Genomic DNA, 144179 nt, shown 5'->3' on the forward strand with positions numbered 1-144179 from the left:
CAAGGTGATTCGGTTCACCGACATTTGAAAATGTAAACAGAACACTTGCCGTGACATGGAAATTTATTGGAAATGTGTCAAGTGACCCATGTCGATGCATTAAACGTCTTAGGTCAATATAATTTAGATTTGAATTCCACATACAGTGGCAATCTACGTACCGGTACTAATTAAATAACGTAGATACTCAATTTCAAGACTATTAAATTATAGCTTAATTAAACTCGCCTAGATTAGACTATCGTCAGTATCGAATTATTTATCAAACCTTACAGTTAAACTGATAAATATATTATTTAGGGACAGTCTTCTGTTCTGAAGATGTATTAATTTTGGGGAAATCTCACGAAAAAAAATTCAATTTATTAAATAAATATTTATTTCGTCAACACAGATGAAGATAAATAAAGAGCATAAATCATCAAAAGGTCGCGAAAACAGTTCATTGACCAGGGCGTGGTGTCTGGTGTGAAGTTATTAGTCTTGGTTACAAAGTCACTTCTTTGCCTATTTCTTTTATTACTGGAAAGCGTAATATAATATTCGTCTGAGGTCATGACCCATTTCGCAGCCAATCAACATAAAGCAAAATGTTCTAATGACCTCAAATACTGGATAGTAAATTTACTATGCGGTTTGTTTAGACTTAGTAACTTGATCGTGTTTTCAGTGAAAATAGGACCGAATTCCCAAAATAAATAGATGACACCAATTGCACATTTTTCGAAAGTATTGAACTACCAAACTGACTATCTATACCTAGTCTAAGCATAAAATGTTCACGATCAAACTCATTTGAAGTACTTGATTGTGACGCCGCCATGTTCAATCATGTGACTTGAAAGAATGATTCGTCTGAATGATTCGACTAATGTGTCCACTGCTGTTGTTGTTTATTAAAGATATAACGTCCAATATATTAAATATGATATTATGGACAGGTTGATATTAATTAAATTATTTACACTTAAATGGGTTGAAAATTGATAAAAACATACAATACAAACGTCTGTGTATATCAAAAGACTCTTTGCCTACTATGCCAACATGGGATGATATATCCATGTAAATTCTATGGTTTTATTTTTCTTTCGGAGGGAACAAACACTTGCTTGAATATTCTAAACAATTTCTGGTCGAGATGTGATTAACTACTAAAAGTAATAAACAGAAACTGAATAATTTGAAGAGAATTTAAGCAATTTTAGAGCAAAATGAGGAAAGTTTGGTTTGGACACCAACATTCTCCACCTGCTCTTAATTAATTGACAAAAAAATTGAATGTGTATGGGCCACTTTAGTCAAATTCCAAGTGTGAAATGTTCTTAATAAACATTCCTTCAAACTTAGAAAACAAAATTTACAGAAGTGAACAAGAGTTGTAAGTCTGCAAGTTATCAGAAATTGCTGAAATTCATATGATTATTTGTCTCCTTGATGTAAACAACATAATATATTAACCAGTGGCTGCCAGGCAAGATACATCCACATTTTGCAAGAAATGGATAGAGAACAGGCTAAACCCCCCCCCCCAAAAAACATGATTTTTCGTACAATCAGGGGCCATAATCCAAGAAGTTATGGTCTGAACTGCGTGAATGTCGAGAGGAACCAAGATCTTCGGGTTATAAACATACATTTAAAGTTTCATCAAAATCGGATAAAAATTGTGACTTCTAGAGTGTCCACACTACTGTATTTGCATACAAGGAGCGACCATTTTATCCGGCAGTATCGGTCAGATTTTTACGAAATTCAAAGTCAACCTTCATTGATGTTTACGGTGATAATATATTTAAACGTTTTTTAAAAATGAATACAAATTGTGATATCTAGCGGGTCCACAAGCTAAAAATGAGATTTTTCGAACATTCAGGGGCCATAATCCAGGAAGTTACATTTGCATATGCGAGATTATCGAAAGGAACCAAGGTCTTTGTGATTTAAACATAAATTTAACTTTTCATCAAAATCGGATCAAAGTTGTGGCCTCTAGATGGTCCACAACTTTGATATACCCATGGACCTTATAATTCATGATATACCATATTTTTACACTATTTGCGTACGAGAGGCGTCCATTTTGTCCTGCATTAGGGTGTAACTGTGATATATTCAAACGTTTTTTTTTAAATCAGATAAAAATTGTGACCTATAGAGGGACCACAAGCTAAAAACACGATTTTTCGTACAATCAAGGACCACAGTTCAGGAAGTTACGTTCAATATGCGCAAAAATAGATAGGAACCAAGATCTTTGGGTTATAAACATGTGTTTCAAGTTTCATCAAAATCGGATAAAAATCATGACCTCTAGAGGGTCCACAACCTTGATAATGATATACCGTATTTTTACACTATTTGCATACGAGAGGCCATTTTGTCCGGCAGTTTTGGTCCGACTTTGACAAAATTTGAATGTTGTTTTTTTAAATCTGATAATAATTGTGACCTCAAGAGGGACCACAAGCTAAAATGCGATTTTTTGTACAATCTGTGGCCATAATTCAGTAAGTTATGATCCAATATGCGCAACTATCAAAAGGAACCAAGATCTTTGGATTATAAACATGTAATTCAAGTTTCATCAAAATCGGATCAATTTTTTTTACAATATTTGCGTACCAGGGGTGGCCATTTTTTCTCGTACTTAAGGCCCGATTTTCATGAAATTTGAATTCAACCGACATTACGGTGTAAGTGTAAAATATTCCAACGTTTTTTTTTTAAATCGGATGATAATTGTGACCTCTATAGGGACTACAAGCTAAAAACATAATTTTTTGTACAATCAGGGGCCATAATGCGTGAATATCAAAAGGAACCAAGATGTTTGGGTTATAAACATGCACTTCAAGTTTCATCAAAATCAGATGAATATTGTGACCACAAGCTAAAACGTGATTTTTCGTACAATCAGGGATCATAATTCATGAAGTTATGGTCCGATACATGCCAATATCGAAAGGACCTGAGATCTTTGGGAGACAGACCTATATTTCAAGTTTCGATAAAATCAAAAAAAAATTGTGATCTGTAGAGTGTCCACAAACAAATTGCGGATGGACAGGGACAACGGCATGGGGTTTAACATCCACTCAACACAAACCAGGTCATTTCGGGTCTAACCCTTTCAATTTTATTTTAATAATTCACTTGCACGTAAGGGTTTTTAGCGGTGGGAGGAATCCAGAGGACCTGGAGAAAACCCACAAGGTTGAACAGGCGATCCTACACCTTGTCAGGTACAAACTGGGAATCGAAACCATGCCAGTTGACTTAAGTCAATGACAGATCAGATGATAAATATTGATTGTCTGTATCATGTTTACCAGAAATAGTGAACAACAGATGGATGGACAGTAGTGACGACAATATACAATCCCATGTGGTCGCAAGATGTTGTGGATGGATTTCGAAAGCCAAACAACGGCGACGACAATATACATCCATTTTAAATATGTGCATATAAAAAAAAACATTTTCGAAATATATATAAATAAACAACAAAACGAATAGCTACCGTATATAACTATATTATTGTAAACATTGGAAACTTTTAATATGCATATCCCATGGCCCCTCACATATTGCAACAATTCATTGGTTTGTCCGAACATTGGACACACTACAAACAACACACATACAAAATAACAAATCATTTATCTTACACTATACGCACACAATAATAGATGTATATAGATAGTTTAAAAAATACACCAAATTTAGTATTATGGATCGTTTTCTTTATCTCCGTAATATTATTCAGCAAAATTTCACATGGTAGGGTGACCCACCATAAATAAATATCTCCATATATCTCGACAATTACGCCACAATATTTATATATATGCCAAGCCTCAAATCAGTTTCACACAATTATAGTCACTAAATAAACGATCATGTTGCACTTAATAAGCTATGACCATTAATCATGTATAAATAATAGACTGAAAACTGGTTCCAAGAGTCGTCCATAACATCCAGACACTTTTGAGTAAAAGATAGGTTACGTGTCCTTGTTTTGAAATTAGTCTCGCTTAACCAGTCTATCGACCATTCTACGTCTGATTGACAGGTCGGGATAATCAAGACTACTTTTTTACGAAACATAACAGAAAGCTAGAACAAGAAATTGAATTTAGAAATAAGCACGTTAGGTAGCTCAACAATCGTTTTAAGAAGCTTGTAAAAGTAAAATGAAACTACTGCTAGTATCATGTTCCTGTCTAACCCGAGTGATTCAGAGATATTATTTGTACTAAACCAAAAGATGCCGCTCTTAACGGTACAGTTAATGATAAAGCAATTTAAAAAATGAAACGAACGTAATTTCTAAATCTGCTGTAATAACCAAGAAGCTTAATTTTACTGCTATTCAAAATCGTCAACAATAAATTGTTTACGGCTGTAATAGTTGATAGATTTGTAGAGAATTGCACGTGCCATGGCTATTTATAGTATCATACTGTCAGAAAGTTGGTCTCGGCACGGCGAATGTGCACGCTTCAGTGGTAGTCTCGAACTATCAGCGGTGGACTGTATTTCTGTGAGTACATGGGTCACCCTACACATGGATTATGTATATATTTATATGAACATAAAAATGTGATAAATAAAATAATCAATGTAAAAATCTCAAAACTTTGCAAATTATCTATATTCATTTATATTCATTTATAAGATAGACCTACGACTGAACATATCATGTATCACAATGTCATATGTCTTATATTTGTTAGTTGTAACTTCCATACTCGTGTTTAAATATGTAGTTGTGAATAAACTGTATTACATATTACGGTCTGATCTGTGGTAAATTTTATAATTTTAACAAATTTCTTTGATTATGTACAAACTGCTTAACTTTGGTTATTATATACTTACCTGTGTATTTGAAATCAACTCCCGTTCAATAAAATCCAATGTACAATTAGATATTCCAATGAATAAAAAAGGTCTCTCTTGAAAAATTTGAGGTATTTACTTGTATTTTCGACTGAATGCAAGATAACATGGCTTTCGTCACGTGTTGGGTGAAACCAATGAAGCTGTTTGGGGGTGGTTTAACTTTGACAGATAGTTTGACAACCAAGTGTTGCAATCAAAACAAAGCGAGATCATTTCGTTTGTTTGAGTTTGGGCAACGAAAAATATTAACTAAAGGTAATTACATAGAAGATTCATATTAACGCCATTGACCGCCAGTCTACCAAATTTTATTCACCATGAAAATTTTACTTATACTCGTAAAAATAAAGTCATATATAAAATAAAACTTTCCTATCTTCTTTATATTATAACTAATTTAACAAGCAACATGAAATTCACGTCCGAAGTTTCCGAGTGTATCGTCAATTTGATATTCTTTCAATCCAATAATAAGGTCCATGTGGAAACTATCCACAAAGGGGCAAAGAGCCAATATGTAAAGCTATAAACTTTGCCGAGTTTTTACTTGAATGTAAAAGATGGTAACAAAATAAAGGAATATGAGCAGTTATGTGTGTGAACGCCCCAAATTCAATACCGAGCCAAGACATATAGCTTATTCTTATACAAAAATTGGATTGTCATAAAAGTACTGAAAACCGTTATAACGTGGCATGCTGTCACCCCTTGATACAAAATGTTCTCTCCTGAAGAGTGACGTAGTCAGCTTCCAGTTTTGTATTGCTCCATGTCAAAAGTTTGTGGGAATTCAATTTTTCAAGTGAGAACGTTTTGATTCATTAGGATAATTAATTGTGTAATGGAATTTATTGAACAGAAATTGATTTCAAACACACAAAAGTTTATAATAACCAATGTTAAGTAGTTTGTTCATAATCGAAGAAATCTGTTTAAAATTTATGACCGTTCAGACAGTAGCTGCATTTACACTATAATTCGGTTCCAGTTAACAGAAACATTCTGAGTCAGTCTTGACAAGTTATACAATGATATCACAATGATGTCATATTGTTCATAAAATTTGTTACAATTTATTATAAAAATTAAAATAACTTTATTCACTTAAAGTCTCCATTTGTCATTAAATGTTAAGAAATCAATTTGAGTATATTTAAGCATGGATTAAGTTGTGAAAAATTAGATATTGTCTGAAAAATGCAAATGACAATAAGCTGCTTTAAAGTATGTAACTGAATATTATATTAAATATGTTAGTTAATTCATTATGTTAATAAAGATTTTTTGGGTTGTCTGTCCTTATTTTTAGTCAGTTTCAAAATACACAGTTAGACCTTGATTATCTAATTCAGCATCATATATTTCTACATCTTCTAAACCCTACAAAAATAAATTAAACAATTGAAATCTTCAGATTTGTTAGGCCGTTCCTTTGATAATTACATAAATTTGGATCTTGTGTCCTTGATAAAAGCACTTTACCAAATAATCCAGGAGACTAATAAGTGGCATTATGCACTAAAGTATGGGGTGAACAGGCTGATTAGTGGCAGGTCAACATCTTAACATTTATATTTCTGTTTCTGCAAAGTTAACCCACTTTATTTTTATTACAGGCTGAAACAACTTTGGACTGAATATCAATATTTTCTGAATTTAAGGGGATATATCAAATACTTCCATCAAATATGGTCCGGTAACTGGGAAAAAGTGTATTTCAGGGCATTACCTATAGATGGAACTAGATAAATACACCACACGATTTGAAATTTTCAATACAAATTTAGTAATGTAGTACAAACCTTCTTGGAGAAGAGTTTTCGAATTAAATCTTGTGAGGTTTCTTCTTTCATTAGAACAAACATGAAGCCTCCTCCACCAGCACCAGCTAGAGTAACACCATTAACATGAGGACGTAATAAACTGATTAATTCTGTTACACGATCTGGTTCACTACCAGGCGCCATTCTTTTCTTTAATTCCCAATATTTATCAATTATTTGACCAGTTTTATCTAGGTCTCCTGTATTTATAATAGAATTAACCATAGGAGATGAGAAACTCAAAATAAATAAGATATAAAATAAATACATGTAGGTTAAAAATATGTTTCTTTGAGTATAATGACATCTTGTATATATGTATGTCCAAGAGTTAAACATACATTATGCAAGAACTAAATCTGCCTATTGCAGGTGTTTCTTTGGGCCTGAAATGTTAATATAAACTATTAATTAGACATTCATTAACATGAAAAGACCTTAAACAACTCTTGATGCCATTTTATGTGTCAGATTTCCAGTGGATTTGAATCTGATTTGCTGCTTAACGCTCAAAAATGGACTATGTTTTTTATCGTACCGACTTTAGTAATGATGTTTGAGGCTAGGCCTAAATTCAACCGCTAATATCTTGGTTCAGAGTGGAGCAATTTGACTGAAATATTCAGCATATTTCCTTTACATTATCTAGTTTTTTAACTATTATAGTGAGACAAACTGCCGACCATTTATTTAATCTTCCATAATGCCCCTTTAATGACCACAAAAAATTCATTATGGTCTCAAATTACCTAAGTGTACATCAAAATATTTAAATAAGTAGGCATTCCAGCACAACCAACATTGTTTTACCATTGCTGAGTGGTTATGCAAGTAGTCCATGTTAGTTGTCACATTATTTATTATTTTGCATTTTAAAGACATTAAATGACAAAGAGTCACAATCTATGAAGTGCGTATAAACAATTAAAATTTATTTGGCTTTAAGTTCTTGCCAAAACTGGTAACCGTTATCAACAGGCTTCTTTATCTCATGAACTTGATGTTGGCTAGGGAGAATAATTAATGCACCATTTCTTCGGTGAGGTGATTTGCAAATCAATTTTGCAGAAACAAGAGCAAGGGATGTAACTCAGATCATAGAGTAATTAACTGCAAATACCATGAATTGATTATCAATTGATTAAAGCAAGATGTGAATAAACTTACCTTTCATCAAAGCATCTTTACAGTCACCAGCTATTGATACAAGTAAATCTTCTGTTTGAACAATATATGGATTTCTAGCATACCAATTTCTTATAACATCCTTCAAACATAACATATAATCTGGGTTTCAATGACACTATAAAAATGTACACAGTTAACAACAAAATTAATGCAGAGGACATAAACCATATTTTGCAGAACTCTGATTATGCTCAAATTTGTAATGCCCCCGTATTATTTTGGGTCTTATCACTCTATTCATGATTTTTAAAACACATAATATACAGTAATTTGTAATCAACAAATACAGTTTAAACATGGATCTGTATTATCACCAGTCTAATTAAAACTATACCAAAATTTTGTTAGGTTTCATAATTCATTTTGTTTTATCCACTTGACTCTACTTCATTCAGTAGATTGTCATTGGTTGACGCTAGATCAATCTACCACCTACCAAACTAAACGCATACTACTGTTGTGTACTGAATGTTTCTCAAATCATTAGGGAGGTTTTGATTATCTGTCTAACAAAGGTCACAGGTACTATTTTGCTGTCATCACAGGCCAATAATACCATTTTCTTAAACATGTCTTTATATGTTAAAGATACATTATGGGAGATTTTTATAGAGAGTTGGCCATTCTTGCTATAACAGTTCAAAAGTAGATGATGAAAGAAGAATATATTGAAAAATTCAGTCAAACTACTTTATTCTGAACATAGTTATCATCGTGGTAATATTTGACTAAAAATGGTAGCGAAATGCGTGTTCACCTTCGGCGATCGTTTGATTGACAGGCGTTAACTCCACCTACATATCTCAATTATCAAGTAAAGTTTTCAATGGCATACGGAAACGCTTTACAGCGGCCTCGCTAAGTACACTCTATCATTTAGCCTTGATCTAACTTGACGTATTATCATCAGGTTACCCCTTATTTGATTTAATCAATTAGTGAAATCCTATTTAAATCCGAGCTGTAGCTGAGCCATCCGTGGGTCTAGAGAGTTGATTTTGGTCTTGTTGTTTAAATAAAGATCTAATTTATAATTTCTATAACACCTGAAGCCTAAATTAAGACTTGCAATAATCAGATTTAGCTCTTGCATAATGCATGTTTAATAGAATTATCAACCAAATAAACTGAATATATAAAATAGCATGTAATTTTAATTGACAGTATTATCACAAGAATGCTCCAAAAGTCAACTGATTATTTATACCAATATTTATACTAATATATAAGGTGACAGTAGCTGACTCTCATTATATAGCTTGAACATATGTCCAAGTCTGACTGCTGGATGAACTATTTTTTTCAGCTTATACAGTCAAACAAATTTTGCTGACTGATTTGCAGTGGATGAATGTGGTATTATAAAACCATCCATTTAAATTACGTAAATAATCAATTTCTAAGAATATTACCTGTAAAAGATTTCTAGCTAGTCTTGTTTTACCAGTATAAATAAGACACAAGCGTTTATTAAAAGCAGTAACTGTTTCAGGAGCAACTTCTATTGGAACAGTTTTCACCTCTAGTGGTAATTTAGCATCCGAGTAGCCAAACTGAAAACCTCCCATTAATCCTCCAACTTGATCCTGCCATCCCCCTCCTGTTGTTAACAATTGTTCTAAATATAAAACCTGAAAATATATCATATATTTAAGTACCAACATGATTTGTCAAAAGCTGTTCCTTGGTAGTTCTCCATCAAGCACCACTGACAGGGGGGATACTATGTAGAGGAACTTTCTCATCCCCAACTAGAATTGAGCCCGGAACCTAATAGCGAGCCAGCACCTTCCTCACTGAGCCACTATGGCTATGTTTTGCATTTGTCAAGAACTGTAGTGTGTTAAGTGTTCACTACAAAATTTGGATGGATCAACTAGCGATGGATGCAGGTAACAACAATATAAAAGATGTTACTTAATTGCTATTTTTACAAGTTCAGCTATGCCTGTATTACAAGGAATAAAAGAACTAACTTACAGCATGAACCAAACTGTTAGACGTACAACATTTACCAGCAGCACGTAATAAGGCTCCAATCACAGCTCCTGCTAAAATACTACTTGTACCTAAACCAGAACCTTGTGGTAAATTAGACCAAGACTGCATCTCAAATCCTCCACCATAATTAGTTTTTAGCTGCTCACTAAGAGATATGTTACTATTTAAATCAATTACATCAGTACAGATGAAGGCAGACTTGAGTAATGCTCCTGAAACAAAATAATGGTGGTCTTAACCATATCATCACCTCTGCCCAAACTTAGCCGGTAGCATGTCATTTGGGACTCAACACAAACATCGTTTGGGACTCAATTTGATGACTAACAAATTGGCAATATCTCTATTACACCAACAGATTCTATAAAAAATCTTGGTGTTTATTTTGACTCTAACCTGGACATGAATATACACATTTCTGCCATGTGTAAAAGTATAAATATTCAGATTTATGATATTGGAAAAATTAGATTTTTCAATTTATTGATAGTAACACGTCTAAATTGCTGGTAAACGCTATGGCTATATCAAGACTCGACTACTGTAATTCACTTTTGTACAATCTACCTGAAAATAAATTAAACGACTTCAGAAACTTCAAAATAAAGCAGCCCGGATCATAACCAAGACTAAATAAAATGAGAGAGAGAGAGAGAGAGGCACTCGAAACTAGGTCATTTTGGGACTAACACATGGTTTAATTTTATTTCAATAATTCGCTTGCGCGTAGGGTCCTTAGTAGTGGGAGGAAACTGGATGACCCGGAGAAAACCCACAAGGCTGGACAGGCGACCCTACTCTTTGTCACGTACAACTGGAGAATCGAAACCACGCGTGTTGACTCAATGACAGACCTTATGATACAGTGCACACGTGCTAACCATTCGGCCATCCAACTCCCGCTAAACCAAATGAACATATGACACCAATTATTAAAGATCTCCATTGGCTTCCAATCCGTCAACATATCAATTTCAAAATACTGTCTAATTCTGCTCTAAATGATGTTTATTCACCTCAATACCTTACAGACCTTCTCAACACCAATAAACCTTGCAGAATCCTTTGATCAGAAAACATCTTAATTAAGCCTTTTTTCAAAAACCAATTCCAGTGATGGATCTTTTGCAATCGGTGCTCCGAAGTTATGGAATTTAATATCAAACAAAACCAAAAGTGCAAATTCTATATAAGGTTCTAAAAAGTATTTCAAAACCGAACTTTTTAATCAAATATACAACTTTTACCATGTGTACTAAATAATGTTCTCTGATTTTTGTTTATGTCTTTTTTATGGATTAATGTGTTGAGATATGTACTAATATAAAGCGGCCGAAAGCAGCAGTTGAGTTGGATTACCAAGACTATTTCATGTGAAACAAAAGCGAAAGATGTGAAAAGTGCAGGGAACATAAACTAATTCTTTGCCAACAGTGCTATTGTCATAAATGCTATCAAGCCAACTGACACTGCTCTAAGCAGCAGATTTATCAAAATAGCAAACTGAAATACCTGTCCTGGAATGCAAAAAATTCCAAATTGCTTTATCCTCTAAGACAGGCAAACTTTTTACAAATAACAAATTGATTTTTTAAAAATAAATTGTCACTAGACCTGCAACACAGTTATGTCACTACCTGAATGTTCTGTTTTCAGGTTATAATCTGTTTAACACCAGGATGTACTGAAATTCTTTTTGATACTTGGTTGGAATTTACCCAGTGTCAGTGGTTCTGAAGAATATTTTGACACAAGGAAGATTGGTAGAAACGGTAATTGTCCTGGTGGACTAATAAAACTTATAATATTAATAACATACCAGCTGCATGGGGTTGACAATAATCTTTTAAATGTGATAATTCAGAACACACAACTGTATTCTTATCTCCTTGAGCACCAACAATCTCTAATTTGATAACAGGCCTAAAATAGAATACATGGAAAATACCTGATCAAAATGGTGAATGAAGAATTAGTTCATTTCTTATCATAAGCCATGAAAAATATCATGCATGAGGCAGGGTATGTCCACTTTTCCTACAACACCTTTTACCACTTGTTGTTTGAGTTAATACAGCTAACTACCATAACAGCTTTAATAGATGTTTTACTTACTCCTCTGTTCTTCTCACTCTTGCTCCGATTGGTCTCTAGAAAAAGAAATTAAAATAATACCTAGTACGATACTTGTATCCGTAACATCAATGAAATCATGGAATCAGTTATATAGTCAGATTTGGGTGACAGAAGGCATAATAATACTCTTCAAAAAAAGTAGGGGATATTGAAATGCAAATACCTATACAGGTTGTGATATGATAAATAGTCATGGAAACTTGACATGCTTTGAGAGTATGTTCACAGATGAAGAACTTATCACCACCAATAGAACCATGAGCTGCACCTGCTACACGCATAGCGCCATACACGTGGGAGGGGTTCTTTGTCAAATTTGACACTTCAACGTCAACCGACAACACTGCAAGAATTAGCCGTGGCACTGCAAGAGGAGTGGGTCAGATTGCCCCAAATCGTGATTGGACGGTTGATAAGGAGCATGTCACGACGAATTGCTGAATGTCTGAGGATTGGTGGAGCAATTACTCAATATTAAGACAAAAATCAAAAACGTCTGTTTTCACTTTTACGGTGTATCTCTTTGCTAGTGAAATGGGGCCTTCAGATAAGCCGCCCATATGAATTGTTTATGTTCATGTGTGGGCAATTGGCCTGTTATTAACATACACTGGTTACCTCTAATAAAAACAGCTGTGCATTTCCGCAGTTTTGTATATTATTTGAAGAGTATATTATAACATTAAGATCAATAATCAAATATACAACAATAACTGTTTACCAGTATGTAATAAGGTAAATATTACCTTTCCATTGATAAGAAGTGCTGCTATTGTAACTGCACCCCCATGTTCATACGTTATAGGTGGAGTATCAGACCAACCACCTGCTAAATCTATTCTAGCTGGACAATCTGCTCGAACCCACTGACCAATCATTGGTACATCCGCTTTATTATGATCCATATACTTAAAGATAATTAACCCATTTTTACTATAGGTAACCAACAATAACAATATATACCATTGATTGGTTGTTAGTCAAAATCTGGTCTAGTATAATCAAGAAGATTGAAGAAGACAGTTTCTTACCATAATAAATGACTAATTCTATTGTCTAAGAACATAATAATAGGACAGCTAGTTTAAACTGGGTGTTATATTTTAGAATTTAATGCTTCATAAACTTTTAAAACTTCATGTAATTGACAAAATTAATTTAAAAATGAATTCAAATTACCATAATAGCAAATATTAAAATATCTATTTCAAACCAACTAGGACATTATGTAATTATGCAACCGACTTTTATCTGAATGTGTGACAAAGTTAGATGGGTTTTTTTTTATCAACACTCGAACAAGAGGAACAGGGGTCCTGGGGCTTTGAACTGATTGATTTAAAGTACCAGTTAAATAGGAGATCAACATGCAGTGAAAATGACACATGCAAGCCATAATTATTAAGCAAATGCTGGTGTTTTTTTTTACCAGAATAGCAATCCAATAATCAGCCAGTCTTAAATCAAGCGAAAAAAATACAATAATAAAGCTTTTCTTTGTAGTTAAATTACATTCTTCAACAGATTGTCAAAGAGAGGAATACTTAAAAGTTTTATCGAGGGACTAAAAATTCTGAACTTTGCAGGCAGCATTCTAGAATGTCAATAAACAACAATCAATAACCAATGACAAAGGTGGATAAATAATAAACAGATAAACATGCAGGTATCAACTATACAATAAACAAACAAACACCTATATTATATACATATCTGCACTATATGGTAGAAAGTTGCCTAATAGGAAAACAAACAATAAACTATATTGCTATAAACTGAGGCTGCGAAAGACAAGGGAAATGTGAAATAGAAAGAAAAAGATGAGAAATTGATAATAGGGGTGATAATGAACTATTGACTATTGGTGAATTTCTTTTTGCTTCCATGAATGCAAAACTTGAGAAATTTTATGAGCAATTTTTGTGATAAATATTCTAATATATTTTATCTTCTTTTTAGACCCTAGTGACAGAAGTTATATTCCTTTCCCTATTTTCTGGCGAAGCTCTAAAGCCAGTCACCATCGCTGAAAATTACTACTATTTAGGTATAAATAAAAAATATGATGACATATAGGTAGGGTAATATAAAGACCATAATACAAAATGTAATAAAAATAACGTTTGAACTTAACAATTTAAAATTGTAAATATATCAAACAAGACATTTTAACTTGAAAATTAATAATTACAATCCATTCTCTAACTTATATACACTGTAAAGCTAAAAGGATTAAAAACATCAACCATAACAACTGACGTTCTATATTTAATTAATATTCTAAATTCAATTATTAATTGACATTACTCATAAAAACATCACCTTTAGGCCTGTTACTAAAAAACAAATATTCTGGTCCTCATACTGTTTTGTCTATGTGACATGATTATATTCTTTTAAAACTAAAAGAAGGTTTCTTATTTACCACGGAAAAGTGAAGTAACTCTATTATACATTTCCGGTTGAAATCTGAAGTGTATTGTAGGCTAAATTAGTAAAATATACAACCATGATAAATGTTATCGACAGTCATAAATGACATTGGACTATCTGATAGATCGAGACTATTAGTTACTGCTTGTAAATGAAGATGTTTGTAAACCGCTTAACATACAATGTTTGTAAACCACTTCACTACAGTAACAGAGGTAAACTGTGGCTATGTAACACAAGAATTACTAAATATGTTAGTGAATTCCTATAAACCGCATGAAAAATAGATGAGATAAATGTAGAGACTTGAAATGTGAAGTTTGTGAGAACTCATTTGGCCCAAAGACCAATCTTATGATTAAATAAAATATAATAAAAAACTCCCTAAGCCTCAGATGTTTTTGCAGGATTGTATAAGAACCAGAATATTAATTTTTGTATGGCCTTACCCTGCCAAAAATGCAATTATTTATAAGGGGATGCAGGCAAGTTGCAAAATATTGGGATGCATTTACTTACTGTAAAAAACTGAAGATAAAAATACAAACAAATTATAAAACATATTGCCAGGCAATGAACCATGGTCCACCAGCAGCTTGAGGAGTAACCAGGCAGTAAATGTGTCAGAAAATAATGCCGCCCTAAACTAATCTAAATCAAGAGTCTGAACTTCTCTTCATTATCTTTTAAATGCAAGAAACAGATCTGAAGAGTTTCTGTTCAATATGGTAAAACTCAATACAACAGACCCCAGTTTTATCGTACAATAAGCTATAAACAATCTATCGTTAAATTTTGAAACCAGCGGCTGCCAGGCAAGATATGCCCACATTTTTTGCAAGAGATGGATAGAGAACAAGCTAAAAAAACAAACATGATTTTTCAAAAAATCGAGGGCTATAATCCAAGAAGTTATGGTCTGAAATGCACGAATATCAAAAGGGAATGAGATGTTTGGGATATAAAAATATATCTTTAAGTTTCATCAATATCTGACAAAAATTGTGACCTCTATAGGGTCCACAACCTTCGTATTTGTGTGCAGGAGCGGCCATTTTGTCGGACAGTTTCGGTTTGATTTTCACGAAATTCAAACTCAACCATCATTAGGGTGTAACGGTGATATATTCAAACGTTTCTTTAAATCAGATAAAAATTGTGACCTCTAGAGGGACCCCAAGCTACAAACATGATTTTTCGTACAATCAAGGGCCTTAATTCAGGAAGTTACAATTCGATAAGTGCGAATATCGAAAGGAATCAAGATCTTTAGGTTATAAACATGTATTTCAAGTTAAAATCAGATGAAAACTGTGACCTCTAGAGTGTCCACAAGCTAAAAACACGAATTTTCGAACAATCGGGGGCCATAATCTATGAAGTTATGCTCCAATACATGCCAATATCGAGAGGAATCGAGATCTTCGTGAGAAAGAACTATATTATTTCAAGTTTCATCAAAATCAGATAAAAATTGTGACCTGTCGAGTGTCCACAAACAAATTGTGGACGGACAGGGTCGACAGGAAAACACATTGAAAATTACAAGATTTGTAAGTCAATGACTGTAACTCCAGTAACTAATTGTCTGAAATCCTTTAGAATCAACAGGTGACTTCTTTTCAATCAGATGAACAAATCAACATTTTTGAAAATGTATTATTTGATCTCAATAGTGAATGGTAACAATTCGCCTTGTGAATGGATGTGGGTGCACCACTGATTCTGATTTGTCTGGATTGGTTATCAAATCTGTTGATTAGGACATCAAGATATGGTGAATCAAATATCAAAAGGTTGACTGTATTGATAGTATATATATTTATTACTAATTCCAATTACCCCTGATACAGTAATTTGCGGGATTCATTAAGTATAAGAGGATACAGGATTAACAAGCTAGCAGTGAGGTTGATGTTCACTGCCGAAATTCCAAAATAAATAGATGACACATATTAATTAATTACACATTTATTTTTTTCAAAAGTATCGAGCAATCAAACTTTTAATCAACTATACACTAAGTTTCATCACTCTCTATCAGATAGAATCAAAGTTATATTGTCCCAAAGCATCGACCAATGAAATTTCTTAGCTCTGCTTATCTTTAGAGGGAAATGTTAATCATTGAACCTAATGAACATCTACATCAAGTTTAAGCATTCTAGCTCAATTAAAAGCAGAGTTATTATATGTTCCAAAGTCTTGACCAATCAAATTGCTTATTGCTACTTAGCCTAGGTAGAAAATTCAATTATAGAAATTAATCAAGGTAATGATATTATGAATCTCTACTCTGAGTTTCATCACTCTTACCCAATTGGAACTAAAGTTATTGTGTTCCAAAGCATCAACCAACCAATCATTCTACCTCAATCAGAAGGAGATTTATTGTGTTCCCAAGTCTCAACCAATCACATTGCTTATCGCTCTGCTTACCCTGAGCAGAAAATGTTCATTATCAAACTTAGTCAAGGTATTGATGTAATAAAACTATACACTATACATCACTCTCACTTGACTAGAACTAAAGTTATCGTGTCCCAAAGCATCAACCAATCAAATTGCTTATCTCTGTTTACCCTAAGCAGAAAATGCTCATCTTCGAACTCAATCAAGACATTCACCTAACAAACACCTAGCTTAATTAAAAGGAGAGTTATTGTGTCCCAAAAAGTGTGATGGACAGACAGACAGACAAAATTTTTATTGGTCTTCTGCTTTCTTCGAAAGGTGGGAGACAATTAAGTAATACGAGTATGCAGGATTAATTAAGTGATAGATGTTTACTCAAGTAATATGAGTATGCGGGATACTCATATTAGTAAAACTCATACTAATATATGTTGGATCAAGTAATTAAGTGATTAAACCAATTACATTGTTATGCATCTACTTAATTTCGTGGTTTCTCCTCTTGATGCCAGCTGTTCACTAGCTACAAATGTGTAATGTTAAACTGTGTTTAGTGCCACAATTGATACAGTCTAAGACTCCTTGCGCAAGTACAAATGTTCAAACGCACAATTGTCAACACATATCATAACAGTTTGTATTGAAATAAGTAATTCTATCACAAATAGTGACGACTGGACCACTAAAATAGTTACCAAACAGTTTTTCTTTGTGGTAATGCATTCTACATTTTCGAAGCGATATTTCTTAAAATGTACAAGCTGCTATGACACCAACCAGGTGAAATGTCTAAAATACTGCTTCCCTTATAATGCCGTGTTACTGCGCTCGGTTACTGTCAGAGAATATGGGATCATAACAAATGTTATAGATTTGCCAAATCCAGATGGTAAGAGGCCCATTACATCCGACTTTTGAACAACATAGTCGATAATCAACTTTTGTTTACGTTTGAGTGAGAAATTAATATCCATCCTCTGCTACACAAGGTTTATTACTGTTTCTGACATTTTTTCCCACGCTAAAGTCATTAGCATATAATTATGGACATGAAGGCCATATATGGAAAGTGACGCATGATCACGTGAGATAGAGTGTGCATGCTATTTCTGACTGGGCGGACATTTTAAGTTGGATAGCAGAGAAATTTCGCACAACAGTTGGGTTTCATCGAATCATATAATTATGCGGTAAGGCTTCACCTTTATTTCAATGGGAATTGGTTTATTATATGTTAAGCTATGTGAAGTATGTGGGGTCAGTTTATGTGTAAATTAAGGGAGCTATAGGCCAGTAAACCTTTTGTATTCATTTGACTAATAAACTTGCTCAAAGGAAATCCGTAGGACGAGTCACTTCTGTGGCTGGAGTAAGGCGGAAGACATCAGTAGTCATAGGCGTACGAGCTGGGGGGGCTGGGGGGGGCGGCTGCCCCCCCATTTTGGGCACCAAATGCTGGGAAAATTTGGGCACACAATTGTACTTTGTAAAAGTTGTATAAAAAAATATTGTGTTCTTGAATGTGTCCAATTTAACAGCGAATTTATTATTATTATGTAACATACTAAGAACCTAACTACATTTTTTGGGCACCAACCACCACCGCCCCCCCCCCCCCCAGTCAAAAATTTCCCTGTACGCCTATGTCAGTAGTGGAACCATTTCCAGCTGTACACATGTACAAACTAGTCAAAGATGTCACCTAACCCAACAGTATATATGTAACCCCAAGTTTAGTACATGTATTTTTTATACAATATTTTTATATTTATCCATCTACTTTGGCTGCATTACGACGAGTTGATTGTTACTTGTTGATTAAGAAGGTAATCAACTTTTCATCTTATCTTTCAGTCATACCTTTGTGAGAATCGACCATGTGGTGAATGCAGCCTCACTCAGTTCACAATCCGAGTAATTAAACTACATTCACCTTAATTTTTATAATTCCATGAAACTTGGAACCTGTACATGAAATAAATATGCAGAAATCGAGCATGTGTACCAATTACTCGTTACATACCAAATTATCAAGAATTATATTTCATTAAAATCTCATTAAGAGAATCGAAGCTTAGTGATCTAAAATTCTGGCTTCTGTTATTTTTTAAAGATACATTCCCGCGTACAAACTTTGTGAATTGATGATATATTTGGACTTAAAACATATTCAAAGTAACCAATCTATCAAAAATTTGCTTCAATTCTCTCCCAAAACTTTGTATTTGCCGGGGATACTTATAGCTATAAGTAAGCTGTTGTTAGACGCAATGTCTGTCAACGTAGCTTCATTGTGGGAGGGTCCATTTTTCAAAATGTATCTATCATTACTTACTGTACATTTACCATACATATTGAGGCCTAAGTAAATTATTAATTATTTCTGTCAACTTTGTTTTCCGCCGTTTAATTGCAGAGTCTTTTGTACGTTGACACCCCTCAATGTTCCCAAAACGGCCTAACCATTTGATCAAGAAAAAACAGCCACTCCCTAATTTAAGCTGGCACACAATAAGCTGGCAGATAACAGTCGGGTTGGAAGTTAGTGATACCCTGACAATTTTGCCCAGTGCTTGCCCCATGGGCATTTTTTTGGGTAATCCAGGATTTTTCTAGTAAGATGGGGTGTCTATACTTTCCATATTTACCAAATTTGACATCCTTTTATTGGAAATAACCACACGATAAATACTTTTCTGGGAAAGTATCTTTAAATGAGTAGGCTGACAATATCTAGTGTTTACAGAAGCTGTGAACATCAATAACAATGAGGAAAAATAGTTAGTCTGGAGACGTTTTACTAAACCAAATGACTATCCAATTAAATACCTTTTTTGCCGTCATCACTGCCTTTCTAATGAGTATTTGAGCGGCACCTTCATAATGCCTTGCAGCTCTGACCAATAAATCTGGTCGATTCAACCATTTTGTTCGTACAGTAGCTAGAGCTTCAACTCCAGCTTCCAACTGATCATCCTGGAAAAATATTAAAATGTAAAAAATGAATAAAAGATATATATTTTGTGTGCATTTGTTCCTAAATTGTCAGTTTTAACCCTTTTAGGGTTGTCTTATCTAGTTTAACTTATAACGTCAAGTGGCAAACTACCACCTTTACGTAACGTCATTCAGTAGACGACCGCCGTCTAGGCTAGTCACAATTTTGTATTCAGTTTTAGTTTTTGCTCTGGTAAATATAAATAAGAACTTACGCCCGAACTTTGTAATTAATACATTTGAATTCATTCGCACTCTTATAATGTTTTGATCCTTACTTTTTAATTTTTGACTACCTATATAGGTCATTTAGTTTTTACTTGACCCTTTACTACATTTCACGTAAATGGTTACTCGTAAAGGTATTTTCCTTCAATGTGCCTACATTTATATTTCACGAAGTAGATAGCTGATTATAGCTCACACTAGTATTGTGCAACGTTTCAGAAATATTCCCTTATTGTTAGTTTGTTTTTCATTTTGAGAGAAGTCTGTATCACTGTACAGTGCTGTGGATGTTTACAGCTAGCGGCCGGATCCATTCACTTTATCTGATATGTATGTTTGTTGTTTGTGATGTTTGTGATGTCTGTATATCATATCTTGTTCATAGATTTGTCTTGAGTAATTGTTTGTGTGTGGTGCAGTCCCCTGCATTTACTATTAATATCCTTACAGGTAAAATGTTTGCTATGTTTGCCATTCTATCAAATGAATAATTTAAACACACTGAATATTTATTGTATATCTTTCTATTGTTAACTCAATGGGCTTGATGTAGTAAGATAAGATAAGATTTTATTGTATCGAAACATCCATTGAGGACAGCTGTACAATATAAACATGTACATAAATTTATAACAATATGACAAATAATATATATATTTACAAACAAGACAAATGATAATTTTAATCTAGGTTACACATTTACTAACAGGACAAACAGTATGATAATCATCTCAGAATACACATTTACCTCAAACTGGTCTGGAATGGGTATAAATATTATAAATACATAAATAACGGAAAGACTTATTATAGGTTTTGACACAGAAATATGATATAGGAATGCAAGATGAATCAAGTAATAAAATGTAGTCGATATCAAAATTACTGTAATTAAATGACAAGTGGTTGCCATACAAGACACGCCCACATATTTTGTAAGAGATGGACAGAGAACAAGCTAAAAAATGCTAATATCGAACCAGGATCTGTTATATCAACCTGTATTTAAAGTTTCGTCAAAATCAGATAAAAATTGTCACCTGTAGAGTGTCCACTGCAGTAATATCAAACTTCCTTGTGTTTCCTTCGTGATCGTAAATAAAACTAAAGTTAGTTCATTTCTACAACTAAATCTGCTGGCTTCAATGTTTCTCATTCTCAATAAAGTATAGATGATAGCTGCTCGGAATATCTGGATGAGCTCCGATGAATTTCGCTCAACACCCTCATTTATACCCCCCTAATTTCTGTATGTCGTAGACTGACCTTGCCGTTTATCCCCATTCCCCAAAGAGCGGGGGGAGAACATTACTTTATTTGGTCTACCAAACACATGTCATGAACAAGATAATATTTGATGGATATACTGACAATGGTAAGGATTTTACCAAAATATCACTGTTTTTTATAAATAAATATATCATTCAAATATCACTGTTTTTTTTACATATAAATATATCATTCAAATTCATGATTTGACTCTATAGAAAGTGTGAACCAAATAATTAGTTAAAGATACAATTATAAGAACAGACGTCCAGACGGACAGGGGCAACGTATAAAAAAACTGCAACAGCTATGTGATCAAAAATACAATCAGAGGCATTTTAAAGTCACCTGAATTGTTATCGACACAAAATGGTATATTAAAAGGAAACAAAATATATACCTCTAGTGATATAGAACTTTTCATTGGATGAAATTGGGCCTCTGCATTGTAAAATTCTCATTAAATCTATTTCATGAATAGGTGGTAGTACGATTTCACATATTCTCATAATGTGAACTAAATATTATACTATGTACCTCAAGCAGTTGAAAAGCTTTTCTCCAGGCATTGTTAGCAGCTGGACCACTTCTTAAACCACCTTTATTTTCTGCCATAGAGCCTAATAAATCTCCAATATTAGCCAGAGTTCGAGCTGCTACACCTGGACTATCAGTTTTACTAGCAACTGAAAATAAAACACATCAATAAATCATTTATTCATCAAGGATGGGCATCATCAAGCAAAAAGATCATCACACCAAAATCAAGGACTTATTCCACATTATGGTCCCCTAAATGATGCTAACATCATAGAACACAGTGTGTCACAATATATATATGTATAATACTTGTGTCCTGTGATATCAATGTTATCTTTTCCGTCTAAGTGTCTTTCAAAAACTTAATGTGCCATCTCATATACAGTGAATAAAACTGGTTAACTATGTGTGTAGCACTTGAAGCTATCGCCAACTTTTTAATCAAATTCCAACTGTATACACAGGACCATGCCGGAGGATCCTGAGGAAATTTCTCAGCATCTAACTTAGGACCTCTGGGTCAGAGAGCCAGCTCCTTACTCACTGAACCACAGTGGTTCCCCTGTACCACAAACATGTTTAGTTGTTAACAGTAATATATTTACTCACCTTTATCTAATATGTTGAAAATAGCTTGAGTATAGCCTTCCCTACTGGCAGTATTATACAGTTTACGAAATCCAACATTTTCTTGATTATTTAAAGCTTGTTCTATCTGATAACCACCAACCTCATAGAATAGATCTCTATAGTAAATGATATCAAATATAGTCATCACACAAAATATTGTTTCGAGGCTATTGAAATGATTTTTTGGTTTTAGTTATTCAATATCATTAAAGCTGAAGAATATTGACTAGTTTTCCTCTCCTAAAGAAAATATTTATTAACATTATACATTGTAATGATTAGTATTCAATCAACTAGTATTCAAAAATAACAGATTAAGGAAAATATATTGATTTGGAAGATCCCATATTCATTTGATTAGATATAATCCCAGTCAACACTGCTGGACTGACTGATGATTTCTGTCCCAAATTATGACTGGTTAAAACAGTCAGGTTTAAAACCAATGCATTACGGTGTAACAAATCAATCGGGATTAACCAGAGCTCTAAGTACGTTAATATAAAAGTGCATAATGACAATAACGACTACTACGTCACAACTTGTGAATTTATTATGAGCGATTAACCAGTGAATAGCAGAATATTGCAGAAAAACTAAGTGAGTGAAAAACAAGGCTATCTTAATGAAACTGTAATTAAATTAGAATGTCTATTAAGTATGAATAAATAGATCACTAACTTTTTATATTGGAATTCTTTTTCTGAATCTGTGAAAGCTAAGATTTCTTCAAATGATAATCTCCACGATGATCTCCATCTTTTTGTGGGAAGAAAAGAGAAATGATACAATTTTTCTGCATGAATACTTTGTTAAAATAATTTCTTCAATTATGTAATCTAAACTAAAAAAAAAATAATTCATATTTTCATAAATTCAGATGGTTTAAAAAAAAACAATAGTGGCAATCACTATTCCCAAGAGATTGTACAATCAAAACAATTGCTGAGAAAAATGCATTTTCGTATGAAAGTGCCCTACCATATTGTCCAGACAAGCTGTTTGAATACCTAAAAGAATTTAATCCATTTTTAATTGCAAATTAAGAGAAATATTCCCATCAGAACAACTGTTATTTATATTTAAAATACAGATGTGACGTCATCCTTTGATGTTGGCGTAGCATTATTTCCAATAATGTACGGGCAACTTGCCAATCGTACATTATCTATACTAGATGAAATATTGGACTTGCGTGACGTATTTCATTGAAAAGCATGTGCGGGATAGTGTCTGTATTTTAAGTTGTTTAATGGTCTCGAGCTAAAGACATTGTGTAATATATTGAAACAACACTCGGCCAATGCCTCGTGCAGTATCAATATATTACTTAATGTCTCGCTCTCGACCATTAAACCATACATACAAACCTTTTGAGTATTGTTTTTTGTTCATCATCATTAACTGTACCCTGCATCCATAATATTTCTTTAAGCCCTACAGGACTAGTTGCATGGAAAACTGGAAACAACTTAGCAGTAAGAAATGTTTGATCATCATTGTCCTAAAAAAAAAAACAGAAATGAATACATAAAGAAAAACCATACATTATAACTGTATCAATTAAACTTTGAGACCATTTTAAAAGTCTCATAAACAGAAAGTCTCATAAAATGGATCCCCCAAAATTACTCCAACTATTACTGTGAACTGGCAAAACAAAAGTGGTGGTGACTTAGTTTGAGTATTTTACAGAAGCCATTTTTAGATGATTCTGAAATTAACACCCAAACATTTAAAAGTTTTGAATTTTGCAGTCAGTGGTGCAGAGAAGAACCAGTTTAATATAACTTAAAACAATATATAGGACTCCTCTTAATTTATACATGACTGACTAAATAAATTCAATAAAACATTATGGCATCAACTCTTTTTTCTGATATTCCAAATGTTCTTCATCAAGTAGTTCTCTACAACAATTAAATGTGCTTTCCAGTATATGCCCCTCTTGTCAATGATATGTTTCCCTGTAGAGCTATTAGAATAAAAATACTTAAAATGGACAGTTCAAAAACAATGGGGAACAGGTAATCTAAAAGTTCACAAACAAACACATAACTCTTAAATAGCTTGGATTTCAAAACATTCATCCATAAAGTCTGTAAAACTGACTGAATTCTTTTTTCAACATAATTTTTTAGGGTGTGTTATAAATGATTGATGTGAGTAGATGTGTTTTACTCCTTATTTAACTCACTCCCATGATCTCAAGACTTTAAATTAGGCATTGTTTATGTAACATTGTAAATTTACCACTTCTGTACCCCACAGATCCTCTCTTAATATACCAGTTCGGTTGAGAAAGAGTAACCAGGGTGTGTTACAGAATGTACTAGTAGTCTTCCATGTTGGTGCCTGTTAATATACAAATAGTCATAGAATAATCTAACATCTAATGTGAACCAACTTGATGGCTGATGGAGGGCTGTGATAGAACAAGGACTTTGATCTTTCATGCATTAAAATTGATGGAAAAAGTTCCTAATTTGTTTTTCCGTAAATAACACACACCTCTAGTTCAGGGGGCCCTGTCCAGGGTATAAAAGTGTGTGTTATATGCAGGTGTTTACGGTAATCTATTTATATTATAGTGTGATCCTTATATCTTGGATATCAGAACTTCACTAAAATGCTTCAGGAATGATATTTACATATTTACCTTGATATTGTCAAATCTTCCATGTACAGTAAATACATTTTGTTTGACAGGGAATGTTTTAAGTTTAATATTGAAACCTTGCAGAACAATATCTTCAGCAATCTCTACAGTCTCGTCATCCTGACAAATAGAAATAGAAAGGCAATGTTTAACACATATATTTATCCCATGTAAATAGAAACCACACTTTCTTATTACATGAAATTAATTTATTAACATAAATGGGGGCTGTCCACCTGCAATTGTGTGTGTCAGCAAATCCAGCTGAGCAAGTCTTAAAAAATCCCCCAAATATTTAAAAAATCCCACAGAGAATTCTGACCAGTACCAACCAAATTCAACATATCAACATAAAGATAACTTTGCAAAATGCTTTGCACACTTTCAGGAGCGGTTATTCAAAGATTACGATCAATATTGTCTTCACTTTAATAAGGTCCCATCATATGCCCCAAAGGACATAATCAAATGAAATGTAACCAAATAAGTTTAATGTCCTACTTTTCTGTTCCACCTGGCTTCTGAAGACGGACATATCCAGTGTGTTATGAGGACAAGTGTGCTCGATACCGACGCTACTGCATATTCCAAATATAAAGGGTTCTTTTTACATCCCCTCCAATTAATAATCACTGTTCCTGGCCAGGTATTCTGTCCTGAACCACCAACAAGGAAAACCAACCTAGAAAATCCTGAGAAACTATCTCGGCCAACAGCAGGATCAAACCTGGGACCAGCACCTTACTCACTAACACACCACGGTTCCCCAATCATATCAGGACTAACATGATATATTTTTATTTCAATAATTCTCTTTAAGTTTAGGTGCTGGAGTAATTAGTGGTGGGATGACAGTGGACTGTACTTCCAATCACATAAACATGGGACTTAAATAAATAATAGAGGTTGTGTTCACTCTGTATAATACCTTTACATTCTCTATTTTAACACCTGAGATGATACAATCTCTAGCAATATCTATACGACCATGTAGACAGCTATGCGATACAATAGTTTTGTTACCAATGCAAACATTTCTTCTTACACTTGAGTTGATCACAATACTTTCATCTGATAATCTTGTACTTTTAGGCTGTAATATATATAATAAATATTTCAAAACATATTAAACTTGTAAAGATACAACATAAACATTTCAATCTGTGATGAAAATACAATTTATCTGATATGTGATTTTAATCAGATAGTTATTTATTAAAACAGCTGTTTTAAAAGATCCCCCAAATATTAAAAAAGCAGTTGCCAAGCAAGAAATGCCAACATTAAGCGAGAGACCAAAAAAGTTTTTTTTTCATAGGAATTGAGGGGGCCATTTTCCAGGATGTTGCGGTCCAATACACGCAAGTTTCAAATGAACCAACCCAGATCTTTGAGATACAAACATATATTTTAAGTATCACCAAAATGGGATAAAAATTGTGACCTATAAAGGGTCCAGAACCTTGGTATTACATACTTTTATACTATTTGCGTATGGTGAGCGGCCATTTTGTCTGGCAGTTTAGGTCCAATTTTCAAGTAATTCGAACTCAAGTGTCATTATGGTATAACAGTGATACATCTGAACGTTTCTTTTACATCAGATAACCAGCGGCTGCCAGGCAGGATACGCCCACATTTTCGAGAGATGTATAGAGAACAAGCTAAAAAGAAAGTGATTTTTCCTACAATCAAGGGCCATAATTCAGGAAATTACAATTCGATATGCGCAAATATCGAAAGGAACCCAGATCTTTGTGTTATAAACTTACATTTCAAGTTTCAACAAAATTGGATAAAAATTGTGACCTCCATCGGATCCACAACCTTGATATACCATATTTTTACGATATTTGAGAACGAAGGGCAGCCATTTTGGCTGTCAGTTTTGGGCCGATTTTCACGAAATTCGAACTCAGTCGTCCTTATGGTGTAACGGTGATATAATAATACGTTTTTTTTAATTGGATAAAAATTATGACATCCATAGGGTCCACAAGCTAAAAACGCGATTTTTCGTACAACCAGGGGCCATAATTCAGGAAGTTATGGTTTGATATGCGCGAACATCGAAAGGAACCGAGATCTTTGGGTTATAAACTTACATTTCAAGTTTCAACAAAATCGAAAGGAACCGAAATCTTAGGGTGATAAACCTATATTTCAAGTTTCATTGAAATCGGATAAAAATTGTGACCTGTAGACTGTTCACAAACAATTGTGGACAGACGGACGACAGGGGCGACGACAATATACGTCCACATGAAAATGTGGGCGTATAAAAATTGTGACCTCTAGATGGCCCACAAGCTAAAAATGCAATTTTGCATACAATCTGGGGCCATAATGCGTGAATATCGAAAGGAACTGAGATCTTTGGGATATAAACATATTTTATATACTTTTACACTATGTGCGTACAAGGAGCGGCCATTTTGTTAAGCAGTTACGTTTTGATTTTCCTGAAATTCGAACTCAACCACCATCAAGGTGTAACGATGATATATTTAAACGATTATTAAATTCAGATAACAAGCAGTTGTCATGCAACATACGCCCACATTTTGCAAGTCATGGATAGGGGCCATAATCCAGGAAATTATGGTCCGATATGCACGAATATCGAAAGGAACCAAAATCTTTGGGATATGCACATACAGTTTAAGTTTCATCAAAATTGGAAAGAAATTGCGACTTCTAGAGGATCCACAACTCGGTATTAACTACTTTTACACTATTTGCAAAAAAAAACAAGAGCATCGCTAACGCAGCAATATACGTCCACATTCCTGTTTTGTTTGATATGGTCCAGTTTGCATTGAGGGTCTGTAAAATAAAACTGGGTTGTAGGACTGCTATCAGTTTAACATTTCGTTCACATTAACAGAACACAATTTTTATTTTAAAACAATGTCAATGTCTTTATTCTAAAAGCACGACGTTTTGAATAGGTATGCAAAGTTTCAAAAGGATCTGTTAAGAATTGCGGCCTGTAGGCAAAACACAAGACACACAAACATTAGGCGTGGCTCTGTCCCAAGGGGTTGAGCATGCACCAAAAATAATAATAGAGGTCAGCCTTAAGATTAAGGAATAAGTATAAAAAAGTAGCCTTAGGCTATAAGGAATAAGTATAAAAAAGTTTTCAAGATGATCGATTAAGAAATGCGGTCTGCAAGTGACACACAGACATAAAAAAAGAAAATAGGCAAAGCTCTGCCCCTGGGAGTTGGATATTCACGACAAATAATAGGGATGTTCCTTAGGATAGAAGGAATATGTATGCTAAGTTTCAAGGTGATACAATAAGAAATGCGATCTGTAGATGACAAATAAATAAATATAAGGAATGGGCGTGGCTCTGCCCCTGGCGGTTGGGCATGCACCAAAAACAATAGGGATCATCGTTAGGGTATAAGCAATTCATATGAAAAAATTTCAAGACGATTGATTAAGAATTGTGGCCTGTAGGTGATACACAGACATACAAAGAAAAGAAAATGGGCGGGGCTCTGCCCCTGGGGGGTAAAAAAACAATAGGGATCATCGTTAGGGTATAAGCAATTCATATGAAAAAATTTCAAGACGATTGATTAAGAATTGTGGCCTGTAGGCGACACACAGACATAAAAAAAAGAAAATGGGCGTGGCTTTGCCCCTGGGGGTTGGGCATGCACCAAAACGATAGGGATGTTCCTTAGGGTACAAAGAATAAGTATGTAAAGTTTCAAGATGATACGTTAAGAAATGTGGCCTGTAGACGACAAACAACCAAATAAAAAAAATGGGCGTGGCTCTGCCTCGGGGAGGCAAGCATGCACCAAAAGCAATAGGGATCATCCTTAGGGTATAAGGAATATGTATGTGAAGTTGATACGTTAAGAAATGCGGTCTGTAGATGACAAACAAATAAATAAATATAAGGAATAGGCTTGGTTCTGCCCCTGGGAGTCGGGCATGCACCAAAAACAATAGGGATCATACTTAGGGTATAAGCAATTCATATGAAAAATTTTCAAGACGATTGATTAAGAATTGTGGCCTATAGGCGACACACAGACATGGGGGTCTGACATGCAGCCCAAACGATAGGGATGTTCCTTAGGGTACAAAGAATAAGTATGCATAGTTTCAAGATGATACGTTAAGAAATGCGGTCTGCAGATGACAAACAAATAAATAAATATAAGGAATGGGCGTAGCTCTGCCCCTGGGGGTCGGGCATGCACCAGAAACAATAGGGATCATACTTAGGGTATAAGCAATTCATATAAAAAATTTTCAAGACGATTCATTAATTATTCTGGCCTATACGCGACACAAACATACAAAGAAAAGAAAATGGGTGTGGCAGTTTTGGTCCAATTTTCATGAAATTCAAACCTTGCCATCATTATAGTGTAACGGTGATATATTTAAATGTTTTTTAAAATCGGATAAAAATTAGAGGGACCACAAAGCTAAAAACACGATTATTTAATACAATCAGGCAGGAAGTTACGGTCTGATATGTGGGAATATCAAAAGGAAACAAAATCAATTGGGTACAAATTGTGAATTCTAGAGTGTCGCACAAGCTATACTTGTGATTTTTCGTACAATCAGGAGCCATAATCCATGAAGTTACGGTCCGATACATGCCAATATCCAAATGAACCGAGATCTTTGTGACATAAACCCATATTTCAAGTTTCTTCAAAATCAGTTAAAAATTGTGACATGTAGAGTTTCCACAGGAGCAATGACAATATACATTCACATGAAAATGTGGGCATATAAAAAATTCCACAGACATTTCATGTAAAGCCCACATGAGGGTGGGTTAGTTAACATTTGCTTGGCTAAAGTTAAAGGGGAAGACCAACGATTTTCAACAAGGTTTCCATAAACCTTAAATATATATTGATAAATAATCCCCTCTGTAGCACAAGCAAAAAAGTTTTTGTAAGTGAGAAATTAATTTTTATTAAAACAGGAAGTGACAGTTGGTTCAACACGCTCAGCGGTCTCTATAGTAAGCATACAGATTTGGCATAAGTTTACAGCTGTATTGTGTTCACGCGTCGTCCTTTGGCCAAAAATCTGATGAAATGGGCTGTTTATTTGGATATTATAAACACTAATTTATGTTTTTTTAACGTTTAGTACACTAAGCCGCCGCGTAAATTCACTCATGAACAGTACGCTGTGCCTTAATTCACACCACATCACTCTAACTATATACTTAATTAGAACCAATGTTATGGTGTCCCAAAGCATCAACCAATCAAATTGCTTAACTCTGTTTATCCTAAGCATAAAATGTTCATCTTTGAACTCCATCAAGACACTCACCTAATCAGTACCTACACCAAGTTTGAACATTCCAGCTCAATCAGAAGGAGAGTTATTGTGTATTTGAAGACTAAAACAAGGAAGGTAAAGCCCTTTTTAGGAAACACTGACAGTTAACAAATTCCACTATTATTTCTATGAATTCCGTTAGTTATTACTATCATGCCTTAATTAAATAAGCTACCTAATGCCCTTTCATAGTAAATTCTGAGAAAATAAAACATATACAACCTACCTCTATTGCTGAATGGACAATATTTTTCCAAACAACATCTTTAAAGTTATAGGATTTGAAAGGTGAATCTTGTTGACATTTCTTGTATTCTGTGACTGAATTATTTAAATAATGAAATGATCCTGACTCTATCATACCTTAAAGAAAAAAAAAGATTATTGTTTATATTACGAAGATAAAAACACAAAGTCGATTCTTTACAGTACATTTCAGTGTGGCAGATAAAAGAAACAATATATCCAGGAAGGTATGTCTCAGTGAGAAAACTACTAGCTGTACAATATGTTAAACTTGAAATATAAATAATACGAACTAATACCTGGGTATTGTGTTTACATTTGGGAGTTATTTTCCCTTTCTTCAAAATACGGAGAATTGCCAGCTCTTTATCTAAATCTTACATAATGGATCTTTAATTTACCCGTAATTAGTAGAATGCGATGTTTCAGTGTCATTTTTCCTTACTTGCTTATCTCTGCTTAGAAGATAACGCTCATCATCATCAAGGCATTTAGCAAATAAATGCCTACACCAAGTTTGAACATTCTAGCTCAATTAACGTCATAGTTATTGTGTGCTAAAACGACTAACCTACCTACTGTCATAGTCTCTTGGTTCTTCGAAGGTCAGGGGACAATATGAAGGGCGTGATAACTTACAACTTTGTACTCTGTACCCATGTAATTCTCTCCACAGTATTCGTCTTGCTTGTCTCATACAGGCAGTTGATTCATCAACAGCAGGAGGCGGTTTACCATATGAGGCACTTCTATTACCAGCTACAAAATCTTCTTCTGTTATGTCCGTCAACATTGGCAGGAGAACATCAAAGAACAAAGAAAGCTGAAATGGAATGTAAGAGTATGGTCAGAACAAGATAATGTTCTTTAAAATAACTGTTTTATTTCATCAGTTGTTATAAAGACACAGATTTAAAGAAGTGCAAATTTTCTCCCAGTGTTAACAAATTATATTTCTGCTCAAGTACAAGACAACGTTGAAAAGTATGCTCCTTTTACATTTAATCAGTAGAATTATCAAATACATTTCATTTGCCGAAATTATGGCAACCCATGTAGGAGAGTCAAAAGTGTCCATGCCACTGTTTGTTATGTCTAAGTTTTGTTACTTTATGAATAGCATTTAGAATTTTACTCACGTTTATTGGAGGTTGTCCATTATCAATGCCCATATAACAACAAGCATCTAATGGAGGTTTAATATAAAATGATAACAACTTCTCTGCAACATTTCTATTCAAATATACCAGTCCAACAGCCTAATAATCATTTACAAGAAATCAGAATATGCTTGATTATTTCATTTCAAACAAATATTACTCACCTAAATAAATGTCAGTCATCTGACAATAAAGATAGGTTGCCAGGCAACAAAACATACGCCCACAGCAGCTAAATCGTCCGAGCGGTCGTCAAGGGTTGTCGCATATTTATTTCTTTGTAGGTAATTTGGGGCCTTTACAAGACAGTTCCATACAGATCAGATTATAAATTTTGTCGTTTGAGGATTTACAAGGTTCTACAAACTGAAACAAGGGTCTCAACTCTGGAAGTAATCTACAGAAATTGTTGAAATTTGACAGGCTTTTTCATTTTACTAATTTAAATAATGCATATAAATTTCATACAGATCACATGATCACTTTTGTCATTCAAACGTTCACAATCGCGATAACTCTAGAAATTATTGACGGAAATTGCTGAAATTCAATAGACCCGTTTCACAAATTTAAATGATGCATATAAATTTCATACATATCGGATGATAATATCATCAATCGAGCATTAACAAGGTTTAACAAAGTGATACAAGGGCAATAACTCTAGAAGTAATTATTGTAAATTGCTGAAATTCAATAGGCTTTTTCGTTTCACTAATTTAAATCATGCATATAAATTTCACAAAGATCGGGTGATAACTTTTTGCGTTAGAGCGTTCACAAGGATCAATAAAGTGAAACAAGGGCCATAACTCTAGACGTAATAATATAGGACTAAGACTAGTAATTATTTCCCCTTATTTCATGATGGACGAATGTAGTGCGAGTTATAAATAGACAATTTTTCCCTTAATTTTTTTCTCCCCTCTTCCTGCATTTTTGGGTTGACTTTTTGGTCTAGAATTGGAGAAAAGGGATCAAATTTGCAATTTCATAGCAGTTTTGGGTAATACTGATGATATTACAGCGGAGGGATAGGGGGTGTAAAGTGTCTTTCTGCAGAGCAGTCATTGTGTCGGAAGTGAGATTTTCACCCCAGTCAACTTCAAATCCGTGTAGCAAAAAATCTAAATGGTCAACCCCCTACAAAATTATGATGAGGAGATTGCCAAATGTTGTCCCCATTGTGCCTATAAAGATTGGAACCAACGGAATGTTGAGAAAAAAGCTACAGCCTGTGATGTTACAGCCATTTAACATTGAAGTCAATGGGCAAATAATTGCTAGTCTGAGTCCTGATGAGATAAAGAAACATGGCCGACTCGGGATGTTGATATTTTTTCAAGGGCTTATTTCCTGAAGTTTTGAATGGAAAGTGTCAGAAATAGTAAGAATACTGCTTTTTTATTGCCCAGCAGTAAGTTTTTTGACTATTTGGTATCAAAATAGCCATGATTGGGGGTATCCGTTGGTTGAGTGTGAATTTTGGGTTGTAAATGTGTAACATTTTCTTCACAATGATATCAAAACATGGTTAGGTCTAAATATTAAGGCCAACTCAACTCCAGATTTGGTCTAAAGTCACGAGATGTAAACAAGGCTGACCCTAACCCTAACCCAAGACCCAGTCCTTACCCTAACCCTAACCCACAATCTTGTCAAAAAGCATGTAGCCTAGGCCTAAGCCAAGACCTAGTTCTGACCCTAGCCCAAACCCACAATTGTGTAAAAAAATCATGTGCCCTAACCCTATTTACATGTTGTGACCTTGAACCAAGTCTGCAGTTGGCCTTAACATTTAGACCTAACATGTTTTTGACATCATACAATGAAATGTTAACATGTACACTCCAAAATTCACACCTGTGTGACTTTTGACCAAACATGCAGTTGGCCTTAATATTTAGACCGAACCTCAAAACATGGCATCTACCTTTGAGATTGGCTTAGACTTATGTGACACTCAAGGTTTACTTTTTTACTGATTGTTAACTGGTTTCTTTTTGGAGGGCCAGTGACGGGCTGTTCGCGAGAAATAAAGAGGTTTATTTCTATTTCCAGTTGAAACCATATTTTTTTCTTATTTTCTCACTGTTTTTTATTGCATATTTATCCCCAGCCTCCTATCATTTCAGGTGCCAGGGCAATGTTTCATAGAGTGGAATGATTGACCTCAACACAAGTATTAAAAAAAAAGAAGCAAAACAGGTGAGATAAATGTGCATTTCATACACTTTAAGAAGTAAATCCAACCTCATCCCCACTTCTGCTCACTAATAGTAATGGGCTGGAAATTTGGTACTGCACAGGCCTGTCTTCTCCCCTTGACATTTAACTGAATGACAGAATTCCACATTTTGACCATTTTCTGGATGTCAATGACCATTTCCCTGGATAGTATTCGCCCCAGAATTCTCATTCTCATCCAAATTTAACATTTCAGGTCTACATCTCAAAACCTGATCTCTTCCTGGACTGGCTTTAGGAGAACGATGATGCATATCAATTTCATCCCTGATCTCTATGACACCTGTGGTGGAAGTGGAGGGCAAATCGTAATCAGTTTGGGACCTCTGTAAACTTTGCTTTTTGGTGATGACTTAATTTCCGAGCTTGAAAAGGACGCTTGTGTGTTTATCATGGCCTCTCATATTGGAAGATAACATTAATGGCTTGTGTGTTGATCGACGGTTGTGCATATCTCTTGGTCAGGAAAGTTGTAGGCACCATCGCCATTGTAAATCATTTGACAGGCTCGAGTGAACGGGGCGACCTATGATTGGTCAGCAATGTATCAGATTCCATACCGGGGGGTGGGGATGAAAAAACTGTTGTAGTGTTACATAATCAGATTATTTCAACTTACTTATCCTGTGGAAATACAGCTATATAGGAGATATTTTGAAATTCATAGGCACTGCATGTTTCAACATTTTAGATTTGACCACAATTTGGCACTTAAAACTATGTTAACAGAGAAAAACTGTGTGGTTTTCGATGAAAGTGTTAAAAGTCTAATATTGCATCATGATTACTGTTTTAAAGTATTTTCGTGTTTGATTTATATTGAATTCATCTCATCTTTTTGAAGAATGCATTTATGTTCAAAAATAAAAATGTTCTGTGGAATTCAAAATTCATGTGCTTTTAAATTATCAGATTCCAAACTGGGGGGTAGGGATGAAAAAGCTGTTGTAGTGTTACATAATCAGATTATTTCAACTTACTTATCCTATGGAAATACAGCTATATAGGAGATATTTTAAAATTGATAGGCACTGCATGTTTCAACATTTTAGATTTGACCACAATTTGGCACTTGAAACTACGTTAACAGAGAAAAACTGTGTGGTTTTCGATGAAAGTGTTAAAAAGTCTAATATTGCATCATGATTACTGTTTTAAAGTATTTTCGTGTTTGATTTATATTGAATTTATCTCATCTTTTTACAGAATGCATTTATGTTCAAAAATAAAAATGTTCTGTTTAATTCAAAATTCATGTGCTTTTAAATTTCTGTCTGAAATTCCGCAGTTTTCTGATGCATTATAGTGTTTGCAGAATGCCGCACAGCTTATCTGAAAATGCATAGATTTTCATATTCTTTGGTCAGGGAATTGCATATATGTTTGTTTATTAGATAACAACAGATTTGTTTAAACTGCAGAAACATGTGAGGTATATAGGACTAAGACTAGTAATTATTTCCCCTTATTTCATGATGGACGAATGTAGTGCGAGTTATAAATAGACAATTTTTCCCTTAATTTTTTTCTCCCCTCTTCCTGCATTTTTGGGTTGACTTTTTGGTCTAGAATTGGAGAAAAGGGATCAAATTTGCAATTTCATAGCAGTTTTGGGTAATACTGATGATATTACAGCGGAGGGATAGGGGGTGTAAAGTGTCTTTCTGCAGAGCAGTCATTGTGTCGGAAGTGAGATTTTCACCCCAGTCAACTTCAAATCCGTGTAGCAAAAAATCTAAATGGTCAACCCCCTACAAAATTATGATGAGGAGATTGCCAAATGTTGTCCCCATTGTGCCTATAAAGATTGGAACCAACGGAATGTTGAGAAAAAAGCTACAGCCTGTGATGTTACAGCCATTTAACATTGAAGTCAATGGGCAAATAATTGCTAGTCTGAGTCCAAAAGGAAATTGCTGAAATTCAATAGGCTTTTCCATTTCACTAATCTAAATAATGCATATAAATTTCACAAAGATTAAATGATAACTTTTGGCGTTGGAGCGCTCACAAGGTTCAATAAAGTGAAACAAGGGCCATAACTCTAGACGTAATAAACGGAAATTGCTGAAATTCAATAGGCTTCTTTGTTTCACCTATCTAAATAATGCATGTAAATTTCAGAAAGATCGGATGATAACTTTTGGAATTATAACGTTCACAAGGTTCAATAAAGTGAAACAAGGGCCATTACTCTAGATGTAATAAACGGAAATTGCTGAAATTCAATAGGATTCTTTGTCTCACTAATTTAAATAATGCATATAATTTTCAGAAAGATCGAATGATAACTTTTGATGTTAGAGCGTTCACAAGGATCAATAAAGTGAAACAAGGGCCATAACTCTAGACGTAATAAACGGGAATTGCTGAAATTCAATAGGCTTCTTTGTTTCAGCAATCTAAATAATGCATATAAATGTCAGAAAGATCAGATAATAACTTTTGATGTGAGAGCGATCACAAGGATCAATAAAGTGAAACAAGGGCCATAACTCTAGACGTAATAAACGGAAATTGCCGAAATTCAATAGGCTTCTTCGTTCCAGTAATCTAAATAATAAATAATCCATATAAATTTCAGAAAGATCGGATGATAACTTTTGGCGTTAGAGCGTTGACAAGGTTCAATAAAGTGAAACAAGGGCCATAACTCTAGAGGTAATAAACGGAAATTGCTGAAATTCAATAGGCTTCTCCGTTTCACTAATTTAAATAATGCATGTAAATTTCAGAAAGATCGGATGATAACTTTTGGAGTTAGAGCGTTCACAAGAAATTGTGGACGACAGACCGACAGACGAACGGACGGGGGCGACGGCAATATACGTCCACATTTCAATGTGGGCGTATAAAAACTGGTCAAAAGAGATATTAACAGTAAATCATACAAAACAACCACATTCGATATGCCGCATATTCTGGCATACTATAACTTAATTTCAATTTGTCCTATAAAGGTCAAAATGAACTCAAAACAAAATGCATGTCAGTTCGTGAATTTATGTCTTGTGAATTCCAGATCAGCGAAAAATAAAGCAGACGAACTTAACAAATTCATCATTGAAAATGATTTTGACTTATTTGTATCCACTGAAACATAATGACAGTTTTGTCATTAACAAACTTATTCCAGATAACTACAAATATTTGCTTTTTAACCGCAGAAATGATGCCTGTCAACAACCCAACTTATCATAGGTGGAAGGAAGATGAAGGCAAACTGCTTCCCATTTGGGCCACGCTGCCCCTCGCCAAGAATCTGTTCCACCTGGATATGAAGTGCACTTGCCCAATTACCTGCTCTCGGTGCGAATGCGTGACGACAAAGTTGAAGAGCACACGCCAGTGCAAGTGCATATGCGAGAAGTAGCTGGACTAGAACAAATTCCAATACTAACATGTATATAGGGGCCTTGGTTAATCTATTAGCCATTTTCTTATTGAATGTATTGTTCAAGGAGTTTTTTTCAAGCAATTATGTAAGAATTTACTTGGAAGTAGGACTCAATATAAGAAAAGATATGCTCCAATCATGTTTATTTCATCTTTATTCAATTACTCATGCATGCAAACCTAGGTATAGAGACCAAAATCACCATTCTAGGTTCAATAGTTCAAAAGTTATGAGGCATAATGCGAAAAAAAGGTGGAAATTGGCAGCCATCTTGGATTTTGGCGGCCATTTTGATTTTGTTTATCTGACTGCTTGACACTCGAAACAAAATTGTTCTATAGACCCTTACTTGCAAATTGGTACTAAAAAACGAAACTTTTGCATCAATTTGAAATAACTGAGTGACTTGGCACCCCACTATACACCAAGTTTGAACATTCTACCTCATTTAGAATGAGAGTTATTGTGTTCTAAAGTCTCGACCAATCAAATTGCTTATCGCTCTGCTTATCCTGAGCTGGTTCCCCCGCTCTCCACGTCTGACAGACGGCCCATGGTACTACATTAACAGCATCAGATATAAACAGACTCCAGAAAATTCAGAACAAACATGCACGCATCGTCTCTCTAACTAAACAATCTGAAATAATAGCTGCTTCCCACATTATCTTAATGAACTTTTAAAACTGTATAAACTATGCAGGAACCTGCGCTCTGCTGATAAAAACTTACTTCATGTTCCTACAGTAAAAACTAAAACTGGTGAAAGGGTCTTTATTTACGCCTCTGCTAATGTGTGGAATGAATTATAAGGTCCATGGAATTACCTAGTCATGTAAAAAAAACTCTACTAATGTTGCAGTTTTTAAAAAGAATCTTAAAACTAAACTTTTTAAACATGCTTTTAAACTATGAACTAATGTTTTTAAAACTATTGTTTTAAGTCATATGTATTTGAATTGTAAAGAGCTCCTTGGTGCAGCTTATTAGCTGGAACACTCAGTGCTATACAAATTGATTATAATTATTATTATTAAACAGCAGTAGAGGATGACGACAACTCTCATAGAGTGTGGTCTGAGATAGCTGGAGACTAATGATCACACCTATGAGTACAGTGTACACATATTATTATTATATACCGAAGTCCAAAAGAAAGTATACACACCAAAAATATGACTAAGTTTTGTTTAAATCAAAAAAATGTGATAAAACTACACTGAACACATCTCGTGCGTCCAAACTCAATATTTCAAGCAAATAAAAGGCAAACCAAATGAACATTGTACCCAAATACCGCATACAATGGAAAAACGACTTTGTTTGAAACAGGACGAAATGAACAGTGTATACTTTCTTTTGGACTTCAGTATATTATTAGTGTGCTAAGCCTATTAAGGTTTTTGTTGCTTTTGATGAATGGAGAAATACATTTTTGGATTTGATTTTCTAGGGGTGACAGTGGTTGTGTGGTTAGCAGAAAAATCACTGTTTGGGCCCCCGCCCCCCACAAATTGCAACATGGCCATAGTAATAAAAGCAACCGTTATGTTAGATAACATACCATGTCATCGAAGCACAAAACTAAATTGCATTCAATCAGTCTTGTACCATTATTGAGTCCATCATGCACGCAACACACATGTAGATTGCATTTGGTATAAATGTGCCAGATCAAATAATTGATCAATTTGTTCATCTGACACACAGGGTTTAATACAATCATCATGTCATGGAAGGTTTCTAAATAAACATAAGTTCAGAGTTCTGTTCTTATCATTTTGTAAAAGATAGAGGTTCTGCTAATTATAATTATACAACCGAAATTTAGAAATATACTAATACATACCACTGGAACAGAACCATCTCGTCTCTGACAAGGACCAAGTTCATCAGCTCCTTTCTGGTATAAAATATCTTGTACAATTCCCTGAAAAAAAAAATCACAACACAAAAAACAAATCTATTTCCAATGTCAAAAAGTGAATATCAATGATGAATATGTGGATAATGTATACATTTATTAAAGTTCAAATCAATTGAATACCATTTTTGTTTTGTGATACATCATTACTTGTGAATAAAATATCTAAATATGAAAATCTTCTTTTTTTAATATAAAACACTGGTTCGTACAGAAAATGATTAAAATATACTATTCAAAAAAAGTAGGGGATATTTGATTTTGGGGGCATAATACTAAAATATGCAAATGACTACGAAAAAAGTCACTATAGAACCTAACAGAAGAAACATTTCCAGTTACATGTGACGCCCAAACGCACCAATAGCTACCGCATGGAATGCAGGTGATGCTTGGGATCATCATGGGGGTCCAACCCAAGATTTGCACGACTCTGACTTTGAATGTTAGTCATTGTGGCATTGAATTCCAGGGTGGAAACATCAGTTTAATTGTTTTAGTGACCAGAAAACAAATTTTGATATGCGTCGGCTTACCCAAAATGAAAGGTTACGTGCCCTTGGCATGCTACAGATCGGCACAACACAGGCGGTTGTGGTGCGGACGATGAATGTTTCTCAGTCTGTCATGAGCAGGCTATGGTCCAGATACCGTGATACACAATCTGTACAGGACAGACCACGCTCAGGTCGACCAAGGGCGACAACTCAAGCCCAGGATCGATTTATCCGTACATTGGCCTTGAGAAATCGTGTCATTACAGCAAATCAGATCAGCGCTCGTCTTCAAACAGACACTGGTGTGAGAGTGAGTGGCCAGACGATTCGGAATCGACTGCATAGGGGTCACCTTCGCGCCCGACATCCTTGCGTGATCCCTTGTTTGAGAGATCATCACATTCAGGCAAGACGTCGTTGGTGTAGGGATCGTCAACACTGGGATAATCGACGCTGGAGCAATGTGATGTTTTCAGATGAGTCAAGGTTCACTGTTGATTTTTTGGACAGACAGAGGAGGGTGTGGCGTCGTCGAAACGAGCGCTTCCAAGACGTTAACGTCATCAGACATGATCGATTTGGGGGTGGTTCTGTTATGGTGTGGGGAGGCATCACTGTTGCTGGAAGAACGGCTTTACATGTTGTTGCAGGGCGTGTTACAGGCCAGTACTACCGGGACAAAATCTTGGCAGTCCATGTTTTGCCGTTCGCACGACGTCATGGCCGCCGTTTCATCTTCCAGGATGACAACGCAAGATGTCACAGGGCCAGGATCGTTACAGGTTACCTCCAACAACAGAACATCACCACATTACCTTGGCCAGCACTGAGTCCCGACCTCTCCCCCATCGAGCATGTCTGGGACATGCTTGGACAGAGGTTACGTCAACGTCAACAACGTCCTGCCAATGTCCAAGAACTTGCTGCTGCGTTGCAACAGGAATGGGACAATCTGGACCAAAATGACCTTAGACGTCTCATTAGGAGTATGCCACGTCGGATCAATGCTTGTTTGGCAAACAGAGGAGGATTTACCCGTTACTGACTTGGTTGTGATGCTGTGATAACTTTGCTGTTTGACCCCGGGTATCATTTTACCCTTATAATGGTCAGTCTGTGCCTTACTTAGTCTAACGATCATTTGGAATAAATCGATGAATGTGAACTTCATTTCATTTTGTCATTTGTTTCTTCGTCAGTTTCATTAGGTGACTTTAATAACACTTAAAAATCAAATATCCCCTACTTTTTTAGTATAGTATAGTTTGTATAGAATAAATGTATACCTCCTTGTCTACTTTATAGACACCATGATCTTTACAAAATTTCATTGTACTAGGAACAGTAACACATGCTACCTCACATTCCTTCCATGGTATATCTAAAATATACATAGAATTAAAATCTTTATAAAAGAATAATGTGTGTCATACACAATGCTACACCAAAGTGCCTCCTTAAGGAGTTAAACCTCTTTGATTTAAATCAAAATCAAGTATTCAATTGCGCTGATATGAAGTGTCTTTTTTATTAGTGATAGGGCAAGCTCTATACAATAAAACTTGGGTTATGAAAGATTAAGCGGAAATTAGTTTAGTCTATATATTAAATGTATCGACAGTGAAATGCAAAATAAGTTACATCTCAACTCTGGTATTACCTGTAGACATGAAACAACAAAGAAGTCAAAATGTGACGTAGTTGAAATGGGAGTGGACCTAAATTTCATACAGATCGGATGATAACTTTTGGCGTTCACAAGAAATTGTGGACGACATCCGGACAAATCAACAGCCGGACCGACAGGCGACAGCAATATACGTCCACATTTCCATGTGGGTGTATAAAAATGAAAATATGAAATATACCATTGTACATAAATAACCAAATATGGAGTAAGAATATGTACATTCTGCAGGAGAATAGACTAGACATTAAGAGAATTACACATTTTATGATTCCTTCAGCATACCTGTTTTGCATTTCTTGTAGGGGTATTACGTATATTTTGTGCAATTACATAACTTATTAATTCTGATTAGTTGCTACATTGATAGTTTATTAACCTTTTGGCGTTATTTTATCTGGGTTATATCCTGATTGTTTTCAAATTTGAGTGAAGTCTGTATCACTACAGGCCTGGGACTGTACAGCGCAGTTGATGCTTATGGCTAGCCCCAGGATCCATTCACTTAATTTGAATTGTTCGTTTGTTTGTGATTTCTGCGTGTTGTGTCTTGTCCGTATATTTGTTTTTGTGTAAATTATGTGTGGCGCAGTCCCCCTGCACTTACTATTACAAGTCACACACATGGTTTATCAAATTTACTGGGCTTTCAAATCCATTTGAACTTGATGCAATACCTCTGAAATAGGTTGAGATTAATAGGAGAAGAAAAGTTGAAAATGTGTGAAAATGCTTCAAGAATTTTCCAGTGAATAAGAACTATACAAAGAACATACCGGTACCTACCAATTTTTGTTGAAATCTATCAAGCAATTTAAGATTAATAGATGATAAACTGAGTGTAACTAGTCCTTTGATCCAAGTATTTTATAATTTAGGTAAAACTGATGCCGGATTGAATGTTCATCATTAGATTTATTGTGTAAATATGTCAAAGAGTGGTAGGTGAGACATAATTGTGGGTGTACATTAACATAACCCTACCTGTTCCTTCTGGCATTGATAGAATATATTCTGTACTGGATATCCATACACCTGGTCCAGATTTTACAGCAAACTAAAACAGTAGTATTTTATTAAAATCACATTAAAATTCAAAACTGTCTAAAACAATAGTGACAGTGTGTCAGAGTTTTATTCTGAACCTTATTTGGCTCATTTCTTTCCTAGATATTTTCAGTTCTGTATTATGTATTATGTATGCCCTCTAAGGTCGCTTTATTTGTTAACTTTTAAGAAATTAATAGGTATCAACCCAAACCCTTTACTAGTCAAATCGCGACCCCAGTATTGATTATTAAAGAAGGTATCAGAAATGCTAAATATACTGTATATTTCTCTCTGTATAATTAAGCTGTAAGAATATGGATGCCAATAACTAATTACAGATTTACTGAATTTCACCATTTGCAACAAATACTCTCCCCAGCTGCTGCAAATTCTACATCTCTACATTGAAATTAAATCTGAATTTAGGTCAAAACCATTGTGTCAACCTATAAGATGAGAACTAAATAACTTACCCTTTCTCCTATAATTCTGATTATAAAATCAAGATTATATACTAAACCATCATATTCTGGTGCTACATATTCGGCAGGTAACGTTATAAATGGTCGGGTAGTTGTATCATAGCAATATGAACGTCCCTAGCAAGAAAAAGATAAGTTGTCAGAAGAAATAAAATAGAGTTTAACTTCCTATTTGCCATGGAACAACCCATACTCAGTAACAGCAGCTAAGTACATCCAAGCTAAGCCTGCTGCATATCTATTCTTTTCTAGGTAATGAGAGCATTTACAAGACACTAAAATCTGATCAAGAGTAACAACAACCCATGAAGTAATTATCAGATATAATTAAAATGACACTGGCATTTAGTATCTGAAATCAGATGATAACTTTAGCTTTTTGAGAAGTATTGCCTTCTTCATCTTGATCATGAACATATATATAAACACTGTTGTCAACAACTTTTGACGACAATATACTGTCGCATTTCAATGTTGGTGTATTAAAAAACACAGGTTGCCAAGCAACGAAACACACATTCAACTACATTAAAACTGTCCAAGCAGATATAACTTTGACAACCCATAAAAATGTCAAACAGAAGAATGCAATTAAAGCCCTTGGTGCTAACAAGAATTTGAAACAAATGGAAATAACTTTGGAAGATATAACCGGTATTATTTAAAATCAATTGGAAGAACGATCTAAGTCACATTTTTGTCTTTTCAATGAGATAGACAACCCATATCAATTCCAAAATCATATGAATGTGAAGCCTGACGGATGAGCCAACAACCGTATACTCTATAACATTGTGGCATAAATTTCATGATATTGTAAATTTCTCCTAGTTTTGGCCAATAATAATTGTGTTTTAGTTTGGTTTTGTATATATTTTAAGACTTACCACATGTAGTATAAGTATCAAGGCATCTTTTAAAACATCTGGATTTATAACCTATAATTAAAAATAAATATTTGTGCATATATGAAATTAATTAATACAACAATATCCAACTTTTTATTCCCTGACTTAGCATGGTTCACAGATGACTACAATTTTATTCAGTAAGTGATCACTTTGAGAGCAAAATAACACTAAACAAATTTCCTTCACTATGAACTTCTTGCATAGCATAGATCAAAGCAAACAACTGATGTAGTGAACCAGTGTCACATCATTTTGCATGATACCTACTTATAAAATATGTCGTAAACTTCCTATCTTAAATAAAGAGATGGCAAAAAAGGTGAATGTTTCTACCAAAAGATATATTTTCAGAGTTGTGAATAAATGCTATTTTTGTTATAAAAATGTGAGCTTACATTTAATATGTATCAAATTTCGAATCAATTTGTGGACGATAACTTTAGCTTCAAGAGTGTCTACAGAATTTATTGAAAGTGATTCAGGGCCTTTATCAGGGCAGGAATTATCAGAAATCGATGAAAATCAATAGGCTTGTTTGTCTCGTGAATATATATTTCTACAAATTCTAAACAGGGTTATTTTTTTTAATGAGTTTGGCAAGTAAAGAGCTCCAAATTTGCCAACTTTACCACATTCCTTCAACATGCAATTGAGTGTTTTAGAAATAGAAAGAGTAAGCATAACCATACAGACAACAGACAACAGACTAAGAACTTTTACTTACTGTATAACCCTTTTTAGCACTTATATATTCAATAACTGTTAATAAAGCATTAATAGTAGCTCCCCCACTTCCAACATTATCCTTAGGATCTTCTACTGTCAATAAAATGGCTTCTTCATTTATATAACCTTTACTCTGGCGTAATTCTAAAGCTGAAAAATTTTGTGAAAGACAGAAAGATAAATCATTTTTTACCACAAAGCAGTCCTAATTGTTCTGACTCTTAACGTATGAAGAGTCCAGCGGAAGAACGATCTAAGTCACATTTTTGTCTTTTCGCATAAAAGGCAAAACAGACTTTTGGACGAGAACGCTTGACGCGAACAGAACAACCGAGTGGGTTTAATTACAACTTCAAAATGATGTTAATACAAATCATAATTATCAGTACAACAACTGACTTCCACTTTTCAGCCAAATTAAGGTCAAATAAATATGATGGACTTGTATTTGTCCAGGAGGCCATTTCTGAGGGGCCTTGGTTCGATGCAACTCTGATCGTTTTTACCTGAAATTGATTGTTCCACAGAAAGCTTATACAATTTGCTACCAGATGACGCCATTAACTGGGGTTTGTGGAAAAAAAGACTTAGATCGTTCTTCCCTGGGGCTCTTCATATCTTTCATAAGCTTTGAGGGCTTTTATCAGAAAACAGGTACTGTTAATGTGGGAGGGACTCTAGTCCTTCCAGGACCTCAGGAATTTGAGTATCGTATTTAAATGTGAAATGGCACTGTCTTACCATTTAGTGGATGCAAATGTTTATTCTTTCTTATGTACTGGTAACAAACCTTAATCCCTGACATCTTTTGAGTAGATAGGCTGGTCTAGGGAAGTCAGATCAAGAATAGTCTAGTTAAAAACGTCCCCCAAAAAACTGCAGCCCAGACAGAGTTATGTTATATAAAAAAAATTATATATCACAAGCCACTTACATAATCCAATAATAAAGTATAATAATGACTTTATTTAAGAAGGATAGAAGATTAGGCTATAATACATAGCCTTTTAACATACAAAAGATATAGCGTGATAGGCCTAAATTAAATAACATACCAAAATAATTTACAATCGAGAGGGGAAAAAATAAATACAAAATCAGTTTAAAAGATTAAATATAGTATATATGTGGGTAATAAAACAGAAAGTTTGAATAAATAGATATCACATGTATTAACATATATTATTACACAATATGTACATGCTTATATGGAATGGATATACCGGTACACAGAATGCATACAAGATTACAAGAGATATAGAAGAGATGTTAAGAAGTAAGGGACTGACTCAATAACTAAGAAACCTGGAGTTTGATCCTGGAGTTGGCCAAGAAAGTTCCCCGGGTTTTCAGCGTGGTTTCCGCTTGTCGGTCAGTTGTGCAGGACGGAGGGCCTGACCAGGACAAAACCTAAGTCTTGGGTGCACGTTGGCCTGCAGTTAAAAGAACCTTTACAGCTGGAATTCGAATTAGGCAAGAGTAAGCCGTAGCACTGCTATCCAGGAAAAAATTCCCTCATAGAACAGTATGACGCTAAACTCAATTTTATTTCATTTCATACTGACTTTAAATGTTTGTCACTTAATTATATTTTACAGGCTGACCAGAAAAGAGTAATATTTTCTATGACAAGTACAACAAGAAATCTCTAAGGGTTGGGTAGCCGTCCCAGATTTATCTCTTGAAGCGACTAGTTTCTTTAGTTTGAATTCATCATGCAGCTAACCATTCGGCCATCCAACCCCCCTGGGCGGCTGTGACAAGTACATATAAATTAAATATGGTATATATTGTGTATAATGTTTACCTTGCTGTAAAGATGGTGTCACGGCTTTGTTAGAGCAAGTTACAACAATAGCTGTCCATTTAGCAGTAGATTTCATGTCTGCCACTGTCAATCTCTAATCTATCTATGATAAACAATCATACATAAATAGTACAAACTAGCTTTTATATCCAAAAGATTAGTTCCAGACCCAACGCAACAGAAAGAAGGTCATGATAAAACTTTTTAAAATATAATAAGAAATCATTCTTAAAGGAGATAAATGTCGAGCAGAACTTACAGCGTCCACAAGATTTTTCAAAGTGATCAAGAGTGGTAATTATCGGACATGGTTAAAATCTTAATAGGCTTCTTTGTCTCTTGACAATAAGCAATGTGGGTAAATTTAAAGTTAATCGGGCGATAACGTCACATGATTTTTCCAAGTGATGAAAAGCCATAACTCTGCCTCTGGTCGTAATTACAGCAATTGCTAGCTGAAAATCAACTGACTTCTTCATTCCGCCCATAAACAATGTCATCATCGGTATCCCCAGTGATATCATTCCATTCCACTTCATTACACCCTGGGTTCATTCACAGGGTTTTCATGAATTCAAATTATCTGCCCTTGATCATAGGTCGATTCTATGAACCAATCAAAAAACAGTTTACAATATACCAGTCTTAGCGTCATTCTTTTCATTCACCACACTGATTCAGCCATCTAAGTTACTTCTCTTTGCCCAATCAATTGGTCGATAAAAATAGCAAAAGTATCAAGGGCGGATAATTTGACTATGTGCATGTACGTGTCTCCCCTGTGAATCAACCCAGGGATATATACTGGAGTAAAACGGAACGATACAACTGGGGATACAGTATAAGTTTTTAGTCAATCCCAAAATAACTTTAGCCAGTAGGGTGTCCACAAGCAACAGTCAGACGGACCAACCCAGCAAAGGGACGAGGCTAATATTCGTCCACATTTCAATGTGGGCCCGCGTATAGTATAAAAGGATTAAGAGGTCATGGTGACAAAAGCTTTGACATGCATACACTGACTAAGGATTTACTATGCATGGATCCTAGTTAACACTACAGGAACTCACAACTTGCTACAGCTGCTAGAGGCAGTGTCAGTGACAAGTGTCCGTTGTAAAAAAAAAAAAAGATATTCACAAGCAAGTTCACCACGGTCACTCACTGTCAGTGTCAGGGGTTCATTAGTAATATATAGTTGATTGAATTATTCAGAACAGAAGTCGTGCATAGCTCAGCTGTCTAGCGAATAGTTCAGCTCTGATTCTGAACGTAGGTCTCATTACACTCGCCCTGTAATGACCTACTACTTGAGTACTTCAGAGCTGAACTAGCAAATAACTATGTAAAATATAGGCTACTACTAGCCTATAATATGGCCTATAGGCCTAGTAGATATTGTATGTCCTTTTTGGTTTTTTTCAATAACAGTTACGGCATAGACCACATATAATATTACCGTATCTATGGATAGATCAACTAACCTTACCTGGGTCTGTATGATAATTTTTATATCTGGAAATGTAGTAATTTAAGTCAACCATCAACAGACAGCTAGCAGTCAACCAAGACCCCTTACTTTATTTATCATTACCCACCAAAGAGTTCAGCTTTCTTAATTGTCATTACCTCCCTTGTGTCGTCTGCACAAAGCAATTTTCAAACAATTATTGCGTGTGACTGTGCAGCTATTGCCATGACCAGGGGCGTAAATGTGTGCACAGAGTGGCGACTCGCATTACGGCCCATAGAAACACAGCGACGCGCAATGCATCTTGGGAATTGTCTGTAATAAACACACACTGACGACAGTTCGCTCAACGACGTTACGATATCTATATCGGTGAACTAAATCTCTTTAATTTCGTAGTTTTTATAGTATTTTCGGTAACAAAACTACTGAGAATTATCACATACAATCATATGTTAGTTGTGTGTGTGTTTCGGGAATTTATAAAACATGATTCATATTTTTAAAACATGCATAACATAAAGCGTGGTACGGCACGGAATGAAGTGAGACTAGTGAGACGAGAGACGGCATTTTTGACGGTTTACGAATTGATCTATTTAAGGCCGTCAATTATTGTCGATTTTTAAGATAACCATGCCATTAGGTCTGATCTGTGTTCAGAGTTGCTTTTATTTTTGTGATTTTTTGTCAACTGATTATTTAGAAATAGAACATTTAATTTATACTGTGTTCTACGGAATTATCTGTCATACAAACTGAAGTTAACCATACACTACAGCATAATTATTAATAGGCTATAGATAATCACAGAGTAAATTAAAATTGTATTTTGAATTACTGAATGGTTTAAAATTATTGATAGTGCTTCAGCAAATATTTTATTGGTCGGATTAAGGCCTACCAGTAAAAGGGGAAATTCGATTTTGAATAGCATAACAACAGTATTTTTGTAATTTTAGAATTACGTGTAGATCTAGGCCTAGTTCAACTAGTTGTGATTTTTAAAAGATCAAACTTTAAATAGTAAGCTTTACCCATTAAGTCTGAACTAGCTGCTCATGTTCTTTTTACATTCTATAATAGGCCTACGTACCGCAAGTCTACTGAATAAAATAAATTTAGATTCATATGTTATTTTCATATTGCAGCTATATAGCAAGCGATAGGAATTGTCAGCGGACATAGTCCGATCAGAGACAGTTCCTAAAGGAGCTATAAAAAGCCAAGAGTATTTTATCTTGGAAAACAACCAACGGCTCAAATTTGTTTATAATTGGAAAACGTTAGGCCTATTTGAAATTCAATTTTAATATTCTTAAATTATTATTTTATATTTTAATGGAAGCTTACTTTATTAACATAACATCACAGTGTGTGTGTGTGGGGGGGGGGGGGGTACAGGTCGCAAAATAAATGCAGTCGGTCGCAAAATAAGTGCAGTCGATCTCAAAATAAGTGCTCACTGAATTAATACAAACAATGCCCAAATAGCCTAGATAACTAGAAGAAAAAATCCCAATTGCGTGAATCCGTGCACCTAAATTGCATAGCCTACGTCACGCTACTCACCCAAAACTTTAGTATTAGGCCTACTATTATACCGGCAGCCCAGAGCACTTTGGTCAAACGAACGAGATACCAATATCCGAGTATCGGAATGGTTACTGTGTAACCAAGCATATTCAGATATGGATGTCTGCCGGGGTCCAGTTGCTGCGTGTGGCCTTTTGGGCCCCAAAAATGGGCTGGATCAAACATTGTGGATACCACTTGGAAACAAGTTTAAATGAACAGAAACATCTCCCTGAGTATAAAACAGGCCCTGCCAGACAAATTCTCCTCTGCATAGGGTCCGCCAGACGCCCCGGAAGGGGCCCCAATTAAATCTTCAAATAGATTAAACATTTGGGGGTACCATACGAAACAAAATTAAAATGAACAATTAGACTCTACTTTGTATAAAATTGCCAATGCAAGACAATTTGTCTGCTGTAAAAACCCCGCCAGACACCCCCAAAAGTTGGGCCCGCAGATATTGTGTTGAAAATGAGCTGGATCAAACATTGTTGATACCACATGGAACTAAATTTAAATGAACTGGTAGGCCTACAGACGCTGTAAAAGCCACGCCAGACACCCCTAAAGTTGGGTCCCGCAGATATTGTGTTAAAAATGAGCTGGATCAAACATTGTTGATACCACATGGAACTAAATTTCACAATAAATTTATTCAATCAGACAGTCAGAGTCACCACTCCATGCATTGTCAGAATTAGAACCGTTATCAAGATGGTCACTCTCAAGATCATTGGTGCTGTCTTCCTCTGAATCTACATCATGGAATAGGTTGTCGGGCATGGCAGGTCCTAAAAACCATTTTGGACCATAGCACCCATTCTTTTCTGACCATCCAAACTGCTATGGGTCCAACCCGTGTCCCGGATCTGCAGAGTCAGCGCGACCCCAGATTATGCTGACAAAGTGTGCTATTTGAAGTTTGCTATACACGGTCTTTGCACAAGGTGGCAGAAGTGCACAGTCCACCTTCTTTATACCGAACATCAGATTTTCCTAGAAGGGCAGCATCCCAGGAAACTCAGGAATATTTGACGAATAGCCTTGCCTCTGGTGATGAACTTCGTTTAAAGTTTCAAGAAGAATACATCGTGTATAGCAAACTTCAAAGAGCATCTTCATTATGGTGGAATGGTGATGTATTTAAACGGTTTTTAAAATCGCAAAAAAATTGTGACCTCTAGAAAATCTGTGGGCGTATAACAATGTCCATGCGGCCCAACGTGTGTCTATCGGGACTTTTACAGCAGACAAAATTTGTCTGGCATTGGGATTTTTATACTTAGAAGAGTCTAATTGTTCATTTTAACTTTGTTTCGTATGGTACCTCCAATGTTTAATCTAGCTCAAGATTTGGGGTCCTTCGAGGGCGTCAGGCGGGCCCTATGCAGAGGAGAATTTGTCTGGCCGGGCCGGTTTTGTACTCAATGAGATGTACCAGTTCATTTAAATTTAGTACCATGTGGTATCAACAATGTTTGATCCAGCTCATTTTCAACACAAAATCTGCGGGGCCCAACTTTTGGGGGTGTCTGGCGGGGCTTTTACAGGAGACAATTTGTCTGGCATTGGGATTTTTATACTAGGTAGAGTCTAATTGTTCATTTTAACTTTGTTTCGTATGGTACCTCCAATGTTTAATCTAGCTCAAGATTTGGGGCCCCTTCGGGGAGTCTGGCGGACCCTATGCAGAGAAGAATTTGTCTGGCGGGGCCTGTTTTATACTCAGAGATATGTATCTGTTCATTTAAACTTGTTTCCGAGTGGTATCCACAATGTTTGATCCAGCCCATTTTTGGGTGCCCTCTTTGGGGCCCAAAAGGCCACACGCAGCAACTGGACCCCGGCAGACATCCATATCTGAATATGCTGGGTTACGCAGTAACCATTCCGATACTCAGATATTGGTACCTCGTTCGTTTGACCAAAGTGCTCTGGGCTGCTGATCTATATAGGCCTAAAATAACCTTTTGTCAAGTTATCATGTTTGAAAAAATGTTTTTTGCCCTTATTCTGTTGTGAGTTGATCTAAGTAAAATAATTTCCCCCAGGGAAAAAAAATAGTCGGTCTCAAAATAAGTGCAGTCACTGCAGTCGGTCTCAAAATTATGCATCGGCGACTGACCAAATGAATTAATGGGGTAAACAAATAATGGCTGTCTTTGCTTCCACTTCACGTTGTGTATTTACTTCTTCTTATCTAATATATTCGAATGCACGTAAAAGATCCCTTGGAATACGATATAAGAGTAGGCGATAGTGCCACTGCCCGGGCAAAATTTCCCCCATAGCACACTGTATGGCGTATGCCCGTCTTCATTAGCCCAGTTTAGGAGCAGAACAGTAGGACGTTAAACCCCATTTCATTTCATTTCATTTCTTCTTATCTATCTCAGTTAGTTAAGACGTTTGCCTTACCAAGAATAACAATGCAACAGTTCGGTTTTTTTTATTTTATATAGGCCTATCATAGCCGAATAGATGGATACAAGCATAGTATAGGTTACAATACTAAAGTCAATCTTTCAAACCGGCTGATAGAAACTGTTACATCTTTTCCTTCAGAGTCTGTCTGCTGTCTAGGAACTCAGATGGTAATCTCTCTGGAATCTAATGAAATCTGGCTTAAACGTTTGCCATGATTTCTTTTATAGGACCTATGGACAACACGCACAGACTAGGATATGCATGACCCTGAACCTGTGCAATTAATTACTGATATGATTGGTCATTTAAACCAAATGATGCAATAGGTAAATTTCCAATCACATATAATCTGGTAACAGGTTGTTGACACATAGAACCAGCTATTTTTTGGTTCTATAACTCTTTTTATATACCCATCATTCTGTCACTCATATTTTTGTGCACATTTAGTACAATTAATTAATACAATATAATGCCATCATTAATTATAAGAGCAAAAATTCTAGCAAAAGTCTTACACCAATCAAATTGCTAATCTCTGCTTACCCTAAACAGAAAATGCTCATCTTCGAACTCCATCAAGGCAGTGACCTAATAAACACCTACATCAAGTTGGAACGTTCTAGCTTAATTAGAAGGAGAGTTATTGTGTTACAAAGTCTCGGAGAATCAAATGGCTTATCTTTCTGCTTACCCTGAACAGAAAATGCTCATTATCGAACTTAGTCAAGGTATTGATGTAATGAAACTATACACTAAGTTCCATCACTCTCATTTAATTAGAACTAAAATTATCGTGTCCCAAATCATCAACCAATCAAATTGCTTATCTCTGCTTACCCTAAGCAGAAAATGCTCATCTTCGAACTCCATCAAGGCATTGTCCTAATAAACACCTACATCAAGTTTGGACATTCTAGCTCAATTAGAAGGAGGGTTATTGTGTCCCCAAAAAGTATGACAGACAGATAAACGGGGGACAATAACTCCATAATAGAGAGATGCTGGATGCTGAATATCAATAGGGCTTGTCCTTGATCTCGACTAAAATGCTTTGCAATAAATCTGAAAAGAATTGAATTCACAAGGTTTTTTGGCAAAGGGGTATAATTCTGGTACTGGACGCTGAACTGTTTAAAACTGTAGCATCTAGGGCTCACAAGGTTTTCAACAAACGGGGGATAATCAAGTAAAATTATTGTTCAACGCTCCTTATCGATAGAGGTTGTCCTCTCATGACCCCAATGCTTCAAATCGGATAAAAATTGTGACCTGTGTAGTGTCCACAAAGCAATTATGGACGGACAGACAGACGACAATATAGATAAGATAAGATAAGATGTTTATTGCATCAAAACGTCCATGAAGGACAGCATGCATACATATACACTTAGACATAGTCATATACATTCAATAATACATATTACATAGACAACTCAATACATTCATACAAACAGTATACTACATGTACAATTACTGTACATGTATATCAAATAGTAAGTGCAGGAGGACCGCAGTATATGCAAAACAAAAATCTACAAGATAAACCTGCAGACAAGACAGAAAATAGACATTGCACCAAATAAACAAATATCAAATCAAGTGAAAGGAAGGGGTTTCAGTTACATGTAGTTGCCACCAAATTTGATTTAGCTCTCTTATCAAAAGCCAAAAACACATATAAAGCCACTGCCTTGGCAATCAATTTTGGTGGTGTAAAGAGATTAATAAAATTGTAGGAAATCTTAGGATTTGCCAAGAAGGCTGGGTCCACATGGAAATGGGGGCGTATAAAAAGATGGACCACTACGGCAACAGGGTGAAGACTATTTTTTTCACGTTGTCGCGATGAGTAAGCAATTGTCTTGCTAACATGGAGGTCCCGTGTTCATAGTCATAGAAAACATTAAACATTTTTTGTTAGAATCGCTATAGTAGAAATAGGTTAGCTTGCGACCATATAGTGACCCAGGCAGAATTTTCTTTCCTCATAGCACACTACATGGCATATATCTATCTTCATTACCTCAGGAACCACAGTGGCTCAGTGAGTAAGACTGGTTCGATAACCTGGTGGTTCTGTGTTTGATCCATGCATTGGCTGAGAAAGTTCATCAGGATTTATGGGCATGGTTCCAAATCCTTCTTGTTAGTGGTGCAGGATAGGTGGCCTGGCAAGGGACAACGTATAGTCATTCAGATGAGACGGAAAACCAAGGTCTGATGTAGGCTACACATACAGTTATTCGAATAATAAAATTTTATGGAACGATAAAGTAGTGTGTGCCCACTAGGCCCCACTGTGATGAAATGTTCAATGTTTCTATGACTATTAACTAAATTTACAAGGTTAATGACATTCATCCAAATTTGACATTCTCCAGCACATTCCAGCCAGCTGTACCATGTTTTTTATCATGTGTACATGTATGATTCTTGAATATAATTTCATATACACCTTTCACTTCTAAAGATCGATTCAAGTTAAATTATGTAACAGAATTCTGAAAGTTAAATAAAGTCTTTATTTCACTGACAGATATTGACTACATGTCACAAACATTATCCTGTGAACTATTTTTTTTATTTAACAGCTACAATTCATACCACTGAATTTCAATTTTCCTTCAAAAATCAATTTCATCTCACTTGGTTATATATGCGTTGCACAATAAAATTGTCATTAAAAAAAACCCCAAAAAACATCAATAATATAATTCCTAAAGAATTTTGCGGTGTTGCGCCTTCACCATTGTTGTACAAAGGATATTAATTTGTGCCTGTTTTCACAAGTTATTTTTTTTTCCATATGCTTGACTTGATACAGAATAAAGTTTTCTAAGGACTTTTGTAAAACTTGGTGTCATTGCTCATAGGAAATTAAAAGTATTGTGAATGTAATAGAAGGAAAGGTTATCAACAGCATCTTTGACTTTTCTAGTCTGTGAACATGATAGAAAATAAAATTTGCAATTATTTTTATAAAACTTGGAGGATTGTGAATGCTACATGTTCAGAATAATTTAATGCTACCAGTATATTTTTGTAGCTAATCCCCCAAATTAGTTTTGAAATCATGAAATATTATGAAAGTGATAAAGGCCAAAGTTCTCATTGCAATTTTTAAAACTTAGAAACTTTGTTCATTGGGGGTAATTTCTGTTCCAAATTATGACTGGTCAATAGTCCGATTAACAAACAATAGCTAACTGTGTAGCAATATCATCAGGCTTTAAACAGAGCTCCAAATTGGACCAAATATGTTTACATAATGTTACCTCATGACTCACAATTCTATTATGCCCAATTGACCAGTGCATAGCTGAATAATGCAGAAAAACTAATTGCGGGACAAACAAGGCTATCAATACGGATACAATGTAAACAATACTGTATGGAGACGAACAATACTTTCACTGTTTTTAGTACCTTAAATCACTGTCCAAAGTTTTAGGGAAGACCCAAGATTAAACGAAGGGCTGTCATGTTGCTGTACTTAGGATAGATTTGACTGAACGGGAAGAATAGACACACTCTTTTAAAAGCTCAAGTATCAGAAACTAATTCAGCAATGGCAAAAGAGGGATTTCTCGGGTCATTACTTCAGCACGTTTTGCAGAGTTAATTTTTTTGTTCACATTTTCAATTTCCAAAGTTTATTACAGAGTTCATAAGGAAAAGTAAATGTTTTATAGTAAAGTAATGTAAAACATATGGAAATGCGAGTTTTTCAATAATAAAAACAGTGTGTAAAAATCTTACCAGTATTGATCAACAATTGTAATATCCCTACTTTCACTGAACCAATAAATAAATGAGAAAATACTATCTAAATATACATTAGACATCTCTCCAAAACCCAATCTGGGGATATTTTATTAATGTAGAATGTAACAAACACTAACAAAGATTAATTATTTAAGGGTTAAATGAAGTTCAACAAATTAATGATGGTTGTATAAAATAGGCATTAGAATTTGGAGATCTTCCCCAGTCAGTAGAAAAATAGTTCTCAATTTGCTGTGATATGACTATATGAAATCACTTTTTCCTGTTGGAAGTTCTAATGCCTCTTAAAATTTGAATAATTCTACCTGCCAGGGTATACTTTATATGTACCAATTGAAATAGGATAGTCAAGTTTATTCCATCGCTTTCTTTACAAGATAATTTAATAACTGAATGTAATGCAATACAGATAATAAGATTAACAATCAACAAGCGGTTGCCATGCAAGATACACCCACATTTTGCAATAGATTGATAGAGAACAATTTTTAAAAAAAAGTGACTTTTCGCACTATTATGGGGCCATAATCCAGTAAATTATGGTCTGAAATCCATGAATAGAACTGAGATCTTTGAGATGTAAGCATATTTTACATACTTTTACACTATTTGCATAAAAGGAGCGGCCATTTTGTTGAGCAGTTTCGTTTCCAATTTCCTGAAATTCGAACTCAACCATCATCAAGATGTAACGATGATATATTTAAACGATTTTTAAAATCAGATAACAAGCGATTGTCATGCAACATACGTTCACATTTTGCAAAAGATGGATAGAGAATAACCTAAAAAAAAAACAAAAAAACCCAACTTTTGGTAAATCAGGGGTCATAGTCCATGAAATTATGATATGATATGCACGAATATCAAAAGGAACCAAGATCTTTTGGATATAAACATATATTTTAAGTTTCATAATGATCAGATAAAAAATGGGACCTGTAAAGGGCCCACAACCTTGGTATTACATACTTTTACACTAGGATCTGGAAGAGTTGTTATATTCAAACAATTTTGGTTTTTTTTTAAAATCAGATAGAAATTATGACCACAAGCTAAAAACGTGATTTTTTGTACAATCAGGGGCCATAATCCAGGACATTATGGTCCGATATGCACAAATATCGAAAGCAACTAATAAAAATTTTGACCTATAGAGTGTCCACAAGCTTAAAATGTGATTTTTCGTACAGAGACAGGGGCCATAATTCATGAAGTTACGGCCCTATACATGCCAATATCAAAAGGAACCAAGATTTTTTGGAAATAATCCTATATTTCTCGTTTTGTCAAAATCAGACAAATATTTTGATGTCTAGAGGGTCTACAAAGTACAAAATTGGTATTACATAATTTTACACTATTTGCTTACAAGGAGCAGCCAGTTTTCATTAGGGTGTAACGGTGATATATTTAAACGTTTTTTTTTTTTTAAAACAGATAAAAATTGTGGGACCACAAGCTAAAAACATAATTTTTCATACAATCAGAGGTGATAATCCCAGAAGTTTCAGTCCGATATGTGCGAATATCGACAGGAACCGAGATCTTTGGGTTATAAACACACCTTTAAGTTTCATCAAAATCGGATACAAATTGTGACTTCTAGGTATTACATATTATTACACTATTTGCGTACACAGAGCAACCATTTTTTCAGGCCCTTTCGGTAGGATTTTCACGAAAATTAAGGTGTAACTGTGATATATTTAAAAGGTGTGGGTTACTAAACACACATTTTAAGTTTCATCAAAATCGGATAAAAATTTTGACTTCTAGATGGTCCACATCCTTGGTATTACATACTTTTACAAGGAGCAACCATTTTGTTGGGCAGTTTCGGTAGGATTTTCAGGAAATTTGAATTCAACTACCATTAGTGTGTAACGGTGATATAATTAAATGGGTTTTTTTAAAACTGAATACAAATTGTGACTTCTAGAAGATCCACAAGCTAAAAACGTGATTTTTCGAACAATCAGGAGCCATATTCCATGAGGTTACAGTCAGATACATGCCAATATCGAAAGGAAGCTAGATCTTGGGAGGATAAGCCTATATTTTAAGTTTCGTTGAAATCGGATAAGAATTGTGACCTGTAGAGTGTTCACAAACAATTGTGGACGGACGGAAAGGGGCGACAACAATATACCATGTGGACGTATAAAAACCAAGACCGGCAGGCCGAGGTATTTCCGTCGAGGGTTTTTTCTTAAGTCTTTCTTCCCCAGCATAACCGAAGTCGAGGACTTTATCTTGCATATAAACCGTCTATGTTTACACATACGCAAAATGAGAATATCCCAGAATTCCTGTATTAAAAACCTTGTATCATGTTTTCTTATGGAAAATAAAACCTATCGTGGAAGAATAACCTGTTACAGGTTTAAAGAAAAACTTTCCAAAGAATAACCCCTAATTCCCCAAATTTCAAAATCGGATAAAATTTGTGACCTGTAGAGTGTCCACAAACAAATTGTGGATGAACAGATAGAGGCCACGACATGAAAATGTGTGCGTATAAAAATAAGTTAGGTTGCCAGGCAACGAAACATACGCAAATAGCAGCTAAATCTTTTGAGCGGTCGACAAGGGCTGTCGCATATTTATTCTTTTGTAGGTAATTGGGGGCATTTACAAGACAATTTCATACAGATTAGAATATAATTTTCGTCGCTTGAGGGTTCACAAGGTTCTACAAACTGAAACAAGGGCCTTAACTCTGGAAGTAAATTACAGAAATAGTTTAAATTTGACAGGCTTTTTCGTTTTACTAATTTAAATAATGCACATAAATTTCATACACATCGGATGATAACTATTATCAATTGAACATTCACAAGGTTCAGAAAGTAAAAGAAGAGCCATTTCTGAAATTAAACAGACTTCTTCGTTTCACTAATCTAAATGATGTATATAAATTTCATACAGATCGAATGACAGCATTTGTCGGTCGAGCATTGCCAAGGTTGAAAATTGCTGAAATTCAATAGGATTCTTCTTTTTACTAATTTAAATGACGCATAAAAATTTCATACAGATCGGCAGATAACTTTTGATGCTAGGGCGTTCAGAAATTGCTGAAATTCAATTGAGGGTTCACAAGGTTCTACAAACTGAAACAAGGGCCTTAACTCTGGAAGTAAATTACAGAAATAGTTTAAATTTGACAGGCTTTTTCGTTTTACTAATTTAAATAATGCACATAAATTTCATACACATCGGATGATAACTATTATCAATTGAACATTCACAAAGTTCACAAAGTAAAAGAAGAGCCATTTCTGAAATTAAACAGACTTTTTCATTTCACTAATCTAAATGATGTATATAAATTTCATACAAATCGAATGACAGCATTTGTCGGTTGAAAATTGCTGAAATTCAATAGGATTCTTCTTTTTACTAATTTAAATGATGCATAAAAATTTCATACAGATCGGCAGATAACTTTTGATGTTAGGGCGTTCCGAAATTGCTGAAATTCAATAGGCTTCTTCGTTTCACTAATTTAAATAATGCATATCAATTTTAAAACAATCGGATGATAACTTTTGGCATTAGAGCATTCACAAGAAATTGTGGACTGCGGACGGACAGGGGCAACGGCAATATATGTCAACATTTCCATGTGGGCGTATAAAAACATATAAAACAGAAAGAAAAACACAATAATAAAAACTTCCCTCCCGCATCAGATTTTTTTTGTATGGCAGTTTTTGTTCATTATAGAATAGCACCATTTCAATAAATTTCCTCGCGAATAATATAGATTGCATAGCCGTTACAATTTACAATTTCATATCAAAGTTCATCTTTCTTCTTCTGAAAAAAAAAAAATTTTAACACCAAAATTAAGATATTTTACAATTTTAATTTTAAAAGGCTCATATGCACCAAAAACAAAGTGAAGACATTTCCAAATATTATAAATATGAAGCACAATGGAACGAAATTTGTAAATGTCTTACTTAGATATGTTTCCAATCATCTTGGCCAGATTTATATGTAAGCTACCCTTGGTAAGAATGGAACTATAACTCAGTATTTATAAATTTTAAAAAGACTGGTATAACTATGCTACCTTTTCTTTTCTTTTACAGTCACAGCTGGAATCAATGTCTGTTGGCTGTTGAACTAATTCAAATCCATCTTCTAACTTCGGTTTGAATCTTAAAAGTTTAGAATATTTCTGTATCAAATAGAAAATAATAAAATTTTGGATTACCATTATTTTTTTTATTACATTTGTATAAATTTAAGCTGTATGTGTGTTTTTGAGGAGAATATAAATAGTATAAAAGATTTATATAAACTACAAAGGTAAATGCATTAAAATTCCTAATTTATTTTTAAATATAAATTTCCACATTAATAGAATCCCTTCCTTGTGTACCTTCTTTGGATTCAATTCATTTAAAGATGCATTATGGAAGATTTAGATAACAAGGAACCAAGATCTTTGTGTTATAAACTTACATTTCAAGTTTCAACAAAATCAGGTTAAAATTGTGACCTCTATAGGGTCCACAGCCTTGATATACCATATTTTTACGCTATTTGAGAACGAACGGCGGCTATTTTGTCTGACAGTTTTAGGCCGATTTTCACAAAATCCTTAGGGTGTAACGGTGATATAATAATACGATTTTTTAAATCAGATAAAAATTATGACCTCTATAGGGTCCACAAGCTAAAAACGTGATTTTTCATACAATCAGGGGCCATAATTCAGGAAGTTACGGTCCAATATGGGCAAATATGGAAAGGAACCGAGATCTTTGGGTTATAAACTTACATTTCAAGTCTCAACAAAATCGGATAAAAATTATGACCTCTATAGGGTCCACAACCATGATATACCATATTTTTACGCTATTTGAGAACGAACGGTGGCCATTTTGTCTGTCAATTTTGGGCCGATTTTCACGAAATTCGAACTCAGCCGTCCTTAGGGTGTAACGGTGATATAATAATACGATTTTTTAAATCAGATAAAAATTATGACCTCTATAGGGTCTACAAGCTAAAAACGCGATTTTTCGTACAATCATGGGCCATAATTCATGAAGTTACGGTCCGATATGCGCAAATATCGAAAGGAACCAAGATCTTTGGGTTATAAACTTTCAAAACTCAGCCTTCCTTAGGGTGTAACGGTGATATAATAAAACTTTTTTTTTAAATCGGATAAAAATTATGACCTCTATAGGGTCCACAAGCTAAAAACGCGATTTTTCGTACAATAAGGGGCCATAATTCATGAAGTTACGGTCCGATATGCGCAAATATCGAAACCAGCTGAGATCTTTTGGGGATAAACCTATATTTCAAGTTTCGTCAAAATCGGATAAGAATTGTGACCTCTATAAGGTCCACAAGCTTAGATTGTTTATTGTTGTAACAAAGGTCACAGCTTTTTAATCTGCTAAAAATCGAAGTCATCCGATGGCCCAGAGAGTTGATTATGGGCTTTTCATGTAAATAAATATTTAAATAATAGTTTATATAACATTTGAAGCCAAATTTAGCTCTTACATAAAGTATCTTTAAATGATAGGCCCTACTTGGGATAAGCAATAAGTTTCATATCTAACTTACATCAAATAACTTCACATGATAACAATATATATCTTTGGGATTCAGGTTTTCTCTCACAAAATTATTTGCATTTTTTGCAATATTTTTTACCTGCGAAAAAAGAGATACATGAAAGTTATATTCATCTTCTGTTTAAACATAATATGTCAGCTCTGGATAACTGGATTTGAAAATGTGAACTAATTACTTCTCTGGGCATTGACTTTTTATGTACTGTATGTAATATGTATGTAATGAATATGTTCATCAAATTTCGTTGTTTTTGAATTTGCCTATAGAAAAGCTTACCATCTAGTGATTTAAACACAAAACATACGATGCCAGTCAAATGAAGATATGCCCATCGGAAGCATTATCATAGGTAAATAAATGTTAAATGTAGTTACATTTCTACAGTGTTCTTAAAGACAAGTATGTACATTTATTTTTTTAAGTTAATCTATGCCAGTACAGTAGTCTGCATATTAGTATAGTGTTATAGACACTTGCATCCAGTGAATTGTGTCATATAACTTGCGTGCCTGAGCAGTATCTATATACATATATGGTCTGTCATTGAGTCGACTGGCGTGGTTTCGAATCCCCAGTTGTGGAGTAGGGTCGCCTGTCTAACCTCATGGGTTTTCTCCAGGTTCTCTGGTTTCCTTCCATTGCTAAAGACCCCTATGCGCAAGCGAATTATTGAAATATAATTAAACCATATGTTAGTCCCGAAATGACCTAATTTGTGTCGAGTGGATGTTAAACCCCATTTCTCTCTCTATATATATATATATACATATATGACGAGCACCATGTTTTGATTGTGATCTTATGTTTTGGTCTGTCAGTCATTAAACCTGTTTACAACAAGCCTGTGGTCCCTGTTACACATATTTTCTCACTTACTGACGTAAAGTGAAATTTTATCGGTAGTGATATAAACAGTAGATTATGAAGAAATCTGTAGATAGTAAACATCATAGGCTATTGATCAGAGCGTAATAACTATTTACAGATGACTGAATTTCAATAGGATTCTTCATATCTTTTTTTTGACATCTTAAACCATCAACAGGCTTTGTTGTCAAATGCATCACTAAGCTTATTTGTTAAAAAAATTAATAAATTCTTTTATCAAATATTTCAATAGGCTTTCTCTGTGTTTATCAATTTTAAATTATTCGGATAATAATTTTAGTCTCAAAGGGGTAACTATGAAAAAATTTGTTGAAAGGTTCTTTATTCGTCTCCTAACCTTTCCTGCAACGGCATCCACAAGATTTTTCATAGTGATCAATGGTCATAACTCTGCAAATTCTTATTGGAAATTATTACAAATTCCGCTCATGAAAAAATTTTCGACCATAAAAATAGGGTTCATTGCATAAAAAGTATATAACTATATATAAGTTTAAAGTCATCTGAGGGTAACTTTAGCCTCTAGAGTATTGGATGACAATATTTGATCATATTACATTCCCAGCACATAGAAATGAATGCAAAATTACAGATTACTAAAGTAAAAATAAATCTACTCACATTTTCATCATTCTCTTTTGCCCATCTTATTTTTTCTAACAAGTCACTTAAATCTCTTTTAAATGGAACATAATGCACATTAGGTTTTAATTGATGGTAAAAATGCTCATAATATGGTGAATCTTGTTTAAACACCACCGAACTTCCAGTTAATAAATATGGTAGTCGATATGCAGCTACTGTTCCATCTATATTTATCTGATATTTATACTGAAAAAAAAAACCCAAAACAACCCTACATACAAAACCAACGGCTGCCAGGCAAGATACGCCCACATTTTCCAAGAGATGGATAGAGAACAAGCTAAAAAAAAACATCACGATTTTTCGTACAATCAGGGGCCATAATCCAAGAAGTTATGGTCTGAAATGCGGGGGAATATCAAAAGGGATTGAGATCTTTGGGATAAAGATATATTTTAAGTTTCATCAAAACCGGACAAAAATTGTGTCCTCTAGAGAGCCCACAACCTTTGTTTTACATACTTGTACACAAGTACAATTTCACGAAATTCAAACTCAAACTTCTTATCGGTGATATATTTAAACGTTTTTTTAAAATAGAATACAAATTATGACCTCTAGAGGGACCACAATCTAAAAATGAAATTTTCCGTTCAATCAAGGGACATAATTCAGGATGTTACAATCCGATATGCAATTTTCCGTTCAATCAAGGGCCATAATTCAGGATGTTACAATCCGATATGCACGAATATCCACAGGAATCAAGATCTTTGGGTTATAAAAATGAATTTCAAGTTTCATCAAAATTGGATCAAAATTGTGACCTCTAGAGGGTCCACAACCTTGATAGACCATATTTGTGATGAGCGACGACCATTTTGTCCGACAGTTTTGGTTCGATTTTTACGAAATTCGACCTCAACCTTCATTGATGTGTAACTGTGATATATTACAACGTTCTTTAAAATTGAATACAAATTGTGACTTCTAGCGGGTCCATAAGCTAAAAATGCGATTTTTCGAACAATCAGGCCATAATCCAGGAATTTAAGTTTATCCATCAGTTTTGGTTCAATTTTCACAAAATTTGAACTCAACCGACATTACGGTGCAACGCTGATATATTCAAAGGCTTTTTTAAATCGGATAATAATTCTGACCTCTAGAGGAACTACAAGCTAAAAATGTGATTTTTCGTACAATCAGGGGCCATAATTCAGGAAGTTACGATCCGATATGCGAGAATATTGAAAGGAACCCAGATCTTTGGGTTATAAACATGCGTTTCACGTTTCATCAAAATCGGATCAAAATTATGACCTCTAGAGGGTCCACAACAGTTTTTTTAAAATCAAATAATTATGACCTTATAGAGGGGCCATAATTCAGGTAGTTATGATCCGATATGCGCAAATATCAAAAGGAACTAAGATCTTTGGGTTATAAACATGCATTTCAAGTTTCATCAAAATCAGATGAAAATTGTGACCTCTAGAGTGTCCACAAGATAAAAATGTGATTTTTCGTACAATCAGGGGCCATAATCCATGAAGTTTTGGTCCGATACATGCCAATATCGAAAGGAACCGAGATCTTTGGGAGATAGACCTATATTTTAAGTTTCATTAAAATTGAGTGAAAATTGTGATCTGTAAAGTGTCCACAAACAAATTGCGGACGGACAGACAGGGGACAACGGCATAATACGTCCACATGAAAATGTGGGCGTATAATAAAAAAGTACAGGTGGTGGTGGCTTGTTTATACCATCTGCAGAGGATCTGAATGTTGAGAGAGTTTCAATTCATCATCTTTGTAATTCTGAATGGAATTGAACAATTTTCGGATTGATATACCTTATAGATTCAACATTCAGAATAATGTGGTTTACAAAGGATTCAAAATCTCTAAAATGAAGATTAGTAACATGAGCATTTAACTCCCGGTAAGTTATCTTGATTGCTCAACTAGTTATCCAAATATTTAATAGGATATCAGCCATCATATTTACCTTAAAAAAATCAAAAAATGAAATTGCTTTAACAATTTTGCCATATTTTCCTTCATCTTTGGGGAAGAAGAACATATTAGTCAATGATGCATTTATTAAATCTGGATTTTTCCTCGACATCATTACAAGATCTAATCGTTCCTGTCTGCTATCTCTGCCTCTCCAAAATCCCTTTTCTATCTTATCTTCCCACTTCGGATCTGAATTTGCTTGAGTGGAAAAAATATCTAAGGAAATTCTTGAAAAAGAGAAACCATGGCATTACCAACAAGAATTTTGTTTTTCCATTCAACGACAAACAGTAAACCTCTCTACAGAAAACCAAACAAAAGTGAAGAGAACATAGATATAGAACACATATTGAATTTTATTCTTCAAATTGTTTGCTTTTCTCAAAAAGCTCTTAACTTCAAATTTCGAAGACCTTCTACAACTGGGCCTGACAATGTGGTGTTGTAATTTACCTTTTAGGATTTCAAGGGCATAACCAACTTTACTCGCTCAAATATATTTGAAACTTCTCCTTTAAAATCTTAACAAATCATATTCTCAATAGGTGAGTGGATTTTTACACTGAAATCGTTTTTTAAAAATTATTGTTTAACAGACCCTGTCACATAGTATATTCAAAAATGCAAGAAAATATAATCTAGCAAAAAACTGTAGATAACTATTTAAATAACAGTTTTATTATTTAATAATACATGTGCCATTTTTTTTTCCATAATTCATATTGAACATATACAAATAAAGATAGGTTGCCAGGCAAAGAAACATACGCCCACAGCAGCTAAATCGTCCAGGTAGTCAACAAGAGTTGTCGTATATTTTTATTTTTTTCAGTAATGAAACAGTTATAATACACTAAAATCTAGCCTCTAGAGTGTCCACAAGCAATTGTGGAGGCCGGACCGACGAACAGGGGCGACGACAATATACAACCACATTTAGACATTTTGGATCTTTTTTTATTATTTTCATCCGGCTGAAATATTTAAGAAAAAAAATATAAACATTAAGTACATCACTTTTTTCGAGGCTAATCAATATTTTATATATATAAAGTAATATTAATTGAATTTACCTTCCCATCATTTCTAACGTAGCTTCTGTTATGTCATAAGTTGGCATTACTATATCATGGGAATCATCAGAGCCGCACCAAGAAAATATCGGTAGGAGATCAGATTTTTTTCCCTTCTTTACTAAAGGCCAGTCTCCCAAATTTATAAAAAATTCCACATCAGGAAGTTTAACCTATTATAAACATAACATTTTCCATATTGAAATCAATTTAGCAGCATGGTATTCTTGTAAAATGTTATTCATGACATGTGATTATACCATTATCAGGAAACTGTTTCAACAATATTCTCCAGTTTTTATTAAATTATCTTAAGTCATGTACTTGATAAAGACTTGAAACTTACCTACTTGAAACAGTTGCTGAATTTTAGCCCATTTGGAAATTGTTGAAAATCAATAAGATGATTTGTCTTATCAAGTAAATTAGATTATAACCCTAGCCTCTAGAGCATGCAAAAGTGCAATCAGACTGATCAAGCGGGATGACTTTGACAGTAACTATTGGAAATTGTAGAAATTCAATAGGCTTCTTCATCTCATGAACATGTGTATAAAATCAAGGTCAATGGCATGATAACTTCAGCCTCTAGAGCATCCACAAGACGGACGGGAGCGACAACATAATGTGGTTGTATCAAAACGGATGGGTAGAATGTCAAAAAGAAGACTGTAAATGTCATTGATTGATTCAAAAGCCCTTGTCTATTGATAAAAATACTTCCATTTTACCAATGTGTATAATCTTACCTTGCGAGTAATGGAGAGGAAAACAGCATCTGTAAACATTTTAAACCCAACATGTTCTCCATACGTCTTGCGATAGATCTAACAAAAAATAAGTTTTGAGAGATAACTACTTAGGTAAAGTTTATCTTGGACAAAACAAATACATGCCTAATTGTTGACTGTAAATAATATGAGGGATGGCTGAAAAGTTTTAAGCCTATCTGTGTAAGACCTGTACAAAGTCCATGGTTTCCATTTATTTTTCTACATAGTCCCCTTCAAGGTGAACACAATTTTGCCAATGATGATGTTAGGAAGAAATTTTCTTCAGCCACTTCAAGAATCTGTCCCATTTCTGATCCGGTCAAGAGCTTTGGCACCCATCTTGCAGAAACTTTTGTCATTCCTAAATGTGCTCAACCCTCTCATGAAAGACGCCCACACCTATATTCCACAGCCCACTTCTTTACTGTGGAAAAGGAAGGGCATCATTCCCTAAAGTGGAGACCATGTCGGCATGTATCTGTGTTGGGGTACTTGATGGCTGCCCTATAGCCAGTTTTGTCCATTTCTGGCAATTTCAGTGGGTTCACAAGATGGTCTGGTACGAAGACAATAACACTACAGTTGCAGTTCTTATGTCTATGGGGAGCCATGGTGGCTAAGTAAGGAAGACGTTGGCTTGCTAACCTCGTGGTCCCATGTTAGATCCCTGCATTCGCCGAGAAAGTTCATTGGGATTTTCTGGCGTGGTTCCCATTTATCAGAGATGACATTTACATAAAATAATCCTTGGCAGTTGGAATTCGATATGAGAGTAGGCTGTAGTGCTGCTGTCCAGGAAAAATTACCCTCAGTACACTGTATGCCCGTCTTCATTAGTCCAGTCGGAGCAGAACAGTAGGATGTTAAACCCATTTCATTTTATTTATTTTATTATGTCTATGATTCATTCAAAGTTTGTTTCAATCCAACCGATCCATCCTTAGGCTTAGAACTTTTTAGCCAGCCCTCGTATATATAAATATATTGTGATTTCAATGAACTATTTACCGGCTAATATGCAGAATCCTATTAAATGCCAACAAGACTGATTTAGACTACTCTAGATGTCACTTACATCTGTTTCAGTGCTCCTGTGCTTTACTTATATATTTACATTTTTCCACCAAATTTACCCGAAATATTAAGATAAAACCTAGTCCTAAATATTATGTGTTTTTTCCCCTACAAACAATATGAAAAGTATATCTGTGCAGTAGATTCGTTTCTAATATTACTTGTGAAAAACAATTAGAGTAATCATCTATATGATGGTTGATAAGTATTTCAAAGGTGTAGATTAAGAAAGTGGGTGTCATTAAAGAAGTCAGATGGATAATTTCTAATCAAGCAGAATACCTAGTAAATTCCTATAAGGCCCCCCAAAATAACACCTGTGTTTATGGTTATTTGGCCAAAACAATAGGGTCGGTTGGAAAATCCTTCTTTTGTTTCATGGGGTTTGAATAGAAGTAACTAAACCAACAAATCAATAATTGTTTAATAACCTACATATATCTTTCTTTTCAACAAGTAACCACTTGAAATGCTAAATAAAAGCTGTTTTATTTTCATTAATTAACCTGTCATTCTTAGTTATCCAAATCATGTCACATTATTATCCCAAGCGCGAGAAGGTATACAAACACTTTTAACTTGTTTAGGTTCTCAGTTTAATCCATTTGAATCGGTGTTGGACTAAAGGTTCTCAAAAAAAATCTCTTAATGCGATTTAGGCTGATTCAGGCTGATTCAGGTACTCTGAAGATTCTCGTGATTATGTAATCCAAATCCACATGAAAAAAGTTTTGGGTCTGCGATTTTGGCTTTAAAAAAAATAGAGTTGGTCGATTGGGTAACCGTAAACAAAGTTGTTTTTTGAGTAGGTCTAAAACTCTGAGACAATGCAATGAAACTATTATATCTGTTCCTCTTAGAATATTACTTAGTGGAAATATGATACCTGATTATTAATAATTTTATAATGACACAAACTGTGTTGACCAGCATTGCTATATCTTGATACTGCTGCTTTAGAAACTTGTGACATATCAATTTGATTAAATTGTGAAAGATCTTCATCTATTTGATGATAATTTTCTTCACATTTTAAATCTTTCAGCCAATTCTTCGTAGATTTAATTGGACAATAACACTTTTCATGATATGTCATTCCTGCAAAAATATAAAAATTTTATTCCAGGTAAATGAAACAAACCATCGAGCAACAATATTGCTTACCACCTATTGCTTAGTTAAGATATTGATGTAAATACTATACACCAAGTTTCAATACTCTCACTCAATTAGAATCAGAGCTAACATGTTCCAAAGCATTGACAAATGAAATTGCATATCCCTGCTTAGCCTAAGCGGGAAATGCTGATCATCGAAATCAGCAAGATATTCACCTAATGAACATTTACACCAAAGTCTCACTAATCAAATTGCTTATCTCTACTTAGTCAAAGGCAAAATAACTTATTGCGTTTACCAAACTGATCAGCAGTGAATATTTGCTTGGCCGCTACAATCATTGAAAGCGATGACATGGGTGCAAGTAAATTAGCTCACAATGTGCAAATTAAATTCTATAACATTTTTTGAATTACCGGTATAAGAAAAAAAATTAAACGTGTTTGCAGTTGAAGTGTATCTGGATAAAAAATATTTCCTGTTTAGTGTAAAATTTACACTTTATGGGTACATAAAATAGAATGAGAAGGTGTAAAAGGCACCATTCTGCCTGGACCAGTTTACATTACTATGTCCTATGTAAACAGTGTACAGGCTATCGAGGCAGTGTTATGTGATGTCACACATTGAATGCATGCAAACTTATAAAGGTCAGTCATCTTACACAGAATTAGAAGAAGGCTTTCGCATTACCTCTGTGAAACAGATTGTATGTTTACATGTACATGTAGTCAAGTTTCATCACTTTCACCCTATTAGAATATAAGTTATCGTGTTCCAAAGCACTGACAATTCAATTAGAAGCAAAGTTTTTGTGTTCCAAAAGGTTTGATGGATCGAGAAGAAAAGACTAGAATGGAACTGAGCACGGTATTTATAAAGGTACATATTAATATTATAATATTTGCCCTTCCCGCTGTTCATTTACATATTACATGTAGGCCTACTTTTATTTTTAACAAGCCAACAGTGAGGCTGATGTCCCCTGCTGAAATCCAAAAATAAACAGATGACACATATTAATTTATCGCACATTTATTTTCTTCAAAAGTATCGAGCAATCAAACTGATTATCATCTATACAGAGCTAAGTTTCATCATTATCTATCAGATAGAATCAAAGTTATCTTGTCCTAAAGCATCAACTAATGAAATTGCTTTCAGCTTGAAATGTTAATCATTGATCTCAGTCAAGACATTCACCTAATGAACATTAAGTTTAAACATTCTACCTGAATTAAAAGCAGAGTTGTTATGTTCCAAAGTCTTGTCCAATCAAATTGCTTATCGCTCCTTTGCCTAAGCAGAAAATTCTCATCATCGAACTTAGTCAAGGTAATGATAAAGTGAATCTATACTCGGAGTTTCATCACTCTCACTTGCCTACACCAAGTTTGAACATTCTATCAATTAGAAGGAGAGTTATTGTGTTCCAAAGTCTTGGTCAATCAAATTGCTTATCGCTCTGCTTACCCAGAGCAGAAAATGCTCATTATCGAACTTAGTCAAGGTAATGATGTAATGAAACTATACACCACGTTTCATCGCTCTCACTTAATTAGAACTAAAGTTATCGTGTCCTAAAGCATCAACCAATCAAATTGCACATCTCTGCTTACCCAAGCAGAAAATGCTCACTTTGAACTCCATCAAGACATTGACCTAATATACACCTCCACCAAGGTTGAACAGACACAGACAGAGGAACCCATTTTAAAAGTCCCCAGCTTTCTTTGAAAGGCGGGGACGAAAATACATTAAAAGTTTCAAGCCCTTCTCAATGCACTTAAAGTACATAAAAGACCCATCTTTTTTAAATGATCTTAAATGGTTGTATTTTGTCCAGAAAAATAAGTCAACCAAATCAAACCACACCTTCAAGATGTGCTAATTCGTGACCTAGTATAATAGATATAGATCACAGTTGATAAGGTACAATCTATGGCAAATAAATACATAAAACAAGCAGTTGCCCACATTTTCAGAGGCAGATACAGGAATTTTTGCAGGAGGGGGTTTGCCAGGTTTCTGAGACAATGTACCCACTCACCCACCCCGGCCTTGAATTTTTAATTTTTTTTTGAGAAATACATGGTCTCTATTGTCATTTTAGATACATACACAAGAGAGAAATCCAACACCCTGTTTGATGTCAATTTTTATTATGAATTAATACGACATGCCCATCCCATCCCACCATCTGACGATAAAGGATAAAGCACAAAGACGTGATACTTTTCTAATAAAAAGTGTTGTTTTACATTTTTTTATGCAGTTGATTTTGCAGAGATGGAAAAAAACACGCTTAAAAAATTTGATTCACCATTTTTAAATTAAATCATTAAACAGCAATCACGTTAAAATCCATTTAAATATCTGCCATACGAAGATCTAGAGAGTATTATAGGCTTGTCATGTGTAAGAACATACAGATGTGTCAATCCAATTGTGCAATCCTGCATATGTTGTCGGATAATGTAATGATAAAGAAATATAGCAGTTTCATGTATAATGAAGTTTGTGTGAACAACAGAGCCTATGAAAAAAGAAATACCAGTACCTTTGAGCTTGTATGGAGAATCTCCAATGTGGTTTCCATTGTATAAAACGTTAATGCTTAAATCTGAGTGAGATTCATACATTCGAAACCTAATAATGTACGAGCCATCATTCCTATCCAGTACTTGTCTCCAAGCTCGTACGCGGTTTCCATTTGGTTGATCTAAAGTTACGTCAAAAGCCTTTTCACCCAAAGACTGTGTTATACTAGAAAAAAAAAATTTAACAAGTGAATTTTCATCCAAGTCTTAATGGTTTCAGTAAAAGTCACACAATACATCAACCACTGAGACAAAATATAAGGAGTAGACCCTCTTTTATAATCCCTGAAATTATTTTTCTCCTTTGATGATCATTTCTATTACCTTTTTTGTTACAGTAATGATACAATTTATGGTTTAAGAAAATATTTACAGTCATATTTAAAGTTTATTTATTTCACAACAAAAGAAGACTATAACACTGCAAATTAAATCACAGTCATGATAACTACTTCTTAAAGAGTTTTAATAAAGATATACATACTGTACGATTTGGAGAATGTAAAGGTGGGATGAAAACATCAAGAAAGGGAGAATAAGATGTCAAACTGGTAATCGGACCTTTTTTTACTCCCTTTATTTAAATGTTTAAGTTATTTATAATTAACAATGTAGATTAGGTATCTATGTAACTAAATACTAGATTTTTTTTTAAAAAATCAAAATCTATCCGATTTCTTTATTTTTGTTTTGATAAGATATAATAATTAAATAATTAGGATCAGTAACAATTATAACCATGGACCTTATATGGTCCATGTTATAACTAAAATACCAGTATTTGATAAATAAAAGTCTAAGTTCAGGGTGTGTGGGTGGATAACAATTGGTTTTTATTATATAATATCATACTCATATGATCCTGAAGAATTTAAGATTTACTCACTTTTCTCCATATTTATTCTGAACTTGAATAAAGAAATACCGAACTGGTAAGACAATTCTTGAATGTAGACCTGGGCCCCACACTAACACTTTAGGCATATCGTCTGCTAACACCACTTTTAAGACCAGCATAACTAATAAAATTAAGTTCCCATCTGGATATGGTACTTGCATAATTGCAGATTGGAAAACTTATTTAATAGATATAATTATTTCTATTATTATTTCTTTATACCAATTTATATGTGTATCCTAAAATTATTCCTGGAAATTGTTCCACTTTGGTTCAGTTTATTTCATTTCCCTCAATTTGAAGATATATAATTATTATATTAATACCAATAAAAATGAAATGAGTGTCCATTTGTTATAATCTTGGAACATACACCACTGACAATTGTTAATATCGTATCACCGGCAAGGATTAACATGCAACCATCCATATCAATACATAATTCATAATATTCACAAAATTCACTCCTTCCTCAGCGAAAGAGTTTTTAGCTGTTGCAACATATAATATTACTTCTTCATGGAATACTTAATGATTTAAGTAAATAGACTATATTAAATCGTAGTCTTTACTTAAGTTTCATTTAGTTTTAGATCATATCGATATATATGCGCATTCAGGATTGCATTCAATTGCCGGATCTCAATGTTGCTTTGGGGGAGCACTTCCATAATGTTCAGGGGGAGTGCTAACTATTATAGCATCCGTTGGATGTTTGCGACCTATAGATCGAGACTAAATTTAAGCTTCACCGCAACCGCTGTCTTTTTTGGCGGCAAAAACGAATCATACAGATTTGAGATTTACCAGGTTTATTTGTACACAGAGAGCTGCCACAATCATAGGCGTACGTACGGGTCCGATCAGCTTTAGGGAGTTGGGGTGAGGGGCAGAAATGAAATGCCCGAAATTCCTGTCGCGGCCGGCGAAGTCGGGCGCCCTGTCGAGCGCCGATAAAGGCGTAGCCTACTGTATGTACTATGTAGGGGATATTGAAAAGCAAATACCTATGCAGGTTGTGATATGATAAATAGTCATGGACACTTGACATGCTTTCAGGGTATGTTCAGGGATGAAGGGCTTAAGGCCTATCGCCCCAACAGCTCCACTGATCAGCACATGCGACACGCAATTTGCGCCATACACTTAGGAGGGGTTCACTGTCAAATTTGACACTTCAAGGAAGGGTTGATGAAAACTGCCGCGTGCTGGTTTATCCTATCCATGTTTGCTTTCCTATCGGTTCTTGCATAAGATTTACTGTTTAGCGTATCTTTGCTTTAGTGTGTATCGGGAGACGTGTTCGTCAACGTCAACCGACAACACTGCAAGAATTGGCCGTAGCACTGCAAGGGGAGTGGGTCAGATTGCCCCAAATCGTGATTGGACCGTTGATTAGGAGCATGCAACGACGAATTATAGCTGAATGTTTGGGATTGGTGGAGCAATTAGGCCTAGCCTACTCATTATTAAGACAAAAATCAAAAACGTCCATTTTCACATTGCGAGTGAAATGGGGCCGTCAGATAAGCCGCGAATATGAACTGTTTATGTTCATGTTAGGCAATTAACCCGTTATTAACACACACTGGTTACCTTTAATAAAAACAGCAGTGCATTTCCGCAGTTTTGTATTGTTTCTGAATATCCCCTACTTTTTTTGAAGAGTATATATTAATATCTGTCAGACCGGACGGACAGGGCCGACGGCATAATACGTCCACATGAAAATGTGGGCGTATAAAAATAATTATGACATTTCTCCAACAACAATTTCGAGACAGAATATTAAAAGTTCAATAGGAAGTAAGTTTAACGATCTCCTTGCTGAATCTTGCGGGCCGAACCATAAACTCAGAACCTTCGGAATTTTCAAAAAGAAATTCAATAACACTCCAAAATATCTAGAGGTTGTTAATAATAAGAAGTTCAAAATTGCGATGTCTACCCTACGATTAAGTACTCACCAGCTTGCCATTGAAAGGGGTAGATATCTTAAGATACCACTCCGGGATCGCTTCTGTAAAAAATGCAATGCAAGCAAAATTGAATCTGAACAACATTTTCTTATGGAATGCCAAAAATATGAAGATTTAAGAAAACAATATATATATCAAACTCTTGACAAGACTGGTCTAACCTTTTCATTTGAAAATCTATTCGACCCACCGAGTATTATAGCCACAAGTGTCGCAGCCTTTGTCTACTTCTCTTTTCTTAGGAGAGACATCTGAACTGTTAAATATGCATGATATTTTCTTTTCTTTTATGTTCGCACGCTTTGTTCTTTATTTTAATATTATGTACCCTGTATGTGGGTCTTATACTGTCGAGTTATGCGATTTAATACCTTGTACGTTTTGTTGCATATGTGTAGCACCATAGGTCTTTTGTCTGACGTGGAGAGCGGACCAGGAAACCGGTCGCCACATCCTACGTAGACCCATGCATCTTTTCTTACTACATATTTCTGTAGCCTTGTGATCGTCTAGAATTTGTCTCTAGCTGTCTTTACTTTTGCTTCACGTTGTGTATTTACTTCTTACAGTTTCTTAAGACGTTTGTCTTACCAGGAATAACAATGCAACAGTTTGCTTCTACATTTTATATATATATATAGCTGAATACAGGTATACAAGCATAGCACAAATTACAATACTAGCTAAAACCATTTCTTAACCCTGGCCAGCCTCGCGGCTGTCTAAGAACTCAGATGGTCTCTCTCTGGAATCTAATGGAAGTCTAACGAATTCTCACAAGTATGATAGTTTTGTAGCTGTGGGTTTTGGACGTTCAATTATCTAATTGGTCAAATATCATGTAAATAAGTATAGAGATTGGTCAAACAAGCTAAATGATGCAATCGTAATTTTCCGTCACATGTTTCTCGACACAATCTATCCTTGAACTCAGACCCTCTTTCCTGTTATTCTCACGCTATTTCATAAACCATAAACAGTTAATTTGCGTTTTAAATAAACTCATACCTTAATATACTGACAATAGAGAATAATTTGTAAAGATAAAAAATGTTGTTTAACCCATCTTATTTCTCTATTCCTTGTCTATAAATTTAAAAACAATGTCGCAACGACGATAGTGCTACATATGCAGGTTTCATACTGTTTATTTATGAGTGCTCTGAAGTTATGTCCGTCCATATTTTTGTATCCGTCCAATTTTTTGCACCTGTATTTCATATTTTGTATACATGGTGTCCTCAAGTGAGGTTAATCCGATGCACCTGTACTTAATATTTCGTATATTGTAGGCCCTATGTTGTCCTCAAGGGTGGTTTCGATGCAATACTGCGTGTCTTGTGTTATAATTGTCATACTCATATTGTTATAATTTTATGTACATGTTTATATTGTATGCTGTCCTAAATGGATGTTTCGATGCAATAAAATCTTATCTTATCTTATCAACGCTTTTTACATGTTAGTTGATAGTATGATTAATTAGTTGGCCAGGGGTGCTTTTTTAAAAAAAAAAAAAAACTTGCTCAGAGGAATTTGTTTACATTAAATTTAAACGCATGAATTTGCCGGGCTTAAACATGCGTGAGCAATTCGCAACCAACCAACTCACGCTGATCAGGTCCATATTATTATTACACTTTACAGATCATACCGATTACGTTTGCCCGTTTTCATTGGACGAACATTGAAGTGCACAGCCGAAGAGCTTGAAGCTATTTACATGCCCATTATCCCTCCCTCGTAAATCGTTTGTACATTCCATAACCAAATATATTATAAACACCACAGTTTCCTTCAATTGCAATATGTCTGTTAAAACAATTTTAGTGGAATTTGGAAGAAAATCTAATCAGATTTGGTTTTAAAAAAATATAATTATTTTCAAACCTTGCAGTGTAACACTAACGGGGAGGACTATCAATTGTTCAAACAGCCCATCTCGAGCAATCTTTTCCATTCTCGCACTTTACCGTTTTGGACGCCATTATCGTTCTGCGAGAAATTTGACGGGATCTCGTGTAAATTTGCGAGTTTTTGAGGTAAATAGGCAATGTAAACACCAAGAGTAGGCTCTTAGTTATTAATATCTGTCAAAGACAATGAAAATTATCAAGATTTTAGGATTAACATGAAATTTGTCCATTTTTAGATAACCGGGGCGCGTTCTCATGTGTCGACTAATAATTTTGGGCCGTGCAGTTACCAAGTATAATTTTGGTCAGAAATTTCGTCTGCTACGCACGGTACCTCACTGCTAGCCTACTAGTACTAGTGCTAGAACCCGATGCAGTCACACTGGCATTGTCACATGGGTTCCTTTCCTATGACGAGATCTATGCAATACTACTGGTGCACCACGATAAAGAATGAAAATAATGATATATCCAACAACACCATGGATTACAAATCACAATTTTACTACTAGGCTAGTACTGTCTTAATTGCCTTAGCTGCTTAGTCAAATTTTATTTTATATTTATAATTTATATTTAATTATATTATTTAATAGGCTATAGGCAGGCCTAGTGTGTGACATACAAACATATACATAGTAGTATATATTTTATTTGCCTAATCAGCAACATACAAAACAGTTCGAGGATCACGTGGCTAAGTGGGTAAGACGCTAGCTCGCTAGCCTGGAGGTCGGGTGTTCGATCCCTGCATTGGCCGAGAAAGTTCATCCAGATTTTCCGGCGTGGTTCTCCCTTGTCAGTGATGCAGGACGGAGGGGCTGACAAGGAAAGCTGTCTAGTCGTTCGGATGGGACGAAAAAACGAGGTCCCATGTACACATTGGCGTGCATGTAAAAGATCCCTTGGCAGTTGGAATTCGATATAAGAGTAGGCCGTAGTGCCGCTGCCCGGGCAAAATTTCCCTCATAGCACACTGTATGGCGTATGCTCGTCTTCATTAGCCCAGGTTAGGAGCAGAACAGTAGGACGTTAAACTCCATTTCATTTCATTTCATTTCATTACAAAACAGTTCTTCTGAATAGTTCACCCACAGAAATTTTGCTTCTTTAAAAAAAAAAAGCCGCTTTGGTGTGAAAAAGACACCAAAACTACAAAAGCTAACAGATGATTTTAAAGAAATTTTTTAAAGTGAGTTTAATGGGAAGTAAATATAAAAATACAAGAAAATGTGATTAATAATTGTCATATGTCATGATTTGTAAGCTTATGTTTAAAGTAGGAGTAAAGTAAATGGACATCATGATTTGTAATTAATGCTATGCAAATTGTAGGTGTTAGATTTATGAATCTAAATTATTTGAACAAGTCTTGATTAACCATTTCTATGTTTAATTGGGGGGTGGGGTGGTGGATAGCCGAATGGTTAGTGTGTGCACGCTGAATCGTAATTTAAAGGGACTATCCCGATTTGAACAGAGTCTCAAAAACAAAAGTCAGAGTTTGTATGAAATTTAAGCGCCAAAATATTGAGGAATGGTGTATTTACCCTGCCTCAAAATTTCAGCTCAAAATATTGAGTTGTTTGGACGTTAACGTCAAAAATGCTTATCTGCACACGTAACCCTTTTAAGATTTCTGGTCAATTTTTTCGTTGGGTGACCCGATAATCTATCGCTGTTCCTTTCGAGGTCTATACAGTGAATGACCCATGTGCCGTACTGGATAGCGAAAGGTAAATTTCACCTATACATTGTTTTTATAAAATAAAAGTCTGGTTTTATCCAGACACCGCATAATACAGCTTGGGACACCGATCTCCATTTCCAGATCACAAATATTGAATTAGTTGCTCGGCCCCTAGTCACGGGCTATTAAGGGGTTTTAACAAAAAAATAAGCAGTTTTATTCTCCAAAATATTATTGGGATTGGCCCTTTAAAGCTCTGTCATAGAGTCAACTGGCGGGGTTTCGATTCCCCGGTTGTACTTGTGGGGTTTCTCCGGGTCCTCCGGTTTCATCCCACTGCTAAAGACCCCTACGTACAAGTGAATTATTGAAATAAAAAATTGAACCATGTGTTAGTCTCGAAATGACCTGGTTTGTGTCGAGTGGAAGTTAAAGCACTTTTCTATCTCTCTCTTTCTACGTTTAATTATTTGTCAAACTATATATTCCAATCCACTAAATATTGCAGGCTAGCGATTGCATCGAGAGTTGATTATGGTCTGGATAAGTAATGTCTTAGATAACATTTCAAGCCTAAAAAAAAGACCTGCAATAGGCAGATTTAGCTCTTGCATAATGTATGTTAAAGATACATTATGGGAGATTAGATAAAGAGCTGGTAGTTCTCACTATAATAGTTTAAAACTAGTTAATGTAAAGGGAATAGCTGAAAATTTCATTCAAATTGCTCCACTCTGAATTGATATATTAGCGTTTGAAGTTTAGGCCTAGCCTCGATCATCATAAGTCATAACTAAAGTCGGTACGATAAAAACATAGTCTTGATTATCCATTTTTGAATTAAATCCAGTGAACATCCGACACATAAGATGACATCGAGAGTTGATTAAGGTCTTTTCATAACATTTCAGATAGGGTTGGGCGATAATAAAAAAAAAATATTGTGATGATAATTTAGCAAATATCATGATAAACCATGTTATTGTGATAATTTATAGGCGTATCTTAAGAAGTATTATCGTCAATATTGGGACACGATAATTATCATATTGCAATAATTTTAGTTGTCAACATAAACCGGTTTTTCGATATTTTTAAATAAATCCAATATGATAAAAATCGCTGATGATTTTATCACAATATACCGAAAAAACAGTATATTGCCCAACCTGCAGTAGGTGGATTTAGCTCTTGCATAATGTATGTTTTAAGTAGCTAAGTCTCTAACTCAATATCATCCAAAGTCTTCGACATTGAAAGCACAAATTATTTGTCAATTTAAATCAACATTGATGTTGTGATCTTGCCATTAAAAGATGGTCTTCCGATGTCCAATATTTAAGACAAAATAAACATTTTACCATTGGTACACAAATTGTGTACCATAATGCGTTTCAGTCCCATTTCTAACAAGGGACTCAAAGAACGGGCTAGACATATTCCACAAGTCATGTCAAACGGTGACAGCATATTCTTATCTGGAGAGCATGCGCGATAAATACTATGTAGACTGAAATAACCAGACGTTAGAGATTGCCATTCGATTGAGACTTCTGGCGTATTTCGCCGAACATAACTAATTTTTATACGCCCACATGGAAATATGGTTGTATATTGCCGTTGCCCCTGTCCGTTCATCGTCCACAATTTCTTGTGAACACTTTACAGACTAAATTTATTATCTGATTGTTTTGAAATTGATATATGTTGTTTGCATTAGTGAGATGAAGAGCCTATTTAATTTCAATAATTTCTGTTAATTTCTTCTGGAGTTATGGCCCTTGTTTCACTTTGTTGCACCTTGTGAACGCTCTTAACGACAAAAGTTATCAACTGATCTGTACATCATTTAAATTAGTAAAACAAAGAATCCTATTGAATTTCAGCAATTTCCGTTAATTACATCTAGAGTTATAGCCCTTGTTTCACTTTGTTGTATCTTGTGAACGCTCTAATTACAACAGTTATCATCCGATCTGTTTGAAATTGATATGCATCATTTAAATTAGTGAAATGAAGAAGCCTATTGAATTTCAGCAATTTCCGTTTATTACGCCATGAGTTATGGCCCTTGTTTCACTTTGTTATACCTTGTGAATGCTCTAACGACAAAAGTTATTATCCCATCTGTATGAAATTTATATGTATCGTTTAAATTAGTAAAATTAGTTAATTACATCTAGAGTTATGACCCTTGTTTAACTTTGTTGAATCTTGTGAATGCTTGAACGACAAAAGTTATCACGTAATCTGTATGAAATTCATATGCATCATTTAAATTAGTAAAATGAAGAAGCCTATTGAATGTCAGCAATTTCCGTCAATTACGTCTACAGTTATGGCCCTTGATTTACTTTGCTGAACTTATCATTCGATCTTTATGAAATTTATATGCATTATTTGAATTAGTAAAACGAAAAAGCCTGTCGAATTTCAACAATTTCTGTAGATTACTTCCAGTGTTACGGCCCTTGTTTTAGTTTTTAGAACCTTGTGAATCCTCAAACGACGAAAATTATAATGTCATCTGTATGAAATTGTCTATTAAATTTCCCTAATTACCTACAAAAGAATAAATATGTCACAACCCTTGTCGACTGCTCAGACGATTTAACTGCTGTGGGCGTATGTTTTGTTGCCTGGCAACCTATCTTAAATTAGAGTAAAAACGTAAACGAATGAATGTAAATCAGTTGAAATACTTTATATTACATTATTATATTCGTTGCGACCCATTTGTGTCAATTTCTAGGTCCCAAATATTAGCGAATTAGCTCCTTTAAGCTCATTACTGATTTTTATCATATTTAAATTTGTGAGAATGCTTTTTTTTTGCTACTTCATAAATAAGAGCAATGATTACCCATTTAGGGTACTAAAAGATTTGAGAAAACATTTTTTAATAAGGACATTTTATTTTGTACCCTACATTTGTTTTAATATTCATTATTATCATAAAACAATGGATAACAAAATAAAAAAAATAGCTAGAGAAAACAAACTGTATGCATAAAATTGTAACTTAAATTAAGTTAAATTTAATAATTTGTCTCATATGATAAACAAATAATTTATTTGTCATACAAGTTGATTTAACAATCTAAGTACATTCTTTTTTTTTTGAAGAATATTTCATCCTGTTTCAGGTTGTTAAGTATATAAAACAATGGCTGATAGTGGTATGAATGTGAATCAGGCTACAGTTGTGACAGCAGGCAACCCAAATATACAAATAGTCTCCATAGAATCATCACATGTAGTTAGTCAGTTTGAAGATGGAAATTCATTGAGTGATGCCGATATAAATATTGGTAAGGTATTGAAGCTGCAATACTTCAGAAGAATAATATTCATTGTTCCCCTCCTTTTGGTGAAAGCAGAGGACTATTAAAATGGGTCCGTCTTTCCGTCACACTCTTTCGGAAACAATAACTTTCCTTATAATTGAGCTAGAATGTTCAAACTTGGTGTAGGTGTTTATTAAGTGGATGCCTTGATGAAGTTCGAAGATGAGCATTTTCTGCTTAGTGTAAGCAGAGATGAGCAATTTGATTGGTTGATGATTTGGGGCATGATAAAATGATAACTTTAGTTCTAAATAACTGAGAGTGATGAAATATGGTGTCTAGTTTTATTACATCATTGATTCATTACCTTGACTAAGTTTGATAATGAGCATTTTCTGCTCAGTTTAAGAACGATAAGCAATTTGATTGGTCGAGACTATGGAACACAATAACTCTCCTTCAAATTGAAGTAGAATGTTAGAGCTTGGTGTAGACGTTCATTAGGTGAATGCCTTGATGGAATTCGAAAATGAGCATTTTCTGCTTAGGGTAAGCAGAGATAAGCAATTTGATTGGTTGATGCTTTGGGACACAATAACTTAGTAAGTTCTAACTAAGTGAGAGTGATGAATTTTGGTGTATAGTTTCATCACATTAATACCTTGACTAAGTTTGATACAGAGCATTTTCGGCTCCGAGTAAGCACTCTGATTGGTCGAAACTTTGGAGCTTGATAACTTTAATTCTGATTGATAGTGGTGAAACTTCGTTTATAGTTTCATTACATCAATACTTTAACGAAGTTTGATGTTGAGCATGTTCTGCTTAGGCAAAGTAGAGACTTTAATCTGATTGGTCGAGACTTTGGAACACAATAACTCTCCTTCTAATGGAGGTAGAAAGTTCAAAATTGGGGAAGATGTCTATTAGGTGAATACCTTGACAGAGTTCAATCATGCGCATTTTCCACTAAGGGTAAGCAGAGATCAGCAATTTGATTGGTTGAGACCTTGGAACACAATAACTTTGGTTCTAATTGGGTGAGAGCGATGAAACTCTGAGTAAAGATTCATTATATTGGTTGGTTGATGCTTTTGGGCACGATAATTTTGGTTATAATTAAGTGAGAGCTATGAAACTCTGAGTATAGAATCATTATATCATTGACTAAGTTCGATGATGAGAATTTTCTGCATAGGCTAAGTAGCAATAAGCAATTTAATTGGTCAAGACTTTGGAAAATAACAACTCAGCTTTTAATTAAGGTAGCTAAAGCTAAGCAGAGCTAAGCAATTTCATTGGTCGATACTTTGGGATAACATTAAGAAAACTTTGATTCTAATCAAATTGATAAGACCTCACTATGTTTGATCGTGAACATGTTATGCTTAGTAGACTAAGCATAGATAATCAGTTTGATTGCTTGATACTTTTGAAAAAGATAATGTGCAATTAATTAATATGTGTCATCTATTTATTTTGGGGGACATCAGCCTCACTGTTGACTTGTTTTCTTATTTTTACCCCCCATCCCCTTTTCGAAGAAAGTTTGGGACTATTAAAATGGGTTTGTCTGTCTTTCTGACCATGATACTTTTTTTGGACACAATTAGCCTACTCTGCTTCTAATTGAGCTTGAATGTTCAAACTTGGTGTAGCAATTTTGTTGGTCGATGCTAAGGGACAGAATAACTTTAATTCTAATTAAGTGAGTGGGATTTAATGTAGTTTCATTACATCAATACCTTGACTAAGTTTGATAATGAGCATTTTCTGCTGGGGTTTAAAGTAGAGACCTAATTTTAATTGGTCAAACTTTAGAACACAATAACTCTTTTTTTCTAATTGATTTAGAATGTTCGGAATTGGTGGAGGTTTACTGTTTAAACATGAATACCTTGACTGAGTTTGGGTACAAGCATTTTCCACTGAGGCTGATGAGCATTGATAAACAATGTGAAAGGTTGGGACTTTGGATCGTGATAACTTTGATTCTAATTGCCAATTACTTTGGACGCTGCTATTGACAAATTAACTCTCATCTGCTATTGACAAATTAACTCTCATCTGTGATTAGTGGGACCCTTAGATTGTACTAAAAGCTTTTCTTGATTTTTAGCTGATGGTAGTGGTGAGCCGCCAATTAAAAGATTTAAAATTGAAAATGAGCCCGAGAATGAAATCGACATGGACCAGTCCCTTAAGGTAAGGAATGATAAAATACTTGTCAGATCACAAAAGAAAGGGATGTTATTTTAGATACAACTTGAACTTTTCATTTACTAAAAATTTACTACTGTGAGTATTGAAATGAAAATATACTTATTGTTTTGGTATTTTTTATTACAGATTGTATTGTTCAACATTAATAGAGCTATATGTCTCAGATTAGATGGTATTGAGAAAAAACTTGATTCATTAGATCAAAAAACAAAATATTTACAGAACAGAGTTGATCAGTTAATGAATGATACCCAAAATAAAACTACTAACTCCAATTATCATAATATCAGAAAAGGGTAAGCTTATAAGCTATGGTATATCATATAGTTCATGTTAATTGTTTTTGTTTTATATTGTGGTGAAGGGCTTCGCAACACACTTTGATAGGGTGCCCTACACTGAAAAAAAAAAATATCTAAAAGATATTGATGGTTATAGCACTATAGTAAATAGTTACATATACAAAAACCATATCTTGAATCCTCCTCATTAATCATCAAAAAATGGTGCTTCATGCTGTATTTCATAAAATGTGTCCATTTAAATATACTATTTTCATATTTTTCATTGTCATTGAAGTTGTGTCGACTTGGTTTTAAATTTTTTTCTGCAAAACTAGGCTTCTGACCTTTCCGTGGCTGCAAACTAAAACTATAACACATGCTTGTGTATTTATGATGGTGACTGAAGCAAGAAACATATTATTAATTGAATTACCTTAGGAGACATTGTTTTAACTAAGGTTTTCTTTTTCAGTGCTGTTATTGTTGGGTTACCACAAAATGGCAAAGCACCGGCAGGTATGTATTTAGCACTTGATAACATGACAAAGGTCTTAAGTCTAATCATTATTTCTGTCAGTCAGTTCTTCTGTTAACAATCAATTTAAACAGTTACCTCACAAGTTATATGAGCTCAGTCTTAAAGGTGCATTATGTAAGAGCTAAATCTGCTTATTGCATGAGATATAAATATTATGGAACAAAAATGGATAATCTACATTGCATCTTCAAACACTCATCACTTCGCTCAGAATAAAGTAATTTGAATGAAATTTTTGAACTAAATATAGCAAAAAACAGCCAGCTCTTTATCTACATATTAATCTTACATAATGTATCTTTAAGACATTGCAGGATAACTGTGCAACAAAATCAAACAGACATAGAACAAATGATACATTAGATGGTGCAAATTAAATACACATTTAATTTTCAATATCATAGTATACGTTAACAATTGTAGTACGGTGGGGTTAATGAGTACAATGTTTTTTCATCGAGTCTTAGTAAATGGCAAGTTTAGAATGTATATCTTGGCCATCATCCACCTGATAATTGTCGAAATATAATTTAATATCATTATTTTTCAGAAGTTATTTCAGAAACTGTAACCAACACAGATAATGTACAAAGTTTAGGACCGAATGTCACACTTATAACTCTTAACTCTGAAAGTAAGTATAAGTAAATACTTTCGCTTGAAAAAAAACAGTCCTAAGTAAGAATTTAATTTTCATCTAAAGGAGATTCTTCATTTAGAATGGAATTTCAAAAGAGAATAGTTTATGTTGCCTAGGTACTAGATGTCGTGATAAAGACTGTTCTGCGTGCCATAAAATTGGTGTGTGTTTCTCCATTGCTTCATTTGTGTGAATTTTCACTAAAACTTAAACTAATTATAAACCTATAACGGTAAATCTCTTTGATCTTAAAGGTATATTTTATGCCTCGAATAACTTGCAGTCTGAAAGTCTGGGACGGCTGTGGATATATACAGGGGAATTTGGGGTTATTCTTTGGAAAGTTTTTCTTTAAACCTGTAACAGGTTATTCTTCCACGATAGGTTTTATTTTCCATAAGAAAACATGATATGAGGTTTTTAATACAGGAATTCTTGGATATTCTCATTTTTCCTACATGTAAACATAGACGGTTTATATGCAAGATATAAAGTCTTCGACTTCGGTTATGCTGGGGAAAAAAGACTTAAGAAAAAAACCTTCGACAGAAATACCTCGATCTGCCGGTCTTGGTTTTTCTTCTTCTCAGGTTATTTTCTTCAGTCTTTTATTCCCCAGCATAATCTCGGTCTCATGCTTTATCCTACACGGATGTAATGGTTCAAAATGTTTATTATTGAAGGTGACTATCCTAATGGTTGTTGGTTAGGTGATGAAAATAATCCTGAAATGCGCGTAAGAGTACCAATAAGTAAAAGGTAGGTCTCCCACCTCACCAACAGCTCAACCGCTCTCTGCCCCCCCCCCCTTTATTTACATGTACAGTGAAACTGTAACTGTCGGTGTAGTTGTTGATTGTGATTAAACTCTATGTCAGCAGTTTGAAAACAAACTGATTTTTGTATTTTGTTTTTGAAAGCTTTTTTGCTGAATTCCTAGTTTTAGAAATTAGCAGACAAGTGTGTTCATATAGGGATCTTTTGTGGAGTTATTTCCCTTGATGTATTCTCTTTCATAGAAAGTGTGGGACTATTAAACTAGGTCAGCTTTCTGACTGTCTGTCTGCCCATCACACTTATTGAGATACAAGAACTCTACTTCTAATTTAGCTAGAATGTTCAAACTTAGAGTAGGTGTTTATTGGGTCAATACCTTGCCTGATTATGAGGATCAGTATTTTCCACTAAGGCTAAGTGGATATAAACAATTTGATTGGTTAAGGCTCTAGAACACAATAACTTGGATTCTAAACTAATTGAGTTGGAGGGGTGAAAATTGGTACTTGACTAAAAGTACTATGAAGAGAATTTTCAGTTTCTGCTTGGGCTATCTAGTAATCAGCAATTGTAGATGTTCATTAGGCAAGTTAGATGATTAACATTTTCTGCTAAGCAACATATGATAACTAGTTGAGGAAGGACGAAGAATTTTGGTGTATAGTTTCCCTACAAAAAAAACTTGACTAAGTTGGATCACGAGCATAGAGGTATAAATAAGCAGTTTGACTGCTTGATGCTTCACAAAAAGATAAATGTATAATTAATTAAGTTATATTTATAGCACGACTTTCATGAGTTAACAGGTTTAAACATCGAGGCCGTAGGCTATAACATCGACACCTGCTCAACATGCTTGTTGTTATTGCACAGAAACCCCACCCCACTTTTCTATATGATTTCCACTAAAACTAGTGTAAACCAGCAAAAGAGTGCAGTAACATTGAACATGTCTAGTTATTGCACGGTAAGCTCCACCTAATCTACTAGAGGGAAAACAATCTGCTTATTCAACGAAAAGAACAAAGGAAGATTTCCCATCCATGTTACAATATCTGTTATCTATTTATTTTGGGATTGAGACATCAGCTTCACTGTTGGGTTGTTTCTTTTGTTCTAGTGATCTACTTCGCATTCACTCCAATTGTCGTATATCAGAGAAAATGGCATTGAAATTATTAGATTATTTATTTGATCAAGATGCACAAGCTAACTTTAATTAACAAGCTTATTAATATGTGTCATCTATATTTTGGGATTGAGGCATGGGGACATCAGCTTTACTGTTGGCTTTTTTCTTTTGTTGTAGTGATCTACTTCACATCCATTCCAATTGTCGTACATCAGAGAAAATGGCCTTGACATTATTAGATTATTTATTTGATCGAGATACACAAGCTAACTCTAATTTGTCTGGTATGGGTCGTCATGGTAAAAAACAACTTGATCCTCTAATGATATATGGTATTAGATGTAAGTAATAATTTGCTAATTATTGAAAAAAAAAACAAATTGACCTAGTTTGTGTTGTGGGGATGTTAAACCCTGTTTCTATCTGGACTGGAATGAAATCAAGGTCTGAGAAATTTACCCATTAGACAGGTATTTTAGATATAACTGTTTTCTTATTTTAGGTCATCTTATCCACCGTTTTAATGTCACAGAAGGTGATTGGCATAGAATTAAACAGAATATTGATTCAAAATGTCGTACTGCATTCCGTCGTCGTCAGAGAGGCCAGCCTTTAACAGTGAAGGCTTTTCGAGGTAAAGCAGGAACATCCACAGTTGGTAATGAACATATAACTATAAATTCTCAAGATCAAGGTTATAGCGATGAAGATTCTTTAAGTCATGATGATTCCGTCTCAGAATTACACATTCATCAGGTAATGATAAAAGTTGTTTTTGTTTTAATCTGCGGCATGAGCACACTGTTTGTCTGTCCGTCCGTCGGTCCAGTCAATGCCTTGATGGAGTTCGAAGATGAGCATTTTCTGCTTAGGGTAAACAGAGATAAGCAATTTGATTGGTTGATGATTTGGGACACGATAACTTTAGTTTTAATTGAGTGAGTGATGGAATTTTGTTTATAGTTTCATTACATCAATACCTTGACTAAGTTCAATAATGAGCATTTTCTGCTCAGGGTAAGCAGAGCGATAAGCAATTTGATTGGCCGAGACTTTGGAACACAATGACCCTACTTCTAATTGAGCTAGAACGTTCAAACTTGGCATATTTGTGTATTAGGTCAATGCTTTGATGGAGTTCGAAGATGAGCATTTTCTGCTTAGGGTAAGCAGAGATAAGCAATTTGATTGGTTGATGCTTTCGGACACGATAACTTTAGTTCTAATTAAGTGAGTGATGAAATTTAATGTATAGTTTTATCACATCAATACCTTGACTAAATTCGATAATGAGCATTTTCTGCTCAAGGTAAACAGAGTGATAAGCAATTTGATTGTTCGAGAATGTTCAAACTTGATATAGGCGTTCATTAGGTTAATGACTTGATGGAGTTCGATGATAAACATTCTCTGCTTACGTTAAGCAGAGATAAGCAATCTTGATTGGTTGATGCTTTGAAGCACGATAACGTTGGTTTTAATTAAGTGAGAGTGATGAAACTCCGAGTGTAGATTTATTATATAATTATCTTGACTAAAGTTCTATGATGAAAATTTTCTGCTGAGGATAAGGACTGATAAGCAATTTGATTGGTCATGACGACTTTTAATTGAGGTAGAATAGTTAAACTTGATGTAGATGTTCATTAGGTGAATGTCTTGAGTTCAGTGATTAACATTTCGAGCCAAAGCTAAGCAGAGCTAAGCAATTTCATTGGTCGATGCTTTGCGTCAAGATAATTGATTCTATCTGATAGAGAGTGATGAAACTTGCGTATAATTGATAATCAGTTTGATTGCTTGATACTTTTGAAAAAAAATTTAAAAATTGGGATTTCGGTGGGGGACATCAGCCTTACCGTTGGCTTGTTATTACTATTATTGTATCGTAATTATTATTATTTGCATACTGTTAAAACACTTGTGAAACAGATGTACTTGAAGTTACTTACGCAAGAATCTATTTTTATCAGCCTTGTTTATCACGTGTTTTGATTGAGGGAGAATCCATTTTTAGCTGCTCGTTTGTATCTGCTCGTTGGCTTGTTATTAATTGTATCGTAATTATTATTATTTGCATACTGTTAAAACACTTGTGAAACAGATGTACTTGAAGTTACTTACGCAAGAATCTATTTTTTATCAGCCTTGTTTATCACGTGTTTTGATTGATGAGGGAGAATCCATTTTTAGCTGCTCGTTTGTATTAACATTAGTCAACTGTCGAAGCCTAAGTAAATTCCTGGATTATCGTCTAATCGCAGAATCGTTCGCACAACTGTTGGCCATTAGATCAACACCCTAACATTAGTGTCTTGTGCGCTCCTCATGGGTGTTTTTTTCAGGGAATCTGTTATTTTTCTAGTAAGACTGGGAGTCTCTACTTTCCATATATACCTCAATTGGAATACTTTTATTGGAAATAACTACCAAATAAATGTTTTTGTTGGGATTGTATCTTTAAGTGTTTTTTCCTGTGTTAAATATTATTTTTTTGGTTAACAGGGTGATGTTGATATTCAACAGGCAGTCTCTATGCACGATGGTTTAGGTCAAGGTGAAATACAGATATTACATGCTACACCTGAACAGATATCACAGTTACAACAAGCTCATCATATACAAATATTACAAGGAGATCAGGTTATTGGGGTAAATAATTTATTAAAACAAAACTTCTTAATGTTTACATCCACTATTCATTGCATCTGTTGATATTGCACAAGTGGGTATTTTTTAACCCCTGTTACAGTGTTCAATTATAGAAAGTAGAGTGTAGAATTTTCCAGAATGTTTTCACTAACCAGCTGAATTGAATTACTATTATTATGATTTAAAGATGGGCATGTCCTGTGTTTACTTCATTATCATATGATAATATTATTGTAAATGTTGATACAAATCTGCATTCATGAATATTATACATGGTCATAAATTGTTGTTTCCACTGTTTTTCCATTCACCCATCCATCTGTCCATTGTACTCACTCTACATAAGTTAGTTCTTATTCTTAACCATGTAAGTTCTTAAAGGGGGGGGGGGAGTCTTATTACAGCGGCATATGGTACCTTGACTGCCAGGCTTTGTTTAATGAAACGAAATAAGCTTATAGAAATTCTTTTATATCTTTCTTGATTACAGCTATTTGGGAGGTTAAATTTCTACCTCTCTGCCAGTACATGTATAGAGTAACAGTGATCTGGTATGTTAAACATGTAAATGTGAAAGTGAAATATTGGTAATAAAAAAAATTTTACTTTATATTTTGTTACAGCAATTACAGTCAGGTGACATGACCTCATTAGCAGACGGTATTCAAGTAGCCACGGTAACAACTGAATCAGGAGAAGTTTTACACATACAGCAAACATCTAATTCGAGTCAGGCTGTTGTAACAGAGGCAACTACAGAATCTGAATTACAAGAATAGTCATCATTCTTTTATCTGTCCACTGTATACCAGATTTTTATACTAAAAACTAAAAAACTATACAGTTTATTTATTTTGTATAATGCAGCTTGAAGGGGTAAAAATATAAAGATTTGGTTAAACACATGAAGACTGATAATGTTGTTTAAACTCCATACAGATGTAACATAGTCCTTAATCAGCCTGGCTATCTTGCCATTAGAAATGCAAAAATTTTATAAATGAACTGAATAAACACAAGACACAATTCTGTTGAATATATTTCCAGTGTATTTCATTCGACTAACTATGTTTCTCTGGTATTTCATCCGTTACTGTAAAGAAATCCTGAACACTTATAAGTGAATCGCTGCGCTATAGAAAAGATGTAAATAATAATAAATTATAATTAGTGATTGTATTGTATGTGTACGAACTGAAAACCTTGAGTATTGACTGGTTATTTACTTCTAGAGTTATGGTCCTTGCTTCACTTTATAGAATCTTATAAACATTCTAAACCATGAAAGTTACCATCTGATCTGTAAGGTATTTATGTGCTTTAGGCCAAATAAAAAAAATGTATTTTGGATCTCGGATACATTTGCATCACTTATAAAGAGCCGCATAACCTGTTTTTATTTTTTTTAAAAAAAACAATCCCAAAACAGATCCATTAATTGTTGCATTTAAATGTTTTCTCCGGGTTACAGGAAGTAAATATGGTATGTAATAAAAAAAAAATTGAATGAACTGTAGACGCAATTATCAAATATGCATCCCTGATAAATGTTATTGACAATCATAATTGATACTGAATAATCATATTATTTAACAATGTGATGAGATAAATGTATTTTCTTAAAATTTAAATTGTGGTGCTTATTGTAAGTAGTAGTGATACTTTCACAAAATAAAATCACACCAACTAAAACTCCCTACTCCATCAGATTTTTAGAATGATTGTCTGAGAACCAGAATATTGTTTTTGTATGGCCTTATTTAAATTAGTGAAAATAAGAAACTTCTTGAATATCAAGAGTTGCTCTTGTGAAATTGAAGAATTTTGTGAACATTCAAACAACAAAAGTTATTGTGTGTTCTGTATGAAATTAATGTGTGTTATTTATATTAGCAAAACAAAGAAGCATATTGAATTTCAGTTAATTACTTCTAATTCGTTCTAAAGGTAAAGAGGGACAAGATGAAGTGTGTTGTTTCATTTAGTGGAAGAAACATCTCTCTACATCAGATTAATCAAAACAAGACTTGATTTTCCACATGAAAGTTGTATTTTCATTATGAGAATTTTAAATTCAAACATGTGATGTTGATAAATATTGAAGTGGTGCACTATATATATTTATTTGTTTTGCCTGTTTTTGTTTATTTTATTGTGAATCAGTTGTTATTTATAATTATAATATTATTAGAATGTGAAATAGTCCATAAAAGTGTACAGTTTGCAATTAAATTTATTTTTTCAATATGAGAACTTTATAATGGATATTTTTTTTTTCATTTGTCGTGCTATGTTTTAGAATTTAAACGAATAGGATCTCAGTCAATTATCTATAGCATGGATGAGGATCTGACTAGCTAACTGCTCATCATCGTCAATGTCTGAGTTATGGTTACAGAGTATATCTCATAAACTGTTCAAACTATCTTATGAAACCTTGGTACATACCTATTACAGTGGATGTGCCTTTTGAAAATTAGAAACTTCTCCACTGAATAAATTTTGTTTAATATATACTCTTCAGAGTATGTTCACAGATGAAGAACTTATCGCTACAACAGAACCACTGAGCTACACATGTGACACGCAATAGCACCAAACCCGTGGGAGGGGTTCATTGTAGGCAATTGGCCTGTTATTAACATACACTGGTTACCTCTAATAAAAACAGCAGTGCATTTCCGCAGTTTTGTATTGTTTCTGAATATCCCCTACTTTTTTTGAAGAGTATATATCTGCAAGAAAAAATCCTAGAATGCTGAAAATCAACAGGGTTCATCTTCTCCCACTCCAGGGGGATCACGTGGGTAAGACGCTGGCTCGCTAGCCTGGAGGTCGGGTGTTCGATCCCTGCATTGGCCGAGAAAGTTCATCAAGATTTTCCGGCGTGGTTTCCCCTTGTCAGTGATGCAGGACGGAGGGCCTGACAAGGACAGCTGTCTGGTCGTTTGGATGGGACGATAAACCGAGGTCCCGTGCACATTGGCATGCACGTAAAAGATCACTTGGCAGTTGGAATTCGATATAAGTGTAGGCCGTAGCGCCGCTGCCCGGGCAAAATTTCCCTCATAGAACTCCAATGCTTCACACCAAATTTAAAAATCAATATAGTTCATCCTCTCAGAGTTCTAATGATTCAAACCTGTATGGGGGTTAAGAACGGCTGTCGGCAGTGGAAGGAAACCATCTGAATCTAAAGCTCATAGGTTAGCTCTCCTCCCCCCCCCCCACCATAAAGAAGGTCAAATATGAGCTAACACAACAAAGGAGATAAAATATACGTGTTAATGAATATATTAAATATGCAAGAACAGCTATGATGGTTATCTTACTTTTTATTCTTTAGCCTATGTTCATAAAATAGATGTCGACTGTTTCAAAACAATAATTATTGCCTTTTGTTTTAATCTGAACATTCAGTTTTAATAGTGTGCAAAATGGAGAGGGATATATTATTGAACAGATCGACTGGTAGGTACTAAATGATGGAATGTGAAACGTCCTACTTTTCTACTGCTCCATCTGGTCTAATGAAGAAGGGGATACTAGTCCTGTGGCTCATGGGGGAGTGATCACCACCCCAGAGGAGACTTTATGCGACCCAGTTTTTCCAGAGTCAATTTATTTTAGAAGATGCGGGGGGGGGGGGAGAATGTGTAAATGTTGATATAAATGGTGATCATCTCTTAGATACTGTTTGCATCGGTAGTTGTTGAAACAGTTCCCAGATACTCAGTGCATATGCATATGTGGCATTGCGTAGGATTCTGATTTTCGATAAAACGATATATCTGTTTCATTGAAATAAAACGTGCCCATGAGAAAGTTGAAAATATCAGAAACATTTAGTAGATCAAGTTTATTGAATATGAAATTATAAGCGTGAAACTCAAATTTATCGAAGTTCCTCTTTTGTATAATTTCATCTGATAACAAATAGTACATACTTCAAGATGATTATGTTAATTTATAGATCTGTGCCAAAATGAACCCCAGTTACCTTGTATCTGGAAATTGTTTTAACAACTATTGTTGCCAACAGCAAGCGTTCAAAATAAAATGTTAGTTTCATGGGGAGCAATCGATGCATTAAAATAATAAACTGCATCTTGCCGTAATGTAAGGTTATAATTTGTTTGTAGGAAAAGTGAAAAGAAATCAAGAAATTCGATAATTTAAACGAATTCTTTGATAAGAAAGTATTCGATACAATCAGTTTCTAGGAAAAGTGAAGTCCGGTAGAGAATAGAAGTCTTCTAACTGTTGTAACCAGCTCAAGTTTTAACAATGATCTCCCGGTATCAATCCGCCTGGCAGGTTATCGGTTACCTCACCCTGTAAAAGAAATGCAAATAAATACCCTTAAAACAAGTATATTTTAAATATATACATGTATATCCAAAAGATCTCGGACGAGTTCGATTTTTGCACATACCAGATCGTCGAACTTTATGGATCATTGCCCACGATTGTACAAAAATGACGTTGAGGTCACACTTTTTATTAGGCATTTCAGTGTGAGCATTTATGCCGCCACCCATGTCCATCCCTCCGTCAACAATTAGCTTGTCCCCCAACACCCAACCCAAGACTGAAGTATAGGGGCCAGTACTGAGAAATGAGAAGGGGAACATTTTAAATATATAAAAATTGATGAAAATATAGCAACGATACAAATTTCCAAAAAAGTTAATTTGATTTCACTCTTTGATTGGTTGCCTGTAGTCGCGAAAATGCTATCACCGTTCCCATTGCATATTCGTGTTCCACGTTCCCTGAAATTCCTAAAACAAAATATCAAACTTGTATGTCGTTGTTGGTATTGAAATAAAACTTTTCGCGTCAATTTCTGTCGCCATATTGGATTTTGGCCGGCGTATAGGTTCAACCGTTTGCGGGATGAATCGTAAACTGTCAACAAATAATTCCGGCGACCAACAAAATCTATAAAATGACATATTACACGGCCATTTCGCGGCATGTTTGTTAAGCTCAATGTGTACTGATGTTTAACAAAACGACACAGACAATTCAATCAAACATTTGTTCAACAACATATTAAAACTAACCCTAATTCAAATTTGTCTGTAATTGAATCGTCTGTTGTTGAAATCTATACTAGAGAGAAAAAAACACGTTGGATTTAGCTGTAAGAGCTCGTCAAATTCAAAATTATGAAGCCTTATGCGTTATGGAAGGATTAGTTTTTCAAGCTCATGGCTTGATTTGAATTCTTTAAGGAATGGGGCATCCCATTTATACATGCATGTTTTAACAATCCAACCAAGTTTTGGATTTTTTTTATCTATTCCCACCGATCAGGTAAAGATGCACACTGATCCACAGTGAATATTTGCTAGGCCGCTACTAGACTCGTAATTCTCTGTGAAACAGATTGGTAAAGATGATTGTTGAGCAGAACCTGAAATTCCCTAAAACATTTTGGGTTACAGACGGCGGTGGCAGTTGTCTAAGAGAGGTGAAGGAATGGAGCTTACCGTTTAAGTGAATTTGGAAAATTTAACGGCCGCAACTACGTTTTCCTAACGCGAATATCGATTTAAGCCGGTTGAATTAACATCTTCTATTTCTATCGTTACACCTCACTGGTTTGCGCGAATAAGATCTTTTACGCTCCTTAAAGCCGACTCATGTGTATAAATTAAATAGATATTTGTGTGGCGTTTTTCTTCTTCTGTTTTTCGCCACGAAATGGTGTGAAGCGGGCTGGTAGTCGTGGGGAATTCTGCTGCAATTGTCGCTCAGGACCCACACCCCGGTAATTTCTCTGCCACCAGTGATCTAGTGGCCGATCACAAGCTCACTAATAGTATGCTAAATAACAAGACAAGGGTTTCTATTAAATTATAAAATGAAACATAATATATGGCAGATAGCAATTTTATTATAAAACTTAGAAAGAATATGTCATTCACTGTCAACATACTATTCATACAGTTATCAAATATCCAGTCCCTCACTATATATAACTGCAGTGACCTATATCTAAATATATAGCTGTCATTTGTCTCGACTATTTAGGCGTCTATATAGACTATAAATAAAACAATACTAACAAATGAAACTAGCTTTGCCACATTTGGGTAACGCCCTTGTTGAATAAGTATGCCAATAATAATATATAATATACTCTTCAAAAAATTAGCGGATATTCAGAAACACTACAAAACTGCGGAAATGCACTGCTGTTTTTATTAGAGGTAACCAATGTATGTTAATAACAGGCCAATTGCCTACACATGAACATAAACAGTTCATATGGGCGGCTTATCTGACGGCCGCATTTCATTCGCAAAGAGATACACCGTCAAAAGTGGACGTTTTTGATTTTTGTCTTAATAATGTGTAATTGATCAACCAATCTTCAGACATTCAGTAATTCGTCGTGGCATGCTCCTAATCAACCGTCCAATCACGATTTGGGTCAATCTGACCCACTTCTCTTGGAGTGCCACGGCCAATTCTTGCAGTGTTGTCGGTTGACGTTGACGTCGACGAACACGCCTCCCGATCAAATTAAACGTAACACACTAAAGCAAAGATACGCTAAACAGTAAATCTTATCCAAGAACCGATAGGAAAGCAAACCTGGATAGATAAACCAGCACGCGGCAGTTTTCATCAACCCTTCCTTGAAGTGTCAAATTTGACAATGAATCCCTCCCACGTGTATGGCGCTATTATGTGTCGCATGTGCAGCTCAGTGGTTCTGTTGGGGCGATAAGTTCTTCATCTGTGACAGAACACAATTTTTATGGGAAACAATCACTGGTTTTATTCTAATAGCACGACGTTTCGACAAGTATCCTCTTATCGTTATCAAGCACAAATGTCATTGTGCTTGATAACGATAAGAGGATACTTGTCGAAACGTCGTGCTATTAGAATAAAACCAGTGATTGTTTCCCATAAAAATTGTGTTCTGTTATTGTGTACCCCAATCACTAAATGCCACTTAAAGATTATCTTCATCTGTGAACATACTCTCAAAGCATATCAAGTGTCCATGACTATTTATCATATCACAACCTGAATAGGTATTTGCATTTCAATATCCCCTACTTTTTTTGAAGAGTATATAATGAAGACGGTGTGTGAACTTGTATACGTATCTGTAACATCAACGATAAATATATGGCTGGTGTAATTCATTATTTATACATTTTTTAATAATCAGACGCCTTTTACGAAGGGTGTTTCACCGGTGTCCTTTTACCAAGATTAATCTAGAAATATCAGATAAATTCATACATAAAATGGCCCCGTGATGCGTAGGCGTGTGGGCTCGGTGAATGTTAAGTGTGTGGGGTGGGGGCAGAACCTGAAATGTCTGAAAAAAATTTGGGTTACAGACGGCGGTGCCAGTCGACTGCCAGAGCTGAAGGAATGGGGCGTATCATGTAGGACTCCCCCCTCCCCCCCCCCCCCCCCCGACAATCTGGAAAATTTGACGGCCGCAAACGCGTTTTCCTGTGATCTAATGTAGTCTATTTAGATGGCCGACTCGAATTCAATCAATTGCCGCAAACGCGTTTTCCTGCTATTCCATGCCCGTGAATACAGCAAGTTCAATGTGGTCCAATATAGCCTACTTTAGGTGACTTACCTGAATCACAAACAACCAATAAATCGTTGCGGGGTATGGGAGCCTCGTGCTCCCCGAGAAAATTTGAAAATTTAACCGCCGCAAATACGTTTTTCTGCTATTCTAGCCCTTGAATTAAGCAAGTTCAAAGTTTCCAACTGGTTTATAATTCGCGGTAGTCAATTAAAAGAAAAGTAAAATTCGTTTTTTTATTAGAATTCGGGCACTTTATTTTGCAAACAAGATGAAATAATTTTTGTTTTCATAATTTTAACCATTCGCCCGAAAAGTCAGATTGCCTATGGATAATAAATATAAACAACAACCAAAATTGCTAACATAATAATTGTATAAATCTACACACGTAATTTTAGCATAGACATATGGATTGTCATGACCGAAGTGGTATTGATCTAGTAAGTCTTGGCTATTACCCTAAACAAACATGATTGAACAATGGGGTGTTCAAGTAAATCTTTCAGCTAAAATTCACGCTTGTAAATATGACAACCTAAAGCGTTAAATGGTCCCATGATCTCGAAGAATCAGCTGATGTCACAATGTCATTCATTTATTTCATCAAAGTTAATTTGTCAATGATTAAAATATCCGAATTATTGCCATACATATGAATTGTTTTAAAGGCACGCTGGCATTGAGCTGATAAGATACATATAACATATTTGATAAACAGAAATGATCATGGACCTTCATAATGATTTCATCCTAGCATGCGTCAAAACAGTTTGCCTCTTTGGTCCCCGTTTTTTGTCTGTAATTTATTATTCTGATCTAAATATAGGCGTTTTCATTAGATAAGCAACACTAATGCCAATCCTACGTACCTACAGATAAAAATTCCAGCTTAACTGGGAACGCGCAAGGAAGCCCTTCTCCATTCCAGCTCTTCGACCTAGACAACGACAGCGAACCCAGACAGTGGTCGACGTGAACAAAAACCCAGTCGAGATTCTGAAGAATCTTGGATCACATCACATCGCCAGATGTTCTCAACGGAAATCGTCGATGGTATTTATCCCGTCTGGTACTTTAAAAAGTGTGACATCCTAAAGGGGGTGGGAGATGCTTGCTTTCCAAAGTCACCGGATCTATTGGAACTCTGCGTGTACGATATGCTCCGCCATTTGGTATCTTCAACTGATAACAGATTAGTATGGAAGCCTATAACTACCATTGCTAATTTCTACTTTTCGCCTCTTCAGAACACGAAAGTCGAAAAGTCGAAAAGTAGAAGTTACGACAAAATGTGAGGCGACAAGACGGTATACAAGCCAAAATCAACTCGAAAATAGGAAATTAAGAAATAACACACCGCGATAATAGCTCCCCCCGTTTTTTTTCTTAATTTCTACTTTTCGACTTGCATTTTGGCTTCCGTCTTGTCGACTTCGACTTAGTAATATTTTTGTATTTATTGATGTCAGTAAGAAGGCGCTAACACGCTATACAAGCCAAAATTCAACTCGAAAAGTAGAAATTAGAAAATTAACACACTGCGCTATTAGCTACCTATGATTTGTCGTACTGTCAACTTTTCGACTTTTCTACTTTTCGCCTAGGAAGTTGTTGTAGTCTCTGCCTTCCAGGTCACATTTGAATACGCGCAATTCCCGTTAACAAAAATGTCTGTGTGATAGAGTCTAGTATTCAAATGTGACCTGGAAGGCAGAGACTACAACAACTTCCTAGGCGAAAAGTAGAAAAGTCGACAGTACGACAGATCATAGGTCGCTAATAGCGCAGTGTGTTAATTTCCTAATTTCTACTTTTCGAGTTGCATTTTTGCTTGTATAGCGTGTTGGCGCCTTCTTACTGACATCAATAAATACAAAAATATGACTAAGTCGAAAGTCGACAAGACGGATACAAGCCAAAATGCAAGTCGAAAAGTAGAAATTAAGAAAAAACGGGGGGCGCAATTATCGCGGTGTGTTATTTCTTAATTTCCTATTTTCGAGTTGATTTTGGCTTGCATACCGTCTTGTCGCCTCACATTTTGTCGTAACTTCTACTTTTCGACTTTCGTGTTCTGAAGAGGCGAAAAGTAGAAATTATGAATGGTAGTTATAGGCTTCCATAGATTAGTAATATGTAACGACAATTACTCAAAATTCCACACCCTCATCTAACCAGTGAACCAGAGAGTTTTCTGAAAACCTAAACATGGATTTCTATTAGAAAAGGATACTAGTAGATAGATTGACTCAAGTGGACCTATGGTCTTTTGTGTTGATTTTAGTGTTGTTTTTTAAAATGATTTTTATTGGGCGGTAAAAATCCCTCTCGGTCGAGTTTCTGAGATATGCGTATTTTATATCCTAATAATCCCTCAAGACCCTAAAACAAACACACTATGAAAACTAGCGTATATTGGTATACAATCCATTTATTTGGCTTGAGTAAGGGGTATACTATCAAATTTTATTCTGGGCACCTCGAACGCTCCAAAGCAAACACCCTTATTGCTTGCATTAGGACAACCAGGATTCACAGGTATGATGTCTGGTTTTTTTTTACTTTGAATAAGACAGATAGTCTCTATATCAAATTTGTTACCATATTGTTTGAAAAGTTAACAGGGGGCGAATTTAACTAAAGTATGCATTTAAAACTTCAAATACGAAAATAAAACCATTTCTACCTGAATTAACTGGTAATGTGGTGATAGAGTAATAATGTCGACAATAGTTGGATTTTGAGTGTGGCAAAATACCACTGAGAACACTATGTCCGATCGGTTTAAAAATACCACTAAGAACACAATATCCGACCGGTTTAAAAATAACCGAAGCAAATGGTTCACATTTCGTTCTCCATCGCTTAGTTTATGTATTTAAATTCTGACAATCTAATTTTTACTTTCAGAAGCCGACAACATGGCGCACAAAGAGAAATACGAGATGAATTTTCCAACCAAGGAAGCTAACGGACATGAAGTCGAACCTTTCACATGTCCAATGACGAAGTTTCAAATTCTTAAAAATTTGTTCGTCATCAGTTTTGGATTTGTGTTCTTGTTCACAGCTTATCAATCTATGGCTAATCTCCAGAGTAGTTTAAACAAAGAAGAAGGAGTCGGCACCGCTAGTTTATCTACTCTTTATGGAGCTCTTGTGGTCTCTTGTATGTTCGTGCCACCGATATTAATAGCTCATCTAGGATGTAAATGGACCATGCCTCTATCTATGTGTGGCTATGTCTTCTATATGGGCGCTAACGTATATGCCGTATGGGAGACCATGCTTCCTGCAGCAATTATCCTGGGTTTTGGTGCCGCCCCTCTTTGGTCCGCCAAGTGTGCCTATCTAACAGAAACTGGTGTTTGGTATGCTAAATTAACCGGTCAGTCTGCGGATGCCACTATTAATCGCTTCTTTGGAATATTCTTTATGATCTTCCAGTCAAGTAAGACATGCTATGATTTATTGATTTACCGTTAAACTATTTTCTGATTTTCCAAAAAAACATTTGACTTATATATCAAGCCAAGGTACGACTACGTTTCTTTATCTCCAGGTTCACTGAACCTTCTGTTTATTTGCTTTATTCTAAAATTGGAAAACCAATTCGTAATATGCTCCACCAACGTACAACCCTGAAATTGTATTGTTATACCGGCTTTACAAACTCCTCGTTAAGGACAATGACTATGATTGTATGAATAAGAATATGTCTACACATTATAGTTTTTTAAAGGAGAAGTTCCAGTGGCACTGGGTCTCCAACAGAGCCAACGAAGACGGACATGCTTACGCCATGCACAGTGCTATGGGGGTATTTGCCCAGACAGTGGTGTTTCCGTCTCGGGGTTTCGTACCACCCGAGCGACTAGACACTAGAACAACGACCCTGTATAAAGCAAGTCCGGACTATTTGAGTCATTTCATATCAACCGGTTCACGAATTTACAGAATATGTACACCTTACCTAAGGTAACCATGATAATGAACAACGTTATTAATTTGTTGTGCAGATAATGGGAGTGGTTGACATATTCATATTTTAAAGTCTAGTCATCAGATTTACATTTGTTAACAATCACACGCTCGACCTTGCTTCAAAACCCAGTGTCCGAGTTCAGTGTCATAATCCTTCGAATTATATAAATATTTGTATATTGAAAGTGTACATAGTGTAGCCGCATAAAGCCCCACGCCCTCGTTTGGTTATATTTTATTTCTCCCAAATGATGGCCATGCTGTGGCTTGTAAAGTGTATCAATATTGACATATCTGTAAAAGAAACCCCAAACAAACGACCTACATTCTTTGAAGCGGGTGTTCAGATCACGTAGGCATCAACTAACCGGAACGTCTATATTGGTATACAATGCGGTGTTATGGTATTTTTTTTAAAAGCCAAGTATATTGGCCAGTGACTTTCGGGGCAAATAGAACTCTCACCGGCAGCTGTGATATAAATTAGGTTAGATCAACGTGTAGAGTAAACATCTGTTTTAAAGGACCTAAGTCCGTAACTCAAAATCCTCCAAAATCTTCGAAATAGAAAACACGAATTATTGGTCAATTTAAATCAACATTGATGATGTAAACTTACCGGGAAAAGATGAGCTTCTGATATCCGATATTTAAGATAGAATAATTTTTTTAACATTGGTACACGAATCGTGTTCCATAATGCGCTTCAGCCCCAGTTGTATTGAGAGACTCGAGGGACGAGGCTAGACACATTGCACCAAATCAAATGGAGTTATGTAGACTAGAGAAAATAGACACTAGAAATTTGCACTCGATTGAGATTGCTGACTTATTTCGCCGAACATAACTGATTTGAAATTGGAGTAAAAACGGAAACCATTCAATGTAAATCAGTTTATATACATTCATATTACAGTATTATATGCGTTGCGACCCACTTTTGTGAATTTCTAGGTCCCAAATGTTAGCGATTTAGCTCCTTTAAAATTAGATTGCATATTGACAGCCGTGGTAACATTCTTGGTTAGTCAAGCGGTTCGCGTAATGCACGCAAGATCTCTACTATCCGTTTGGGAAAATAAGACACATTACAAACTTCTGCTTTTTTCAGGTCAGATATGGGGAAATCTTATATCATCAACGGTATTTAGTATTACACCAGAAAATGGAACAACTTTAAATGTAACAAATGATCTTAATAAATGTGGTGCCAATTTTGATCCCACAGACCCCCCGACAAACAATACCAATCTGAAGAAACCAGAACAAGAGCAGGTTTTGTAAAATGGGAGATTATTTTCCTGTTTGATATTATTTTGAATTAACCACGGAAAATTTAGATGCGTCCCGTCCAAATAAAATCTAATATATATAGGTGTAAGATACAGATGACATTCACGTTGCATTAATCTAATCGACGCTAATGCTAATGCCGTAACAACTTCCATTGCCTAGAGAATGCAACTCGGTCAAAAGATACGTAAACATATTATCTTATTTAAAGTTTATTTACAGAAACGCATCCAGAAAATTCAATCGGTCAGTCTGGGTACCAGTTTTCTTCGTCATGCTTGCTAGCTTTAGGGATCACATTAGATCTTTGTCGGAGTTGAAATAATGTTCCGCAGCAGATTCAGCCTTCGTACGCCCAATACCGCTCTTCTGTAACACTATTTTAACTTTATTTTTCGAGAATTAAATTTGATAAAATTTGGTATAAAAGTATTTTCATAGTATCACGTTAAATCATGCTCTAGCCAATAAGTAAAAATACTGCTCTTCTATAACACTATTTGAACTTTATTTCTGGAGAATTAAATTTGATAAAATTTGGTATAAAAGTATTTTCATAGTATCACGTTAAATCACGCTCTAGCCAATAAGTAAAAAAGAAAAGTCTATACTATCGTTGTCGAAGCACATTAAATGGTGAAAAGACCATCTTTCAGACCATTTTCACATTCTCAAATCTTATTATTTGATTCACATATTACATTCGTTCATTGTATAATTGTTATGAACACATTTTAAACAAACAAACAAACTTGCATTATTTAATAAATACCATTTAGCTGAACCGTAATAAAATATGTGAAACCGAAATCAGAGCCCAGGCACCCAATCTCAGATTTCCAATAAAGACTGTCCACTCTCTACTCATTTGGACCGTCTGAATCTACAACTGCTTTTGACTGAAACACCAGGACAACATTGCGCATATGGCGCTCCCATGATCCCCGTTAACCAGGACCACATATGCTTTGTTTTGTCCGTCTCAGGAAATATGACTTTGCAGTAATGCTGATTCGTTTGTTTTTCAGGTTGTTTCTTAAACCGTCTTCCTCTTTTGTCAATGTAATTAATAAATTATTTCAGGTTTATTTATTATGTGGTATTTATATTGGTTGTGCTGTAGTGGCTGTTATTATTATATCTGTTTTATTGGATAAAATCATCCTTGAAAAAGATGAGGAAAGACAAGGTCGACCGTCTCCAAAACTTTTGATTGCTACCTTTAAACATCTGATATCATCACCAGCACAACTTTTACTTATACCTTTAACTATCTACTCAGGTGTTGAACAGGCTTTTTTATCAGGGGATTATACAAGGGTTAGTATTTGTGTACCTTCTTTTATTGTAGGGTGCAGATGTGATCCAGAGAATGGAAATTTTAATGACCATTCGTAAAACTAACAAAAAATAAAGAATACTGTATGTTCGTTATTTCAAATCAAGATTCCAGAAATATTAGATCATGGCCCTCCCATAGACGCTAAGTGTGTCTAACAGAAAAGGGAGACCTCGCCTGCTTTAATCGTAATTAACATTTAAGACGCGGTCGTGAATTATTGAAAAAATATCTATAAAAGTCAAATACTTCGAATCATTTGTTGATATAAGCAAATGCAAGCAACAAATTTAAAAATATACGGCCAGGGATATCAACATTCTATATTACAAAAGCTAATAAATGATGCAGCTTCTTAACATTTTACCAAAACGTTGTGTAAAATCATGTGCCATTCTATAAAACTACAGTATATTCTATTCATATATTATCTATGAATTATATGTCCCAGGGCACGGGTACCCTATCGCCACGAATGATTATACGTATAGTAACATTTCTGTTTCAGTCGTATATTACGTGTTCATTAGGGATATGGAATGTAGGCTATGTGATGATCTGCTATGGTGTTGTTGATGCTATTTGCTCGTTTGCTTTTGGAAGAATGGTACAATTTGTTGGTCACATTCCCTTCTTTATATTAGGTTCGTATTTATTGTTACTTACAATGTATTTAAGATGTTAAAGTTTGGATATCAGATGTTCTTGAAATAATCAAGTTACTTTGTTAGACACCAGTAACTGATAGTGACTAAGCAACAAAAACTGCACCCACTATCGTGACACCGTGGCACTATTGTTCTGGTCTCGGACCTTGTCCTTCTATCTAGAGTTCGATATTTCTACTTACCTCTGGTACCTAATTTGAATTCAATATTTCTACTTCACTTTGGACTTCACGTTGTGTTTTCCAATAGTTAAAACTCGTTAAAACATATTCTTCTAAAACCTTGTTTGTATAAGAAATACAGTAAAATACAGCTGTTACCAGTTATATTACAAAATTCATTGAAATTTATAATCTGTAGAGTTTGACGATTCTAGAACCCAGAACGACTTTTTAAATGCTACACGGTCTCTCGAACGCCCAACTCTAAGATCACCGAATCCTGGTGAAATAATGTCAGAGGAATTGGGAGCCCGCTCAGCTCTCTTAAACACTGATCCCCGAGATTGGTCAGGTATTGTAATTTCTTGATTGGTCACTTGCATAGACGTTACAATTGATTCAAACAAAGGGGGGTTGGATGGCTGAATGGTAAGCGTGCGCACTGTATCATAAAGCCTGTCATTGAGTTAACTGGTGTGGTTTCGAATCCCCGGTTGTACGTGGCAAGGAGTAGGGTCGCCTGTCCAACCTCGTTGGTTTTCTCCGGGTCCTCCGGTTTCCTCCCACTGCTAAAGACCCCTACGCGCAAGCGAATTATTGAAATAAAATTAAACCATATGTTAGTCCCGAAATGACCTAGTTTGTGTCGAGTGGACGTTAAACCCCATTTCTCTCTCTCTCTGATTCAAACACAGTATACTATTATTGACACTGAGTGATAATACATTATAAGGTCCATGTTCAGACTAAATCTCTTAAAAACTGTTGGCTCTACAGGGTATTGGAAAGGTTTGACGAAAAAAAAAAAAAAAAAAAAATTGGGATCTTCGTCTTATCATAATATACGTTTCCTAAAATTCTGGCCTCTGTTGTGCTGACAAACATTACAACAGTTTGTAAAGGTTTTAGTAAAAGGGGAGCAACTCTAACAATATTAATCTAATTCTGACGAAACGAAATAGGGATCTTCGATTTATTATAATACAAGCTCACTGAAAGTTACAGGACAATCTGATGAAAACTCTGGAATCTAATGCTGACAAGCATTACACGCAGTGTGGACCGGTTTCAGCAAATAGGGGCATAATTCTAAAAATACATGGAAGGATAGCGTTGCCAATATTATTTCAATGTTCACGGTGCAAAATGCATATGTCAGCCGTTCAAAATACGTATTTTAGTTTTAGAATTTGCAATTTCCATTGCTCCACAATACCATTGTCACAGTGTTAAAATACAGAATACACTTTCAATAAAACAAAATACAGTATAATAGTTATTTTGCACATTACACTTCTCCATTCTGCATTTTGCATAATAGACAAATGCATAATGGTGCTTAGCATATTAGAACATCATGGGATCACGACGACGCTCATTTGCATACGGGAACAATTCCGGACTAGGACGGAAATTAATAATTTACGCGATCGACCTTGTCAGTAGAAGGGGGCGGTACTGATATTTACAGACCTTCGGAAAACGATCAATGAAATGAAATTAAATGGGGTTTAATGTCCTACTGCTCCGACTGGCTAATGAAAACGGGCATACGCCATGCAGTGTGCTATGAGGGAAATTTGCCCGGACAGCGGCGCTAAATCTTGTATCGAATTCGGATTACGTGCACGCTTATGTGTACACTTTGGATCTCGTTTTTTGTTCCATCCGAACGATTAACCATTTGTCCTTGTCAGCCCCCCCCCCCTGCATCACTGATAAGGGGAAAGAAAAACGATCATAGTCGGGTTTTACGAAACTCTATTAAATGACGGAGGGTGTGGGTATTTAAAGTAAACATACCTGTCGTAATAGTAATACGAAGTATTTAAATAACTTTCTGGCACATACTTTGAAAAAATTAAATGAGGTTTAACGTCCTACTGTTCTGTTTCGACCGGGAAAATGAAGACGGGCATACGCCATACCGTAGCCTATGTTATGACGGAAAATTTGCCCGGGCAGCGGCACTATGGTCTACTCTTATATCGAATTCCAACTGCCAAGGGATCTTTTACGCCACCGTATACACGGGACCTCGGTTTTTCGTCCCATACGAAAGACTAGACAGCTGTCAGGCCCTCTTTCCTGCACCACTGACAAGGTGAAACCACGTCGGAAAATCCCGATGAACTTTCTCGGCCATTGCAGGGATCGAACACGCAACCTCCAGGCTAGCGATCGTCTTACCCACATGGGGGGTTGGATGGCTGATTGGTTAGCACGTGCGTGCTGTACCATAAAGTCTGTCATTGAGTCAACAGGTGTGGTTTCGAATCCCCGGTTGTACGTGACAAGGAGTAGGGTCGCCTGTCCAACTTCGTGGGTTTTCTCCGGGTCCTCCCACTGCTAAAGACCCCTACGCGCAAGCGAATTATTAAAATAAAATTGAACCGTATGTTAGTCCCGAAATGACCTAGTTTGTGTCGACATAGCCACCATGTCTCCGTACTTTGAAAAAAAAAGATAAAATGATTAAAGTTGAAGAGGAGGGGGAGAGGGGTATGAAGTAAAAAATGTGGGGCTTATTGAAGCCTCGGATTAGCCATACCGAGCGCATGATTTCACAGAAGTTATGGTAATCCAGCGAATTCCTTATTACATGATAGCTTGATTCGCCCTTATTGCATGGTAAGTCGACTTATTGTATGGTGACTTATTGTTTGCCAGCTTGATCCCTGCCCCTTCTACTGACGTTGACCTTGTAGATTAATCGCGTAAATTATTAATTTCCGTCCTAGTCCGGACCTTTTTCCGTATGCAAATTAGCCACGTCGTAAAGCGCATATAAGGTTATGTTCTAATATGATAAGTTCTATTATGCATGTGTCTTTTATGCAGAATGGAGAAGTGTATTGTGCAAAATAACTAGTATACTGGATTTTGTATTATTGAAAAGTGTATTATATATTTTAACACTGTGGTATTGTGGAGCAATGGAAATTGGGGGCAGCTGCCCCCCCCCCCCCGGCTCGTACGCCTATGTATTACAAACATGCAAACAAGACAGACAGAACATAGAATCAAAATAGAAATAAATATACAAAAGAAACATAAATTATAGTAATTAGACATTTAATATAAATGAAGAAAGAAAACTAAACATACCCTGGGTAAGGTGTTTTACTAATGGCTACAGTACCAAAATAGAGATATAATATAATTTCACAAGGCTAAAATTAGAGAAACATCGCAATAAATATTGACTAGCGGGAAAACTAAATTATTAACAAGTTAACGAACTTCCTATTATAAGAATTATTAATTAGGCTACTTTATATAAATTTATACTAAATAATTATATTATATACAAAAATTATACTAAAATTTATACTAAATAATGATATTCTATACAAAAATTATTAAACAAATTATTAAAAAAGAAATATAAAATACCTGGGGCTGGAGTAAACACAAAGGTCTTGTCATGTCTAGAAAAAAATGCAATATTAAACAAGAAGATGCAAACCAGGTAAACCCAATAAAAACAACCCCGATCAGTGAACACAGTTACAATACAACACACACACTGTAGGCTACATCTTGGCTAGGCTCCAAGACATTAAGCTGACATAACAACACAGAACACCATATATTACATAAACTTTATTTACAAATATACAATTAAAACATTAATAAATCCCATCCTGCTACAGAAACATTACCAGAAACGTGGACAGGTTTCGACAAAAAAGGGACAGAACTCTAAAAACGTTAATCCGATTTTGACAAAATAGAGACCCCCATCTTATTATAATACAAGTTTCAGAAATATCGGATGAAAACTGTAGCCTCTGCTGCGCTGCGAAGTTTGGCTAAAAGAGGTCTCGCCCTTCCCACCCACAGACCCATTTCATGCATAAATTTATAATTCATTTATTTCAGCATTTATTGTTCATGGCGGTGTACAAATAACACTGTTATTTTGGATACCAGATCCAGATGCCATAGTTATATTCTATGTACTGGCAGCTTTGTGGGGAATGGGGGATGCTGTCATTCAAACACAAATAAATGGTAAGACCCACTATTTCTGTATGTAAATATACCAAAGAGGGCATGGCTTCGGTTGGTTCGTTTTGCCCAATTGCCCAAACCGCCAATTGCATCATTTTGATCTTGTTTGAAGGTTTCGTTCAAAATAAGAAATGTTCTTTCTGATTAACTGGAACGAAGCACAATTGATGATCTTACCCTAATGTAGGCCCTACTACTTTAAATTGAAAAGAAAAATTTAAGCTCATGCTACTTCCTGTCCGATGGGCGAAACTTTCCAATTCCACGAGTGAAGGCATAAGGTAATACTAATGAGTAATAGACTTAAATAAAGGCGTTCTAAACAAGCCCAGATACGTTAAACGAAAAAATCGAAATATTTTTCATCAAGATTTTTAATGCATGAGAGTGAGAGTAAGGCATAAGGTAATACTAAAAATAATATAAATAGACTTCAATAAAGTCTGTCTAAGCATGTCCAGGGAGGTTAAACCAAAAAATCGGCAATATTTTTCATTTTCATCAACATTTTTCTTGCATGAGAGTGGGAGTACGCATTTACCAGCTACGTTCCCCAAGAATATAAGATTACAATAAGATTCAATTAGACAACTTTTCTATTTCAAAGTCAAAAAATTTTAAAATTATTCTTGAGGTAGGCTACTGTTATGCAATAAAATTGATGATAAAAATATTGCTGATTTAATACTATATTTTCTGATTATCTGGGTTTGTTTGGGCATACTTTAAGTTACTCTAGCCTATAGGCTTATCCTGTTCCAGTAAATCGAATATCTGATTTTCAAGGAAACCTTCAGTCTCGACCAGAAAGAGAAATTTTGGGCATTTGGCGATTTTGGCAATGGGACAAAACGAACTAACTGGCTTAGTTTCTAGAAAAGTAAGCATAGAATTTTACATGTACGTTAGAAGCTTTGGGTGAACCTATTAATTAATTCACAACGTTATGTACGATTTTTCTGATTCAATGACTCGATCAGGTACCGAATCACCCAGAATGCATTCGACAGTCTTAGTAATCGGCTAGATCTATTTGCCAAGGCCAACTCAATTTTCGTCAAGGTCGCTGAGATGTAAAGAAGGTTAGGGCACGTGATTGTTGGCGAGATTGCAGGTTAGGTTTAGGGTAAGCATTAGGGCTAGATCTAGGGTTAGGGTTCGGATTAGCGCTAGCCCTGTTTACATCTCGTGACTTTTGACCAAACTTGAAGTTGGCCTTGACCTATGGGTAGATTTCTCAGAACATTTCGAAACATTGTACATATAAATTTATCATCAATAAAACTCCCTTGTAATTCATTTAGAATAATATAATATCATACTTTTAAGTTTGTTTTTATACGCCCACGCTTTCATGTGGACGTATATGTCGTTGCCCCTGTACGTCCATATTTTGTTTATGAACACTCTAGGTCACAATTTTTATCTGATTTTGACGAAACTTGAAACATAGGTTTATCCCAAAGATCTCGGTTGCTTTCGGTATTGGCATGTAGCGGACCGTAACTTCATTAATTATGGTCCCTGATTGTATAAAAAAAATCGCGTTTTAGCTTGTGGGCCCTTAGACGTCACAATATTTATCCGATTTACAAATTACAAAACCGGAAAAATATGACCGTCGCACCATAATGACGGCGAAGTTCGAGTTTCGTGTAAATCGAACGTAAATTGCTCAGAAGATATGGCCGCTTCCTGTACGCCAATAGTGTAAAAGTATTAATACCAAGGTTGTGGACCCCTAGTGGTCAAAAGTTTTATCCAATTTTGACGAAACTTAAATTATGTTTATAGATCTCGGTTCCTTTCGATATTCGCATATATCGGACGATACTTTCCTGGATTATGGCCTTGATTGTACGAAAAATAACGTTTTTAGCTTGTTGAACATCTAGAGGTTACAATTTCTAACCGATATTTTTAAAAAAAACGTCTAAATATATACTATTCAAAAAAAGTAGGGGGCATTTGATTTTTAAGTGTTATTAAAGTCACCTAATGAAACTGACGAAGAAACAAATGACAAAATGAAATGAAGTTCACATTCATCGATTTATTCCAAATGATCGTTAGACTAAGTAAGGCACAGACTGACCGTTATAAGGGTAAAATGATACCCGGGGTGAAACAGCAAAGTTACCACAGCATCACAACCAAGTCAGTAACGGGTAAATCCTCCTCTGTTTGCCAAACAAGCATTGATCCGACGTGGCATACTCCTAATGAGACGTCTAAGGTCATTTTGGTCCAGATTGTCCCATTCCTGTTGCAACGCAGCAGCAAGTTCTTGGACATTGGCAGGACGTTGTTGACGTTGACGTAACCTCTGTCCAAGCATGTCCCAGACATGCTCGATGGGGGAGAGGTCGGGACTCAGTGCTGGCCAAGGTAATGTGGTGATGTTCTGTTGTTGGAGGTAACATGTAACGATCCTGGCCCTGTGACATCTTGCGTTGTCATCCTGGAAGATGAAACGGCGGCCATGACGTCGTGCGAACGGCACAACATAGACTACCAAGATGTTGTCCCGGTAGTACTGGCCTGTAACACGCCCTGCAACAACATGTAAAGCCGTTCTTCCAGCAACAGTGATGCCTCCCCACACCATAACAGAACCACCCCCAAATCGATCATGTCTGATGACGTTAACGTCTTGGAAGCGCTCGTTTCGACGACGCCACACCGTCCTACGTCTGTCCAAAAAATCAACAGTGAACCTTGACTCATCTGAAAACATCACATTGCTCCAGCGTCGATTATCCCAGTGTTGACGATCCCCTACACCAACGACGTCTTGCCTGAATGTGATGATCTCTCAAACAAGGGATCACGCGAGGACGTCGGGCGCGAAGGTGACCCCTATGCAGTCGATTCCGAATCGTCTGGCCACTCACTCTCACACCAGTGTCTGTTTGAAGGCGAGCGCTGATCTGATTTGCTGTGATGACACGATTTCTCAAGGCCAAGGTACGGATAAATCGATCCTGGGCTTGAGTTGTCGCCCTTGGTCAACCTGAGCGTGGTCTGTCCTGTACAGATTGTGTATCACGGTATCTGGACCATAGCCTGCTTATGACAGACTGAGAAACATTCATCGTCCGCGCCACAACCGCCTGTGTTGTGCCGATCTGTAGCATGCCAAGGGCACGTAACCTTTCATTTTGGGTAAGCCGACGCATATCAAAATTTGTTTTCTGGTCACTAAAACAATTAAACTGATGTTTCCACCGTGGAATTCAATGCCACAATGACTGTAACATTCAAAGTCAGAGTCGTGCAAATCTTGGGTTGGACCCCCATGATGATCCCAAGCATCACCTGCATTCCATGCGGTAGCTATTGGTGCGTTTGGGCGTCACATGTAACTGGAAATGTTTCTTCTGTTAGGTTCTATAGTGACTTTTTTCGTAGTCATTTGCATATTTTAGTATTATGCCCCCAAAATCAAATATCCCCTACTTTTTTTGAATAGTATAATATCACGGTTTGAATTTCGTGAATATCGGACCGGAACTTCCCGTCAAAATGCTTGCTCCCCGTACGCAAATAGTGTAAAAGCGTGTAATACCAAGGCTGTGGACACACTAGAGGTCACAATTTTTATTCGAAACTTAAAATTTATGTTTATATCCCAAACTTCTCAGTTCATTATGATATTGACGCACGTCGGACTGTATCATCCTGAATTATGACTCATTATTATATGCCCTTTTAGCTTGTTCTCTGTCCATCACTTGTAAATTGTGGTCATATCTTGCATGACAATTTTTTTTTAAATTAAATTTATGAGTATTGTTTTCTTTCAGCTTTCTATGGATTTTTATTCAAAAAGGATGCAGAGCCAGCCTTTGCTAATTACCGTTTATGGGAATCAACTGGTTTTATTTTCGCATACGCCTACAACGACTTTATCGTCACCAACGTTAAACTGTACATTTGCATGGCTTTCCTGGTGGTCGGAATGGCTGGTTATGGTACTGTTGAGATTATGCAGCGCACAAAAGCTTCCCAATCTGCTGACATCACAAAATACGAGAATGACGAATAATACGAATCGAGTGGGGGCGAGGGGAGGTTAAAAAAATCAAACACCTAAAGTCTCTTTAACAAATCTAACAAAAAAGCCCCCCCCCCCCCCCAAAAAAAAAGGTTTAAGGGGCATATTAAAGGCAGTAACGAGTCTAGTCTAGATTCCCAATCAGATTAAGGCAGAAATGAGTCTAATTCTCCAGTCAATTTAAGGGGCGTATTAATGGCAGGAGTGAAATTATTGAGTAAGATGTATTAATGAGAGCAATGGGTCTAATTTCCTATAGAATAAATTGCAACAGAAGGTTTCGTGGAATCGCTTACTGGTTCACTTTGCCTTGTCACATTCAACCTTACATCCACGGTGGATGATTTTGAGGATTGTCCCTGGAGCTTGTGCGGAGTCAATTGTTTTGGGCATGTCTTTTCTGGGTTTAATTCACCGCCCCTCCCATTCACATCTGCACCTGGTAGTACACCTTGATAGTTTGCAATACCTAGAGTCGACCGTAAGCTCTGAATATGTTGCAAAGTATCATGGTTTCTGTGTGTACTACAAGGCGCACTGCTTCTTCCACGGAGTTAATATCCGAGTTCTTCTCGGGCGTTTTAACTGCTGTTTATGGGTATTCGTAGTTCCCTTGGCTAGATGTCGGTAATATCGAATACACACACTCGAGTCGTTTACGTATATATAGAGAGTTTGCTATATCGCCTCATTTTATAAGATCCCCGATTCTAGTTTTGATATGCCATATTATAATATACTTTCACATGCGTTGTTCCCTTTCTGTCTGCTAAAGTTCACGGGTACTTTCAGATGAACCTGGTGGCGACTTGTGTAAAGTTTTCCAGAAAGAGCAAAATAATTACCGTCTTTGACACCGCACCACAGGAAACCAAAATAAATACGATCTAATTTAGTCCAATCATATATTAAGCAAACAATTAATTTTTATCAACCAATGAAGATGTTTCTTAACTTATTAATATTTGTTTCTGTACCTTTATCTTGAATAAAACGACATATCGGTAAATATTTGGTATGATATCGCAATAATCGTGTTGTTTTTTTGTTATTTTATTGTATTTTACGAACGAAGGTTAAAGGTATTTCGAGAAGACAAGTAAGTTTAATGTCATACATGTATTAAATATTGGGCGTCAAAGTTCTATATTGAACTGGCTTATGCATGTTTTTGTGGTATATTACCGCAATAAATCTGTCAGCTATATACGTGTATTAAATGATAAATCCAGGGCCCTAATTCACGAAAACTTAAACTAAGATACAATCGAAATTTTAAGAAATACTGCAATTCGATTGGCTGACCAGTAAAATCGATTTGCATATATCCAATTTGCATATTGGTCAGCCAGTCGAATTGCAGTATTTCTTAAAATTTCGATTGTATCTTAGTTTAAGTTTTCGTGAATAAGGGCCCAGGACATATTGGATGTTGAAAACATAGGTAGGTAATATACTTTATTATTACTTATATATTCAATCACGTTTACCGACCATTCCCCTGGTTATGTACCGACAACAAACAATATTAAATATAATAGGAAATAATTTTCGTATTAAACCCAAAATTTAATTATTTAACTACACTTATGCACTTTATGTCGTGAACATAAATTACGCTGTTTAAATAAGTGTGTGAACTCAGTCAATGTAAACGAAACTCACATGACAAACGGTACACAATACCTTAAAGCCGCTGCGTGTGAATGTTTCCGTAAGATAACAACTTGTTTATCACATTTACCATGCCCCAATGTCTTATACAAAAGTCAAACAAAAATGTGAAAAATCCAAAACAAGTGGCATCGGGCGTTCTAGAAATAGTAAGCACTGCCCACTGAGTGACCAACACCTGTCAAAATTTGTCTACTAGTTTTAAATAACGTGTTTTGTCATTAGTACCAGTTTTGGATGGTGTATCTTAACTACAATTTTTGATAAGTATGTCGTATCTACTAGCCTTAGATAATGTGTCTTGTCTACTCATTTTAAATGATGTGTCTAGTTTTACATGATGTGCCTTATTTACTAGTTTCATTATGATTGGGGGGGGGGGGTGTCCGAATGGTTAGCACGTGCGCGCTGTATCATAAAGTCTGTAATTGAGTCAACTGGCGTGGTTTCGAATTCCCGGTTGTACGTGATAAGGAGTAGGGTCGCCTGTCCAACCTCGTGGGTTTTCTCCGGGTCCTCCGGTTTCCCTCCACTGCTAAAGCCCCCTACGCGCAAGCGAATTATTGAAATAAAAATAAACCATATGTAAGTCCCCAAATGACCTAGTTTGTGTCGAGTGGACGTTAAACCCCGTTTCTCCTCTCCCTCTCTCTCTCTCTCATATTATGATCTGTCTTATCTAGTAGTTTTATACGATGTGTCTTATACTAGTTTTATATGAGGTACCTCGTCCAATAGTTTTAAATAAAGTATAATCTACAGTTGTAAATTATGCATCTAGTCTACAGGTCGAGAGCGAGACATTAATTATAGTTTAATGATCGAGAGCGATACATTAAGTAATATATTGTAATAACAAGAGGGCCGTAGGTTTTTGCAATGAAATGCGTCATGCGAGTCCATTATTTCACTAGTATAAATAATGTACGATTGGCAATTTGCCCGTACCATTATTTGAAATAATGGTACGTCAACATCAAAGGACGACGTCACATCTGTATTTTAAGTATTAATATTGATACTGCACGCGGACGTTAGTCCAAGTGTTGTTTCAATATATTACCCAGTGTCTTGCCCGAGTCCACCAAACAACTTAAATTATACCCATACTTTTTCTCGACTCTTTGATGAAGATGGGAGGGTAATATAATGGTGATAATATTGTGAATTGTTGGTATTTCCTTCTTTCAATATATCATTCGTTCATTATTCATTCTTTCATTTAAACATTTCTATTTTTCTTATGTTCCTATTAATCCTGCGTTGTTAATTAGACGTTAAGCTACTTATCTAATGACTGATCGTTGACAGCTGACACATTAATGAGTTTATTTACTATCTTATTGTTTATTTTATTACAATGTCTTTTATAGTTTAATCTCTCCTTTTTAATTGTTAATAGTAACCTTGGTGTATATTGTTAATTCCTAAGATACCACTTTATTATAAATACCGATTTGTACATTTTGACAAAACATTCTAGGTTTCATCCCGTTTCCAGGACAGTTACTCTGCTTGTCGGACGTGCTGTTCTCCGTATATGATGTTAAATTTTTTCCGGTAATAAATAGTCTCAAGGATAGTTCCAGTCTTTAGTTATTATCGAAGATTTACACTGTTACAGTATACACCGATACACGGCCACTTGTATCAGTTGAAAAGTGGCCGTGTATATCAGTTGAAAAGTGGCCGTGTATCAGTTGAAAAGGGACAAAATTAACCAAATCATGATTTACATATTTATTTGAACATCTACAACCCATTTTGAACATGTTATGGTAAAGGAGTGATCATTTTCAACTGTCTCAGCACTTTTCGAATGTGCGTCATTCTCAGTCATATTCTTACATTTTGTCTCACATTTCTTTACATTTTGATATCTAGTCGCACTTTCACATTTTGTCGCTTTTTCACATTTTGTCGCGGCTTATGCTCATCCGCAGCACATAATCCAAATATTTTACTGTTATAAATTAATCTCTTTGCATTTTCAACACTAAAAACTTTCACATTTTGTCGCGGTTTATGCTCATCCGCAGCACGTAATCCAAATATATTACTAGTATAAATTAATCCACTGGCATTTTCTACACTACAAACTTGAGACCTCTACAATTCCAACTCGTCTTCATTTAATGGCTGTTTTTGTTTTTGTCTGTCAGTGGATGTCAATACCTCGCGAAGTTAATGAATTGATCTGTGCGAAATTAGGAATCTTTTGTACTGACTTCGAAGTGTCACCATATTCCTATGCAATTGGTATTTTTCCTCGTGTTTGGCGGAATTCGACTCATTTGCAGGGCTTTAATTTCTTGTTCTGTAAAGGATCGGGCTTCTAAATCTTCGCGATCATTGACATCTCTTGCAGAACTGATATTCTCGGTCTTAGAAATATATATATGTGACATAAAGTAGGATTCTTCGACGAATTCCCGCATTCATTTCTGCCATCCACTACAATCGACGCAGCCATGATGTTGGCAAAACAGCAAGAAATGGCTATTGTACAAAATGATTGGATGACGTTTGCTTTTCTCAACCAATCAATATCCCTGTTATGAACATTTTCCCTGACCTGATGTAAACCTATATTTTATGCCTGGAATAACTTGCAGTATGAAAGTCTGGGGCGGCTGTGGATATATACAGAGGAATTTGGGGTTATTCTTTGGAAAGTTTTTCTTTAAACCTGTAACAGGTTATTCTTCCACGGTAGGTTTTATTTTCCATAAGAGGTTTTTAATACAGGAATTCGGGGATATTCTCATTTTTCCTACATGCAAACATAGACGGTTTATATGCAAGATAAAGTCCTCGACTTTGGTTATGCTGGGGAAAAAAAATTTAAGAAAAAATCCTCGACAGAAATACCTCAGCCTGCCGGTCTTGGTTTTTTCTTCTTCTCGGGTTATTTTCTTCAGTCTTTTTTCCCCATTATAATCTCGGTCTCGTGCTTTATCCTACCCGGATGTAGGCCTAATGGTTCAAAATGTTTATTATTGAAGGTGATTATCCTAATGGTTGTTGGTTAGGTGATGAAAATAATCCTGAAATGCGCGTAAGAGTACCAATAAGTAAAAGGTAAGTCTCCCATCTCACCCACTGCTCAACAGCGCCCCCCCCCCCCTTTATTTACATATACAGTGATACTGTAACTGTCGGTGTAGTTGTTGATTGAGATTAAACTCTATGTCAGCAGTTTGAAAACAAACTGATTTTTGCATTTTGTTTTTGAAAGCTTTTTTGCTGAATTCCTAGTTTTAGAAATTAGCAGACAAGTATGTTCATATAGGGATCTTTTGTGGAGTTATTTCCCTTGATGTATTCTCTTTCATAGAAAGTGTGGGACTATTAAACTAGGTCAGCTTTCTGTCTGTCTGCCCATCACACTTATTGAGATACAAGAACTCTACTTCTAATTTAGCTAGAATGTTCAAACTTAGAGTAGGTGTTTATTGGGTCAATACCTTGCCTGATTTCGATGATCAGTATTTTCCACTAAGGCTAAGTGGATATAAACAATTTGATTGGCTGAGGCTCTAGAACACAATAACTTTGATTCTAATTGAGTAGTAGTTCAGCTTTGGACGTAGGTCTCATTACACTCGGCCTCTACGTTCAGGGACTCTTCTATTAAAACCTTGTCGACAAGATTTTGTTTCCCAGTCAATTTTACTGGGCAACTTTTTACTGCTAAACGGTCGCGTGTCAGTCCCTGTGAACGCCTGAACAATATAAATGAACATCTTAGTGAGAAAATAAGACCTTGCTTACCTCGCTAGAGTCAGTATGAGCGACACAACACGCTGTTAAAAAATACGTCTCCGTCTTCTAACCGACTTGGCGGACATCATTGAAAGGGTAACGCACAAATTTAAGAACTCGGCCATATAAGATGAAACGAAATTTAGGTAAGCCTAGGGGGAAAAATTAGGATTTTTGAAAGAATTTGATTGTAAATTATTGTAATTTAGCTAGACAAAGCAATAAATCATTGAAGATTCTCAACTTTTCAAAGATTTCATTTTTTTTCTCGCAGGTTTACCTAAATTTCGAAGAAATATTACTGACATAAATTTGAATACCGTACGGGAATTAAATATGAAAAATAACGAGGTGCACCTATTTTTATATTACGGACGAATTTGAATATTTTGTTTACACGTGATTTTTGTGTGTGGTCTAAAAACTGTCATCTTAAATAACGATAAGAGTTATGTCCCTTTATTTTCGGTAAAAATGTCCGACAAGAAAAAATTTGAAATCCCATCACTGGTGTTAAGTTTTATCACAACAATACCATGACTAAGTTCGATAATGAGCATTTTCTGCTCAGGGTAAAAAGAGTGATAAGCATTTTGATTTGTTGAGAATGTTCAAACTTGATATAGATGTTCATTAGGTTAATGCCTTGATGGAGTTCGATGATAAACATCCTCTGCTTACATTAAGTATAGATAAGCAATCTGATTGGTTGATGCTTTGGGGCACGATAACTTTGGTTTTAATTAAGTGAGAGTGATGAAACTCCGAGTATAGATTTATTATATAATTATCTTGACTAAGTTCGATGATGAGAATTTTCTGCTGAGAATAAGGACTGATAAGCAATTTGATTGGTCAAGACCTCTTTTAATTGAGGTAGAATAGTTAAACTTGTGTATAGTTGATAATCAGTTTGATTGCTTGATACTTTTGAAAAAAAAAAAATTGAGGATTTCGGTGGGGGACATCAGCCTCACTGTTGGCATGTTATTACTATTATATTTTATCGTAATTATTATTATTTGCATACTGATAAACACTTGTGAAACAGATATGCTTGAAGTTACTTACGCAAGAATCTATTTTTATCAGCCTTGTTTATCACATGATTTGATTGAGGGAGAATCCATTTTTAGCTGCTTGTTTGTATTTATCATTAGTCCGGATTAGTCAACTGTCGAAGCCTAAGTAAATTCCTGGATTATCGCAGAATCGTTCGCACAACTGTTGGCCATTAGATCAACACCTTAACATTTGTGTCTTGTGTGCTCCTCATGGGTGTTTTTCAGGGAATCTGTTATTTTTCTAGTACCTCAATTGGAATACTTTTATTGGAAATAACTACCAAATAAATACCTTGTTGGGAAAGTATCTTTAAGTGTTTTTTTCCTGTGTTAAGTATTATTTTTTTGGTTAACAGGGTGATGTTGATATTCAACAGGCAGTCTCTATGGACGATGGTTTAGGTCAAGGTGAAATACAGATATTACATGCTACACCTGAACATATATCACAGTTACAACAAGCTCATCATATACAAATATTACAAGGAGATCAGGTTATTGGGGTAAATAATTTATTAAAACAAAACTTCTTAATGTTTACATCCACTATTCATTGCATCTGTTGATATTGCACAAGTGGGTATTTTTTAACCCCTGTTACAGTGTTCAATTATAGAAAGTAGAGTGTAGAATTTTCCAGAATGTTTTCACTAACCAGCTGAATTGAATTACTATTATTATGATTTAAAGATGGGCATGTCCTGTGTTTACTTCATTATCATATGATAATATTATTGTAAATGTTGATACAAATCTGCATTCATGAATATTATACATGGTCATAAATTGTTGTTTCCACTGTTTTTCCATTCACCCATCCATCTGTCCATTGTACTCACTCTACATAAGTTAGTTCTTATTCTTAACCATGTAAGTTCTTAAAGGGGAGGGAGGTGGGGGGGAGGAGTCTTATTACAGTATGGACAACATATTAGCGGCATATGGTACCTTAACTGCCAGGCTTTGTTTAATGAAACGAAATGAGCTTATAGAAATTCTTTAATATTTTTCTTGATTACAGCTATTTGGGAGGTTAAATTTCTACCTCTCTGCCAGTACATGTATAGAGTAACAGTGATCTGGTATGTTAAACATGTAAATGTGAAAGTGAAATATTGGTAATAAAAAAAAATTTACTTTATATTTTGTTACAGCAATTACAGGCAGGTGACATGGCCTCATTAGCAGACGGTATTCAAGTAGCCACGGTAACAACTGAATCAGGAGAAGTTTTACACATACGTGTACAGCAAACATCTAATTCGTGTCAGGCTGTTGTAACAGAGGCAACTACAGAATCTGAATTACAAGAATAGTCTTCATTCTTTTATCTGTCCACTGTATACCAGATTTTTATACTTCAACTAAAAAACTATACAGTTTATTTATTTTGTATAATGCAGCTTGAAGGGGTAAAAATATAAAGATTTGGTTAAACACATGAAGACTGATAATGTTGTTTAAACTCCATACAGATGTAACATAGTCTTCAATCAGCCTCGCTATCTTGCCATTAGAAATGTAAAAATTTTATAAATGAACTGAATAAACACAAGACACAATTCTGTTGAATATATTTCCAGTGTATTTCATTTGACTATGTTTCTCTGGTATTTCATCCGTTACTGTAAAGAGATCCTGAACACTTATAAGTAAATCGCTGCGCTATAGAAAAGATGTAAATAATAATAAATTATAATGAGTGATGGTATTGTATGTATACGAACTGAAAACCTTGAGTATTGACTGGTTATTTACTTCTAGAGTTATGGTCCTTGCTTCACTTTATAGAATCTTATAAACATTCTAAACCATGAAAGTTACCATCTGATCTGTAAGGAATTTATGTGCTTTAGGCCAAATAAAAAAATGTATTTTGGATCTCAGATACATTTGCATCACTTATACAGAGCCGCATAACCTGTTTTTATTTTTTTTTTTTTTTAAAAAACAACCCCAAAACAGATCCATTAATTGTTGCATTTAAATGTTTTCTCCGGGTCACAGGAAGTAAATATGGTATGTAATTAAAAAAAAAATTGAATGAAAACGGAAATGTACTGTAGACGCAATTATCAAATATGCATCCCTGGTAAATGTTATTGACAATCATAATTGATACTGGATAATCATATTATTTAACGATGTGATGAGATAAATGTATTTTCTTAAAATTTAAATTGTGATGCTTATTGTAAGTAGTAGTGATACTTTTACAAAATAAAATCACACCAACAAAAACTCCCTACTCCATCAGATTTTTAGAATGATTGTCTGAGAACCAGAATATTGTTTTTGTATGGCCTTATTTAAATTAGTGAAAACAAGAAACTTCTTGAATATCAACAGTTGCTCTTATGTCTCTTGTTTCACTTTGAAGAATTTTGTGAACATTCAAACAACAAAAGTTATTGTGTGTTCCGTATGAAATTAATGTGTGTTATTTAAATTAGCAAAACAAAGAAGCATATTGAATTTCAGTTAATTACTTCTAGTTCGTTCTAAAGGTAAAGAGGGACAAGATGAAGTGTGTTGTTCATTTAGTGGAAGAAACATCTCTCTACATCAGATTAAACAAAACAAGACTTGATTTTTCACATAAAAGTTGTCTTTTCATTTTGAGAATTTTAAATTCAAACATGTGATGTTGATAAATATTGAAGTGGTGCACTATATATATTTATTTGTTTTGCCTGTTTTTGTTTATTTTATTGTGAATCAGTTGTTATTTATAATTCTAATATTATTAGAATGTGAAATAGTCCATAAAAGTGTAGAGTTTGCAATTAAATTTATTTTTTCAATATGAGAACTTTATAATGGATATTTTTTTTTTCATTTGCCGTGCTATGTTTTAGAATTTAAACGAATAGGATCTCAGTCAATTATCTATAGCATGGATGAGGATCTGCCTAGCTAACTGCTCATCATCGTCAATGTCTGAGTTATGTTTACGGAGTATATCTCATAAACTGTTCAAAATATCTTATGAAACCTTGGTACATACCTATTACAGTGGATGTGCCTTTTGAAAATTAGAAACTTCTCCATTGAATAAATTTTGTTTAATATATACTCTTCAAAAAAAGTAGGGGATATTGAAATGCAAATACCTATGCAGGTTGTGATATGATAAATAGTCATGGACATTTGACATGCTTTTAGAGTATGTTCACAGATGAAGAACTTATCGCCGCAACAGAACCACTGAGCTACACATGCGACACGCAATAGCACCATACGCGTGGGAGGGGTTCATTGTCAAATTTGACACTTTAAGGAAGGGTTAATGAAAACTGCCGCGTGCTGGTTTATCTATCCATGTTTGCTTTCCTATCGGTTCCTGCATAAGATTTAGTGTTAAGCGTATCTTTGCTTTAGTGTGTCGCGTTTAATTTGATCGGGAGACGTGTTCGTCGACGTCAATGCAACCGACAACACTTCAAGAATTGGCCGTGGCACTGCAAGAGGAGTGGGTCAAATTGCCCCAAATCGTGATTGGACGGTTGATTAGGAGCATGCCACGACGAATTGCTGAATGTCTGTGGGTTGGTGGAGCAATTACTCATTATTAAGACAAAAATCATAAACGTCCATTTTCACTTTTGACTGTCTATCTCTTTGCCAGTAAAATGGGGCCGCCAGATAAGCCGCCCATATGAACTGTTTATGTTCATGTGTTGGTAATTGGCCTGTTATTAACATACACTGGTTACCTCTAAAAAAACAGCAGTGCATTTACGAAGTTTTGTATTGTTTCTGAATATCCCCTACTTTTTTTGAAGAGTATATATCTGCAAGAAAAAATCCTAGAATGCTGAAAATCAACAGGGTTCATCTTCTCCCACTCCAATGCTTAGGTTAGCTCCCATCCCCCCCGCAACATAAAGAAGGTCAAATATGAGCTAACACAACATGGGAGATAAAACATACGTGTTAATGAATATATTTACTATGCAAGAACAGCTATGATGGTTATTTTACTTTTGATTCTTTAGCCTATGTTCATAAAATAGTTGTCGACTGTTTCAAAACAATAATTATTGCCTTTTGTTTTAATCGAACATTCAGTTTTAATAGTGTGCAAAATGGAGAGGGATATATTATTGAACAGATCGACTGGTAGGTATTGACAGATGGAATGTGAAACGTCCTACTTTTCTACTGCTTCATCTGGGCTAATGAAGAAGGGGATACTACTACTAGTCCTGTGACTCAAGGGGGATTGATCGCCATCCCAGGGGAGAATTTATGCGACCCAGTTTTTCCAGTTATTTTAATTTAGAAGATGCGGTGGGGGGGGGGGGTAATGTTGATATAAATGGTGATCATCTCTGAGAAGGGGAACATTTTAAATATATAAAAATTGATGGAAATATAGCAGCGATAATTTCAAATTTCCAAAAAGTTAATTTGATTTCACTCTTTGATTGGTTGCCTGTAGTCGCGAAAATGCTATCACCGTTCCCATTGCATATTCGTGTTCCACGTTCCTTAAAATCCCTAAAACAGCATATCAAACTTGTATGTCTTTGGTATTGAAATAAAACTTTTCGCGTCAATTTCTGTCGGCATATTGGATTTCGGCCGGCGTATAGGATCAACCGTTTGCGGGATGAATCGTAAACTGTCAACAAATAAGTCCGGCGACCAACAAAACCTATAAAATGACATATTACACGGTCATTTCGCCAATAATGTTTGTTAAGCTCAATTTCAGATCATTTTGGACGCCATCTTGGATTTTCGACTCTCTTAAAGTTAGTCCGTAATTTTTTCACTAGGTTCCCTTCTGTTTTTATCTATTCTAACCCAATCTGATTAAAATACAGATCTATATTTCGTTTCGTTTTTTTTATACCTTCGATGGCCTACGCTACATGAAGATCCTAGTGTAGTAAAGACACGTAAAACGAAATTTTGAACTATAAAAACGAAATGAAATAGGATCTGTGTTTTAACCAGATTGATTCTAACCGAGCATGTAAAGATGATTGTTAGGGAGCAGAACCTGAAATGCTCTAAAACATTTCGGGTTACAGACGGCGGTGGCGGTTGTCTAAGAGAGGTGAAGGAATACGTAGTGGAGCTTATCGTTTAAGTGATTTTGGAAAATTTGACGGCCGCAAACGCGTTTTTCTGACGCGAATATCGATTAAAGCCGGTTGTATTAACATCTTCTATTTCTATCGTTACACCTCACTGGTTTGCGCGAATAAGATCTTTTACGCTCCTTAACGCCGACTCATGTGTATAAATTAAATAGATATTTGTGTGGCGTTTTTCTTCTGTTTTTCGCCACGAAATGATGTAGCGGGTTGGTAGTGTGGGGAATTCTGCTGCAATTGTCGCTCAGGACCCACACCCCGGTAATTTCTCTGCCACCAGTGATCTATTGGCCGATCACAAGCCGTTTAAAGTAGAGGCTCTTCAGAGGAGAGGGCAGACTAGCTAAAAAGTAGTTGTGCTATGTTCGTCTGTCTCTCCCTTTGAACAAACGGAACAAAACTGTATAAAACTATAAAGTTTTATTATGTATTATAACATACATACAGGTAAGTTTTATAGACTGGGAAAACTCTTTTATACTATTTATAAAGAGGCGAACTGTCCCAGTTTAAGTCGTTCTGTGATCTGTTCTGTTTCTGTGTAATAGCTTAAAGCTATACTGTATTCTGCAAGAAGTTAAGGCCCGGCCCCAGTGGCCGATGGACACAAAACGTATGCAAAAAGGACACAGCGGACGAGCAAACTTTCGGAGGTGGCTCCATCCGTTTTCATCCGCTCCAGAAATGGACAAAATTGACGAAAATTTGCGAAAACAGAACGGAAAAGAACGAACGTGGGATGTATGTAGCGGGGATGTTAAATGGATGTTCATCGGAAGCCTAGCGGATGAAAGCGGATGGAAGTGGATGACAGCTCCGGCAAACTCCAGACATCCTTCAATATACCAGATACATCCCACATACAAACGCTTTGTCCGTTTTGAAAACTTTATATACGAGATGAATACGCTTACATCCTTTCTATTTCCATGCTACTAACGATGTATAGACGTTCCATGTACCTTATCTTTCCTCCCTCTTTCCGTTTTCAGCTGGAGTGGATGTGAGTTGCGAGGATGCCCAGAGGATGCAGAGAGGATACAGTGGACGTTTAACGGATGATAACGGACATGGAACGTTTGGTGCTCGTATATGTCGCGCATTGACATCGTACACGGCAGAAATTTCATCCGTTATAAAAGTTTTGTGCAGCTCAAAACTTTTTGCGCAGATGAAATCAAAGTGAACGGATGCTCGATGGATAGAGCGTATGAAAGACGTATGCAATGAGTACACAACGGATGCATGGCCTTTTCAAACCGAGGGCACGTTTTTTTTCCCTGTTTTACTTTCTCTTTGCATCCGTAAGTGCAGTGGGACCGGGCCTTCAAAAGCTGTATCTTTTCATTAAACGCAAGCGTTTAAAGTCTGTGTTTGTTCATTAGATGCAAGCATCTAAAAGGTTGTATCTGTTTAAAGTCTGTTCTTTAGATGCAAGCATCTGAAGACTGTGCGCTCAAAGAGCATTCCTCAAGAACTATAGGTGTAATAACTAGAGCTTTGCTTCGACCCTGGAGACGGATATCCCAGTAGGAACAACTGACCCAAGCTACTAGTGCTGGATAACACGTTCGCCTGGCCGTTTCGACAGGATGACACCTTTACTGAGAATTCATTCCCAACTCATGCAAAATTATAAACTATACGCACCTAAGTAAACAAAGTATACATTGTCAACAAAATAAATGCATCATTATTTAACAGATGGACATAATGTGATTTATGATTAAGTTGACATACAAAAGTATTATTTAGTTAAGTTTAATAAGATATAGGAAATGCATATAAATTATAATTGCATGCTATATATTCAAATTCAGCTATTTAAGTAAAGGGGGATAATAATAATCAATGATATTAGACAATGTATTATGGTATATTTCCAACAAAATAGATTATTTAATAGGGATATAAACACACTAATAGTATGCTAAATAACAAGACAGGTGTTTCTATTAAATCATAAAATTAAACATAATATATGGCAGATAGCAATATTATTATAAAACTTAGAAAGAGTCTGTCATTCACTGTCAACATACTATTCATACAGTTATCAAATATCCAGTCCCTCACTATATATAAACACTGACCTATATCTAAATATAGCTGTCATTAGTCTCGACTATTTAGGCATCTATAGACTATAAATAAAACAATACTAACAAAGGGACACTAGCTTTGCCACATTTGGGTAACGCCCTTGTTGAATAAGTATGCCAATAATAATAAATAATATAATGAAGACGGTGTGTGAACTTGTATACGTATCTGTAACATCAACGATAAATATATGGTTGGTGTAATTCATTATTTATACATTTTTTAATAATCAGACGCCTTTCACGAAGGATGTTTCACCGGTGTCCTCTTACCAAGATAAATCTAGAAATATCAGATAAATAAATACATAAAATGGCCCCGTGATGCGTAGGCGTACATACTCGGTGAATGTGAAGTGTGTGGGGGTGTGGCAGAACCTGAAATGTCTGTAAAAATATGGGTTACAGACGGCGGTGCCGGTCGACAGCGAGAGGTGAAGGAATGGAGCGTATCATGTAGGACACCCCCACCCCCGACAATCTGGAAAATTTGACGGCCGCAAACGCGTTTTCCTGCCATTCCAGACCGTGAATACGACAACTTCAAAGTGGTCTAATGTAGTCTCTTTCCAACTGGTTTATAATTCGCGGTAGTCAATTAAAAGAAAAGTAAAATTAGTTGTTTTATTAGAATTCGGGCACTTTATTTTGCAAACAAGATGAAATAATAATTTTTGTTTTCATTGAACCATTCGCCCGAAAAGTCAGATTGCCTATGGATAATAAATATAAACAACAACCAAAATTGCTAACATAATAATTGTATAAATCTACACACGTAATTTTAGCATAGACATATGGATTGTCATGACCGAAGTGGTATTGGTCTAGTAAGTCTTGGCTACTACCCTAAACAAACATGATCGAACATTGTGGTGTTCATATAAATCTTTAAGCTAAAATTCACGCTTGTAAATATGACAGCTAAAGCGTTAAATGGTCCCATGATCTCGAAGAATCAGCTGATGTCACAATGTCATTCATTTATTTCATCAAAGTTAATTTTTCAATGATTAAAATATCCGAATTATTGCCATACATAAGAATTGTTTTTAAAGGCACGCTGGCATTGAGCTGATAAGATACATATAACATATTTGATAAACAGAAATGATCATGGACCTTCATAATGATTTCATCCTAGCATGCGTCAAAACAGTTTGCCTCTTTGGTCCCCGTTTTTTGTCTGTAATTTATTATTCTGATCTAAATATAGGCGTTTTCATCAGATAAGCAACACGTACCTACAGATAAAAATTCCAGCTGAACTGGGAACGTGCAAGGAAGCCCTTCTCCATTCCAGCTCTTCGACCTAGACGACGACAGCGAACCCAGACAGTGGTCGACGTGAACAAAACCCCAGTCGAGATTCAGTAGAATCTTGGATCACATCACATCGCCAGATTTTCTCAACGGAAATCATCGATGGTATTTAACCCGTCTGGTACTTTAAAAAGTGTGACATCCTAAAGGGGGTGGGAGATGCTTGCTTTCCAAAGTCACCGGATCTATTAGATCTCTGCGTGTGCGATATGCTCCGCCATTTAGTATATTCAACTGATAACAGATTAGTGTTATGTAACGACAATTACTCAAGTTCCACACCCTCATCTAACCAGTGAACCAGAGAGTTTTCTGAAAACTTAAACATTGATTTCTATTAGAAAAGGATAGATAGATTGAATCAAGTGGACCTATGGTCCTTTGTGTTGATTTTAGTGTTGTTTTTTTTAAAATGATTTTTATTGGGCGGTAAAAAGCCCTCTCGGTCGAGTTTCTGAGATATGCGTATTTTATATCCTAATAATCCCCCAAGACCCTAAAACAAACACACTATGAAACTAGCGTATATTGGTATACAATCCATTTATTTGGCTTGAGTAAGGGGTATACTATCAAATTTTATTCTGGGCACCTCGAACTCTCCAAAGCAAACACCCTTATTGTTTGCATTAGGACAACCAGGATTCACAGGTATGATGTCTGTTTTTTTTTACTTTGAATAAGATAGATAGTCTCTATACCATATTGTTTGAAAAGTTAACAGGGGGCGAATTTAACTAAGTATGCATTTAAAACTTCAAATACGAAAATAAAACCATTTCTACCTGAATTAACTGGTAATGTGGTGATAGTGTGATAATGTCGACAATAGTTGGATTTTGAGTGTGGCAAATTACCACTGAGAACACTATGTCCGATCGGTTTAAAAATACCACTAAGAACACAATATGCGACCGGTTTAAAAATAACCGAAGCAAATGGTCCCCTTTCGTTCTCCATCGCTTAGTTTATGTATTTAAATTCTGACAATCTAATTTTTACTTTCAGAAGCCGACAACATGGCGCACAAAGAGAAATACGAGATGAATTTTCCAACCAAGGAAGCTAACGGACATGAAGTCGAACCTTTCACATGTCCAATGACGAAGTTTCAAATTCTTAAAAATTTGTTCGTCATCAGTTTTGGATTTGTGTTCTTGTTCATAGCTTATCAATCTATGGCTAATCTCCAGAGTAGTTTAAACAAAGAAGAAGGAGTCGGCACCGCTAGTTTATCTACTCTTTATGGAGCTCTTTTAGTGTCTTGTATGTTCGTGCCACCGATATTAATAGCTCATCTAGGATGTAAATGGACCATGCCTCTATCTATGTGTGGGTATGTCTTCTATATGGGCGCTAACGTATATGCCGTATGGGAGACCATGCTTCCTGCAGCAATTATCCTGGGTTTAGGCGCCGCCCCTCTTTGGTCCGCCAAGTGTGCCTATCTAACAGAAACTGGTGTTTGGTATGCTAAATTAACCGGTCAGTCTGAGGATGCCACTATTAATCGCTTCTTTGGAATATTCTTTATGATCTTCCAGTCAAGTAAGACATGCCATGATTTATTAATTTTCCGTTAAATTATTTTCTGATTTTCCAAAAAAACATTTGACTTGTATATCAAGGCAAGGTACGACTGCGTTTCTTTATCTTAAGGTTCACCGAACCTTCTGTTTATTTGCTTTATTCTCAAATTGGAAAACCAATTCGTAATATGCTCCACCAATGTACAACCCTGAAATTGTATTGTACCGGCTTTACAAACTCCTCTTTAAGGACAATGACTATGAATAAGAATATGTCTACACATTATAGTTTTTTAAAGGAGAAGTTCCAGTGGCACTGGGTCTCCAACAGACCCAACGAAGACGGATATGCTTACGCCATGCACAGTGCTATGGGGGTATTTGCCCAGACAGTGGCGTTTCCGTCTCGGGGTTTCGTACCCCCGAGCGACTAGACACTGTGTCTTGCCAACTAAATCACAAAAGTTAGATAATGTAAGATCAGTAAAGTTTAGTGTATGGAGAACAACGACCCTGGATAAAGCAAGTCCGGACTATTTGAGTCATTTCATATCAACCGGTTCACGAATTTACAGAATATGTACACCTTACCTAAGGTAACCATGATAATGAACAACGTTATTAATTTGATGTGCATATAATCGGAGTGGTTGACATATTCATATTTTAAAGTCTAGTCATCAAATTTACATTTGTTAACATTCACACGCTCGACCTGATTTCAAACCCATTGTCCGAGTCTAGTGTCATACTCCTTCGAATTATATAAATATTTGTATATTGAAAGTTTACATATTGTAGCCTCGTAAAGCCCCACCCCCTCGTTTGGTTATATTTTATTTCTCCCAAAAGATGGCCACGCTGTGGCTTGTAAAGTGTTTCAATATTGACATATCTGTAAAAGATACCCCAAACAAACGACCTACATTCTTTGAAGCGGGTGTTCAGATCACGTAGGCATCGGCTAACCGGAACGTCTATATTGGTATACAATGCGGTGTTAATTGTATTTTTTTTAAAAGCCAAGTATATTGGACAGTGACTTTCGGGGCAAATAGAACCCCCACCGGCAGCTGTGAAATAAATTAGGTTAGATCAACATGTAGTGTAAATATCAATTTTAAAATTAGATTGCATATTGACAGCCGTGGTAACATTCTTGGTTAGTCAAGCGGTTCGCGTAATGCACGCAAGTTCTCTACTATCCGTTTGGGAAAATAAGACACATTACAAACTTCTGCTTTTTTCAGGCCAGATATGGGGAAATCTAATATCATCAACGGTATTTAGTATTACACCAGAAAATGGAACAACTTTAAATGTTACAAATGATCTTAATAAATGTGGTGCCAATTTTGATCCCACAGACCCCCCGACAAACAATACCAATCTGAAGAAACCAGAACAAGATCAGGTTTGATATTATTTTGAATTAACCACGGAATATTTAGATGCGCCCCGTCCAAATAAAATCTAATATATATAGGTGTAAGATACAGATGACATTTACGTTGCATTAAACTAATCGACACTAATGCTAATGCCGTAACAACTTCCATTGCCTGGAGAATGCAACTCGATCAAAAGATACGTAAACATATTATCTTATGAAAAGTTTATTTACAGAAACGCATCCAGAAAATTCGTCATGCTTGCTAGCTGTAGGGATCACATTAGATCGTTGTCGGAGTTGAAATAATGTTCCGCAGCAGATTTAGCCTTCCTACGCCCAATACTGCTCTTCTGTAACACTATTTGAACTTTATTTCTGGAGAATTAAATTTGATAAAATTTGGTATAAAAGTATTTTCATAGTATCACGTTAAATCACGCTCTAGCCAATAAGTAAAAAAGAAAAGTCTATACTATCGTTGTCGAAGCACATTAAATGGTGAAAAGACCATCTTTCAGACCTTTTTCACACTCTGAAATCGTATTATTTGATTCACATATTACATTCGTACACTGTATAATTGTTATGAACACATTTAAACAAACAAACAAACTTGCATTATTTAATAAATACCATTTAGTTGAACCGTAATAAAATATGTGAAACCGGAATCAGAGCCCAGGCACCCAAATTCAGATTTCCAATAAAGACTGTCCACTCACTACTCATTTGGACCGTCTGAATCTACAACGGCTTTTGACTGAAACACCAGGACAACATTGCGCATATGGCGCTCCCATGATCCCCGTTAACCAGGACCACATATGCTTTGTTTTGTCCGTCTCAGGAAATATGACTTTGCAGTAATGCTGATTCGTTTGTTTTCCAGGTGGTTTCTTAAACCGTCTTCCTGTATTGTCAATGTAATTAATAAATTATTTCAGGTTTATTTATTATGTGGTATTTATATTGGTTGTGCTGTAGTGGCTGTTATTATCATATCTGTTTTATTGGATAAAATCATCCTTGAAAAAAATGAGAGAAGACAAGGTCAACAGTCTCCAAAACTTTTGATTGCTACCTTTAAACATCTGATATCATCACCAGCACAACTTTTACTTATACCTTTAACTATCTACTCAGGTGTTGAACAGGCTTTTATAGCAGGGGATTATACAAGGGTTAGTATTTGTGTACCTTCTTTTATTGTAGGGTGCAGATGTGATCCAGAGAATGGGAATTTTAATGACCATTCGTAAAACTAACAAAAAATAAAGAATACTGTATGTTCGTTATTTCAAATCAAGATTCCAGAAATATTAGATCATGGCCCTCCCATAGACGATAAGTGTGTCTAACAGAAAAGGGAGACCTCGCCTGCTTTAATCGTAATTAACATTTAAGACGAGGTCGTGAATTATTAAAGAAATATCTATAAAAGTCAAATACTTCGAATCATTTGTTGATATAAGCAAATGCAAGCAACAAATTTAAAAATATACGGCCAGGGATATCAACATTCTATATTACATAAGCTCATAAATGATGCAGCTTCTTAACATTTTACCAAAACGTTGTGTAAAATCATGTGCCATTCTATAAAACTACAGTATATTCTATTCATATATTATCTATGAATTATATGTCCCAGGGCACGGGTACCCTATCGCCACGAATGATTATACGTATAGTAACATATTTCTGTTTCAGTCGTATATTACGTGTTCATTAGGGATATGGAATGTAGGCTATGTAATGATCTGCTATGGTGTTGTTGATGCTATTTGTTCGTTTGCCTTTGGAAGAATGGTACAATATGTTGGTCACATTCTCTTCTTTATATTAGGTTCGTATTTATTGTTACTTACAATGTATTTAAGATGTTTAAGATGGGATATCAGATGTTCTTGAAATGATCAAGTTACTTTGTTAGACACCAGTAACTGATAGTGACTAAGCATCAGAAACTGCACCCACTATCGTGACACCGTGGCACTATTGTTCTGGTCTCGGACCTTGTTCTTTTATCTAGAGTTCGATATTTCTACTTATCTCTGGTACCTAATTTGAATTCAATATTTCTAATTCACTTGTTTGTATAAGAAATACCCTAAAATACAGCAGTTACCAGTTATATTACAAAATTCATTGAAATTCATAATCTGTAGAGTTTGATGATTCTAGAACCCAGAACTACTTTTAAAATGCTACACGGTCTCTCGAACGCCCAACTCTAAGATCGCCGAATCCTGGTGAAATAATGTCAGAGGAATGGGGAGCCCGCTCAGCTCACTTAACACTGATCCCCGAGAATGGTCAGGTATTTATATTTACTTGATTGGTCACTTGCATAGACGTTACAATTGATCCAAACACAGATGGACACTGAGTGATAATACATTATAAGGTCCATGTTCTGACTAAATCTCTTAAAAACTGTAGACTCTATCAGGTTCACAAGGGTATTGGAAAGGTTTGACGAAAAAAAAAATGGGATCTTCGTTTTATCATAATATACGTTTCCTAAAATTCGGGCCTCTGTTGTGCTGACAGCATGTAAAGCTTTCAGTAAAAGGGGAGCAACTCTAACAATATTAATCTGATTCTGACGAAACGAAATAGGGATCTTCGATTTATTATAATACAAGCTAACTGAAAGTTACAGGACAATCTGATGAAAATTCTGGAATCTAATGCTGACAAGCATTACACGCAGTGTGGACCGGTTTCAGCAAATAGGGGCATAATTCTAAACATATATGGAAGGATAGCGTTGGCAATATTATTTCAATGTTCACGGTGCAAAATGCATATGTCAGCCGATTAAAATTCATATTCTAGTTTTAGAATTTGCAATTTCCGTTGCTCCACAATACCATTGTCACAGTGTTAAAATACAGAATACACTTTCAATAAAACAAAATACTGTATAATAGTTATTTTGCACATTACACTTCTCGATTCTGCATTTTGCATAATAGACATGCATAATGGTGCATATTAGAACATATATGGGATCCACGACGACGCTCATTTGCATACGGAAAAAGGCCGGACTAGGACGGAAATTATTAATTTACGCGATCGACCTTGTCAGTAGAAGGGGGCAGTACTGATATTTACAGACCTTCGGAAAACGATCAATGAAATGAAATTAAATGGGGTTTAATGTATACTGCTCCGACGCCATGCAGTGTGCTTTGAGGGAAATTTGCCCGAACAGCGGCGCTAAATCTTGTATCGAATTCCAACTGCCAAGGGATCTTTTACGTGCACGCTAATGTGTACACTTTGGATCTCGTTTTTTGTTCCATCCGAACGATTAACCAGTGGTCCTTGTCACCCCCCCCCCCCCCGCATCACTGACAAGGGGAAAGGAAAACGATCATAGTCGGGTTATACGAAACTCTATTAAATGAAGGAGGGTGTGGGTATTTAACGTAAACATATCTGGCACATACTTTGAAAAAATTAAATGAGGTTTAACGTCCTACTGTTCTGTTTCGACCGGGAAAATGAAGACGGGCACACGCCATAGAGTATGTTATGACGAAAATTTTGCCCGGGCAGCGGCACTATGGTCTACTCTTATATCGAATTCCAACTGCCAAGGGATCTTGTACGCCACTGTATACACGGGACCTCGGTTTTTCGTCCAATACGAAAGACTAGACAGCTGTTAGGCCCTCTTCCCTGCACCACTGACAAGGTGAAACCACGTAGGAAAGTCCCAATGAAGGGATCGAACACGCAACCTCCAGGATAGCGAGCCATCGTCTTACCCACATAGCCACCATGTCTCCCTACTTTGAAAAAAAAAGATAAAATAATTAAAGTTGAAGTGAAGGGGGGGAGAGAGAGGGGTATGAAGTAAAAAATGTGGGGCTTATCGAAGCCTCGGATTAGCCATACCGAGCGCATGATTTCACAGAAGTCATGGTCATCCAGCGAATTCCTTATTACATGATAGCGTGATTCGCCCTTATTGCATGGTAAGTCGACTTATTGTATGGTGACTTATTGTATGCCAGCTTGATCCCTGCCCCTTCTACTGACGTTGACCTTGTAGATTAATCGCGTAAATTATTAATTTCCGTCCTAGTCCGGACCTTTTTCCGTATGCAAATGAGCCACGTCGTAAATCGCATATAAGGTTATGTTCCAATATGATAAGTTCTATTATGCATGTGTCTATAATACAGAATGGAGAAGTGTATTGTGCAAAATAACTAGTATACTGGATTTTGTATTATTGAAAAGTGTATTATATATTTTAACACTGTGACATTGGTATTGTGGAGCAATGGAAATTGCAAATTGTAAAGCTAAAATACGTGTTTTGAACTGCTGACATAATATGCAGTTTGTACAGTGAACATTGAAATAATATTGTCAACATTATCCTTCCATAAAAATATGCATCCGATTTTGACGGAAATAAATAGGATTCCTCGTCTTATCATAAGTTTCACGGCGGTTTAAAAAAAATCTGATGAAAATCCCGACCTCTATTGTGCTTGGAAGCATTACAAGGAGTGTGGACAGGTTTCAGCAAAAAGGGGCATAACTCTAACAATATTGATCCTATTTTAACGAAAAGAAATAGGGATCACTGTCTTATCATGATACAACATAACAATTCGATTTCGACGAAAATCAATAGGGATCCCGTCTTGCCATATTAAAGGCTTCCTGAAAGTATCAGAAAAATCTAATGAAAACTCTAGCATCTATCGTGCTACAGATGTAGTCGTAGCTTCCGGTCTTATCTCAGGGTGACTGACAGGGTAGATTGTGGCCCCAGAATGAACGGTGGTTTTAAATGTTTATTTAGAAATCTCAACACAACCAAAAGCCAAAGAAAAAAAAAAAAAAAAATATATAAACACTGAAAATATAAATACACATATATTACAAACATGCAAACAACAGGCAGAACATAGAATCAAAATAGAAATAAATATACAAAAGAAACATAAATTATAGTAATTAGACATTTAATATAAAGGAAGAAAGAAAACTAAACATACCCTGGGTAAGGTGTTTTACTAATGACTACAGTACCAAAATAGAGAGAGAGAGAGAGAGAGAGAGAGACAAACTAGGTCATTTCGGGACTAACATATGGTTTAATTTTATTTCAATAATTCGCTTGCGCAGAGGGGGCTTTAGCAGTGGGAGGAAACCGGAGGACTAGGAGAAAACCCACGAGGTTGGACAGGCGACCCTACTCCTTGTCACGTACGACCGGGGATTCGAAACCGCGCCAGTCGACTCAATGACAGACTTTATGATACAGCGCGCGCACGCTAACCATTCAGCCACGCAACCCCCCACCAAAATAGAGATATAATATAATTTCACAAGGCTAAAATTAAAGAAACATATTGACTAGCGGGAAAACTAAACTATTAACAAGTTAACGAACTTCCTATTATAAGAATTATTAATTAGGCTACTTTATATAAATTCATACTAATTAATTATATTATATATACAAAAATTATACTAAAATTTATACTAAATAATTATATTATATACAAAAATTATTAAACAAATTATTAAAACAAGAAATATAAAATACCTCGGGCTTGTCCGGTGGCTGAAGGGTGATCAGGCGTTTGAGGGGGCGTTTTCGAGATATAGGGGGTCAAATGTCTACAATGGGTGTGTGTGTGTGTGTGTGTGTGTGTGTGTGTGGGGGGGGGGGGGGGGGGTGATGTCATTATGTTGACATAATATATTAATAAAACATAAATTTCTAGAACTGCCCATCTATAAGTAAGTGTTTATGATGCCCCTGACAACTGTTTTGATTTATGGGGAGGTGGGGTGGGGGTAGCAGGTGTGCGCGTGTGGAGGGGTGGGGTGGGAATAAAATTGGCGGGAAAATGAGTTCACGTTGATTTAAATGATGATTTTCTAAGAGCTTGATGAAACATCTCTAAATATGTTTACATGTATAAGATTCCTATTGTGAGTGCCCGCCGTTGGGTTGGGGGTGTGGGGTGTGGGTCGGTGCGGGTGATGGCGGGTGGCAACATGTATTTTTGTGGACAGAAATCATTTCGTTCATAATTGAGCTTAAAGTGGTATCTCGTTAGCGTTTTCATTCAAAATATTAAATTATAATGGTACTTTTCAAGAGATCTGGAAATGTAAATCAAAAACACATTAACTCAGAGATATGTTTAGTTGTTAGTTTATTCTTAGTCCTCATTAGAAGATTCAAAATCAAAAATTCATATGAGCGAGATAAATACTTTCTGGGTTGCTGGCCAACAGCTCGCATATCGTTTGGATATGCATCAGAAACCAATTCACATTGTAAATCTTCATTCCAGCCATGCAGCAAAAGACCACATATACGGCAAGGTGTTAATAAAGAAAGGTCTGTTATTTTTTTACCCAGAAAATCTTTTTTCTAGCGTCATCTAGTGATGTAAGTCGTCTTTCGCGATATTTTCTACCTTTGCCCGTCTCATTATCGATCAAAATTTGTATATTTGGATCATCGGTTGCGAAGAGAATGATTGGGATGTCTATTTCGCCCGAGCAAGAACGCAAAATACAATTTGTTTCAGCACCTCCATTAATTTGCAATGCGAAGAGGAGTAGGTAAGATATTTTGGTGTCCTCGTGCTTGGTTGTCAGTTCTATGATGTTCTCGACACTTTCAATACTAATCTTGATATGTTTTGATCCAATCAAGGTTAGTATTTAAAATTGTGTCGAGAATATCTCGGCCTACGGTACATGCTTTCAGTGGTAATGACTATTTGTCTAGATGACACTAGAAGAAGGATCTTCTGGAGAAATTTTAATTGTGATGAAAAATAACATGACTTTCTTTCTTTATTACCATCTTGCCCGAGTAGTCTTTTGCTGCACATTAAACGCAATAATTATGTTGCAGCAATATGGAGACAGGTTGCAAAATTAATGATCGAACAAGATGACTCTGCGATACAAGGCTGGAATGAAGATTTACAATGTGAATGGGTATCTGAAGCATATCAAAGGATATACGCATATCAAGAAGATATCTATCCCACTCATATTATTAGAATAAACTGATATCTAAACATGTGGGTTTTTTTTACATTTCCAGATCTCTCGAAAAGTGCCATTATAACTTAATATTTTGAATGACGATATTGGCACTGAACGAAAACTCGAGAAAACACCTTTTCAGGTCAATTTTGAACCAAGTGGTTTCTGTCCCCCCAAACACATTTACCCTCCCCCATAAAATGGTAATCGTATACACATATTTAGAGATGTGCAGTGGAATTAAAAAGTAATGTTGTTACCAAGCTCTAAGAAAATCATCAGCGTGAACTCACTTCCCGCCAATTGTACCCCCCCCCCCATCCATACACGCACACCTGCTACCCCCACCCCACCTCCCCACAAATGAAAATAGTTGTCCAGGGGCATCATAAACACTTATTTAAAGATAGGCCGTTCTAGAAATTTATGTTTTATTAAAATATTATGTCAACATAATGACCCCCCCCCCCTCCCTAACACACACACACCTGCTATCCCCACCCCACCTCCCCACAAATCAAAACAGTTGTCCATGGGCATACTAGAAATTTATGTTTTATTAATATATTATGTCAACATAATGACATCACCCCCCCACCCCCCATTGTAGACATTTGACCCCCTATATCTCGAAAACGCCCCCTCAAACGCCTGATCACCACCCAGATTCGGAATCTACGCAAAAAACTAGTCTAGAAAAACTTGGTCTCATAAATTCACAGCTCGGGTGGCGATTCCCCCCCCCCCCCCTTCAGCCACCGGACTAGGCTGGAGTAAACACAAAGATCTTGTCATGTCTAGTAAAAAATGCAATATTAGAGAAGAAGATGCAAACCAGGTAAACCCAATAAAAACAACCCCGATCAGTGAACACAATTACAATACAACATACACACTGTAGGCTACATCTTGGCTAGGCTCCAAGACATTAAGCTGACATAACAACACAGAACACCATATATTACATAAACTTTATTTACAAATATACAATTAAAACATTAATAAATCCCATCCTACTACAGAAACATTACCAGAAACGTGGACAGGTTTCGACAAAAAAAGGACAGAACTCTAAAAACGTTAATCCCATTTTGACAAAATAGAGACCCCCATCTTATTATAATACAAGTTTCAGAAATATCGGATGAAAACTGTAGCCTCTGTTGTGCTGCCAAGTTTGGCTAAAAGAGGACATGATTTTAAAAATATTAATCCGATTATGACGAAAAGAAATAAAATGTCGTCTTCTTGTCATTAACATACTCGAGATTTATTTTCTCTAGGTCTTCCCACCCAAAAACCCCTTTCATGCATAAATTTATAATTCATTTATTTCAGCCTTTATTGTTCATGGCGGTGTACAAATAACACTCTTATTCTGGAGACCAGATCCAGATGCAATAGTTATATTCTATGTACTGGCAGCTTTGTGGGGAATGGGGGATGCTGTCATTCAAACACAAATAAATGGTAAGACCCACTATTTCTGTATGTAATTATACCAAAGAGGGCATGGCTTCGGTTGGTTCGTTTTGCCCAATTGCCCAAACCGCCAATTGCATCATTTTGATCTAGTTTGAAGGTTTCTTTCAAAATAAAAAATGTTCTTTCTGTTTAACTGGAACGAAGCACAATTATTGATGATCTTGTTCTAATGTAGGCCCTACTACTTTATGCCACTTCCTGTCCGATGGGCAAAACTTTCCAATTCCACGAGTTAAGTCATAAGGTAATACTAACGAGTAATAGACTTAAATAAAGGCGTTCTAAACAAGCCCACATACGTTAAAGGGACTATCCCGATTTGAACAGAGTCTCAAAACAAAGTCCGAGTACGTATGAAATTTAAGCGCCAAACTATGGAGGAATTTCAGTGAATGACCCATGTGCTGTACTTAATAACGAAAAATAAATTTCACCTACACATTATTTTTATAAAATAAAAGTCTGGTTTTTTCCAGACACCGCATAATACGGCTTGGGACACCGGTCTCCATTTACAGATGAAGACTGACGGGTTTAAGCTGTTTGAAAACATATATTGAGTTAGTTGCTCGGCCCAAAGGTAGAGGATTTTAAGGGGTTTTAAAACAAAACTAAGCAGTTTCTTCTCGAAAATATTATCGGGATTGGCCCTTTAAACGAAAAAATCGGAATATTTTCATCAAGATTTTTAATGCATGAGAGTGAGAGTAAGGCATAAGGTAATACTAAAAGGTAATATATAGACTTCAATTTAAGTCTGTCTAAGCATGCCCAGGTAGGTTAAACCAAAAAATCGGGAATATTTTTCATTTTCATCAACATTTTTCTTGCATGAGAGTGAGAGTACACATTTACCAGCTACGTTCCTCAAGAATATAAGATTACAATAAGACTCAATTAGACAACTTTTCTATTTCAAAGTCAAAAATTTTGAAAATTATTCTTGAGGTAGGCTACTCTTATGCAATAAAATTGATGATAAAAATATTGCTGATTTAATACTATATTTTCTGATTATCTGGGTTTGTTTGGGCATACTTTAAGTTACTCTAGGCTATAGGCTTATCCTGTTCCAGTAAATCGAATATCTGATTTTCAAGGTAACCTTCAATCTCGACCAGAAAGAGAAATTTTGGGCATTTGGCGATTTTGGCAATGGGGCAAAACGAACTCACTGGCTTGGTTTCTAGAAAAGTAAGCATAGAATTTTACATGTACGTAAGAAGCTTTGGGTGAACCTATTAATTAATTCACAACGTTATGTACGATTTTTCTGATTCAATGACTCGATCAGGTAGCGAATCACCCAGAATGCACTCGATAGTCTTAGTAATCGGCTAGATCTATTTGCCAAGGCCAACTCAATTTCCGTCAAGGTCGCTGAGATGTAAAGAAGGTTAGGGCACGTGATTGTTGGCGAGATTGTAGGTTAGGTTTAGAGTAAGCATTAGGGCTAGGTTTAGGGATTAGCGCTAGCCCTGTTTACATCTCGTGACCTTTGACCAAACTTGAAGTTGGCCTTGAAATATGGGTAGATTTCTCAGGACATTTCGAAACATTGTACATATAATTTTATCCATATAATTTTAGTGGAGGGGACAGTCCATGCGCGGGCGACTATTGGTAAAGAGGGGGGTCCTCCCCCGAAATTTTTTGAAAACTAGACGCTCTAAAACGCACTGTGTGGGTATTTTCAGCACCATTTTCTGGCAGCAAATGATACGAAATATAATCGAACGCCGCTGGAGTGAGCTGCTAGAGGTTGGGGGGGGGGGGTTACAATTTTTTGAATTTTTGTTACAAAATGGTGTCTAAATATGCATTCTCAGCGATTCTGAGGAGTTTTTACCAATAACAAAATAGTTCAGAGACCAATTTTTTAATCGAAAAAAAATTCCAATAAAGTGTTTAATATATTTAAAGCTAAAGAACAGTACACTTATATCCACTCTGCCCGTTTCTTTTCCCTTTGTCTTCTTTCTGGACGGCCCATGACAGGTTTTAAAAAATGTCTTTTCCGATAAATTTCCTAAATTTGTAAACCATCTTTAAAACAGAAAACAAAAATTCCACTTACTTGTAATAATAAGTACACGATTCTTGGCTCAGCGTACTATACTCAAAAAAATCAGGCTACGAGTCTTAAATTTTAGATTTAATTGCCTATATTCCAGAGAGAGAGATAGAAACCAGTCTTTAAAAATACGTTTATTTAGTATAACAGCAAATCTAGCAATGATATACAAACTAAATCCTTTAATTAGATGATTTATCATCCAGTATACCAGATAAAAACAAAATCTCAGTTATTCCTTAACCCTTCAATACCCAGCGTATCAGATATGCACACCTACATGATATATATATTATTATAATCCCTATGGAATATTTTAATTATTTACTGTTATAATATGAATTCTACATCATCATAGTTACGTCACTCCAAAGATATGTGAAGGCGCGGACATCCAGTTTCATTCCGAGCGCGAACTTCATAGCCACGTGTTGTGTTTTTTTGGCTCATATTTCGTGTGCTTGTTTTCTACATTATCACTTATTCCCTGTTAAATAAAAATCGGTCACCGGGTGCAGCTGTACAACTTCAAGGACCCTGGCTTCAAGTGCCTGGGACCAACTCTACACTTTCTGAAATAACTCTGGAATTATTTCAGTTTCAAAAAATAAACAGTAAGCAAAACATCTGAAATAAGTTCTAGGACACAGTATATCATGTCCCCGCCACTAAAAATATTGGTGGGGACGCGTCCCGATGTCCCCACCGGGATCTGCGCCCATTTTTTTATCATCAATATAACTCCCTTGTAATTCATTTAGAATAATATAATATCATACTTTTAAGTCTGTTTTTATACGCCCACGCTTTCATGTGGACGTCCATATTTTGTTTATGGACACTCTAGGTCACAATTTTTATCTGATTTTGACAAAACTTGAAATTTAGGTTTATCCCAAAGATCTCGGTTGCTTTCGGTATTGGCATGTAGTGGACCGTAACTTCATTAATTATGGTCCCTGATTGTATAGAAAAATCGCGTTTTTAGCTTGTGGACCCTTTAGAGGTCACAATATTTATCCGATTTAGACAAACGGTCAAATATATCACCGTTACAAGAATAATGACGGCTAAGTTCGAGTTTCGTGTAAATTGCCCGGAAAAAATGGCCGCTCCCTGTACGCCAATAGTGTAAAAGTATGTAATACCTAGGTTGTGGACCCATAGTGGTCACAAGTTTTATCCAATTTTGACGAAACTTAAATTATGTTTATAGATCTCGGTTCCTTTCAATATTTACATATATCGGACGATACCTTCCTGGATTATGGCCCTGATTGTACGAAAAATAACGTTTTTAGCTTGTTGAACATCTAGAGGTTACAATTTTTAACCGATATTTGAAAAAACAACGTTTAAATATATCACCGTTACACCATAGGGATTTGGGTTTGAATTTCGTGAATATCGGACCGGAACTTCCAGTCAAAATGGTTGCTCCCCGTACGCAAATAGTGTAAAAGCGTGTAATACCAAGCCTGTGGACACTCTAGAGGTCACAATTTTTATTCGAAACTTAAAATTTATGTTTACATCCCAAACTTCTCAGTTCATTGTGATATTGACAAATGTCGGACTGTATCAGAGCTTGTTCTCTGCCCATCACTTGTAAATTGTGGTCATATCTTGCAAGATAATTATTTTTTTAAAATTAAATTTATGAGTATTGTTTTCTTTCAGCTTTCTATGGATTTTTATTCAAAAAGAATGCAGAGCCAGCCTTTGCTAATTACTGTTTATGGGAATCGATTGGTTATATTTTCGCCTACGCCTACAACGACTTCATCGTCACCAACGTTAAACTATACGTTTGTATGGTTTTCCTGGTGGTCGGAATGGCTGGTTATGGTACTGTTGAGATTATGCAACGCACAAAAGCTTCCCAATCTGCTGACATCACAAAATACGAGAATGACGAATAGTACGAATCGAGTGGGGGCGAGGGGAGATTAAAAAAATCAAACAGCTAAAGTCCCTTTAACAAATTTAACAAAAAAAGGTTTAAGGGGCATATTAAAGGCAGTAACGAGTCTAGTCTAGATTCCCAATCAGATTAAGGCAGAAATGAGTCTAATTCTCCAGTCAATTTAAGGGGCGTATTAATGGCAGCAGCGAAATTATTGAGTAAGATGTATTAATGAGAGCAATGGGTCTAATTTCCTAGAATAAATTGCAACAGAAGGTTTCGTGGAATCGCTTACTGGTTCACTTTGCCTTGTCACATTCTACCGCCCCTCCCATTCACATCTGCACCTGGTAGTACACACGGAAATCTTGATAGTTTGCAATATCTAGAGTCGACGGCAAGTTCTGAATATGTTGCAAAGTATCATGGTTTCTGTGTGTACTACCAGGCGCACTGCTTCTTCCACGGAGTTAATATCCGAGTTCTTCTCGGGCGTTTTAACTGCTGTTTATGGGTATTCGTAGTTCCCTTGGCTAGATGTCGGTAATATCGAATACACACACTCGAGTCGTTTACGTATATATAGAGAGTTTGCTATATCGCGTCATTTTATAAGATCCCCGATTCTAGTTTTGATATGCCATATTATAATATACTTTCACATGCGTTGTTCCCTTTCTGTCTGCTAGTTCACGGGTACTTTCAGATGAACTTGGTGGCGATTTGTGTAAAGTTTTCCAGAAAGAGCAAAATAATTACCGTCTTTGACACCGCACCACAGCAAATAATTAATTTTTATCAACCAATGAAGATGTTTCTTTTACTTATTAATATTTCTTTTTGTACCTTTATCTTGAATAGGGGG

The 144179-nt window shown here is 35.5% G+C and overlaps 5 protein-coding genes and 3 long non-coding RNA genes across 10 annotated transcripts; 5 read left to right on the plus strand and 3 right to left on the minus strand.

Moving 5' to 3' along the window:
• Positions 1-3520: 3520 nt before the first annotated feature.
• Positions 3521-48388, minus strand: LOC126816360 (L-fucose kinase). 2 transcript variants are annotated; one of them, XM_050542802.2, is made up of 27 exons: positions 48192-48388; positions 46708-46810; positions 44899-45050; positions 44151-44201; positions 43255-43380; positions 42716-42788; positions 41331-41425; positions 39473-39553; positions 31959-32078; positions 31459-31642; positions 30800-30936; positions 26159-26323; positions 25231-25350; positions 24825-24926; positions 23942-24075; positions 23253-23330; positions 22551-22687; positions 21939-22087; positions 19737-19883; positions 12806-12967; positions 12039-12073; positions 11743-11846; positions 9903-10135; positions 9335-9553; positions 7902-8001; positions 6714-6934; positions 3521-6291 (listed from the first exon to the last, which is right to left on the minus strand). In XM_050542802.2, exons 2-27 carry the CDS (start codon positions 46781-46783, stop codon positions 6217-6219), a joined length of 3276 nt encoding a protein of 1091 aa, XP_050398759.1. In that variant the 5' UTR covers positions 46784-46810; positions 48192-48388; the 3' UTR covers positions 3521-6216. The 2 variants fall into 2 exon arrangements, with proteins under 2 accessions (XP_050398759.1, XP_050398758.1); XM_050542801.2 differs by having other exon boundaries at positions 48197-48327.
• Positions 32961-35297, plus strand: LOC126816367 (uncharacterized). Of its 2 annotated transcripts, none has more exons than XR_007678323.2 (3): positions 32961-33366; positions 34115-34187; positions 34423-35297. It is a non-coding gene; the product is annotated as an uncharacterized LOC126816367 (long non-coding RNA). The 2 variants fall into 2 exon arrangements; XR_007678322.2 differs by having other exon boundaries at positions 32971-33396; positions 34423-35296.
• A 5120-nt stretch (positions 48389-53508) lies between the features above and the next one.
• Positions 53509-73238, minus strand: LOC126816639 (protein O-glucosyltransferase 2). Its single transcript, XM_050543338.2, has 10 exons — positions 72609-73238; positions 71683-71888; positions 68890-69101; positions 66906-66983; positions 66157-66329; positions 65073-65310; positions 63095-63304; positions 61574-61663; positions 60057-60164; positions 53509-59797 (listed from the first exon to the last, which is right to left on the minus strand). Exons 1-10 carry the CDS (start codon positions 72779-72781, stop codon positions 59777-59779), a joined length of 1509 nt encoding a protein of 502 aa, XP_050399295.1. The 5' UTR covers positions 72782-73238; the 3' UTR covers positions 53509-59776.
• A 3515-nt stretch (positions 73239-76753) lies between these two features.
• LOC126816643 (protein BANP) lies at positions 76754-91995 on the plus strand. Its single transcript, XM_050543347.2, has 11 exons — positions 76754-77027; positions 81352-81516; positions 83612-83697; positions 83842-84011; positions 84472-84515; positions 85088-85171; positions 85861-85936; positions 87264-87427; positions 87589-87842; positions 89592-89738; positions 90362-91995. The coding sequence occupies exons 2-11, from the start codon at positions 81372-81374 to the stop codon at positions 90515-90517; spliced, it is 1326 nt and encodes a 441-aa protein (XP_050399304.1). The 5' UTR covers positions 76754-77027; positions 81352-81371; the 3' UTR covers positions 90518-91995.
• Positions 91996-93064: 1069 nt separating this feature from the next.
• Positions 93065-118384, minus strand: LOC126816645 (uncharacterized). The gene is made up of 5 exons (XR_007678484.2): positions 118287-118384; positions 108161-108195; positions 107873-107937; positions 104786-104884; positions 93065-94073 (listed from the first exon to the last, which is right to left on the minus strand). It is a non-coding gene; the product is annotated as an uncharacterized LOC126816645 (long non-coding RNA).
• LOC126816640 (protein unc-93 homolog A) lies at positions 93155-114065 on the plus strand. The gene is made up of 7 exons (XM_050543339.2): positions 93155-93209; positions 100231-100770; positions 102415-102578; positions 103680-103916; positions 104444-104579; positions 108650-108781; positions 112588-114065. The coding sequence occupies exons 1-7, from the start codon at positions 93176-93178 to the stop codon at positions 112827-112829; spliced, it is 1485 nt and encodes a 494-aa protein (XP_050399296.1). The 5' UTR covers positions 93155-93175; the 3' UTR covers positions 112830-114065.
• On the plus strand, positions 117854-121280 carry LOC130012290 (uncharacterized). The gene is made up of 3 exons (XR_008787701.1): positions 117854-117956; positions 119698-119844; positions 120496-121280. It is a non-coding gene; the product is annotated as an uncharacterized LOC130012290 (long non-coding RNA).
• Positions 121281-123324: 2044 nt separating this feature from the next.
• LOC130010418 (protein unc-93 homolog A-like) lies at positions 123325-143597 on the plus strand. Its single transcript, XM_050543342.2, has 7 exons — positions 123325-123463; positions 128883-129422; positions 130654-130817; positions 131741-131977; positions 132507-132642; positions 139188-139319; positions 143089-143597. Exons 2-7 carry the CDS (start codon positions 128975-128977, stop codon positions 143328-143330), a joined length of 1359 nt encoding a protein of 452 aa, XP_050399299.2. The 5' UTR covers positions 123325-123463; positions 128883-128974; the 3' UTR covers positions 143331-143597.
• The last annotated feature ends 582 nt before the right edge of the window (positions 143598-144179 follow it).

Source organism: Patella vulgata, chromosome 3, assembly GCF_932274485.2.
Source record: "Patella vulgata chromosome 3, xgPatVulg1.2, whole genome shotgun sequence".
In the NCBI taxonomy this organism is placed as follows: Eukaryota; Metazoa; Mollusca; class Gastropoda; family Patellidae; genus Patella; species Patella vulgata.

Coding starts and splice junctions, on each gene's coding strand:
- LOC126816360 (XM_050542802.2), bottom strand. CDS start 46,783: ATGAAATCTACTGCTAAATGGACAGCTATTGTTGTAACTTGCTCTAAC. Junction 42,789..43,254: donor TCAGAATTATAGGAGAAAGG/GTAAGTTATTTA, acceptor CTACTGTTTTAG/TTTGCTGTAAAATCTGGACC. Junction 24,927..25,230: donor GAAGATTTGACAATATCAAG/GTAAATATGTAA, acceptor GTATATTAACAG/GCACCAACATGGAAGACTAC.
- LOC126816639 (XM_050543338.2), bottom strand. CDS start 72,781: ATGCAAGTACCATATCCAGATGGGAACTTAATTTTATTAGTTATGCTG. Junction 69,102..71,682: donor TTCTCCATACAAGCTCAAAG/GTACTGGTATTT, acceptor ATATTTTTGCAG/GAATGACATATCATGAAAAG. Junction 66,330..66,905: donor TCCTCTCCATTACTCGCAAG/GTAAGATTATAC, acceptor TGTTTATAATAG/GTTAAACTTCCTGATGTGGA.
- LOC126816643 (XM_050543347.2), top strand. CDS start 81,372: ATGGCTGATAGTGGTATGAATGTGAATCAGGCTACAGTTGTGACAGCA. Junction 84,516..85,087: donor AAATGGCAAAGCACCGGCAG/GTATGTATTTAG, acceptor ATTATTTTTCAG/AAGTTATTTCAGAAACTGTA. Junction 89,739..90,361: donor AAGGAGATCAGGTTATTGGG/GTAAATAATTTA, acceptor ATTTTGTTACAG/CAATTACAGTCAGGTGACAT.
- LOC126816640 (XM_050543339.2), top strand. CDS start 93,176: ATGGAGAGGGATATATTATTGAACAGATCGACTG. Junction 100,771..102,414: donor CTTTATGATCTTCCAGTCAA/GTAAGACATGCT, acceptor TGCTTTTTTCAG/GTCAGATATGGGGAAATCTT. Junction 102,579..103,679: donor AGAAACCAGAACAAGAGCAG/GTTTTGTAAAAT, acceptor AAATTATTTCAG/GTTTATTTATTATGTGGTAT.
- LOC130010418 (XM_050543342.2), top strand. CDS start 128,975: ATGACGAAGTTTCAAATTCTTAAAAATTTGTTCGTCATCAGTTTTGGA. Junction 129,423..130,653: donor CTTTATGATCTTCCAGTCAA/GTAAGACATGCC, acceptor TGCTTTTTTCAG/GCCAGATATGGGGAAATCTA. Junction 130,818..131,740: donor AGAAACCAGAACAAGATCAG/GTTTGATATTAT, acceptor AAATTATTTCAG/GTTTATTTATTATGTGGTAT.